The following is a 131,508-nucleotide window of genomic DNA, read 5'->3' as shown; positions in this document are numbered from 1 at the left end:
CAGAGGAGACAACTAGCCCCTCAAAATTCCAATCAGCTCAGAATTTTTCCATTGCCTTCCCTGCTCCCTTCTAAGGTTTGCATTTGATACTAGTACTTAAAAACAATACTCTCAGTGGATAACAAGACATAGGATAACATTATTTATTAACATTATAGAAGAAAATAAGGCTTAATCAAAATATTATTAAAATAACATGAACAACCATAATCCATTCAAACCCTCCCAAACCAGATAAGAACAGTACTGAATTTATTTACAGTAAAACATTTCAAGTTGTCTCTTGATCAATGTCTATTAAGAGTTTTCCACTTTTTCCTAATATTTTTCCAGTGTATGTTTTTCTCCCTCAGTTCTAGTTACACACAGACTGGTAGGTGAACATATCTTCTCTGTCATGTATTTTATTTTTCTCTTCTTTACATGGATACTTACTCTATTACATTCCCTCCTTCCCCTTTATTCTTCTTTGTATTCACTAATCCACCAAAGCTCAACACATACTGTAAGCTGTCCAGAGGAGACACCTAGCCCCTCAAAATTCCAATCAGCTCAGAATTTTTGTCATGTCATTGCCTTCTTGACTGAAAGGAATACCCTGATGGCCTCTCAATTAGTCAGATTTGTCCCTATTTGCATAACTCCAAAGGCCTAATTTTCTAAGGACCAAGAGTTGAGGAACAATTGTAAAATTTCAGCTGCCACAGATTGTTCCATTCCCACCATTCCATCCTTTCTCCTTTTGAAAGGGTACAAAATAACAAATTACACACATTCAAAGTAATAATAAGTAGATTCAGAAGAAATAAATACCTTCCATTTTCAAGTTCTTAGACACAAATCATCAAAACAAAACACTGAGGGGAAGAAAGGTTGGGATTATGTCCTGTTCATGTCTCTCCTTAATATGGCTACAGATTATACACATTTGCAATCATGGTTTCCACCACCGACACCTTGTTATATGTGGCTGCATCTGAGATAGATGTAGTATTTGTTGAGGTGTGAATATGATTTTTTTTTTCGTTCCCACCATCATCATGCTAAGAGTGAGTGAATGGATTGTGCCCGGGTGGGAGATGTAGCAAAGCAAGCATAGATGAATTATGTGATTCTTGTAGGGTTCACTAATCTTGTAGTAATAGCAAAATTGGTACAGAGGTGCAGTGTGGGTGTATTATTGGAATTATGTAAGAACCTTTACTTGTTAATGTTCTCTCTTTTGTTCAAATACAAAATTCAAATCTCTGGGGCCTTGCTGACCTGCTGTTATTTGTTATCTTCTGAAATATAAAGTTATGCCTGGGATACATATGATTTACAGTGTACTATTGCTGTAATTTACTTGGTTGCTTATGAGCTCACAGTGCAGTTTTAGGCTGCTTTGCTGTATTGTAAATCAAAGATAAATCTTAAGTCCACACTATTACCATAGATTTATAACATTATTTAAAAAAAATTTATTTACCAGTCTACAAAAATGGTTTGTTAAATATCCTGTAGGTTTTTTCAACCACTATGTATTTATTTTTATAATAGTGGCACTATATAAACATACAATATAATTCTAAAATTCAACTGGCAAAAACAAAAACAAAAAAATACACACCTGGGAAATAATTAGTAAGATAACAGTTAAAGGGGTTCTGTCAAATAGCATGGATCTAAAGTTCAATGTAACTTAGTATTTCTAATATTTGGGACCTCCTCCTGCTCTCATTAAAGACAAAAGTAGTTCTTTCACTGACTTCAGTTGGGCCTCCTTTTTAATCCATTAGTTTGATGCTAATTTTTGCTTAAAGTATGAAAGAGGTTTTCATGAAGGAATCAGGCAATAACATTTTTGTTGCTTCCATCTACTGGTTCTAAAGCAACAGTTAATGAATCAACCCTATTCCACTAACCCGACATCAATTTCCACTGTGCTGAAATCCATTAGAAAGTCAAAGAGAAAAGGAGTACTAGGGGCACCTTAGAGACTAACCAATTTATTTGAGCATATGCTTTCGTGAGCTACAGCTCACTTCATCGGATGCATTCAGTGGAAAATACAGTGAGGAGATTTATATACACACAGAACATGAAACAATGGGTGTTATCATACACACTGTAAGGAGAGTGATCACTTAAGATGAGCTATTACCAGCAGGAGAGCCGGGGGGAGAAAACCTTTTGTAGTGTGTGTATATAAATCTCCTCACTGTATTTTCCACTGAATGCATCCGATGAAGTGAGCTGTAGCTCATGAAAGCTTATGCTCAAATAAATTGGTTAGTCTCTGAGGTGCCACTAGTACTCCTTTTCTTTTTGCGAATACAGACTAACACAGCTGCTACTCTGAAACCTGTCATTAGAAAGTCAGGGATACATCCATGTTTGACAAATGAAAAAAGGAGAAAGTTGTTGAGGTAATACATTGTTAGCCAAATGTTCAGAAACTGATGCTTTTCTTGCACATGCTTTACGGATGGAAATAGACAATTGACTATTGAGTATGTAATTTACTAGCTGTGCACCACTTCCCTATACCGGATGGATTATCACAGGGATCGGTAACCTTTGGCATGCGGCCCACTAGGGTACACCCCCTGGCAGGCCGGGCCAGTTTGTTTACCTGCAGCGTCCGCGGATTCGGCCAATCGCAGCTCCCACTGGCTGCAGTTTGCCGCTCCAGGCCAATGGGGGCTGAGGAATGTGCTGGCTGCCGCTTCTCGCAGCCACCATCAGCCTGGAGCAGCGAACCATGACCAGTGGGAGCTGCAATCGGCCGAACCTGCAGAGCGGCAGGTAAACAAACCGTCCTGGCCCACCAGGGGGCTTACCCTGGCGGGCCGTGGGCCAAAGGTTGCCAATCCCTGGATTATCAGATCACATTAAATATTTATCCGTAATCACAAAGAGGATCTAAGTCTTTCAATACCACTTTTAATTACTGGAGATTCTCATTTAGTTCCGATGGCAGAAACCATAGGTTTTACCGTAGGAATTTTTGCATTCTCTTCTTTCTAAAGAGGATATAGGTTATGAGCCCAATGCAGCCTTCCTGCATATGGGTGCAACTCCCATTGACATAAGTCTTCAAAACTGCCAGCTACCATTGGCACAATTAAGCCCTTCATTTTTAGTTTGGATTTAAATGGTGAAAAAAATGTCAGTTGTATCTCATAAACCTGTGGGGCAGGATAGTCATTGGTGCCAATTTTTGCATGGCGCCATTAGGAACACTTCATGCAAAATTATTTAATAAGATAATTTGCATATGGCCATAAATTTGAGTTTATGCTCTACACATCCTTCCTCCCGGTAGTTGCTCCATAAGACATGAAGCCGCACAAACACTGGTAAGTGGGTGTGTGCTGAAGGGAGTTTGAGGGTAGCTGGCATCTGGGTGGGGGATAGATGGGTGAGTGGGTGCTGTAGTAGCTAGAGGTACAAGGCTACCTGTGAGTGGAAGAGTGCCTGGGATAGCTGTGTGGTGAGTATTTGCTGGTTACTAGGGGTTGTTGTAGGATGGATGCTGGATCATCTGTGGCTGCTGGAGTGCTCAGAGATATTTAGCTGTAGCTGAAGGGCTATTAGAGCTGCTGGGGTAGGTGGGAGTGGTGAGTTCTGGGGCTGCTGGTATAACTAGTGTAAGGGATGAAGGTGTAGGCAGTATGGCCTAATGGTCACATCTAAGCTGAGGTCTGCCTTCCAGGGATGACAGTCACTCAGCAGGAGTTGGAAGAATCACAAGGGTCAGCTTTCATAAACAAGGGTCAGGGTCAAACTCAGGCCGGGATCAGAGACTGGAGGTCAGGAGGCAGGAATCAGAGTCAGGCTGGAGTTGGAGACTGGACATCAGAGGCAGAAATCAGGCTCAGAGACAGGCTGGAGCCAGAGATCAGGAGACAAGGCAAGCCAAAGTCTGTGTGGTTTCTCAGACAACTTTCTGGACCAACCCGTGGGGTTAATTCAGGTGCTTGGCCGTACTGTCACCCTGGGTCTCTTGGGCAATACATCCTGCTGCGCCTACTCTCCATAGTGTTCCCTGGCTATGCCTTTGCATGAACTCCCAGTGGCACTTGTGGGAACAGAGGCAGCAGGTTTGTATAATTTTTGGTGCTGTCCAGAATGGGTCCAAGCTGCCCCCTCCGCGATACACACACACACACCCCTGCCTTGTAGGCCAATATATATTTTTTAAAATAATGTAAAAATGGACTGGAAACAGTAAGCATTTAATAGTTTCCCTATATTGCACAATGTGGGGTGGGGTGGATGAGGACTCTGGCTGGGGGGTGAGGGCTCTGCAGTGGGGTTGAGGATGAGGGGTTTGGGGTGTGGGGGGGGGTGCTCAGGGCTAGGACAGAGGGTTGGGGTGTGGGGGGATGAGGGCTGTGGCTGGGGCTAGGGCAGAGGGTTGGGGTGTGGGCTGCTGGGTGGGGCCAGGGATGAGGATTTCACGGTGCAGGAGGGGGCTGAGGGCTCTGGCTGGGGGTGAGGGCTCTGGCGTAGGGCAGGGCTGGGGATGAGGAGTTTGGGGTGCAGGCAGGCTGCCCCACGGCTGGGACCAGAGTGGAGGACTCCACAGTCCCCCCATCCCTCTCCCTCGCTGGCAGCAGCGAGCTCCGGGGGAGGTGCCCCCTTTCCCCCCCCCCGGCAGCACACTCACCCGGCACCATCACTGCACGTGCTCCTAGGGGCTGGGTCCCCCTCAGGTCAAGGAAGCCCCCTCGCCCCCCCTTTGGTGGGTGCCAGGAGAGGGGAGGGATGCCAGTCATGTGCTCGCCTCCTTCCCTCCTCCCGCCGCAGGTGCAGCAGCCACCTCAGCCTGCCGCCGGCGCCGCTCTTGTGCAGTAGGCAGCAGGGGCCGCTGGCAGTGGCGAGGGAGTGCAGTGCAGAGCGGCAGGGCAGCCGCCCACTTGAGGCAGGGATGCTCTGGGGCCCAGGGGAGGCATGCAGGGGCTGCAGGCAGGGGCCAGGGGACGCTCCGGGGGAGGCGTGCGGGGGTGGCAGACAGGGCCAGCGGAGAGACCTGGCTCCGAACATTGGTGAAGCCAGGCCCCTGAGCCCTGAATATTCCTGGGGCCCGGGCACCACGGCCCACACAACTCGCCGCCCCTGTGTGGGAATAGCAACAGTCCTATGCTCTGCAGACACAGGTTTTGGTCCCTGGGCTCTTACAACTAGGGAGTGAGGGCTTAGGTGTGGGAATGTGCAATACGGCTGCCAACTGCATGAGTATTACACAAGATTTATGATACTTGGCACTCTGCACGGTGTTCTAAGGAGAACATGCTAAATAGGTGAAGAAATAGCCATGCACTGTAGCCAATTAAAGTAATAATGAGACAAGCAGACCAGTATCAAAATAACTCCGTTGGCAACTGAGAGTCGAAGGCCTTGTCTTTACCAGCTTTTTTCTTAAAATTTCTCACTTTGTTACTACTGGTTTAGTTCCACTACGACTGTAGCAATGGTGGCTAACAGTATTTTAACCACCCTGTCAAACTCTGAGTAGTGTTGGATACAAGGGTTAAAATTACTGGTAGTTGCTTTGTCAGCACATTTTAAGGAAATAAGTCTAGGGTGGACACAGCCTAAAGGGTGACCAGATCGAAGCTCTCAGCTCGAACAGGTAGTGTGGATCAACCTTCTGAAGACCTTTATAAATTAAGAGGAGCAACTTGAGGTTAATGCTGAATCTGATAGGCAGCTAGCATAACAGAGCTAAAACTGGAGTTTGGTTCTCACTCTTTTAATCTGCGCAGAGACAAGCAGTTTGCTAGACTAGACTCTGGCCAAACCCTTACATTTCTAACAATGAATAAAAGCAGGATTATAGAGCAACCAAAAGACAAAGTAAAATAAGTAGGTGAGTGAAGCTGGTATCCAGATCAGACAAAGTCATGGACAAGGACTCTACAGTACCAGGTGCTGTTCAAACATATAATTTTCTTAACAAATTTGATATATTAACAAATAAAACTCTGTTTTTTCTAAGTGGCAACCTTGAAAACTCACACTGGTGTCTGGAAGTCAAGCTGCAGATTTCCTTCTCCGACATCTAATAATCTGTAATGCTCATTCTGCCCTTGGTTTCACCTGTGTATTGGGTCACGTTCTGCTTTCACAAGTAGTTAGTGCAGCTGAGTTTGATTGTCTTCAAATTATGTCCACAGTCCTCCTTAGTGCTCAAAGGGGTTGCAAAGGTGCAACTAAGTATCTGCCGTGGGCCTGCACATTCCCAAGGGTCTGAGCCACATCGTATTAAAATCAACGAGTCTTTCCATTGAATTCAATGAGCACTGGATCAGGCCTTATTTGAATGCGTAATATGGAGCTGCGGTTGGAGTTCAGTTACCAATTCTGTTGATTGTATTTGAGAATGAGTGGAATCACAACCTCCCTCCCAAAAGTGTGTAGGCTCTGCAGTACTTACAGGAGAAGACAAACAAAAAAGTAAAGAGCCCTTATTTTTGTCACTAAATTAAGCAGAGCTGTGACCTAATATATATGGGGAGCAGATCCATTGAGTAAAACATACCATTAGTAAAGCAACTTCTCACTACACTTTATGCTGTAGGAAAACTGTGGAAAGCCAGGCCCTGACATCACTTAGGCAAACAAACGGCACAGAGGTAGCAGAATGCATACAGAGATAATTTTAAAATAAATATATATTATCAGCATATGAATGAAATATTAGCCTGTGCTGACAGATCAACTGTTGGCTAAATAACTGCTGACCAAGGAAGACCAGTTTCATCCAAGTTTTATACCAACTAATTTAATGATTTTATGAAAAACTGACTGGTCAATTGTATCAACAACAGTTATGATATCTATGGGCCCCAATTCTGCCAACACTTATGTGCATGTTTAATTGTACATCAGAGTAGTCCCAATGAAGCCATTAGGAATAGTCACATGCATTAATTTAAACATGCCTATCTGCAGGATCAGAGCCTAAAAAGGTATCTCCGCTATTACTCTACACTCAATAATATTGTAAGCAGTCACTGGCTATTCTGTCGCTGTTGTTGTAACACTCTATACCTCGGGGGAGCATCCTGTAGCCCCCATATTCCTCATCTATATCTAATTGTGATATTGAACATAAAGCAGGCCAGGGGACTGGACTAGATGACCTCTAAAGGTCCCTTCCAGTTCTGTGATTCTGTGTGAGGTATCAGGGGAAAGGTTATGATCTGCTGAAACCCACTGTTCCATATAAATATTTATTCATTAATGTATATGACATTATGATAATGTGTTTTATGGTTGTCACTAAAATATGCTGTGAGTTAGGGAATTGCCCAGATATTAGATCCCCCGAGACAAGGACAAGGGAGCTAACCAGTGCCCGGGCAGGGTGTCAAACAACCATCAACAGCAATTGTCCTGCAAGGGAGTTACAATTCAATGACTCACTTGCACAAGTCCACACCAGGGAAATTGCTCAGCCTTGCCTGGTGACTCAGCAATGCCCACCAGACATGCCTGGGCTTATGTTCTCCAAACACATGGACTAACGGTATAAAACAGAACACAGTGAGGGCTCTCGTGGGGATTTAAAGGTCTGGGGCGGTAGCAGCTGCTGGAGCCCCAAGCCTTTTAAATCCCCGCCTAAGCCCTGCTGCCCGAGCCCTGGGGTAGCAGCGGCCGGGGTCTGGTGGGGATTTAAAGGGCCCCGGAGCTCCAGCCGACGCTACTGCCCCGGCCCTGCTGCCGAAGCCCTGGGGTAGCAGCAGCAGGGCTCCGGAGGGGATTTAAAGAGCCGGGGCGATAGCAGCAGCTGGATCCCTGGGGTCCTTTAAATCCCCAATGGAGCCCGGCCACCGCTACCCCAGGGCTCGGGCAGCAGGGCTCAGGCGGGGATTTAAAGGGCTTGGGGCTCTGGCAGCCGCTACCACAGCGGAGCCCCAGGCCCTTTAAAGCTCTGCCAGAGCCCCGGGGTAGCGGTGGCAGCTGGGAGCCCCCAGGGCCCTCAGTGATTTAAAGGGCCTGGGGCTCCACTGCTGTAGCGGCAGCTGGAGCTCTGGACCCTTTAAATCGCCCCCGAGCCCCGGGGTTCTCAGCCGCCTCTGCAGCTGGTAGCTCGGGGGTGATTTAAAGGGCCTGGGGCTCCCAGCCGCCACTACTGCAACTGGAGCCCCGGACCCTTTAAATCAAGATTTAAAGGGCCCAGGGATTTAAGGCCCTGCCTCTTCCGGTTGAGGCCACGCCCCCTGCTCAGCACTCCGACGTACCGGTAAGTCCTTAAACTTACTTTCACCCCTGGGCTCCACACGCGGTTGTGCTGAGCAATAGCACCTGGAGGGGTTTGCTGCTTGTCACTAGCAAAGCATTGTGAGAGACAGCCCAGGCTAAAGAGTTAAGGGGGCACAGCAGTCCCACAGTCCCAGGTTGCACCCGGGGATCCTGTCACAGTTATGCTGTGGTAAAAAACAGACAAGTATTCAGAAAGGCTGGTTCTAGACAAGTGCAGGATGAGTTGTTGGCCAATATTACTAATTTACTAGAAATGGAATGTTACAGGTAATATCTTTGCTTTTAATTTAAAATTCAGTCAATACATTGTGGGCCAAAGACAAGGTTTCTGTAATTTTCCAAATTCGGTTTGTTGCAAATGTGTTCCATGTTTGCATTTAACTAGTCATTGACTAGGCTTATAGGTCTGCATTTTTACCTGACAGATTATTTATGAAATGTTCATTCCTTACGCAGCCAGGGAAAAAGCCTGTATAGTTTTATTGATGGGATCTTTGACAACCTTGGGTTTAATTATTTATGGAGCTACTGTGCAAGTGATACCATTGAGAACCTGTTAGGCTGAAACATGCAATTGATATATTGTGCATAAGCGAGGACTAGCGTATTCTTCCTTGAGACTTTGTTTTGATGCGTTGCGGAGTCACAGAAAAAAAAATTCCATAAGAGTTCTTTCTTTGTGGCCAGGCATTCGGAATGTGCACAAAGCTTTGGAACACTTATTCAGGATAGCAGCCATAAACTCTGCCTCCCAGTCCACAACCCATTAGTTCCCTTCATGCTCCCTCTTAAACCCTTTCAATCTTCACTCCTATACATTGACTTCGTTTACTCAACATACAGTGACATACACTACATTGTTTCTAAGCCTACATGCCTATTATACTTTAAAAAAAAAGTTGAAAGATCGTTATTAAGGTTGCAAAGTCAAGCACTCATAAACTAGGTAATGCCAGAATGAAGACTGCCTAAAACAGAGTCCCATTATTCCATTTTTTCAGACTCACTATTTAGAATAGAGCCCATACTTCAGGAGACTTGTCTCCAAAATTCCTAGATCATGATTTCAGAGGGTGTGAGTAATCGTTAGTAATTCAGTGACACAGGATATGACATATCTTCAGGTATTTTCCTTTAAGTTTGTCTCCAATGAGAAATTATATTTTAAATCTTTTACGTTCATATTCCGGAGGGAAAATTTAGCTGGATGGAGGTTTCTGCATGTCTCATATGGGCCACTGATTCAAATAGTTTTAATAGGGTTCAGTAACCTCTATTTCCCTGCTATTGGTGTGAGGTGTAGGCCTTGCCAGTTTATAATTCATGAGGCTTTTGTTCTGTTGAAATCTGACTGGGGAGAATATTAAATGAAATGCCTCTTAAATTCAAGAATTAGCTCACTTGAGTGGATCACCATAATGTAACCTTCAGGGTACCCAACTCTTTATTTGGACAGTGGTAAATCAAGTGGAATGAACCCAAGATAAAGAGCCAGGAGCTTAAAACATTAAGACAACATGGGCTTTTACGCTTTTAAAGTGTAATTGTCTTGGTCCCACATGTCCCCTTAATGGGATTTGAGTAGCTAGTGAAATCCAATCAATCACTCTATTTTGCTATCAGCAGATACTAGATAACCATATAAAGAAACTAAATTTTTCTACAGTTGCTTTACTGGGAGGCTTGGACCATCATAAGGTACCCGTGAAACCCACCCTACTTGCAGGGCCTGCCAGTACAGCCCCAAAAGTGGCCAGTGCTGTCTGAAGGGATTGGGAATGGGATGTGCCAGTTCAGCACAGCCCGCTGCAACCTCCACCAGCAAGACCCCAGCGGATCCTGACCAACAGCTAAAACTGCCTTTCTCCAACAGAAGCATTGGAGTATGGGATTTCAAGTACTCTCACTCTCCCAAGTGGACACACATGGGGATACAGCTACCCTGGTTTGAGTCATAGAGTTTAAGACCAAAAGGGATCACCAGATTGTCATGGGTTTGGTCACAGAAACCCCCTTGGGACTGTCACTTGATGTGCGGAGACTACCTCTGAGTCCATTTTCTCTGCCAGTTTGGGCCTCCAGAACTCTGTCTTGTTGAGCCAGATACACTAATCAGCTGCAACACAGACCCAGGGTCTGACCCACGCCCCCAAAGCTGCAGACTTAACTGAAAACTGCAAGTGCTCCTGTCCCTAGCACCCAGACACCCAGCTCCCAATGGGGTCCAAACCCCAAATAAATCCATTTTACTCTGTATAAAGCTTATACAGGGTAAACTCATAAACTCATAACACTGATAGAGAGATATGCACTGCTGTTTGCTCCCCCAGGTATTAATTACTTACTCTGGATTAATTAATAAGCAGAAGTGATTTTATTAAGTAGAAAAAGTAGGATTTAAGTGGTTCCAAATAATAACAGACAGAACAAAGTAAGTTACCAAGCAAAATAAAACAAAACACGCAAGTCTAAGCCTAATACATTAAGAAACTGATTACAGATAAAATCTCATCCTCGGAGATGTTCCAATAAGCTTCTTTCACAGACTGGACTCCTTCCTAGTCTGGGCCCAATCCTTTCCCCGGTACAGTTCTTGTTACCACCAGCTCAGGTGGTAACTAGGGGATTTCTCATGACTGGAACTTCCTTTGTTCTGTTCCAACCCCTTATATAGCTATGGCACAAGGTGGGAATCTTTTGCCTCTCTGGTCCCCACCCCTCCTTCTAAATGGAAAAGCACCAGGTTTAAGATGGATTCCAGTACCAGATGACATGGTCACATGTCCTGTGAGATGCCAAGCCTTCATTCTTCCTGGCCTGACTCACAGGAAGGCATTCAAGTAAACAGAGCCATTTACAACCAATTGTCCTAGTTGATGGGAGCCATCAGGCATCCAAGCCACCATTAATGGCCCACACTTTGCAGAGTTACAATAGGAGTTCAGAGTAACACTTCATATTTCTAGCTTCAGATACAAGAATGATACATTCATACAAATAGGATGAACACACTCAGTAGATAAGCTTTGTAATGATACCTTACAAGAGACCTTTTGCATTAAGCATATTCCAGTTACATTATATTTATACTCATAAGCATATTTCCATAAACATATGGAGTGCAACATCACACAGATCATCTAGTCTTACCTTCTGCATATCACAGGTCACCAGTTTTGCCCAGCATCCGCACACTAAACCCAAGGAGCAGTGGTTGCAATTTACACCCACTGTTGAATTAAACATTCCCTTTCTTCATCAGGCCATGGGAACAGAGCTATAGGGGGTAGAAGATATACAGAATACAGATATACAAGAATACAGTCACATTCTTGATTCCAATTTCTTAACTGAAATCAGGAGGCACAGAGATCAAGAAGGAAATTATATAAAAATAAACAGGTGGTCTTGTAGATCAGAATCTTGCCTTCAAAAGTCTACATTAGAGGGAGGCTTAATTAACCAGCATAAAAGGAAGGAGGAAAGGAAAACCTAATAGGCCAAATTGTCCTGTCTACTAAGGCTACTTTGTGGCTCAGATAGCAGATGGAGTATTCCCTTGCAGAGGCATAAAAAGAAGGAGCGGGTATGTCAGAGTAACTCCACTGCACCTGATCCTTTACTGGGATCGTAAGCCAGTCTCTTCTGCTGCTCTAATATCTGCTGCTGGGCTGGTAAGGATCAAGGAGCCAGAATTCGCTTGCTGCTGCTGGTACTCTCCGCAGTTTGGACCAGGACCGGATTTAGGGGCAGGGGACCACCTGGGGGGACAGGCTTTGGGGGTGCAGGGCTTGGGGTGCTGATTTTGTTGTTAGCGACAAAAGGGAGACTAGAGTGTTTGAAGTAAAATGTTTCAGGTATTCCGTATCTGGATTCATTTTTCACTGACCTCCTAGAATGTTCTGGACTGTTGTAGAATCTCGTGGAACCTTCCAGCTTTCTGAGAACTACATTTTCCTCGAACTTCCTAGAATGCAGTGTCAGCCACACCCTCGCAGGTATATAAGGGGCGGGACATCGCCAGTCAGTCAGTGAGATATCAGAACAAACTGAATTGAAGTGACAGCCCAGCTGTGATATCATGAACCTTGTTTTAGTGTACAATTGTGAAAGTGTACTTTTGTTTTACGACTTGAAGAGTGTAAGTAGCGACTAACAAAGGACATATTTAATGATACGCCAGAGATATCTATCAAACCCCTATTTACACAACAATATAAAAGATATACTGTTACTTCTTTTGCCATGCTTACCACGTAATGTTTGATGTCTTTCTAAGACTGCGGAACATAGTCTTTTGAGCTCCCTAATACTGTCTGTTTTCCCCCATAGAAAATAAAAGATGCCCCCAAAGAAGCCTTCAGGAGCCCAGTATAGAAAGCACTATTCAATACTGGTCCACCTAATGTTGGTGCACAGTTCAATTTCTTGATGTTAGTACATTTCAGTTATTCTTAAAATTAAAAAGTTTCTATACGTATAGAGGAAATGACTTTTTTTATTTGCTTATATATGGCATGAATAAATACAGATTTACAGATCCTAGTGTGCAAATTTATAGTCTTATTTGACAGGGATAAATCATGCATGCAAATTGTGCATCAAAGTCGTGAAATGGGCTACAAATGCAATAAAAAATAAGGTATTCAAACATTTAACAAATGGAGGGGGGGCATCAAAGATGCTCCTCACCTGGGGCGCCAGTTGGTCTAGGGCTGGCCCTGGCTTGGACACAGTGGAGAATCAGGGCCAAGGGAGTTATGCCGTACCTTCAGGTATCTTAGCACTGCTCTGAACACCTCTGGATCTGGCCCCTTAGACTTAGTAACTAGATCAGTTTCTGGGAAAATAGGCATGGTAATAAACATTTTGATAAAAATGTGCCTGTTTTAAATGTTCTAAAACTTCCATACATGGCAACATTTGGGAGACTAAAAAAAAGTGACACATTTTCACACCGCACATTTTCTATTATGTGAATGTTTGTGAAATCAAAAAAGCCACTTTTGCCTAAATAATGCTTTTCACTTACTTAGCACTTTTACAGTCAGGATTTAATTATGCCTCGCAGTACCATGTAGAACAGTGGTTCTCAAACTTTTGTAGTGGTGACCCCTTTCACATAGCAAGCCCCTGAGTGCAACCCCCCCTCATAAATTAAAACACTTTTTTGTATATTTAACATCATTACAAATACTGGAGGCAAAGCGGGATTTGGGGAGGAGACTGACAGCTCGCAACCCCCCATGTAATAACCTCGCGACCCCCTGAGAGGTCCCGACCCTCAGTTTGAGAACCCCTGATGTAGGAGGTGAGAAAATCTCCAATGTAATGCAGGTTGAATGTGGAAATCTTTGCTCCCTGAAATGGCCTAAATAAGCGTTTCTTTTTGTGCGCTCTGGCAAGGCTTTACAAAAAAGTAAGTCATCTCCAACAGAGCTATCAGAAACAGACTGCACAAACTCTAGATCCTGTGAAGCACCAGTGACATTAGCTGACTCATCAAGCTGATTTGCTAAGTACAGTAGTCACTTTTGCTGAGTTTTGAAAGCCATTGCCCTCAGACATCCTCATCCCTGTCTCTGACATGATGTGAAATAATGTCAGTTGACAAAGGTTCTGTTTCCAATCTGGTAGTTGCTTCAGGCCCTATAATTTTTTTAAACCATGCCTATCACACAGGGAAGGATGCAATTTTCTGCAGTGGCATGCACTTTTCACTGTTCTGTGCTTCGAATAGATACCAGATAAATGCCTACATGCTGGCACTGATAGCCTGAGGACTCAAGTCTTGTTGATTTTGCAAGGCATCAGATATCCCCTAAAAAAAAATCTTTCAGTTTATTTTTCAGTGATGGCCATTTCATTACTTTTAAGCCTTTATATCCTCAGTAGCCAGCACTTCAGAATACACTACATGCTGTGATTTCAAATCAGTCAGTGCAAATCCATTTGGCACATATTTGTCAGGTTTGTATCCATTTCTTTTTTTATCATTTAAAATTTGAATTCCCTTGTTTTATTCACCCCCAAATTTTACGTTTTGCACAACACCCCTGCATTCCCTCCACATCCCCCGCTCCAATGGACTGCCACACACAGCACAGGAAATCTACAGCATCACCGTTTCTTTCTTCTTCTGCAGGTCGACACTTTGCAAGTGCAAGGGTTTTCTTTTAGCAAAAGTGACTCTTCCAATTTTGTCCTGCTTCCATGCAAAGCATTCCCTCTCCAGGAATTCCACCCCCAAAAAATCAAAACTTTGGCATTTTGAAACAAAATAACAAAACATTTCTCAAGCATTATTAACAAAAAACACTTCAGCAGGTTAGGTCCTGCTGATGTTAGGAAACTAATGTGTCTGCTGAGAGGCCTTGTTCTGGACTCAGATAAAACTGGATCATTTTGAGTTCACCTATCCACCTCACTGGGAAGCCTTAAAATTCCTTTGCGTATTCAAAACGGTCATAAAACCATGCTATCTTCCTTTAAGAAATGTCTCGTACTGAGGAATTTTTGCCCCAGATAGACTGCTCATGTTTTTAGTTTCAAAGACTCCAACACAGGGAAGATGTGTTGGTGTAGATGACCACATAACATCCACATTGCCGCCTTCAGAGGGGAAGTGCCCTCTCAGAACAATGAATAATGGCTGCAGCAGCAAAACCTAGGAGGCTAATGGAGTCTCTAAAAGGAACGTTGCCAGGAACATCTTGCACATTGCAAAGAATATCTAGCACAACAGAAATTAAACCTTAACTGTGAATGTATGTTTTTCTTTGGGTTTACAGCAGATCCTTCGCATTCATTGAATGTTTTTTGTGGTAAATATTTACACTGTAAATTAATGATGAATATTGGTAGGGATTACATTTGTGATATTCAGAAATAATTCTAGGCTTGCTGATAACTTCATTTCTACAGAGCTAGCAGACTGGGAAAGGATTTCGAAATGCACCATGTCACCCATGTTGCAATCATTGCTCTTTCACTCAGATACACATTGCGTCTTTCATTGGGTGTTTGTCAGCAAAATATTTACACGTTGAAGATCACAAAGTGTAGACTTTTAATGGTACAAGTTGTTTCAACCGAAATTTCACCATATTTCAAACACCAAAGCAGGAATTTTGACATAAACTCATTCATTCATTAATTTTCAGAGACAAAAATTACCAAAAGCAAAACGTTATGCAACTCCAACCCTACCCCCCAACAATCAGGTTGCTTGGACAAGCAGAATATGCCCACTTTTCCCAACCCTGAACATTTAGGCATCAAAGTGGTAACTTACCTGTGCCAATCAAGTCTGCCACAAACTCCCACAAAATGGGAGGGAATCAAGAAACTCCCACAAAAATGTCCCCCTCTTAGTATGTAATAAATCCTATGTCCCAGGAGTGCTGTACTGGAAGAGAAGACAACGACTGTGGAAGTGGGGAGGCAACTAATTTATTTTCCAATTTAAACAAAACATTTAACAGAATCAAGGGGGCAACACCACTAGGCAAATAATCTTACAGCTAAGTGCACTTCACTGGAAACATTTATATTTTCCCCCTACAATATACAACAGAGTATACTAATAGTACAGCACAGAGTTTGGCATGTATTGTTGGAAATGAGCGTGGGGCACAGGCCTTTTAGGGCAACCGGTGTATCCTCGCTCAGAAAACTAGTCTGGTACTTTTCAAAAGAAAAACATCCTTCTCTAAATCACCTTTATGAGCCTCAGGGATAAAAGTAATCCCTGTTCAGAGGCATGTTAGCAATATTCAGAGAAGGAAAATCCGTCAAAGGCTGCCAAATCACTTCAACCCTCTTTTTAATTTGGCAGCAGAAATTTACCAAGGAGCTTCCACAAATCCCTCCAGCATATTACCCTACTTGTCTACACTTGGACACTGTGTTAGACCATGTGTTAACAAACATGATGTTAAACACAATTTAGCATTAAAGGTAGACTAGGACTGCTGTGTTTCAAATCTTGTCAGCTGGTTATGGTTAATAATAATTAATAATTATTCTTTATTACCAAAAAACAAAAATACACCCAGGCTCTGTCGTTGTTATAATGTAGTAGTGCTCATACTGGCTGAAGCCCACAGTGCTGACTAGACAGAGTTTGGAAAGGTACAGAGCCAACGTAAAAAGAACAGGAGTACTTGTGGCACCTTAGAGACCAACAAATTTATTTGAGCATAAGTTTTCGTGAGCTACGGCTCACTTCATGGGATGCATGCAGTGGAAAATACAGTGGGGAGATTTATATACACAGAGAACATGAAACAATGGGTGTTACCATAGACACTGTAACGAGAGTGATCAGGTAAGGTGAGCTATTACCAGCAGGAGAGCGGGGCCGGGGGGGGGACGGGACGGGACGGGACGATCTTTTGTAGTGATAACCAAGGTGGGCCATTTCCAGCAGTTGACAAGAACGTCTGAGGAACAGTGCGGGGGGTCAACACAGTGAGCCAAACTGCGTGGTAGATTTGCAGAATCAAGAGAGTAGAAATATGAACATTTTTGCAATATGAAAAATACTTAATATGGAGAGAACATTTGAATTCAGCTTTTCAGCATAAAAAAACTAGTATATTGACTAATGTATATCCTTTTTGACTCTCACACCCTTTGTTGCCTGGCCACTAATAACATGGTTTCCAGTAAAGAATTTAATTTTTGTAGTGAAAGACAATGTCCAAATAAGCAATCAAGTCATCACTGGTCCAGAAGTTTAATAATTTACCTAAACAAAAGCTGATCTTAGTAATGATCAAGAACACTGCTATGCACAAATATATCTATTATTAAAACTGAGTCCTTAAGAACTCACCGGCATTAATTATTAGAGGCATTTATACAACTACTTTTAGCCATTTTACCCTTCCACTCATGTTTTAATGCTTTTAAGAAGATTACATAGTCAAGGAGAAAATAAACATAGCCAAGGAGAAAACAATGCCTGATGCTGAGCTTAAGGTTTGCCTTTCAGGGGTATGCACATTTCACAACCTGGTGGTAGCCTCAACACTTTAACAGATAAGAATGAGGGGGTGGAGGTCGGAAGTAAACACAAAGTATTTCATCAGACTTATTGTCCTGATCTCTTACAAGGTCACAGCTATGAGCAGAATGACACTCCTTGCAAAAGGAGATTGAAGTTGGAGTACTTTTGAAGTATGAAACGTCAACAATTTGCTTCAAACACAGGGGATAAAATCTGTCGTGTTCATATGGAAATATGGGTTTTTTTTAAGTTAGTAAACTTCACAAACAAATGTAGGATCCCAGATCATAAGAAGTCCTAGAATACAGGACTGTAATAATGTAAAGTACTACTGGTATATGCATCCAAACCGCCTAACCAGAATTAGCTAAAACATCCTGTCCAGAATGCAATGAGCCTTATGTAAAATCTATGATATATTTACGTATTGATTGATGGATGGATGGATTGACTGTAGGGGTGTGCAGTGTCACTTCTGTTGCTCCAAAGTCCTGGTAAAGAACAGGGAGGGAGAGCTGAGCAGCGCCTGGACTCTGTGATAGCCCTCTTCACAAATGCCACAAAAAGACATGAGAGCTTTATCATGTTGTTCTGGAGATCTGTGACTTTTTTGTTTGTTCTATTGAACCCAGAGATGTTTCAAAATCAGAAGTATTTAAAATATTTATTAGTATTAATCACTGTAGGTTAAATAAAAACAAAACTACTTTTTAGGCAAAAATCTTATTAGATATTATACAATTAATGTGTAAACATAAGATAAAGTATTAACAGATTGCAGCATCCCATACATGCAGCGAGTGGGTCCAGCCCAGTCAAAGCCCTTACATAAACAAACAGAGTGATAGTACTTAGCACACAACTTTACACTGACATTTGGTCACTGGATCTGGTTTAAATAATTAAGGGTAGGATAGTAACATATATAATCAATGTAATCAAGGTCTGATAACGAATCAGAGTGCTTTCATGTACAAGCTATCTAGTCATGATAAATACCACGTACACTGAAGAGCAACATAAAATTGGGAAATAATGATAGGTAGTTTTTGTTATTAAATAATGTAGACCTATGTTACGATGCAGCACTTCAGACTGACCTGTTGTACCACGAATAAAAATAATCAGCTAATTAATCTCATTTTTGAGGGTATGACTTTTGCACCTACTGGTGCCAGCTAATGGATCATAATTGTTTCTCCAGATTTCCTTGTCCTGCATGGCAAACTTATATTCAGTAATATGCCATTTAATGCTTTAAAATGGCAAGTCAACAATGTACCTACATATATCTCCCTCTTATTGCTACCTTCTATCTTCAACCTTAAATTCATAAAGGTGAAATGATCACTAATGATATACATAATTACAGAATACAATATGCCGTATATGTGAACCAGATATAGCAGTGAAAAAAGTACTGTGTGTCACTATAACAAAATATAAAACTATATTTATATATCTACACATACACACAGCATATATGGAAACTATTCCTTAATACAATTTTTCTAAAGTAACTAATTCATGACATACCAGAAAACATGCCACTTTGCAACTGGATGGTCACAGTCTTGAGCTATGGTGCATACAAAGACTCCATATAACATACTCAAATTGCAGCTTATGCTTTAGCCCCGCTATTGGCTGTCCTGCTGAAGCCAGTCTCTTGACAAGTCCAGTCTAGCTGGCTCACACAGAAGTGCTGCATTATTATTATTAGAGGAGATTCGTTATAGATTCAGATCTTCTGTATAGTAGCTTTTTTTGTTTTTAAACTAGCCAGTTTTTTAAACTACGATTGGTTAGAATTATAGTTGCTGTTGAGACTTACGGCTCTGAGTTAATTTTTGGTATTCTGTAATTTTTCCAAGTATTTAAAAAGAATGGCAACATTTCACAAACAAAAAGAGCAACCACAAAAAGCTAACTTCATGATTTATCAAACATATACGCTCCTAAACCAAGCCATAACCTCATTCCAAAATACAGAATAAAACAACATTTCAAGACTGAAAAAACAGTGGCTGTTAGGAATAACAGTTGGGGGCTGCTCCTGCATCCAAAGAAAACCATAGGTACACTATATATTACAGTGACCTGTTATTCTCTCATCTCTGCCTTCATACTGAAACTGACCACAACCCAAATTCTGAAACAGTGTTCAGCCAAAACTTGTATTGACTTAAGAGATTTGATTGAATAAAAACAGAATAAGGACTTCAGGATTTGGCCTCCTGAAATGTAAAAATATCTAATGTAAACCTGCTTTGGAAATGCTAGAATTTTGCAAGTCTGTATCAGCCAGAAAGTTCTCTCCACAATTTCTAACTTCAAACTATTTAACATAAGAAGACTCAGATCTGTTTCTGATCCACATATAACTCAATGCTAGCTGTGAAAGCTGGTTATGCACTTTAATACAAAATCTATATCACACAGATTGCCATCATTTCCCAGTTCTTATTTAAATCTGAGATTACAAGGCAACTGTAGAATTGCCTGAAGAAGCTTACAGCCATCTCAAGCAGATTTTAATGGGTTTGAGATGTCATGTGAAAATGAAGTTGACCACATTTAGGTTTATGAAAACAAGTTAAAAATCAGTTTTATACATGGCTAATATAGCACAAAACCAATAAACATTTTATTAAAAAATGAACACTTGTAAATAGCCTTGCCATCTTTCCCTAATACGTAACTAGCTGTAGACTCTGCCTTTTTATGCTTAGTAAGCGGAGCTGCCTGTAGCAAGATGAACATTAGTCCCTTAAGTAACATTAATTTGTGTTGTTGATCAGTTCAGTATTTCTTTAGCCCAGTAAATAAGTTAGCACTACAGTGACTACGGGCCTGATCCAAGTCCCACTGAAGTCAATGGAAAGATTCCCATTGACTTCAATCAGGTTTGGACCAAGCCCTAAATAATCAATACTATCCTACCACCACCTTCACTCAGTAGCAGAGCCAAGCTTTAAGGAGTGGTGGAGCTAGGGAGTCACTGGTGGTGCCACTTTCAATTATTCCCGTTGGCTTTAAAAGGTGGCACCCATACACCTATCAGCTACTACGGTGTAGCAGTCACCCTCCCTCCCCCAGACTACCTCTGCCACTGCATTGACTCACAACAAAACAGTAAGAATCTGTTTTTCTTTATAAGTATGTAGTTCCAGCTACATCCTGCCGGTAAATGATATATATTCTCTCTCCTTAGTTGGACATAATTTTTCTCTTGTGTTTACTTTTCAATTAACTCCTCCACTGTTATATAACAAATGTGCTAAAAGGTCAAATGTTTCTAACAAGCAAAAATGTATCATGTTGTACGATGAAATTGGCTTTTGATTCCATAATTTAAATTTCTTACTCTGCTTTAGCTCATCATTAAATTTAGTGGAGAAGAGAAAAAAATAATTTACTTACTCTATCAATCACAGAACCAAAACATTACAGATAGAACAGACCAACAGTTTTAGGTCACCTAGTCCATAACTCCAAATACTGGATTTTTCTCTGCACTGTGTTTTCTCATGCTTTGTTCAATCTAGTTTTAAATGTCTCAAGCAAAGAGTGTTCCATACCACTTCCAAACCACCTGGGCAGACAATTCCACAATTGAACACACCGCACCTTTAGAAAAATCTACATAATTTCATCCCCATGACATCAGACTATACCGTACTCCCTTATAACACTAACAGCAGGCGGCAGGATTAATCCATTGATGGAACCCTGGAGGGAGACAAGAATGGATTTCTGCTGACTCATTGTGGCAGGTGTGACTCCATCTTGGAAATGAAGGAGGTGGGATGCCTCTTTGGGCAGACGGCATGGTGGCCTAGGGGAGTGAAGTATCTGCAGGAAAACCTAGCGACAGGCAGGCTTAGGTTGCTGTTTGCATTTTGTTGCAATTGTTATTAATAAGACCTAAGCCCTGGAAAGTGAGTACATTTTGACTAAATGTAGTGGGTGGGGTGTAGATTATTTCTGGACCAGAACGGCAGCTCCATCTGCTTACAGCCATCCTAAACAATTCCTCTTCCTCCGTGGAAATTCCATCCTTCAGGTACATGCAGATTGCGGAAAGTGTGTCTCTCAGTTGACATTTTCCCAGGCTATCCATCACCTGTTGGGCCAAATTCTGTCCTGATTCACAACCTGTAAAAACTGGGCTCTCTCTCATGTTGGATCCATTTTTCTAGTTCCCAACTTCAATCCATTTCTTGATGATGGTTGATCAAATTATCTGACAAAACTACAGCTCGAGAAAAGTCACAGAAAAGGAGCCTGGCTAAAAGCAAAGGCAGAGAAGTATGCAGCCCAAAGTTCAGGTTTTAAATCGTATGCACTATATTCCTCTAAAGATTAATTTAAAACACATTGAGTCCACTCTCATGTAAGAGGAGAGATTTTACAGCAAATCTAACGTTTCTATGTAAAAAGCCATTTTATTTAAAAAAAATTAACAGTCATTGGTTTAAACAGAGAATTGGAATAATCTGACTCAGGAATTTTGGCAGGATTCTAGGGAGGATTTTCCATTTTTGCAAAATCCTTTCTGCTTATGATCCTTGCATTTTTATTGGCACACAGTATTGAAATGATTGCTTTCAAGGCAAGGTGCCATGCCTCTGAGGTTGTGAAGCCCTTTGCTCAATGAATAAGCAAATGGCATTTTATTTTATTTTTTTCAAGTAAATCAAAACAAGCCATGTTGGGTCAGCAGCACCGTCTAGTCGTCTGTGTAGTCTGCTTTCCAAGTTTGATTGCTCCATTGTTGCCATTTTCATGAGAGTCCAAGGGTGGAATTTGTCGACCTAAAATATATGAAGAAAATACTGAATTAAATATTCTGCCTTTGAAAACACACAGAGATATTAGTAAATAAATGCTTAGTTTGCAATTTAACTATTTAAGTCAGATTTGAATGTGAAACAATTGTTTTCCATGTAGTTTCTACCTTGTTTCTTTAGTTTATATCTTGGTATGTAAAAGGAGGCTTTGTCCCATTTTTAAAAATATATACTGATTGTCAATTGGGGACATTTAGAACATAAGAACAGCCATACTGGGTCAGACCAAAGGTCCATCTAGCCCAGTATCTTGTCTTCTGACAGTGGCCAACGCCAGGTGCCCCTGAGGGAATGAACAGAACAGGTAATCATCAAGTGAGCCATGCTGTCGCCCATTCCCAGCTTCTGGCAAACAGAGGCTAGGGACACCATCCCTACCCATCCTGGCTCATAGCCACTGATGGACCTATCCTCCATGAATTTATCTAGTTCTTATTTGAACCCTGTTATAGTCTTGGCCTTCACAACATCCTCTGGCAAGGAGTTCCACAGGTTGACTGTGGGTTGTGTGAAAAAATACTTCCTTTTGTTTTAAACCTGCTGCCTATTAATTTCATTTGGTGGCCCCTAGTTCTTGTGTTATGAGGAGTAGTAAACAACACTTCCTTATTTACTTTCTCTACACCAGTCATGATTTCATAGACCTCTATCATATCCCCCCTTAGTCATCTCTTTTCCAAGCTGAAAAGTCCCAGTCTTTTAAATCTCTCCTCATACGGCAGCCATTCCATACCCCTAATCATTTTTGTTGCCCTTTTCTGAACCTTTTCCAAGTCCAATATATCTTTTTTGAGATGGGGTGACTACATCTGCATGCAGTATTCAAGATGTGGGCGTACCATGGATTTATATAGAGGCAAGCACTTGTAACACTATAATTGTTATACATTTACTTCAATGAGGAAAGATATTTTATTAAGAACTTGTAAGACTATTAAAAGGCACAGGTTCTGTTATCTCTCCCACTTGAACAAAAATAGTTCTAGTTTAGCAAGAGTTTAAATCATCTATGTTTTCAATGCATTTGTTTATTGTACCCCAGAGCTCTCCAAAGCACAAAGGCATTGTAAACAAGCAAACATGAACAATAAATGGAAAGGTGAAACAAAACCATTCTTTTAATAGAATCCCTCCCTCTGTTTCTTGGTCCCCTCAGCTCCCCAGCAGATGATTTTGCTTGTCTAATAAGCCCAGGTTCTTGATTCTTATTTAAACGTATTTGAATTTAACAACAACAACAACAAAAGTTTCAGTCCTAACTGGGGTTCTAATGCATGGCAAAGGGCCTGCTGCTTTAAGTCTCTTCCTGTATGCCTCTTCAATTCTGCTGTGACTTCTGTTTCATCGGCGAGCTGCATACAGGTGACACAGAATATGCCCATTAACTATGTTGCAACTAACAAGCCTGGTCATTCAATGCAGGCATATCAGGAGTGACTCGTGTGAAAACTAGGTTCTAGAATTAGGGAAAGTAAGAACCTGCTGGCTCTCATGGCAGCAGGTAAGAATGTTACATGAATGAGTTTGGCTAGTGTATGGTGGCACTGGGGATGGTATTCTAGGTGTTATAAAAAGAAAAGCTTAATATTTGAGAAAGGCTTCCCAAGAGGGCGATAATTACATTTTGGAAACATGGAGAAAAACAACTGCACTGAGCTCATGATGTTTCTAAAGTATTTGAACTTGGTTCCAGTTGACCCTGGAGCCCTGCCAGTTTTTCTGGGAGCCTAATACAGTTAAGAATGTTGGAATGTGTAAACTTAATTTCCATAATATACCATTAAGCAAACGTTTTCTCAAGGTTTGGATCTTTGAACAACAAGTTTGAAGAGGAGAGTGTAGAGGTGGAAGTTCATTTAGAGACTGTTTCAGAAACCCACTGTAAACACTTTACTATGTTGGTTCTATCTATTTTTCAGCCTGAGCTTCACAGTACTAGTGAGTTTAAACCTGTGAGTATTCGGAACTACCACACCCAATAAGAAGCCATTGGAGGAGAATGTTGCAGGCTGACCAAAGTTAGCAATTATTTTGTCCAGTTCAGAATAGGACACAATACTCCAAGCTGTGAATTGCCTTTATTTTATTATTGGTTTTTCATACCAATATAAAATACAATAACAATTGGAAATAATACGAAAAATAAATACCTACACATGCTGCGATTGGTGCTGTCATAAATTAAAGTGCAACAAGTAGAGTAACTTTATGGAGATTCTATGTTGTTGTTGTTGTTCTGTTAATTCAATAAAAGGCAACAAAGTTTCAAACTTTGCAGTCTTGTGGTTTTGATATTTTTTTGGTATGCAAGTTTTCCCATCATCATTATTGCCAAGATTTTGTTAAATCCAGATGATACTGTGGAATTAAATATTTTTAATCTTATCAAGAAACTTGTCTCTGCTCAAGGGACTGCTAGGATCTGAGTGAGTTATCACGAGTAACAACGGTGAAGTCAATTGAGTTACACTAGTGTAAAATTCAATGTATTGAGATAGAATCAATCTCACAATGTGAGAAATAAACTGAGGTCAGTCTCTTCTAGTATTCAGGGTACGGAGCAAGGGTTAATCTGAGAAAACATCTCTCCATTACAAAGTAGACGAGCTGGAGAATATGATTAGAGCCTGAAATCTGTTTGGCAGACTTTAGAAAGAAAATAAGATACTTGGGCTCATAGCATTGTCTATTTCAGGACTCTTTAATTGGTAATCTCATAGCAGACGCAGTAACACATAAAGAATGTTTTAGAGAGCTGACAAAAAGATCCAGATGATTAATAGGGGAAAGATGAGCCCTAGCTGCAAATCCAAGTCAGTGGTGACCACAAGTTTTAACTATATGGAAGATATTTGGTGGTCTCCGTTCATTTCTTAATAGACATAGTGTCCATATCACAAAACCCCAGTTGGATCTAGTTTGCATACTAAGCAGGATCAGCAGAGAAATCAAGAACTGAATTGGTTTACAGAATAAATTACTCTCATCTGTTTAGGTTGCCCCTCCAGAACAGGGGTGAAGCACATTACATGTGTTGGGAAGCCTAAATTGATGCCATCTATGCTATAGATGTTCTGTAGATAATGTTAAGAGAGCTATATTCTGGACTAGCAATCTAGTAACACTAGTATCATGGACAAATACATTCACTGAAACAGTTTTTAAAAATGACTAATTACCATCAAACCAGAACTGCCCTGCTTGGTCATTTCTGTTCACAATATACCATCAGAAGAGATGGAACTGTTCTGTTTCTTAAACAGATATATCAATCCAGACCACAGACCTCGTCTCCTCTCCAAGTATTGTAGAGAAGAATATATATTACCATGATGTAACCAGTTGGCTGGAGCAAATAGATATAATGCTTTAGAAGTCCAGATGAAACAAACAGGTTCACAGAGAAGAAGAAATATAAATGCATTTGTCCAAGAACTCTTGATTTGGAACTGGAGAAATCTGGAACTTTTGTTTGCTTCTACTGGAGTGATCCAATCAACCTTAAGTTTTCTGTAGTTTGCATCACTGCTGTTTCTAAGTGTTCTGCTTTAAAAGTAGGTTTTGTCATTTTAATTACTGGAATATTTGATTTATCTTTGCTAGTGTTTAGAGGATTTTTTATATGTGGAGAAGTAGTACAGATAAAAAAGCCTTCAGGCAAACAGCTTTATTTCATTTTTTATTTTATACACTCAGGCTGTTTTATAAACATGCACTTCTAGACACAGATGCCTGAGTCTTGAGATCCTCAAGTGGGCACGGCTTGGTGCATGAAAAACTGAGGCAACCAAAGATGGTTCGGGAGCAGGAATGTTAACATAGTCAAGCCTCTGTCATGTAACTCCTCAGTTTGGCAAAGGGGGAGCATCAAATCAACTCTATTCCGTTCTCAAGTGTGCTGGAATTGGGCTGGAGCTGCCCAGAACGACAGTCCAGGGTATACTCCAAAATCTGACAACATTCTGACTTCTACTCCTGAACTACAGACTAACAGGGTAAAGAGCCAGAATTCTGGGAGCTTAAGTTCAGAGGCTGTCAATGTGAGGGGGCAAGAGATGGGGGAATTAGGGGCTGGGAGGGGGCAAAGTGAAATGGTGTAGAAAGGAAAGAAATACAGTAGAACCTCAGAGAGTTATGAACACCTCGGGAATGGAGGTTGTTCGTAACTCCGAAATGTTTGTAACGCTGAACAAAATGTTATAGTAGTTCTTTCAAAAGTTTACATCAGAACATTGACTTAACACAGCTTTGAAACTTTACTATGCAGAAGAAAAATGCTGCTTTCCGTTTATTTTTGTAGTAGTTTACGTTTAACACAGTACCGTACTGTGTGTGCTTTTTTTTTTTTCGGCCTTTTTTTGTCTCTGCTGCTGCCTGATTGCGTACTTCCACTTTCAAATGAGCTGTGAGGTTGACTGGCCTGTTCCTAACTCTGAGGTTCTAGTGTGTAGGGCAGGGAGCAAGAGGGAGAGAACAAGGACTGGGGGACAACAAAAGGGCCTGGAACATAGAGAAAGGGTCCCCTTTGGAGGGAGCAGCTGCATGAGTAAATCAGTTCCCAAAGATGCTCTGTAGACCTAATAAAGCTCCCTTTTGAATCTGATACTCAGCTGTAAACAGTATTGCGCCAGTGTTACCAAAATAATAATACATGTACGTTTTTTAAAATACTAAAACACAGAAATTTGAGAATGAGGCTGTCCAGAGAATTATCCAAGGTTCTGCTCTTGCAAAATAAGCCCAATAATTAGCTTCAAGTATAAACCCCTGGGTATTTGTAATAAGATTATAGATTGTAACATGGGACTGTGCAAGACTCTGTCTGTGGAAGGCTGAAAGTTCCTTACAGTTCAATTTAAGGAAAAAAGGTTTACATCCTTGCAAAGACACAAGTACAGTAGCTATTACTTCACACAACCCATGTGTTAAACATAGGCCCTAAAATTATGGATTTTCATCACAGCCTTGGATATAAGTTGTTACAGTTCTTTTACATGGAACAAAATACTAAATATTTTTTTGTTCATACCTATTTTAGTTCTTCTGTTGCGGTCTATTGAGTTTCCTGTTCCTACTGTATTTTTGGAAATTCATAGGGTTTGGATTTTTATTAAGTTACTGAGCATTCCTCACTCCTGATTTGTGCGGCCTCTACTCTAGCTTTGTGTCTTTGTACATAGCTGGTTTAGTTAACATAAATGTGTGCATGTTTTTTTGTGGGAGTTTTTACAGCTCACCTCCCTTGTACCTTCTTTACAGAAACACTATGGTTTGAACGGTTTGTTCTGTTTAATAATGCTTTTCGTTGAGTGATTTCCCCAGCACATGGTGCAGGAAAACAGGTTGTGCACTGAAAATGTACAGAGACAGACAGAATTCTCCCAGCTAGGCTGCAGAATAGATATGAAACTGATGTTGCAGGTTACGGCTACATGACTGCTGTGCAGGGCTCAAGTGGGGCCAGAATGCTTTGGAAGGCTGTTCCAGCACTTCTTAATGGCATTGCAATACTTCTGATTGCACTTCCAATACTTCTTCTTTTAGGACTGGAGCACGCTGCTGTGGCCCACCTCAATGGGGAAGTTTAGAAATTGAACCTCTGCGATAGCAGGTACAATAACTAAAGTCATCACCTTAAATAGCAAGTCTGCACTGGAGCCAGGTACCAAGCACAGCTCCATGGGAGGGAGTAAGGACCCCATGCATAGGTTCATTGTATTCCCCCATCTAGCTGAAACACACAAGTTCAATAAGGACAACCGTGGGAGGAAGAAATGGGCAAAAAGAGGGGTCATAAAACATGTGGGCAATGGCAAGGTTCTGGGGAGCCAGAACTAGTAGTCAGAGCCAGAGCCCACAGTCATGAGACAGGAGTAGACAAGGTAAGGATACCTAGAGGTCAGAGGCAGGAGACAAACTGGAGATCAGAACCACAAGTCTGGAATAAAAGTCAGGGTAGGTCGGGATGCCAGACAGTCAGAGGCAGGAGCCACACTGGACACGAGGAACCACAAATCAGATGCCAGGAAATCAAGGCACAGGAGCAGGGTGGAGCCCAATTGTTCAAACAGCTTCCTGCTCCTGCTGCTGGCTTAAGTAGGGCCAGTGGACCAATCAGCCACTCTGGGCCACCACCAATTGGACCTCAGGGGCAGAACCTCACACGGGGGCTAGACTTCATGGGTCCCAGATAAGCTCTTATCAGCAGGCTGCCAGGTGGAGGGTTGGAGTGTAGTTGTTCCTATGAACCCTATAGGCTGGGTTTGAGACCTGTAGGCCATGACAATATGTGTTTTATCCAGCTGTTTTAGCACGTTATTTATGGCAATTTACCATCTTTTGCTGTGTTCACATATATATGCGCTATCGATTCCACATCCATATACTAAACACCTACAAACTTTCTCTTTTCTCTCTTCTGAGTTCTGGTAAGGCCACAAGTATGTCCACTGAGACAATCTTTCCATGTATCCCAAAGATTATCTAGGATATTTAATGCATATGCTTGGAAACTAGTAGATGTTAATTTCAGTTTAACTGATTTTCCACATCAAATATAGCCGTTATTAGGGGGTTGTCATTGCTACCCGTTGTAGCATTACCTATCAAAGGGATAAACTAATTATTAATGATTAAATTATGCAACAGGTGTGAGTTTCTGTATTAGTACATTCATACCTACTGATAACAGGTTATATTGGACATAGACAATCAAGCAAACTAAACTGGATAAGGGACTGGTTCTCCAAACCAGATGAATTACAAGATCTGTAACCTTCTGAAAGGTATAACAGGCAAAAATCATTGTACTGGGAATTTCAGTTCTCATCAATTAACATTTTCAGACACATCCTGTTCAAGTGAAATGATTGGTCAATAGCTTCTCCGGCAATGTGTAGTGGATGGTGTGATTTGCGAGGAGCAAAGAAACATAGCACACATCTATTTATCCTATACTAAGTTTGTGAGAAAAAAGGAAGCGGTCATAAGGCAGCAGAAAGAGATGAGGTGGGGTGGAATATACTTTATATCCTGTTTTTATTCAGGGGCTGATGACACTGGAATTCTTGGAATGAAAAATGAGTATGGGGTGTTCTCCTTTCCTTTCTAGCAATATTGATTTCCTCCCCTTTAACAATCCTGGGGAGAAAACTTGTGCTGGATCCCAATGAAAAGTGACTATTTCTACTTATCCTAGTCACCCAGAAATATGCCTCCACATAAAAACCCCAACAAAATGACAATTAGGTCTGGTCTACACTGGGGGGGGGGGAGGGAATCTAAGTTACACAACTTCAGCTATGTGAATAATGTAGCTGAAGTCGATGTACTGAGATGTACTCACCACGGTGTCTTCACTGCAGTGAGTCGACGGCTGACGCTCCCCCGTCGAGTCCGCCTGTGCCTCTCACTCTGGTGGAGTACCAGAGTTGACAGGAGAGTGCTCGGCGGTCAATTTATCGCATCTAGCCCAGACGTGATAAATTGACACCCCCCACTCCACCTGCTGGATCCATCGCTGCCCATTGATCCAGCGGGTAACGTAGACAAGCCCTTAGATCAACAGTTACCTGCCCTACAGCAGTTTATGCATGGATACAGGTTAGGATTTAGATACACTGGGAGCTATGTGGGAGATGCTTATATAGCACCTACCCAAGCTATGTCCTGTTCTAGTCTAGTCAAAGTTATTGTTAGTTGTGACACATGGCTAGAAAGGGCTAAACATCCTGCAGAATAAATTACTCCAATTCAACCCTTAAAGACATGTGGGGAGATAACGTTTGTGTTTTTGTGTATTTACATATATATGGGCAGTGGTCAACAATGTAATCAACAGTTCCTGTCTATGCTGTATTCTGATCATTCAAAGATCAACAGAACATCCTAGCATTTAAATTAAGTGTAAGCATGGGATATTTCTGTATTCATCTCTCTTTGAAAAGGAAGCAAATCATCAGTGAATGGTGGAGGAACAGGCAATTGTCTTATGTTATTTCGTATAGCTACGTACTGGTGATAGACTGCCTGATGGATAAATTGCCTTATGTTAATCTTTGTGAATAACTAACAACGATGCTTAGGAAATAAGGGCCTATTTTTCCCCAAGGGACTCCAACTTGTCAAAGAAGACCAGAAATTGTATAGAAGATCCTTGGGTCCTGATCCTTTTAATCTCAGATCTGCTTAAGCTTCATCAGGGGAAATTTGAGTCACAAGATGAGATTCCACTTAAGCTGGTACACCCTGGATATCATACTGGACATTGGACTATAACCTATGAACTAAATTCTAAAGGAACTCTTTGCAACTGCAAAGCTCACCATCTCTGCTATGTATCTAAACCTCAAGAATTGAACTCATATCTGTATGTATATTGATCTTTTAACCATATTCTCTCCCTTTTCTTTTTTAATAAATCTTAGTTTAGTTAATAAGAATTGGCTGTAGTCTTTATTTGGGTGAGATCTGGAATATTCATTAACCTGGGAGGTAATGTGTCTGATCCTTTGGGATTGGTAGAACCTTTTCTTTTATATGATGAAATACATTTTTCAGAAATCATCATATTTGACTTGGGTACCTGAATGGAAGCCTGAGACTGGGTTACTTTAAGGGAACTGTGTTGTTGGTTTCTGGACAAACAGTGAGGTAATAAAGAAGCTGTTTTATTCTGTCTTGATAAATTTAAGTATTGAAAATATCCACCATCTTTGGGGATTATCTGTGCCATTCTTTACAGTTCACCCTAACTAAGTGACTTCAGCTGGCCCCCACTGGGACCCCAGTCACATTAGTTCTATATTTGCATAAGCAGTGGACACACTACTGCCTCAGGTGTTTTCCTCTTCATGGAGAAAGACATTTTTGCATGAATATATGGACGATCATTTTCAAAAGGACTCCAAACAACATCAACAAGAAACTTGTAAATGTACTTACTGATGCCTTGAAAGAGTTCCTCAATGTTAATAGCATTCTTTGCACTGGTTTCAACAACAATTGCACCTATAGATTCTGCATATTCTTTGGCATCCTTCATAGGTACCTCCCTAAAAAAAGTTTTTGAAAGCAAACAAATTAGTGTCTATTTATTAAAAAAACAAACATCATTCTGAAAGACATCTCAATTCACATTGTTCCTAGTTTCAACTGCACAAGTTTGGATCTTCTCCTGGTGCTGACATTCCTTGCTTCTCAAATGATAAATATTTAAGAGTCTCAGTCCTGCTTCCACTGAAGTCCATGTGAATTTTGCCATGTAATTTAGTATAAGCAGACCCAAGATGTAAAAGCACATTAAATCTTTTGCAAAATATTTCACAACATAGGGCTTGATTCCCTGAGATGTGGTGATTTAGTCTCAAAATCGTAATCCTTTGTTTCCTTCCACATTTTTGTATGAATTTTTGAATGCGACAGCATAACATTATTGATAGTCGTAACATTTATCACCTCCCTAGGCATGGCTACTGTCGGGGTTCCTCCCTCAGGACTGCGCAGCCCACACCCTAATTCTTCTGTCTCTCAAAAAGCTACTTTTCTTATATTCAGGTGGGATTATGAGCCAGCTGCCTATGTCACAGAATAATCAATTTAACCTTTCCTCACCAAAACACTGCTAACAGGATGGGGTGTTTCAGGCAAATAGTGCGAGCCTATTACAATAATATATATTGCAGAAATTTAAAACTTCTTTTCTCACAAAGCATAAAAAAATCACAAACACAGCCTAGATAGAAATGATTTAACATGTTTTGATTCTATAAAATACATACTTTTGGTGGTGGTGGTGGTTTCTATCTAGTTGTTCACATTCAAATATCAAGATATCAATCTAAATCATTGATAAGGATTTTGAGGCCTGGTGCCAAGACCAAGTTTTGAAGACTGATAGACTTTAAGGTCAGAAGGGACCATCATGATCATCTAGTCTGACCTCCTGCACATGACACGCCACCGAACCTCACCCACCCACAGAAAAGAAATGATCTTTAAAGGCTATCCATCTTTTTTTCCCTCCCAATTGACAAAAATGCATGAGAAGAGTTGCATAAAACATTAGAGAAAGCGCATCCAGCTCTGAAGATTCAGCCCACAAACAGGACTGTCCAAAGTGAACACACAAACAGAATGGTTTTCGGCTATTGTAAATGAAGTTGGATTGAAAGGATCACATGTTTAGCTGTTTATAAGTGGCAGCAGATTGTGGTTGATTTTAACAGAAACATGCATACTGGAAACAAGAATCTTAGGGCCAGATTCTCCAGTCCACAAAGGTTAGTTTGTGCCACATAAATGGTGCAAAGAGGCTTTAAAATAGCTGGTGACAGCCAGTAGAGAATTCCCCTTGTGGAAGGAACTCTCCACTTGTGGAAAGCAGGTGGATACAGCTCTGTCTTCTCCTATGCCAGCTCCCCCAGCCATGGTGGAAGGGGAGAGGGCATGGAGGTGAGGATGCTCCACTATGGTTGATCCTACACTGACATAAGGTCTGTCAGTTGCTTCTTTCTACAATGATAATCTGAGTGTCAGTATTGCAATGACTTTACTTTGTCCAAAATATGAGAGTTTGTTCCTCAAGCAATTTATTCTAAGCGAAGAGGTGAGTAAACATAAACTAAGTGGGAGCAAGAGCCAAGAGATGAGCAGAGACTTAGAAGGGAGTTGAGAAGGTTTGGACTTAGGAGCCCTGGAGAGAGAATACCTGTTTTGAAAGATGTTGACTAAACTGTTTGCAGTTAAAAAAAACCTCAGCATATACAGTTTAAAGCTTCTAAAAATATTTATTTAAATAGAAAATGTTTTGTATAGACAGTGTAAAGGGCCTGAATGTAAAGCTTGGGATTTCCTGACCTGGCATTTGGAGTACTCCAGAGAACCAAAATTTCAGAAGGTATCTCAATTTTTAGAGAGGAAAACCCAGTATCAGTGGAAGGTTATGGCCTTTGGTATCTATATTACCCCAAAAATTTAACAGTGGTTTTGTCACTGGTGGGCAAAGTAGCTCATTTATTTAAATAACATTCTGATCTGAGCTCTTTCAACAGAGATTCTGTGATTGTATCCAGGTTATTATCCATCAATCAGAGGGCAGAAATTCCAATATAAAATATTTTTAAAAAACAAATCCACTCTAAATTCTAAAGCCAATAACAAAATTGTAAAGATTTTAATAAAAATCTCCATTCTCAAAGACAATATTCCCTGGAAGCCAGAGGGAGGGAATTTATTTCAGCGAAGTGCCAAGAACTGTTGATGGCCACATAATAATAATACAAAGAATAACCACATGTCTTTTGGATGTCTTGATTCTAGGTTGGCAGCTAGCACCTATATATTAGAGATCTGTAAAAAAGAAATAAAACAAAACAAACCACCACCACAGAAGGGTAACGTGGTCATTGTTAGAAGTACCAGAGGAAACTATATTAGCCCTTTGCTAGTGGAAGTCAAATCTGTTCCTCTATTTTTCCCCAGTCATTTCTTCCCTTATTAGCTCCTGTGGTAATGGAGACAGATGAATCAAGATGAGTGGAACTTTGTTCAGCCTGTCCTCTTTTGCCTCCATTCACATTTGCCATAACAATGGCTGATAGACTCTAGTGTCTGGCAGACCATTTCTGGCAAAGTAACGGGTAAAAATTCCATAAAGATAAATAGAGCTGCCAAAAGTCATGTAGAAATAGCAGGTTGCTCATGTGTGCCCTCATTAGTTACATTATATTTTTTAAATCCCCTTGCACACAAGTATGTGATAGATTGATACATATATTTTGCCTTAAGCCATTTCTAATGAAGTAAACCTTAAGACTAAAACACGAAAGACTAAAACCCCACCCCGCACAGCGTTTACCTAGAGCGGCTCCGGCCCGGCGCGCACCGGGGGCAGGGCAGGCTCCCTTCCTGCCCTGCCCCCACGCTGCACCAGGAAGCAGCCGGGACCTGGGGGATGGGGGGGAAGGCACAGGGATCTGTGTGTTGCCCTGGCTGCTCCTCTAGGTACCTCCCTCGAAGCTCCCATTGGCCGCAGTTCCTCATTCCCGGCCAATGGGAGCTTCGGGGGAGGTACCTGGAGGCGCGGGCAGGGCAACACACAGACCCCCGTGCCACCCCCACACCCCCAGGTCCCAGCTGCTTCCCGGAGCGGCGTGGGGGCAGGGCAGGCCCCCAAACTCCTCCTGCAGCTGAACCCCCTGCCCTGAGCCCCCTGCCGCACCCCACAACCCTCCTGCACCCCGACCCCCTTCCCTGAGCCCCCTGCCGCACCCCACACCCCTCCTGCAGCCTGACCTCTGCCCTGAGCCCCCTGCTGCACCCAGCACCCTGACCCCCTGCCCTGTGCCCCCGGCTACACCCCACACCCCTCCTGCACCCCAACCCTCTGCCCTGAGCCCCCTGATGCACCCTGCACCCCTCCTGCACCCCCTGGGGGAAGGGAGGGGGCGGAGTTGGGGTGGGGATTTCGGGGAAGGGGTTGGAATGGGGGCAGGGAAGGGGTGGGAAGAGGCGGAGCAGGGGCGGGGCCTCATGGAAGGGGTGGAGTGGGGGCGAGGCAGCTGGTGGGGGGGTGGTCAGTGGTGCGGCCCTCGGGCCAATGTACTAGTCCTCACATGGCCCTCGTGGTCATTTGAGTTTGAGACCCCTGCTCTAAGGAGAGTCCTTCTCCTCACACCTAGGACATAAGTCCGATATTTGAGGATAGTAAGAGCCCTTATGTTCTTGCAAATGTATTTTCTGCAATAAGGCTATCATCCTGCATCTGGCATTAACCCTTCATTTGATTAAAACACAGAATTTCCAGCACTCCAGTGTTAATCAAGCACTTTTGAGCTATGCATGCGGTATACATTGGAACTAGTTATAGTACAACAGAATGAAAAGTCCCATATCGTATCCATCAGTGTAATGTGCCAGAGCCTGCAGCAGCATGCACAGAAACAACATCTGACATCCTGCAATTCTGGTCAAAGCAGTGGAAGTGCAGCAAAAAAGGGAGTTCAGAGTAAAATATTGGAGGATGTGATGCTGCTGTTAGTCGGACCTGATCCTGAATAATTGAAATCAAAGATATTGATTTCAATGGGGGCCTCCACCATGAGTAGCAGTAGGGTTTTGGTTGGATGTATTCCTGGAGGTTTCATCACATGACATAATCTTTAATTAAAGATTAATCTCTTAATTCCTGGAGACTCCAGGATAATCCTGGAGGCTTGGCAACCCTAACTACAGATGACGATACAAACATGGTTGTATGAGGGAGGAAAGCAGTGCATACCAAACAGCATTCTAATACCAAATAGATACATTACCTGAGATCAGAAAGATCACATTTGTTTCCAGCGATGGCCATGACAATATTTTCAGGACCATGTTCTTTTAATTCTTTTACCCATTTCTTCAAAGTATGAAATGAATCCTAAACCGAATACATAAAGAAACGTCTAGCAGGATTTCTTTGACAGACACAGTCATTTTTTTGAAGTTACAGGAAGGGCACACAGAAAGCCGTCATGTGACAATGATTTCCAGGGCTCTCATTAAAAGGCATGATTGATGTTACTGAACCTCAGACTTAGTTCTCAACTGCATTAATCCATCAAGCCAAATTTTCTCCTCAGAAATGCATGTGTAGCTTCTGCTGAGATCAATGGGAGTCGTGCATGAACCTCTGAGGGAAGAGTATGGCCTAGCATTTGGGATATAAGGTACATCCCACAATACTATGCAATACTTGAATATTAACCTTACAGAGAATGAAAGTTGCTGCACAGACATTCTGAATAAGGATGACTCAGGACTAAGTTCCACCTTCACAAGGTCTACAGACTTTCTGACCAACTATGAGTCATTTCAGTTAAAAATTACAACCTATGGTACTGCTATGCAGCCATGACCAGTGTCAGCTAGGGTTGCCAAATTTGGTTGGACATATTCCTGGAGGTCTTATCATATGACATAATCATTAATTAAAGATTAATCTTTAATTCCTGGAGACTCAAGGACAATCTTGGAGGGTTGGCAACCCTAATGCAGCAACACTAATGCACTGGTGAACAGAGCCAGGCCTTCAGTGCTAAAAGTAAATCATTCAATAGGCAGGAGAGAAGAAAGAGATAAGTAAAATATTGCAACCATTCATCCACTAATGCTTATTCTATAACTCAGCTTCCATCATCTGGGATTTCTTTTAAAATCAAAATTTTATTCTTTGAATTTTAAGAGTAGCAATTTCTTATTAGGGCAGGGCAAGGATCTGCAGCTGGATGACATGTGAACAGGGCTACTTTATCAGCTGAAAATAGACTTCCATTTCAATTAATAATGTTGAGCCAAAGATTATTTCATTGCTTTGTTTCAAAGTAAAGCAACCCTAGAAGAATTCAGCTCTCAGACTGCAAATGCAAGCTTGTAGCCACATTTTTAAAAGATTAATTTTCAGTTTATAAAATAGTTGATGTTTTTTAGTAGTAGAAATTAGATATGGGAAAAATCCAGTAGGTCATCTTGTCCATCTCAAAGAGGCAAATTCAGAATTTTCCTCTGCAGTATAATTTCCGGAGTTTTGTTTAGTCCATTTTTAAATGACTCAGGGAATGGCGCTTCCACCACAGCTTTGCCAATACATTAAGTCATTAACCAAACTATATATTATATAGGAATTGCAAACAGAAAGCTTTACCTGTTTTGTGATATCATATACTATAACAGCTGCTGCTGATCCTCGGTAGTACATTGGTGCCAAGGAATGAAACTGTTAAAAGACCAACAAAACATCATAAATCAATTAAAGTTTTGCACGGTGCCAGGTCACAAAGACATGCCATGATTGCATCATATTCTTTCATCAGAGAGAGAGAGTGAGCTTCTTGAACGTTTGCCCAGTTTTAGTTTCAATCAGACCTCTAAAAAAGGCTGTTCTTTATTCTGTTGGACTCATACAATTAGCACATTGAGTTCTACATATTTTTCTTGCCGTGTTTTGGGTTCTTTTGGTTTTTTTGTTTTTTGAAGCATAGTACATGATTGGTGTGAAAAAGGCTTTGGGGAGAAATTCAAGAACATAAGAACAGCCATACTGGGTCAGACCAATGGCCTGTCTAGTCCAGTATTCTCTCGTCCAACAGTGGCCAATGCCAGGTGCTCCAGAGAAAATGAACAGAACAGGCAATCATTGAGTGATCCATCCCTGTTGTCCACTTCCAGCCTCTGGCAATCAGAAGCTAGGGACACACAGAGCATGGGGTTGCATCCCTGACCATCTTCGCTAACAGCCACTGATGGACCTATTCTCCAAGAACTTATCTAGTCCTTTTTTAGACCCAGTTATACTTTTGGCCTTCGCAACATCCTCAGTAATGAGTTCTACAAGTTAATTGTTCATTGTGTGAAGTACTTCTTTTTGTTTGTTTTAAACCTGCTGCCTATTAATTTTATTTGGTGACCCTGGTTCTTGTGTTATGAGAAAGAGTAAACAACACTCCCTTATTCACTTTCTCCACCCCATTCACAATTTTATAGACCTCTATCATATTACCTCGTAGTCATCTCTTTTCTAAAATGACAAATCCCAGTCTTTTTAATCTCTCCTCATATGGAAGCTATTCCATACCCCTAATCATTTTTGATGTCCTTCTCTGTACCTTTTCCAATTCTAATATATCTTTTTTGAGATGAGGTGACCAGAACTGCAAGCAGTATTCCAGGTGTGAGTGTACCATGGTATTATGATATTTTCTGTCTTATTATCTATCCCTTTCCTAATGGTTCCTAACATTCTGTTAGATTTTTTGACTCTTGCTACACATACAGCAGATGTTTTCAGAGAACTATTCACGACGACTCCAAGATCTTTCTTGTGTGGTGACTGCTAATTTAGATCCCATTATTTGGTATGTACAGTTGGGATTATGTTTTCCACTGTGCATTACTTTGCATTTATCAACATTTAATTTCATCTGCCATTTTGTTGGCCACTTACCCAGTTTTGGGAGACCCCTTTGTAACTCTTCGCAGTCTGCTTTGGACTTAACTATCTTGAGTAATTTTGTATTGTCTGCAAACTTTGCCACCTCACTCTTTACCCCCTTTTCCAAATCATTTATGAGTATGTTGAACAGCACTGGTCCCAGTACAGATATTGGAGGGACACCACTATTTGCCTCTCTCCATTGTGAAAACTGACCATTTCTTCCTACCCTTTGTTTTCTTTCTTTTAACCAGTTACTGATCCATGAGCGGATCTTCTCTCTTATCCCATGACTGTTTACTTTGTTTAAGAGCCTTTGGTGAGGGACTTTGTCAAAGACTTTCTGAAAGTCCAAGTATTCTATATCCACTGGATCACCCTTTTCCACAAGTTTGTTGACCACCTCAAAGGGATGATTTCCCTTTACAAAAGCCATATTGACTCTTCCCCCAACAAATTGTGTTAATTTATGTGTCATGATTACTCTGTTCTTTACCAAATTCAACCAATTTGCCTGGTGTTGAAGTTAGGCTTACAAGCCTGTAATTGCCAGGATCACCTTTGGAGCCTTTTTTTTTTTTAAAGGGTGTCACATTAGCTATTATTCTCTAGTCATCTGGTACAAAAGCTGATTTAAATGATTGGTTACATACCACACTTAGTAGTTCTGCAAATTCATATTTGAGTTCCTTCAGAACTCTTGGGTGAATACCATCTGGTCTTGATGACTTATTACTGTTTAATTTACCAATTTATTCCAAAACTTCCTCTTGATACCTTAATCTGGGAAAGTTCCTGAGATTTGTCACCTAAAAAGAATGGTGCAGGTGTGGAAATCTCCCTCAATCCTCTATAGCGAAGACTGAGGCAAATAATTCATTTAGCTTCTCTGCAATGGCCTTATCTTCGAGTGCTCCATTAGCACCTCGATCAACCAGTGGACCCACTGATTGTTTGGCAGGCTTCCTGCTTCTGATGTACTTAAAACATTTGTGGCTTTGAACCTTTGTCTAATTACTTTTCAAATTCTTTTTTGGACTTCCTAATTATACTTTTACACTTGACTAGTTTATGCTCCTTTCTATTTTCCTCAGTAGGATTTAACTTCCAATTTGTAAAGGACCTTTTTGCCTCTAACCCATCTTTTTTTGGTCCTCTTACTCTGTTTGTTAATTTGGGGTATACATTTAATTTGAGCCTCTATTATGCTGTTTTTTAAAAGTTTCCATGCAGACTTTAGTGACTATACCTTTTAATTTCCATTTATCTAGCTTCCTCATTTTTGTGTAGATCCCCTCCCTAAAGTTCAGTGCTATTGTGGTGGGCTTCTTTGGTGTCTCTTCCCCCCACCCCCCAAGAATGTTAAATTTAATTAAATTACGGTTTAATTTAGACTTAAATGGAGTATAGGATTTATACTGGCAGTTCACAAACGTGTGAATTCAAGTTATGGCCAACAGCATTCAACCCTGGAACTAAGCATGAATAAAAAACATTTACAAGTCATTCCTATACAAATAATAAATCAAAATGTATAGTTTATCATCAAATTGTAAATAGCTGACATAGTCATCTTGCACTGCATCTATATTTAGAAGATACAAGTTCTTTTAAATTTAATTTCTTTTCACTACAGCTTTAATTTCAAGGAACAGCTTTTTTAAAAGAAAGGATAAAAATGATTACTATAAAATGGCTGTACAAAAACAGCTACACTTTTATTTGTTTACAAGAGTAAACACAACATAGCGGGTTTAGAATTTAAACTTATGCTACTACAGAGAAAGGAAGCCTTTTTGCTTATTCACCTAAGACTGATTCTTATATATAACTAAAATAATCTTCCTTGAAAAATTTGTTCACTCTTTTTAATCTCATTGTAGCCACAAAATAATGTATTATTTATTTATCCAGCATCATCTTGCAAATTACTGCTTGTTCACTCTCCCAGGTGAGTAATTTTTTTGACATACAAGTAAGACACATCTTTATGATCAACATGCATCATGGTCAAGGGCAGACAAGCCAATTTTGTGCCTTGACTGGAAAATTTGCAAGGTTAATATAATACAAAGGTTTTGTTACGGGGCAAGGCCAGATGGCTATAGAAAAGTAGTGGGAGATTGATATATTAGCTCCAACCTAAACAAATCCCTGGTACCAGGATAAGTGAAATGGAAGCTGCTCCAGGTCAATTAAGACACCTGGGGCCAATTAAGCACTTTCCAGAAGGCAGGGAGAATGCTAGGGGACACCTGAAGCCAATCAGGTACTGTCTGAAACTAGTTAAAAGCCTCCCAGTCAGTCAGGTGGGGGTGGATGTTAGGAGCTGTGGGAGGAAGCTGTGCTGTTGGAGAGACTGAGCAGTACACACCATATCAGGCACAAGGAATGAGGCCCTGAGGTAAGGGTGAAGTGGAGCTTGAGGAAGTAGGGGCTGCTGTGGGGAAGTAGCCCAGGGAATAGTACGTGTCATATTTCTAAAAGGTCAGCTACCATAGCTGATACTATTAGGGTCCCTGGGCTGGAGCCTGGAGTAGAGGGTGGGCCCAAGCTTCCCCTTTTGCCCCCCAACCCAATTAATCACTGAGACTGGGAGACAACAGAGACTGTGCAAGGGAGGATAGCTTCTCCTCCACCTCCCTTGTGGGCTTATGATGAAAATGGCTCAGTAGACTGTGACCCTTGTCTCTAGAGAGAGAAGGGTTATGTGGAGGGTCACAGTGAGCCTCTGAGGCTAGCAGAATCTGCCAGGAAATGTGGGACCCACGGAGACAAGGACAGAGTTTTGTTGCAGTGTATATAACACTTTAAAAACACATGAGAGGACAAGAAGGTCTAATCTTTCCAGTTTCCTGTGTCTTGTATCATTTACACTTCTAAAAAACTGAGTAGAGAGGAAGTATTGTCCAATGGTTCGGGCACAGGCCCAGACTGTGAAAGAGCTAGGTTCAATTCCCATGACTTCCAGTGTGGCTTTGGGTAAGTCACTTTGTCTGTGCCTCAGCTTCCCATCTGTAAAATGGGGATAAGAACAGGGATAAGAGCACTTTCCTACCTCACAGGGGTGTTGTGAGGATAAATAAGTTAAAGATTGCAAAGCGCTTTGAGATCTATTGATGAAAAGCACTATATAAGAAAAAGGTGCTATTAGTAGGATAGATCTGGTTGGGAATTTTTTGATGAAATGTTTTTTTCAAACACCAATTTGTCAAAACCAAAACTTTTTGCAGGAACATATTGGTTTTCGTACAAAGGTTTCTCAGGTTCAGCATAACCTTTCTTGGGGGGTGGAAAGAGAGATGGAGAGAGAAATCCTAAAATAGTCAATAGTCCAGTGGTTAGGCACTCTCCTGGTTCTCACACATTCCAGGGGAGTATCCTAACCACTGTGCTATTGGCTATTTTGGGGTTGGTGGGGCTTCGATTTTTTTTTTTTTAAATTGGTGAAAAAAAAGCCTCAAAAGGTCTCTATTTCATTTAGATGCAGAACAAAAACAAATTGTGAATTTTTTCACAAATGGAACTTGTTTTCCAGCCAGCCCTAGCTCAGAGTTGAAGTAAAATTTTCATTTGGTCAGATTTTATATTCTCTTTGCAAAGTTGTAACCAACTAAACCATGTTCAAGGCAGTGGAGGATCAGGCCCAAATTCTGTGCCCAAAGATTTTCCAATCTGATGCAACACACTCTCATCTTCCCTCCAGACACCTGTAACAGATTGGATTTGTTTTCATGTTTAATTCAGTATCTCCCCTCCACAATTTTCATTTTCTTGACACTGCTGCAGAATTTCCAGTCTGTTTGTTTTTTCCCATGAAAAAACACTAGAGCATCTCAGAAACTAGGGGGGCATTGTTGCAGAATGTAGGTCCAACCTGACAGAGAATACACAAGGCCTTGTTGGTCTGAACCCTTGTAGAAACTCTACATGTCTATATACATGCTGATTCATTTTTATCTAGATAACAAAATATGCATAAGCTTGGAAACAGTTCTTGGCTAGTAATCAATACACTAATTCCAGAAGCCAGGTAGTTAATCTCAAATGCTTAGCATTCCAGAAAATTAGCCCAGGAGACAAAGCGGGAACCCGGATCATCATTGTCTTTCGTAAGTGTCACAAGTCGGTATCTAGGTTGTTCCGCCATCTAACTGCTACATCATCAGAGGTAGCAAGGTGTTGCCGTCCACGCTCCTATCTTCTAATTGTGCACTCCTCCACCACATGTTTGACCGTCTGCATTGTTGCCTCCTGGTCACATTGTGGGAAAAAAAGGATGAGCTAAATTTCTGCATTGTAGCAGCTACTGTGGCCATGCCAGTCAGCAGCCCATTAAGCCTAATCCAGGAGGATATGTTTACTGTCTTTTCATGGCGATCCCTGGGTGAGTGGCATGAAGTGAAATAAAAGTAGATAAAATGCAGAACACAGGCTCAAGTTCTAAATGACAATCAGCCCAAAGAGCTGTCCTCCAGTGAGACCCCTTTCAATGCAGACGCTAGCACTGGGGCCAGTTCTCAAGATCCTGCATTTTAATATTGAGGGATATTGGTGATGAAAAGGGATATCCTCATCCATCTAGCTATAAACTTTGAAGCAAATGAAATCTTGCTTCAGGAGATACACTCCACCACCAACATGCATCTTTCAGTTCCTGGCTCATGGCTCATCCCCATCACAACCAGTATGGGATGGCATTTTATGTTAGAGAAGGGCTGGCCGCTCTCACCGTATTGACATCTGGTCCGAATGGCATTGTAGAATAGAATGCTATAAAAGGTGAATGAGCTTACACTGATTAATGGCCATAAGCCTCCATCAGTTAACTGGTCAACCCCCATGCTGCCCACCTTTCCAGGTCCTTTGACCTATTATGACAACTTCAATTCCTGCCATGTCAACTGGGGATACTCTGACAACAACTCAGATGGACAGAGTCTGATGGAGTGGGCATTAGTCACTGACCTACAACTCCTCTGTGACCCAAAGCAAAGGCCAAGCTTTCACAGTAGCAGATGGCCAACAGGCTTTTCATCCAGCATCTCCTTTTCATCTCATGGGCAACCACCACCAGTGATCATAGAGGAGAAGATGCTTAAAGCTTTTTCAAACACTCACCATTGGCTGTCTTTGATCACCATAGGCCTGTGAATATCAATAACAAATAGTATACAGAAAGCCCTGTGGAATTTTCAGAAAGCTCGGTGGGAGGTCTTTCAAGCAGAACTAGAAATGTCTGTCAACAAACTGGTTGAGCTGGACTTGACATGACCAGCCAATATAAATTATTCCTATCAAGTTTTCTGCAAATTAATTCAGGTAGCTGCTAAGAAATCAATCTGTAGAAGCTATCACTGACCGCATACACGTGGGTGGTCATCAGAAGCAGTTAAGCTCTACCAGGAATTTAAATCTGCTGGTAATGAACAGGAGGCTGTTAGTAAGAATAACATTCATTCAACTGCTGGATCAAACCCAGTGCACTCGATGGAGAGAGAAAGAGTCACAAACGTGGTCTTTACTCATTCTAGCTGGAAAGCTTAGCAGACCATCAAAAGACTTTCCAGCTTCAGCAAAAAGGAGCAAAAAGTCAGCAAAAAGTCACTGCAAATGTTATCACATCCCAACCAGTGGCTAATGGCCACACACAGAACTTGGATAAGTCTTTCAGTCATCCAATCAAAACTGAGGTTACAGAAAAGTGGTATGCTCTAGTGTGGATTCACACTTGATGCTCCTTTTTCAGACAAAAAGCTGGACACCGCCATAATGCTTGTGAAAATAGAAAGGCTCCACATCTGAATTATATCCATATAGAGGTCCTACTTCACTGAGGCCCAAAAGCTGGCTGCTTTGGTTCTTCAACCAATGTTCCCAGGACAACTGCATCCTACAATTCTGGCACAGAGCATAGGTTGTAGCCATTCTGAAACCAGGAAAACCTATGGCCTGGGAGAGTCTCCAGGATTGACCAGTTGATCGCGATCAACTGGTGACCACTGATTTACAGCATCAAAAGCACTCTTCGGCCTTCACCCTGACCCAAAAACTCCTCCCCAGGTTTCTTTCAGGTGAGCCACCATGCTTTCAGGGTATGTCGACACTGCAATTAGACAAGGGTGGCCGTGCCAGCTGACTCAGGCTTGCGGGGCTCTGACTAGGGTGACCAGATGTCCTGATTTTAAAGGGACAGTCCCAATTTTGGGGGCTTTTTCTTATATAGGCACCTATTACCCCCCACACCCTCTGTCCCGATTTTTTTACACTTGCCATCTGGTCACCCTAGCTCTGAAAAAGGGGCTGTTTAATTGCAGTATAGATGTTCAGGCTTGGGCTGCAGCCCAAGCTCTGGGACCCTTCACCATGCAAGATCCTAGAGCTTGGGCTCCAGCCTAAGTCCAAACAGCTATATTACAATTAAACAACCCAGAAGCCCAAATCAGCTGGCATGGGCCAGCCCTAGGTTTTTAATTGCAGTGTAGACATAGCCTAAAGGAGCAGCTTAGGGTTTCTTGTCTCTCCTCAGTTTCTTTGTGTTCTGCCATCACAATCTCTCTCTCACACACACACACATCCTACCCAAAACAATATTTGGCAACCGCTCCTGGGTGGGTTCACATACTCTTTGTCTTAGGTAGGGCTTAGGCTAACAGTTATGTTAATTGAAGGGTGAGTCTACACCTATCAATTCACAATCCCATAACAAGGTGTCACCTAGCTCATAACAATATAAAGGAAGCCTCAAAGTTTGTTTGCTCTTTAAGAGGGGCCCCTGTGTTCTCATCTTTTACTTCAAAAATACCAAGAAAGTCAAGGCTGGTCTCCCCTAGTTTCAATGGAGGACTTCTTGCAGAGGTCTTGTGTTTGTTGTGAACTGCCATACCTTCATCAAAAGAGTTGGATGTTTAACAAAGACATCTTTTGTTTCAAAAGCTCATTAGGCTTTTGGTTAATGAAAAATCCCTTCCGCATTCAATCCCTCAGTCTCTTGTGATGTCATCAATTCACTAGTTCTACAGTCACCACAGAGTCTTCAAGTGTAGACAACACCTGAATTCCTAAATGTAAAAACCAAGAACTCTTCTCCACCCCTTTTTTTTGTTAATTTGTTTTTGCAATAAACTGTTCCGGCCTTCTTTGTACGTCCAAACACAGTAAAAAAAGCACAAGTCCAAACTTTTTTCTCTGCAGGTCACACTGAAAAGAGTATTAATATCTCTCTCATCTGTTAGGTGCCACTTTTTATTAAAAAGTGGGTTTCAAATTAGAAGGTGAGTGCTCTAGTGTACATTTTAGCCATCAGCACTTAGGCTATCAATGGTGGATGTAAAACAATTCACCTATATCTGAATAAGAAATCCATTGAGACACTCAAACCTATTTATTCACTAGGCCGGTGTTAGGAAACTGACCATTCTATACCTTCACATTTATTTTAGTATACATCTCTGCTAGACAGATCTTCTTAATGTGAATCTGCAGTGATTTTTGCTACTGCCTTAACTACAGAAAAATTCACTTAATTAGACTCTGAGGAAGTTTCAAAAATTGCCATTTTGAAAAGATTCCTCAAAAATGTTTTGAAAATACCATTCATATGAATTAGTCAACTGTATAATCATGACATCTTAATGATAAAGGTGGCTTGATAAAATATACTTTGCAACTGGAGAGACAGTTTATAGCAGGAAGTTTCCACTACTCTTTAAGGTAAATTCATTCATTTAATACTCCCATTTCTTGCAAGGCTGAGCGCTCCAAAAGTGCCAGAGAAGTGCACACTGCCTCTGAAATTCCCACCCTTATATTCCAGCTGTGACCTTCTATTCTTAAGAACTTCCAGGCTTGCCAGCTTTCCCAGATCACAATATGGTTATTTCCTTCATTATTTTATACTAATATTTTTTAGACATAAAACAGTTTTAAAAAAAAAAAGAAACAGTGGCCCAGATTTAAAAAAACCACAAGCTTAAAGTTTAGGATCCTAAAGGCCTATTTATGCACCTAAATAAGTGATCTAATGTTCCAGCATTTCTGAAAATAAGGTTATTTATTGGATTTAGAGGCCTAATTTTAAACTCCTATTTGAAAATCTTGCCTGGTGATTTTATCATGTTTCACATTAGCTCAAGTTATTAAAATAGCATACTTTATTATAGTTTCCCAAGATCGGTGAGAGAAAGCTACCTTTAAACCATTTCATTAAGAAACTGAAATGGGCTAGTAATCATACCATCATAATCACAGCACAGAATACTCTAACAGATGAAAAGAAAATTAATCTAAACTTATTTTGCCACTGCTTTCAAATCACCTTATAAAAGTGTTATAAAAACACTATGGCATAGTACCACTAATGAGACTCAGCTATTAGGAAACAAAGATTCCCTCTCTCCACAAATTAACAGAATGTGCTTTTCTCCACTAGAAAACATGGAAAGACACCGTGTAACAATAAATAAATCAATAAGAGTTAAAAAATGGTTCTTTGGAAAAAATCTTCATTACTTTATGCAATAATGGACCTTTTAAAAAGTGTAAATATTTTATCAGAAGCACTGATTTTAAAAGCTTACATATATATATTATTCAGTATTATGCAAATAATTATTTTTGTGTTTTCTAATACTAACCTTTCCAGAAATTACTTTAAAAAAGTCTTATTGGATCTTCTCCTAGCTTAATTACCCAAATGAAATACTCATGCCAAACTAAGTATGAGAATACAAAATACTAATGTGCAACCTGCCAAGGACCAAATGTGGGACAGAGGCCCAAAATGAGTGACAAGAAAAATAGTAGTGTATGAAACTTTAAATCATGTGGGATTAACTATTGGAAATTAGCATTTTTATAACCAGGATTTCATGATTCTGCATTTCTGATTCTAATAATTTACCATAAAGTTGAAAACTACAAGGGGCCACATCCTGCAATGCATTAGGGTAATTTTATCTCTGCTCCTTTTGGTGGAAAGCTGCCCCAAAGACAACATGACCAGTAGAGGCCACTCTAGCTACAGGCAAGCCAGGGATCTGCCTAGGATGGGAGATTTGGCCATGATGGAGGGGCGACTGGGCCAAACCTGAGTGGTGCTGTGACTCTGTGCACCAGGTCACAACACCACTCACTTAAATTTGGCCCCGCTGCCCTTCTGTTATGCTAGGGCTGCAGATTGCCTTAAGCAGTCTCTGTTAACCAGTCATCAGAGGCTCTCCTCCAGTGGCATAGAGCTGCTATAATGGTTCCTACACCACCACCCCTTCTCACATGGAGTGGTCAGGGAAAAGGGGAGTGGCCAGTGGTTTCCTACACTCTAGCTGCGGTTCTGGCCCCTGGGTGTTGCTGGCAATTTGTGTAATTTAGGGCAGCACTAAGGCGGCTCTAACTTGTGCAGTGCAGATCAGCCCAGAATAAGAGGGGAGCAAAGGTGGCTTTCCTAAATCCCATACAAGCTTTGCTGCATATCCTGAGCAGTGATTAAAAAAGCTCAGTAAGAGACTACAACAGTAGCTTTGTAGAGCTCCTTCAGTCTCTGTTATCCCGCAGCTTCTTCCATGCTGAATGTCAGTGAGGTACTGAGTCCACTAACAACCATTCCAAGCATCCCTATGGACCATTTTTATATTTATTTATAGGCATTTCTATTGCAATCTTCACTGTAGTATCTGCACAGCAATGTGGTAGTTGGGGGACAGAAGCATAGGGCCAGATTCTCCAGTGTGACTAATTTATAGATTCATAGATTATAAAACCAGAAGAGGCCATTGTGATCACCTAGTCTAACCTCTTGTATAACACAGCCCATAGGACTTCCCTGAATTAATTCCTGTTTGAACTGCAACATATTACATATGAACTGCCGTACCTAGTGGGGTCTCACAAGGGTCAGTCCCGGGTCTGGCACTGTTCAATTTTTTCATTAATAACTTAGATAACGGAATGGAGAGTATACATATAAAATCTTCAGATGACAGCAAGTTGGTAGAGGTGGCAAGCACTTTGGAGGACAGGATTAGAATTCAAAACAACCTTGACAAATTGGAGAATTGGTCTGAATTCAACAAGATGAAACTCAATAAAGACAAAAAGAAAAGGAGTATTTGTGGCACCTTAGAGACTAACAAATTTATTTGAGCATAAGCTTTCGTGAGCTGTGCTCAGATAAATTTGTTAGTCTCTAAGGTGCCACAAGTACTCCTTTTCTTTTTGTGGATACAGACTAATATGGCTGCTACTCTGAAACCTGTCAATAAAGAAAAGAGCAAAGTACTTCATTTAGGAAGGAAAGACCAAATGCACAACTACAAAATGGGGAATAACTGGCTAGGCCGTAGTATTGCTGAAAAGGATCTGAAGGTTATAGTGGATCACAAATTAAATGGGCCAACAATGTGATGCAGTTGCAAAAAAGACTAATATCATCACGGGGTGTATTGTATAACCGTCCCACTCTACCAAGGGGCCAGAACTCTCAGCACTGGTAAGACCTCAGTTAGAATAATGTGTCCAGTTCTGGGAGCAACACTCTAGGAAAGAGGTGAATAAATTGGAGAGACTTCAAAAGAGAGCAACAAAAATGATAAAAGGTTTAGAAACCCTGACCGAGGAGGAAAGGTTGAAAAACTGGGCATGTGTAGCCTTGAGAAAAGACAAGTGAGGTATGGGACCCGGTAACAGTCTTCAAATATGTTAATGGTGGTTATTAAGGGTATGGTGATCAATTGTTCTTCGCTGAAGGTAAGAGGAAAAATAATGGGCTTAACCTAAATCTCCACTGCTGCAGATTAGCTATTAGGAAAAAAACTTTCCAACTATAAAGGCAATTAAGCTCTGGAATAGGCTTCCAAGGGCGGTTGTGGAATCCCTGTCATTGGAGGGCTTTAAGAACCAGTTGGACCTGTTCAGGATGGGCTAGTAGGTTTACTTCATCTTGATTCAGTGCAGGGGATGGGCTGGATGACTTCTCAAGGTTCCTTCCAGCTCTACACTTCTATATCTTTTAGAAAAACATTCAATTTGATTTTACGATTTCCACTGATGGAGAATCTACCACAACCATTGGTAAACTGTTCCAATGGTTAATTGACCAAAATGTTGCACTTTATTTCTAGTCTGAAATTGTCTAGAGTAGGCTGAAGAGCCTTTTATCATCATCACCAGCACATTACTATGCCCCATGTAGGTACTTACAGACTGTGATCAAGTCACCCCTTAATCTTCTCTTTGTTAAACTAAACAGATTGAGCTCCTTCAGTCTATCACTCAGATATGTTTTCCAGTCCTTTAATCATTCTCATTGCTCTTCTGGGAGCTCTCTTTAATTTATCAACGTCCTTGAATTGTGACACCAGACCTGGATACAGTATTCCAGTAGCAGTTGGATGAATGCCAAATACAGAGGTAATTCTGTCTATAGAGTTGGTGTATCCAGCCTGTGCCAGGGGAATCCTTCTGTACCACACAGCCAAAGTAGAGACTCCTATACCACCCCCTGCTGATGGGGACATGGCCAGAGCAAAAGAGATATTGCTGGAATGCCCCCTACTCTACACTAATCCTGGACTGCCATTTCGGACTTTTACAGCCATTAACAACCTGTGTAGCATAGAACAGCACTCAGTTTTCTCTTACTGATGACAGTGTAAGTGGCAGGTGCAACTTGTGACTCACACCGTGGATAATATGGGAGATACGAGTGGCACTTTGGGCGGAGAAGCCCTGGAGGAAAACCCTAGCAACAGCCACATAGTCAGCAGGAGTCAGTCAGCATTTCCACACAACTTCCAACTAGCAGGGGGCAGCATAAGACCTTGCCACCCCATTATAAACTGCATCAGGCAGTAGGTGATCGCTTCTTTGGTCTTTGTTGCATCTAAGACCAAACAGAGGAGCTTGAAGCAAACTAAACGAGGCTAAATTCAGCAGGTACCCTTTCAAGCATTTGCAAATGTTTCTAGAATCAGAGGTGGAGTATCTCAGGCCTAGATTTTCCTTTTCATTCTTGTCAACTTATTCTCTGAATACTTATGTCTTGCCCAAGGGGGCTAGGCCAGACCCCTTAGCTATACTTCAGACATTGTCCAGATCAGTTTTAGTGCAGTGTCTTATCTTCTCTGATGCTATAGCCTACCACAGAAATACTGTTTAAAATCTTAGGTGTTGGAGAGGAGTTATGGAAGAGAAATAGAAACAATAAGTAGATTATCCTGAAATGTAAGCTTCTCACACAGACACAGTGGAGGGGTTGGTGAGATGGGAAATTCCTAACATTCCCAGCTGGCAAAGAGTGAATGGAAAATGTTATGCATGCATGCCATTCACAGATATGATTTAGCATTTTATAACCTTGAGTAGTTTTCCCTCCATACAACACAGGGCTGTAATTCTAGTACTAAGGAAACTTTTAAAAATATAGTTGTATAGATCAGTATTTTACAAAGATTTGAAAATCAGTAGATGTCACTCCCACAAGTATGTACAGATTACTCATCTTCTTCTGGACCCAAAGTTCAATAGGTCAGAAAAATTTATTTAAGAAATCTTTATAGGTGATTGCTAGTCTATCAACCCAGTCCAGCATTTTCTTTTTTCTTATTCATTTGTCAGAGTTGACTGAAAAAGCCTCTTATTCACTCATATACATTGCCTCCAAAAGATAAGAGTTCTTGCAGTAAAAGAAAAAAAAATATACCAGCATTTTAGGAGAGAATATTTAAAATAAGCAGAAAACAAAGCTTTGAAATATTGTAGAAATGACAGTGTTCAGCCCTTATCAAGATCAGTCATTAAGTGAAACATCTAGTGACATTAAATCTTTATTCTGAATTGTTCTTTCGTAGTCTGCATGTGAGGGTTTTGGGTTTTTTTTTTTTTGTTTAATGAATATATATACACATATACACATATATATATATATATACACATATACACATATATACACATATATATATATACACATATACACACACACACACACACTTACTTCAAGGTAGTTACCTAGTTTTATGATCAGTCCTACAAGTGTAAACGCCATGTTGCCTTTATTTGCTTATTTATTTTGATGACATTCCCTCCCCACCCCAACAAAATAAAACAAAAACAAACAAACATGAAATTGTGACAGAACTCATCTGTTGTCCTACCTTAGCACCAGCTATTAGCCTGCATAAATCATATATATGTTATGGCAGATATGGCTTGTTAACAATTAACAACATGCAAGGTATACAGAAGGTGAGAGCTGCTTTCTAGAGAAAGGGTAGAAGAGGTCCTAGTCTGAAGCCCTTGGGGCAGGGCTCAGGTTGTCTTCACTGAAGAGTTAACTTGAGTTATCTACATTTGAGTTAGGCCATCTTGAGTGAGAGTGGTCATGAAATAGCACTGAAGCTAAACAAATTGGCTTAACAGCACAGATTGTGTTAGCAGCTGACAAGTGCTCTCTTGTGCTTTAGCCTACACACCCAGACAACTTGTGTTTAAAGGACGACAGTACTCAAGCTAAGGGGTTTGCTTGAGAATGGAATTCAAGGTGGCGCAACACTTCATTTATAACTTGAGTTAATTCTGCACTGAAGACAAGCCCTTAGATTATGCTACATTGTATTATTATGTTTGAGTTCCAATAAAGCTGAAGTCCAGGCACAGGACAAGTCTGAACTCTAACTCAAGGTCTGTAGATAAGTTATTAACTAGGGCCCACATCTTAAAAGGTATTTAAACACTGATTTCAATGAGAGTTAGATTTATACTTTCCAGGCTCTGACAGAGCAAGAACCCTGTGGCAAAAACCCTGTTGCTGTAAAGGAGGGCAAGAGACAATATCTGATTCTCTGTTCAGAAGAAAGCCAGAAGTGTCTCAGCAAGTGGGAAAGAAGTCAAATGAGCTAGGAAAAGTCTGTAGTTGTTTAGTGCATAGTGCTGCATTATTAGGAAGGAAACTGAGTGAAAGCAGGGTTCTAGCTTCTGATTCTCAAGCAGGGAAAAGGGAGGACTAGAAAGGTACAGTTTCTCTCCAGCACGCCCTGCTGGACGTCCATGAGCTGGCAGTGAAATCAGGGAATAGAATTTTGCTAAGTGATGGGAGCATCCAATGGCTGGAAGTTGAAGCTTGACAAATTCAAACTGGAAATAAGGTGTGCATTTTTAATGAGGTTAATTAACCCCTGGCACAATTTACCAAGGGTCTTGGTGGATTCTCCATCACTGGCAACTTTTAAATCAAGACTGGATGTTTTTCTAAAAAGATCTGCTCTAGGAATTATTTGGGGGAAGTTTTTGTCTTAAGTTATATAGCAGGTCAGACTAGATAATCACAATGGTCCCTTCTGGCCTTGGATCTATGCACAAAGCGTGAATAGCGACTTGTGGGTGTGGGAAAGACTGGAGAAGAGGTCCCTGTGAGTAAAAGCATGAGTAAAAGCTACATCCATTTGGATTGTTCTTTTTAGCCACTTATGAAGTTATTGCATATGGAATTATGAAAAAACCCCTGCGCATGAGTTCTAGTTTGGCTCAAACACCTAGATGCCCTTTTGCTAAAAAACAGTAGCAAAAAAGCGTATACATACATTTCCTTGTCTTGGAAACATAGCCTTCTGGCTGCCACAATATTCGTCAGGCTGGCAAAATGGAAAATTAGCAGCAGCCCAAGGCATACAGACAAAAGCATTGTAATTAGAAACTACTTATGGCATCACAAACTGAAATACACACTAATAAAAACATCCTTAGCTAACTTGAGATGAGATTGGTTGTAGGGGGGTAATATTTGCTCACGATAACAAAACTGTCACGAATTTTAGCCATGCAGTTCAGGGCAGCACTGCAAGTTTGAGGAAAAGCACTAAAGGAAAAAAAGGCAAGCTGGAGGAAAAGTGACCCTCTGGAAAGTGGAATAAGTGGGATCATTTGACAGCATGTGATCACAGAAACTGGGACATCAGAGATTGATACTTAAACAGGGAGAAGCAAAGGGATGTTTTTAAATATGCTGCTGAGGTTTCAAATCCTCCTCACTAGAAAGGGAAGGATGGTGCATCAGCTCTCTTTTTTTCTGACAAAACACCCTACACTCTCCTCAATAAGTGGTACTGGAAAGTCATGCAGCGCTGCCAGAAGTCTCTCTGGAAGCTCAGCGCATCCACTGTACAACAAACTGAGCATTCACTCCTATCCCTGTCAAGGCAGGAAGTCTGCTTCCGAACCCCATTTTCTAACTCTCTCATCATACTGCAAAAAATTGCTGTAGGCTTTTATTAAAACATTTTATATTAAAAATGCAGATTTAGGAACTGGAATTTTCCATCTAGCGTTACTTATGCAGGCTCTTTATTTTTTTTAAATCCACTTCATGAATTAGGGGCAGAGCTGTGTTGCCAGTACTCAGTCCAAGCTCGGTGGCAGATTGTTATAGGTTAGGCATGGAAATTTCTCATTGTTTGTTTTTTCCATCTTTTTTCTAAGCTGCTTTGTTCTGACTACACCATTCTCTCCTCCCTCCACCCCTGAAGAAATGCAGAGATAAAACTTCTTTCCTCTTAGGCAGCTGCTTTGATTGGTCAGGGGTTCTGAAAAGGGAAATTACAGCAGCTTTTCACACTTTGTGCTTAAATGCTGCAGAAGTGGAATGTGAAGCAGTCACTTGGCACTCCTGTCAAATGAGGAGTTAATAGTAACTCAGGCTCCCACAGGCGCTCCAGGGCAGGGCTACGAAAGTAATTGCTTCAGGAACAGGAAGAAAGATGTCTGGGGAAAGGCTGCAAGTACAGCTTGTTACAATTTTCCGACAGAAAATGCCCTTTTTGTCCAATTCAAAACTTACCACAGGAATGTGTTTATTCTGATGAAATTTTTGTTTTGAAAAAAATTGAGATTAAGCATTTTGATAAGGTTGGACCTTATTGGAATGGAGACTTTTTGTTTTGAAAATGTTTTATATTATAATTTATATTCTAAAATATACATTTTTAAAAATTGAAATTGTAATAAAACATTTCAACTTTGAAAGGAAATGCTTCAATTGACCCAAAATGAAATTTTTCAAAAAATTTGCTTTGTGGGAAAGTTTGAAATTTGGCAATTTGTTCTGATTTGGAACTAAAACAAATTTTGAAATTGCAGGATTTCCTGCTAAAAGGAAATTCTGGTTCCCATATAGCTGTAGCTGTGAGTCTGAGTTAAAACACCCTGTGGTTGAGGGAAATAGCTTTTGTTAAGTGTTGACTTTTGCGGTAATCTGGTTTTCTGTGACCAAGCTCTGGCTGGCCGGCCTGTGGGGTGACTGTGCTGAACTGCTTCTCCTGCTCCAGTTTTTCATACACACTGTGGCCAAAGTTTCCAAAAGTTTGAGCTGATACAAACAGCCATTTGGATGCCCATCTGAGTTTCCAGTGCTCAGTGGGATTTCCTAAAGCATCCATACAAGCATCCTGGCTTCTCAGAGGTGATTGGAAATTACAACCAGATGCTAAATGTTATTACACATGACAAAACTGCATCTGCTAATGAGGTCTGGACACCTACTGGTGAGCTGTCTAAATGCAGGCTAGTTTTAGACATGATGGGAAGAAGATGGGCGAGGATGAGGAGGCAAGAGGACAGGGTGACCACATAGCAAGTGAGAAAAATCAGGATTGGGCAACTGGCGCCTATATACGACAAAGCCCCGAATAACAGGACTGTCCCTATAAAATTGGGACATCTGGTCACCCTACAAGAGGAAGCCCAAATATTGATTCAAATGCCACTGGAGGATCAAAGGCAGAGAAGGAAAGAAGTTGGGGGTGCAGAAGGACAGAAACAGAGAACTGCTCCTGAAGATGTTATGGAGGAACAGGCCTGCTGTTTGCTCCTTTAAGATGTGCTACATTTTCTGTAAACTCCTAAGGAAGAAAATTAATCTATGCTATATTCATACTTTTAGTTTAAGCTTTTCAGTGGCCTCATGTAGCCAGAACTAGTGCTCAGACAACTTGGGCACAGCCAAATGCCAGCTCTAATTAGCCCAACAGACTTGAGCCCTGGCGGAGTGCTTGCATGACTATCTGAGTCTGCCCAAGTTTTGAATTTTTTTTTACTTGAAGCTCTCTATCAGTTTCTCCACCTGTTAAATAGAGATATTATTTATGCCTCATTGTAAAGAACAGTGAGATGGATGGATGAGGAACTATTAAGTATGGTTGTTATTATTAGCTCCTGTCAGAACTATTGTCTGTAGGTCTTAACTGTCACTTTAGCTGAACCCCCCGGAAGGGCTTTGTTCTGCAGTCATATGCATTTCTGACTGCAGAGCCTGGAGGGGAAGGGAGAAGGAACTCAATCCTTCTGTCTGATAGAGAGACTGGGGGCGTCCTCCCCTCTCCTGCCACTACTTGCTCTGCTAGGGGGAGGAGAGTTAAGTGCAGCTGCTTCTATTCCTGCTTTGCCATGAAATCTTCAGGGGATGCATCCGTGCTGGAACTAGGGGTGCTGCCGCACCCCCTGGCTTGAAGTAGTTTCCATCATATGCAGGGTTTACAGTTTGGTTCAATGGCTCTCAGCACCCCCACTGTACAAATTGTTCCAGCACCCCTGGGGGATGTAGGGACAGTCCATCTTCTTGTATTCTTTCTCCTATTTACACGTCCGCATGTGAAAAGGCGTGGTGGCTTTGGGGGTTGAGTGGAGTGAAGGGCAGGGTGAACAGACCTCTGATTAGAGTCAGAGTGAACCAAGTGGTGGTCAGCACATGACCATTCTGCTTTTTTTGAAACCAGGGTGAGTGGGAAAGCAGTAGAAGAGCTTTCTGTATCAGGGCGCAGATGTGGCACCAGTTTGGGCAGCTGTGGAAATGCAGAAGGCACCAGGCCCTGATTATAATGTACGCACACACGTGTTCCCACATTTGGACTTAAATTTAAGAATTAAGCCAAACCAAAACACTGAGAAAAATAAGTAATTTTGTTGCTAAGAACAGGAAGTGAGCCTGAACACAGTTAGAAAAAGTGCATGCTAGGTGCCTTATGATGCAATTTTTTTTAAAAAAAAAAAGCAGCAAGATACCTGCGTGGAGGAGTTTACCATCTAGTTTCAGACATGCTACTACACAGGGGACAGTAAAGAAGATGGAGGAGAAAGATCAGGAGTGACACCAGTAAAAGTATGCAGTTTCCCAGTTAGAGCAGGCATACATCATGATGGAACAATGGATTGTGGTGTTTGGGGGTTTATCAGCTGTGACAAAGTCAGACTTGACAGTTCTAAGAGTAGCTAAAGCAGGCATATTAATGTTAGAATGGTCAAAGCCCTTTTTCCTATGAACTGAAAGAGGTTACCTCAAGTTAATCATGGACACCTGAATCCAATTAAGGGCAGCCTCTGATCTTTGAAAACCTCTTCCAGTGAGAGAGAGAAGAGAAGCAAGCTGCAGAAGGGTTGTGTGCAGTAAGGGGAAAAAGGCTTCTCCTAGGTAAACAGCTGTTTTCTCTATAAAGGAAATCTTGCATTTATTTCTGTTTGGGAAGGGGGCCTTGGTTCCCACCATAACTGGGCCCAGAGTGGGCAACTGGTTACCAGTAAGGCTGCAAGTTTGTCACAGAGGTCACTGATTCTGTTATCTCTGTGACTTTTGCAGAGGCTGGTGCACCTTGCTCAGGGGCAGCTCAGGCAGCCCCTGTTCCAGGCACTGCTGCTGGGACAGTCTGCAGCAGAGTTTGGGTATGGGAGGGGGCAGGGGGTTGGGGCACGAGACAGAGTGAGGCAGGCTCTAATTGGCACTTATCTGGGGGGCTCCCCAGAAGTGGCAACATCCCCCTCGTTCAGGTGCTAGGCAGAGGCGTGGCCAGGCAGCTCTGCATGCTGCCTCTGCCCAGGGCACCGCCCCCACAGCTCCCATTGGTTGGGAGGCGGCCAATGGGAGCTGCAGGTGCAGTGCCTGCAGGCAGAGGCAGCATGCAGAGCTCCCTGGCCACGCCTCCACCTAGCAGCGGAGCGAGGAGGATGTTGCTGCTTCCAGGGAGCCCCCCAGGTAAGCGCTGACCAGAGCCCACCTCATCCCATCCCGTGCCCCAACCCTCTGCCCCCTCCCACACCCAAACTCTGCTGCTGGGCTCCCAGGCCACATGCCACTGCCCTTGCCCGCCCGCCCCCCCAAGTTTTATTCACTGGTACTATTGATAAGTCATGGACAGGTCACAGGCCGTGAATTTTTGTTTATTGCCCATGACCTGTCCGTGACTTTTACTAAAAATACCATTGACTGAAACGTAGCCTTAGAACTATTGGAGGCACTACTCCAGGGGAGTTAGGAAACGTTTTTTGTTTAAAGAAACTTCTAGGGCCTACCCTGTCAATAAACCAACATTAAGAATCAAACCTCTGAAGCAGGTGTGATTTACTCCAGGCCCCTCCTCTGCCCTCAACGCCAGAGGGAGAAACACTGAGTTTTGACACTATGAAAGGTGTGTTGCCACATATGGCACCAGAGGTGGGATTTGGCACAGCAGACTATCCCAGAAACCATTCTGGAGAATGGATGACACGGTGAAGGTGCTGGTGCAGGGCACTGCAGCACAACAGGATGTTATCAGAGTCCAGGTGGCTGCACAGCAGAAGTCTGTACAAATATAACAGGAGACAAACTAACTGCTGATAAACCAGGCAACACAGGACCAAGCCACCCTACAGGAAGTAGAGAGACCGCTAACGCCCTGACTACTACAAGAGGTGGTCATGATGGAACTCAATCCTTAAAGGCTAGCAGCTACCTACAGAAGATGACAGATGACATCAAGGCATATCGCCTCATGTTTGGAAAAACAGCCTTGTGTGACTCCTGGCCTCACTCCTGTGTGGAGAGGACCAGAAGCCCTACTATGAGATGGTAATGGAAATATCCAAGGAGATTCTGATAGATTAAGAGATTCCCTTCGTATCAAAGTTGACGAAGGAGCTGTGTGTGATACACTGAATACAGGCCCTATGCACTTCAGTTTACTATCCGGACTGATGGCCTGGTCAAACGCTTCAGCAGAACACTGAAGAGCATGATACAGAAAGTAGAAAGTCAAGATGGAAAAAACTAGGATATCTTGCTACTCTACCCAATGTTTGCTATAAGGGAAGTACCCAGTAGGGTGACCAGATACAAAGTGCGAAATACCAGGACCGGAGGAGGGGGGTAATAGGTTGCCTAAATAAGACAATGCACCCCTAATATCAGCACATCTGGTCACTCTACTTATATCGTCATCGTGCCTGTGGCATATTGGACATTGCCAAGGAAGACTGGAAGGAACAGCCTAATCAAGGAACCAATGTCATTGAACAGGTCATGCAGATGCAGGACAGAATATCCCAAGTCATCCCAGTAGGGCAGGAACATATGGAAAAAGCCACGGAAGACCAACAAGTCTATTATAATTGACAAGCAAGGGTTTAGAAATTCCAGACTTCTGATCAGGCAAAGGTGTTGGTGCCCACAAAGGAAAGCAAGCAATTGGCCAGATGGCAGGGGCCATACAAAGTAATAGAGGCCAAAGCAGGAGCAAACATCACATTAACCTATTCAAGCCCTGGCAACGCATAGAAACGTATATGGTCACCCTAGAGATACTACTGCGGGAAGATAAGCCTCAGGAATGAGTCAAAATATCTCCAGAGTTATCCCTGTACAGCTTCTAGAAGTTGTCAAGATGATTGAATGAAACCAAGATATGTTTTCAGAGAAGCCAGCCAGCACCACAGAAGCACATCACGAATCAGGAGTGAATGTAAAGCTTAAACCATACCGGATCCCTGAGGATAAAAGGGAGGAAATAAGTACAGAAATTAAGATGTTGGAGCAGCGTTTCCAAGTTTTCCATAGTTAGTGGTCCAGCCCAATCATTCTGATAACTAAACCAGATGGTACCACAAGGTCCTACAATGACTTCTGAAAATTAAATGAGTTGTGCCAGTTTGTTTCCTACCCCGTACCTCAGATAGATGAGCTCATAGACCAGTTGGGAAAAGCAAGATTCTTGTCTACCCTCAACCTGTTCAAAGGCTATTGGCAAATCCCTCTAGCAGAAGCTGCCAAGGAGGAGACTGCTTTTTCTACACCAGAAGGCCTAGACCAGGAGGACTTTGCCTGGGACTGGTAAGTATCCGAGTGTGTGTGTGTGTGTGTGTGTGTGTGTGTGTTTGCTTGCTGAGGAAGTATCCGAGCGTGTGTTTGCTGGGAGGGCAAGGAGAGAGCCTGAGTGAGTGTCTGATTGGCTGCTAGCCTGCAGGGGGGCGGGCATTAGGGTGTCTGTTTATTTGCGTCAGGGAAGCCTGGCTGTTTAAAAATAGCCAGAGCCTCGCGAACCAGCTGAGCGGCAGCGAACCAGCTGAGCAGCGGGGACAGCAGAGCAGCTCACAGCAGGAGTTTGCCTGGGAGTTCGCCTGCAGTGAGCCCAGTGAGGCTTACATCTTGCAAACATCTCTGAGGAAGCTCATAGTAGGTAGGTGATATTGAAGGGGGGGGTTCAGCTGTTGTGACCTGCACTGGATGTGCCATGTTTGTCTTTCTTCCACAGGACAGAAGCGACTTTGTCTGTACAAAGTGCAAGCTGGTCTCCATATTGGAAGAAAAGATTGAAGGTCTGGAGCAACAGATAACGACCCTGCGTTGTATACGAGAAACTGAGGATTTTCTGGACAAAACTCAGGATAGGCTTCTAGGGGCACAAAGCTCTAAAGATATAGAGCAGGTTGCACAGAGGAGCCAAGAGGCCAGTGAAGAAGCTTGGCAACATGTGACCTCCAGAAGAGGTAAGCGGAATGTCCGGGTTCCAGTAACACAGACACAGGTAACTAACCGCTTTCATGTTCTCTCCACAGGTACCACTGCGGAGAGTGGACCAGATGATATGTCTGGGGGGAGAAAGCAGAAGGAGACTCCGCTGGTTGGAAGGCATGAGATGCGATGTCCTGAGGTTGGGGGTTCCACGACCACCACTCCCAAGAGGAGAAGGCGGGTGGTGGTGGTCGGGGACTCTCTCCTCCGGGGGACTGAGTCATCTATCTGCCGCCCTGACCGGGAAAACCGAGAAGTCTGCTGCTTGCCAGGGGCTAAGATTCGCGATGTGACGGAGAGACTGCCGAGACTCATCAAGCCCTCGGATCGCTACCCCTTCCTGCTTCTCCACGTGGGCACCAATGATACTGCCAAGAATGACCTTGAGCGGATCACTGCGGACTACGTGGCTCTGGGAAGAAGGATAAAGGAGTTGGAGGCGCAAGTGGTGTTCTCGTCCATCCTCCCCGTGGAAGGAAAAGGCCTGGGTAGGGACCGTCGAATCGTGGAAGTCAACGAATGGCTACGCAGGTGGTGTCAGAGAGAAGGCTTTGGATTCTTTGACCATGGGATGGTGTTCCATGAAGGAGGAGTGCTGGGCAGAGACGGGCTCCATCTTACGAAGAGAGGGAAGAGCATCTTTGCCAGCAAGCTGGCTAACCTAGTGAGGAAGGCTTTAAACTAGGTTCACCGGGGGAAGGAGACCAAAGCCCTGAGGTAAGTGGGAAAGCGGGATACCGGGAGGAAGCACAGGCAGGAATGTCTGTGAGGGGAGGGCTCCTGCCTCATACTGGGAATGAGGGGCGATCAACAGGTTATCTCAAGTGCTTATATACAAATGCACAAAGCCTTGGAAACAAGCAGGGAGAACTGGAGGTCCTGGTGATGTCAAGGAACTATGACGTGATTGGAATAACAGAGACTTGGTGGGATAACTCACATGACTGGAGTACAGTCATGGATGGTTATAAACTGTTCAGGAAGGACAGGCAGGGCAGAAAAGGTGGGGGAGTAGCACTGTATGTAAGGGAGCAGTATGACTGCTCAGAGCTCCGGTACGAAACTGTGGAAAAACCTGAGTGTCTCTGGATTAAGTTTAGAAGTGTGTGCAACAAGAGTGATGTAGTGGTGGGAGTCTGCTATAGACCACCGGACCAGGGGGATGAGGTGGATGAGGCTTTCTTCCGGCAACTCACGGAAGCTACTAGATCGCATGCCCTGATTCTCATGGGTGACTTTAATTTTCCTGATATCTGCTGGGAGAGCAATACAGCGGTGCATAGACAATCCAGGAAGTTTTTGGAAAGCGTAGGGGACAATTTCCTGGCGCAAGTGCTAGGGGAGCCAACTAGGGGAGGCGCTTTTCTTGACCTGCTGCTCACAAACCGGGTAGAATTAGTGGGGGAAGCAAAAGTGGATGGGAATCTGGGAGGCAGTGACCATGAGTTGGTTGAGTTCAGGATCCTGACGCAGGGAAGAAAGGTAAGCAGCAGGATACGGACCCTGGACTTCAGGAAAGCAGACTTCGACTCCCTCAGGGAACAGATGGCCAGGATCCCCTGGGGGACTAACATGAAGGGGAAGGGAGTCCAGGAGAGCCGGCTGTATTTCAAGGAATCCCTGTTGAGGTTACAGGGACAAACCATCCCGATGAGTCGAAAGAATAGTAAATATGGCAGGCGACCAGCTTGGCTTAATGGTGAAATCCTAGCGGATCTTAAACATAAAAAAGAAGCTTACAAGAAGTGGAAGGTTGGACATATGACCAGGGAAGAGTATAAAAATATTGCTCGGGCATGTAGGAAAGATATCAGGAGGGCCAAATCGCACCTGGAGCTGCAGCTAGCAAGAGATGTCAAGAGTAACAAGAAGGGTTTCTTCAGGTATGTTGGCAACAAGAAGAAAGCCAAGGAAAGTGTGGGCCCCTTACTGAATGAGGGAGGCAACCTAGTGACAGAGGATGTGGAAAAAGCTAATGTACTCAATGCTTTTTTTGCCTCTGTTTTCACTAACAAGGTCAGCTCCCAGACTGCTGCGCTGGGCATCACAAAATGGGGAAGAGATGGCCAGCCCTCTGTGGAGATAGAGGTGGTTAGGGACTATTTAGAAAAGCTGGACGTGCACGAGTCCATGGGGCCGGATGAGTTGCATCCGAGAGTGCTGAAGGAATTGGCGGCTGTGATTGCAGAGCCCTTGGCCATTATCTTTGAAAACTCGTGGCGAACGGGGGAATTCCCGGATGACTGGAAAAAGGCTAATGTAGTGCCAATCTTTAAAAAAGGGAAGAAGGAGGATCCTGGGAACTACAGGCCAGTCAGCCTCACCTCAGTCCCTGGAAAAATCATTGAGCAGGTCCTCAAAGAATCAATCCTGAAGCACTTAGAGGAGAGGAAAGTGATCAGGAACAGTCAGCATGGATTCACCAAGGGAAGGTCATGCCTGACTAATCTAATCGCCTTTTATGATGAGATTACTGGTTCTGTGGATGAAGGGAAAGCAGTGGATGTATTGTTTCTTGACTTTAGCAAAGCTTTTGACACGGTCTCCCACAGTATTCTTGTCAGCAAGTTAAGGAAGTATGGGCTGGATGAATGCACTATAAAATGGGTAGGAAGCTGGCTAGATTGTCGGGCTCAACGGGTAGTGATCAATGGCTCCATGTCTAGTTGGCAGCCGGTGTCAAGTGGAGTGCCCCAGGGGTCGGTCCTGGGGCTGGTTTTGTTCAATATCTTCATAAATGATCTGGAGGATGGTGTGGATTGCACTCTCAGCAAATTTGCGGATGATACTAAACTGGGAGGAGTGGTAGATACGCTGGAGGGGAGGGATAGGATACAGAAGGACCTAGACAAATTGGAGGATTGGGCCAAAAGAAATCTGATGAGGTTCAATAAGGATAAGTGCAGGGTCCTGCACTTAGGACGGAAGAATCCAATGCACCGCTACAGACTAGGGACCGAATGGCTAGGCAGCAGTTCTGCGGAAAAGGACCTAGGGGTGACAGTGGACGAGAAGCTGGATATGAGTCAGCAGTGTGCCCTTGTTGCCAAGAAGGCTAATGGCATTTTGGGATGTATAAGTAGGGGCAATGCCAGCAGATCGAGGGACGTGATCGTTCCCCTCTATTCGACACTGGTGAGGCCTCATCTGGAGTACTGTGTCCAGTTTTGGGCCCCACACTACAAGAAGGACGTGGATAAATTGGAGAGAGTCCAGCGAAGGGCAACAAAAATGATTAAGGGTCTAGAGCACATGACTTATGAGGAGAGGCTGAGGGAGCTGGGATTGTTTAGTCTGCAGAAGAGAAGAATGAAGGGGGATTTGATAGCTGCTTTCAACTACCTGAAAGGGGGTTCCAAAGAGGATGGCTCTAGACTGTTCTCAATGGTAGTAGATGACAGAACGAGGAGTAATGGTCTCAAGTTGCAATGGGGGAGGTTTAGATTGGATATTAGGAAAAACTTTTTCACTAAGAGGGTGGTGAAACACTGGAATGCGTTACCTAGGGAGGTGGTAGAATCTCCTTCCTTAGAGGTTTTTAAGGTCAGGCTTGACAAAGCCCTGGCTGGGATGATTTAACTGGGAATTGGTCCTGCTTCGAGCAGGGGGTTGGACTAGATGACCTTCTGGGGTCCCTTCCAACCCTGATATTCTATGATTCTATGACCAGTACAGGTTCCTCCCTTTTGGATTGCATGGGGCACCTGAAACCTTCCAATGCCTCATTGATAAGCTATTACGCCCACGTGCCAGGTATATACTTACTTGCACAATGTGATCATACACAGCCAAGACTGGGGGACACATCTGGAAAAGGTTGAAGCAGTACTGGATACCCTGAGGAAAATGGGTTTCACAGATAACCCTTCCAAATGTGGAGCAGGGCTAGCTGAAGCCATATACCCTGAGTACATCACAGGGAGAAGCGTAGCGAAATCCCAGCTGAACAAGTCAGAGGTGATACAAAGTTGGCCTCAGACAGTAAGGAAGAAGTAGATCAGAGTGTTTGTAGGGATAGTGGGATTCTACAGATAATTTATTCCCCACTTCATTACCAGCGTGCAAGAAATTTTATGCATAAAGGCAGCATGCAAAAGGGCAAAGAGACAATTTTAAGGAGACAAACAGGACATCAAGGCTTAAACTGGCATTATTAGCAGAGCAGAGAAGGCAATGGGATAGTGTGATAAGAAGCTAGGAGCTTGATTGGTTCTTACCAGTATAAATCCACTGGGCCAAATCCTGCTGCACAAAACCCTCCTTCAGCTTGCTTCCCATCCCTCTTATGTGTCATTCTGACAGTGCACAGAGGGCATTCAGTGAAGCCAGCTTAACTGATTACCTGGATTTTGGCCCAGTATAGGGGAATTCCCAGGAGTCATAGACCTGGCATACACAATATCCCCTTTTCACAACCCCCTAGGTAGTGGTCATATCAAGTATGACCACATGCTCAATGGCATTTTTCTGTTTGTGTTTGTACATAATGTGAAAACTTTGGAATGCTGCATCCCATCAAATTCCAAAACTTCAAGGGAAGTTATAAACATGAGAAGGCAGAATTCTACTGATTTTGGTGAAAACTAGAAAACAGGAAGGAGAAAATGGGGGACAGGTGGAGCCCTGGCATCTAGTTAGCAGAACAAGCACAGCTTCAGCCACCATTGTCGTGGCTTATAAATCAAATAACTGGTTGATGACAGCCATTAATGCCATCCAGCATAACAATGCTCTTCATCTCAGCTCTGATCAAGGTCCCAGTACAGTTTTAAAATGCTGACACCCTGATGATTTATCTCTCAGACAGAAAACAAATAATAGTGACGGGAAATGGGGGTGCACAGAATGGGAGGGGAAAATGTGGGTTGCTGGCATGCATGTGTGCTGGAACTATGGATGCTGCCACATCCCTTGGCTTGAAGTGGTTTCCATCATATGCAGGGGTTACAGTTTGATTCAATGTCTCTCAGCATCCCCACTATACAAATTGTTCCAGCATCCCTGCTGGCATGTGGGGAAGAGGAAATGGGGAGCACACACAACCCCTGCCATTTGGCAGAGGGGGAAAATGAGGGAAAACACACAAAGCCCCTGCCTTGGGGGAAATGGATAATGCAGGGGCATTCAAGAAAGGGGGAAATGGAGGACCACACAGAGCTCCGGACATGTGGTAGATGGGAGAATGGCGGGGATGAAGGGAGGTGTTGCAGGGAGTCGTGGCTGTGGTGTGTGCAATTGCGGTCAAAGTATGTGACCCTCCAGAGTAAGAGATCAGAATCAGCCTGTAAATCAATATACAGGCAGAAGCAGAGTTCCACAGGGCTTTGTAGAAGAGGGCAGGAGTTTAAACTTGATCCAGTGGTCTCTGCTTTTAGGCAAGCCACTTAACCTGCTTGCTTCTGTTTTCCCATCTGTGAAATGGGAATAGTAATACTTAGTTTCTGAGACATACTTAACAAGGTAGTATGAGAATTCATTAAACATGTTTGTTAAAGACCTGTGAAGATGAGAAGTGGCATACAAGTATTAAATATTTTAACAGAACATATCACACAGTGATACTCACCCGCTCCTGACCAGCTGTATCCCAGATCAGAAATTTATGAAGCTCATTCCCACAAGGCACAGTTTTAGTCATGAAGGATGCACTGAAATGAGAAAGTACCAACTGTTTGTTGTTCAGATCCAAACTCACTGTGAGGTTAACAAATGAAATTCACTGGATCAATATTCCAAATTTATATCAACTCTAGACTTCGGGCAGGTTTGTTTGGTTAGGCCAGGCCACTAAGGGTTGAAAAAAGTCGTTTTCTGGTAGAGCGTCCATTCAGTAGTATCCCCTGGATTTAGTTATGCTTATGCAAATTAGGATTTTTCTGTTCCTCTGGTGAGGTTTAGAGGGATCCTTCTGGTTAGGCTCAAGAGCACCAGCCCCAAACGTGCCTGGGGCCCATACCTCCTTTCTTCTCGTGCACATGCCTGTCCATTGGGCAGCTGGCACTTCAGGTTCTTTTTGTTGTTGTTGCTGATCCTGGTGAACATCCTCTTGCAAGGAGTGGGATGAGTGTACATGTTATCACCCCACCAAGCAGTGAATGAGTGATTTCATCATGCTAGTGTAGGAGACAGGAAAAGTAAGTGACTAGCAACAAAACAGCTGAACAGACTATACACAAAGTGTTGCCAAAAGTACAAAGTAAACACACCAAAAAGTCCTAGCCCCAATCCCCTCCAATCTTGGGCACCGTAATGTTACTTGTTACTTCTAACAATAATAGGTAGAATTTTTTCAGAGAGAAATGTGATGTTTTCAAAATTGTATCCCTTTAAGAAAGAAGGCTAGACATTTATAGGTTTGCTCTGTACAACAGTGTTTGAGCTGAAGGAGGCCTGAAAGAGATTGCCCAGGCTCTGGTAGAATTGTGTTTCTTTCTAGACACTGCTGAACCATTCCTGCAAAGATACCTTTGTTATCCCTGATGTATAAAGATGCATCTGATAGGATGTGTTTTGCATTAGAAATACACCAGATTACATCACATGGCATGTGTTTTCGAAACATTTTCTAGGAAAGATACACAAGAGGTTCCCTGGATAGCCATCTGTAAATTGCTCAATTCAAACAGTGTTCCACTGGATACAAAAAGATGAAGTAACACAGGAAGAACAGTATTTTCTTTGGTTATTTTGAGGTTGTATGTTTCCAACTATCACTCTTTTGCTCTCCATATTATGCAACACTTCACAGCTTTGAAAACAGGAAGTTCAGAACATCAGCAGCTACAGGAGGTTACTAGAATTGTGGATTTAGAACATTAGTTCATTTGGCAAAAAAAAAAAAAAAAACCCTTACCTACGTAGTTGTCCTACTTAGAAAACATAAGGTAACAAAACATATTAGTAATATTTAACTCAGTACACTAATGGGCCAAAGTGGGTTGTTTTTTTTTCAAATATAAAATCTTTTCCCCCTAAACATGACAATTATGAAAAATTTGTATTTTCTTCTCAAAGGGGTAGAATATCTTTACTTTGATAAAGGATTGATAGTGGTTTAGAACTAAAGGACCACTCAGGTTCCCATTAATTTAATCACTATGAGCAAATGTCTTCCTAATCAATACTGCTAGTGATGATGTTCTTCCTTGCTCCCTCCTCTCCGCCTAGCTTCCTCCATTTGCTAAATTCAGTCATCCAAAACTGTATTGGAATCTGGTCATAAAATCCCCAGCTGGGACTCCAATTGTGCATCCCAAGGCAAAGGTCAGTGTGTTACAGCTGAAAGCTTTTAGCCACCTCAACATCACACACAAAAAAAGCTTACTTTTCATAATGATATTAAAGTAGATATGAAATAAATAAAATTGCAAAACAAGAGCAACTGTTCACACCCAAATAATTCCTTTACGGACAAGGTGTATTAGCTTCCTCAGCCGTAGGGAAGTCAAGTGTCTTCAAAGTTTTCCAATTGATGCAGGGCTGAGGATTTGGAGATAAGTGTTGGAAAGGGGAGAACTCTGAATTAAACCCAGTTAAATGACTGACAGGAGCTAGCTTGTGATGCTTTGGGTTTAGAAGTTCTGCAGTTTCTGTGAAAAATAGATGCAGATGAATTATATTTGGTCTGATTATGATGCATTGTCCGGTCTTATTAAAACCTGAGAATGTGATGCAATATAAACCTAGAAAAAATTCTACTCATGGGGGAATTTTGCACTACTGCGTGCATGCAGAATTCATGTGCCCAGCAGATTTCTTTTCTTCTTCACAGAAAAAAAAGCTTTCTGATGGGGACACAAAGGGAAGCCACAAGATTGGTCACGTGCCCCTCCCCAGCAGCACGGGCACATAATTTCGGGTGCCTGGAGCAGCTGGCGGAGTGGTACATTACTGCTGGGGGTAGGGCTGGGAACGCCCTTGCCAGTGGCTTCTATCCTGCACCAGACTCAGCTGCAAGTCTTAGCTGGCTGGGGGTGAGGGAGGTCAGAACTTGCTCTTCCCTGCAAGAAGTGGCCAGGGCCAGGTCAGACCCACCCCTAGAAACCTTCCCTGGCTTCAGGAAGCTCTGCACTGACCTCCATTCCCCCACTGCTCCTCAACCACAGGGGGAGGGGGTCACTGTATGGGGAGCTGTTCCCATATCCACTAAATGTGTATCCAGACCCCACCACCAAGCCTTATCCCCCGCACCTTCCACCCAACCGAGCTTCACCTCCTGTATCCAGACCACCCCCTGCACTTGAACCCTCACTCTGATGAGCCCCACTCCCTTTCCACCTGGATCACCCCATGACCCCCATCCCACTGAGCCCCAACCAGCTGCACTTGGACCCACCCTACTGATTCCCCCACACCCAGACCCCCCACTGCTGAGCCCTATCCTCCTACACCCATACCCCCCTGCTGAGCCCCAACCACCTGCACCTGGATCCCCCTGCAGCATCCCATTGCCCCTGCAGCTGGAACCACTCAATGTGCCCCTCTGCATCAAGATTCCTCCACACCTGGCCCCCGCACTGAGTTGCCTGCACCCAGATTGCCCCACACAGAACCCTCTGACCCCTCACCTGGATCCTCCCACACTGAGCCCCTCCACACTTGGATCCTGCCAGGCTGAGCCTGCCTGCTCATGCCTGGTGCAAAGGGGCAGGGCCCTGGGGTGATTTTGAGACAGGACCAGCCCTTGTGCTGTGTAAGGATTGTTTCCCGGGGGGGGGGGGGGCAGTTGCAGGGTGATCTCCCACCTTCGTGCAGCCAGCGGCCTATGCTCCCCACTGCCATGCTGGAGCCTCCACGTTTATTTATTGACCAATAAAATTTGCAGAAAGTTTTAATTTTTTGGTGCAGAATTCTCAGGAATAGAAGAAAGCTTTGCTGCATGTGGAAGCAGGTACTTTTAATACTTATACCTTGTCTGACAGTACCTACACTTTAGAACTCTAAGGAATCCTTCAATAGTAAAATTCTTAATACCATTACTTTGTTGTAGGTGTGTTGGTGAACATCATTTAGAATAGGTCATGGTTTCTTAAATTCAAAAGTTCAGATTCAGCCCTGGAGTTAAGTGCAAATTCTATTGACTTCAATGGAAACTGAACACACTTATGTCAAGGCTGAATTTAGTCCTATATTTTGAGACCTACATCAGTGTTGTACAGTCCAAGACATCATTTGAAACTAGAAGCTCTTGACAAGTAAAAAGGAAACTTACACAGTGCAACAGCCGGAGCTAAGAGGCTGTTGGTGCGGGATTGGTGCTACCATGAAGAGGAGGATAACTTAAAAGGAGAGTGGTAACAAATAAATTAATTTATCTGAATTTACTGGGTCCATGGCCCCTAGAATAGGAAACAACAACTCAGGTTCTGTTCATTTACATTGGTGCAAATCTAGAACAACTCCATATTTAGTTATAAGAGCAGAATTTGGCCTCACGTCCTATTCTGCTTTCCATGAGAACTGAACAATCTGGTCCTGAATTACTCAGGTTTCCTAGTCACTCTAGCACATTGAAAGGGGACATTTAGTGGCATGTGTGTCATCACCCACAGAGCAGACCCAAACCTAGCATTATTTACATTACCCCATAGTTGTACTCAGAGCTTAGAGGGTAAAAAGCTTCCAGTCATGAGTCTGTACAATACAAAACACAGTACTGATGTGTGTTCATGACAGCTTCACAAATCAGGTGAGTGTTCAGGAGTTGTTGAGAAGGAAGAAAAACTTGGTCAATATTAATGGAGAGGCTATTCTAAATGTAACGAATAACATGAGCAGAGAGTGAGGCAAGACACATACACACACACACACAAAGGGAAGTTAGTGGAGTGCAGAACAGGGCATCAGAGAAGTGAGGGGGAAACGTAGGGAAGTTAACATGGGGAGGAGAAGACACTTGAGATAGAAGTATGACAACGATTTTGGCAGCAGTGAAACATTCCAAGGAAAAGATTATACAGGGTACTTACCCAATAGTAGGGCTAATATTGTGATCAAAATGATCCTGGACAAATCGACAAACTATACTTGATTTCCCAACCCCAGTATCCTGCAAATGAAAGGAAGAACAATAAATTCACAAGGTACAGATATCTGAACTTCAGTAGAAAAATTCACTGTTCAGGTGGTAATAGGAATTATTAATCAGCGCTTTTTTTTTCTTCAACCAAAAAACAAACTTACTCTACAGGCAAGTGGAGCAGGTTAAGCGTTTAAAAAGAAAATAGTTCATTAACTGTTTTTGTAAGTGCCATTATCATAACTGGAGTTATTCATTTAACTCTTCTGCATTTCTAAAATTCCATCCTTTTACAACCTCAACTCTTTTTTTGGTGGGGGGAGGTAGAGTTTACATTCAGAAATTGTCACTGATTATAAAAGTTTACATTTAGCTATTTACTCATTCAAAATAAAATAAATACTGCATGTTAAAATCCATAGTTACTTTGCTGAGCAAAACCAACTTGCAGCAAATTAGTTGTGGGGCTGGGGGAAGAATGGCCCAAGTAAGTATACTTCCAAAATAAATAGCTAACAAAGTCTTTTCATTATGAGATAAATAAGTGCCTTTCTCAGCATTTATAGAATGTCTCAGGTGCTTTTAATAAGGTACGAAGCCAAGGACTGAGTGACTTTAACCACCCAAGATATGCAATAATCCCCTAGAAATGCACTTGTAGGATGCATTATGGAGTCTATGAAACTGAATGTATTAATAAAAACAGAAGGACAAGTGTCTCAGTGGTTGCTGTCTGCATTGCTATGTGGGAGAGCCTGTTTTCATTACTGGGTACCAGTCTCATCATTCTTCCCAGTCAGTAGGGATAAATATGAGGAGTACTGCATATGAAGCATATTCAGAACCTCTGGATAAAAAAGGGAAGGAAAGAAGTTCCTTGCATTATACCGCAGCAAAACTTCCAGCCAAAAATGCATTTTCCAGTACTTCTTGACCACTCCACAGAACCTTAAGTAGTACAGGGAGATGTAAGTAAATAGGGGGATTCCTTAGGCTACAGTAGAAATATACAGGGCTTCTTCTAGAGGTTGAAAAGGTATTAATCCAGACCCTTCCATTTACTGAATGGACATTAACAATGAGAGCCAAGGCCCAAGCCAACTCATTAAAATGTCAGTGGGAAAGACTCCCACTGATTGCATTGAAATTGAATCAGTCCCATGATCAATAAGTTCAATTTGTGTCAGACTTACAAAATATATTAAATGGTTTTAGAATTGACAGGTTTCCAAATTGAGGCAGGGCAATGCTATTGGCACCATAGAAATAATACAGAAAACTTGGCTGTGTCTTTTCTGTAATCATTTTTGCAGACCTAGATCTTCTTTTTCAAAGATGGAAAAAAGAAATCCAAATATTTAGACTCCCTCTCCCTTGTTTAAATAAGGGTATAAGAATCAAGGGTGGGAAAACCTTGCTTACTAGAAAAGCATCATTTAAACTCTCATCTCTAATCCAAGGCTGTCCTTACTTAGTCTGCTTCCAAGTCATAATAAATATTCACTCCGCACAGATGGTTGTTTATCTGCAATGTGCAATCGATATACAAAGTTCAAAAGAGAGCAACAGTATTTAAAACTAGCCTAGCAGATTCCAGTCAATAGCCACAAACATTGTGGCTATCCCCAGAATTCACCTTCGTTATCATTTCCATCTGATGTTGCTGCAGAGTCACCAAACCCAGGACAGCACAGCACACTGTAAGAAGTCCTCTGTGGCAACACTGAATAATATTTTCCACTGAATGCATCCGCTGAAGTGAGCTGTAGCTCACGAAAGCTTATGCTCAAATAAATTGGTTAGTCTCTGAGGTGCCACTAGTACTCCTTTTCTTTTTACTGAATAATATAATTATTATTCCAGATTTTAACCGTGCTTTAGAAAACCAAACGGAGCACAGCGGAATTGCATTTCCCTTTTGTGGCTAAGTTGTTTCCTCTCCAGAGTTAAAATTAGACACTAGACCTGATGCCACCTCACTGCCATACATATTTATTTCCAGCTGCCTTAATAGGCCAGTGGCAAGTCCAATTACAGCTCACAAAAGAGAGGGATTTGGTCTTTGGCACGGCTGTGGCATCTACAAGCTGAATTTGGAGCTTGCCTCATTTTGTAAGAGGATGCTAATTAGTTCTTTGACCAATTTTAAAGTCTTAGATTTTCCCCACTTCCCATTTACATTAACCAAGCTTTAGTGGTTTCTATTTCTCTTACATCCTTCACAGCAATTGCAGCTAAACTTAGATATGTGTCCAGCCACCCAGCCTGCATTCAAGTAGCCTCCAGTCTAAAGGCACTTGCTTTCAGTCTGTACTCTTGTGACTGCTTTGACTAGCCCTCAGAATATATTTAGAGCAGCATTTGTGGGGGAGGGGAATAAAATGTTGACCATCATTCCATAGCTAGTTTTAAAATTATCTGGACAATTTTTAATATATTCTCATGCACCTGTCCAATGGGGCACCCTCCTGCTCCACCACACCTGGAAAGTGGATTGGGATGTGTGAACATTCCATACACCACTCTGGAAAACTAGTAGAAATAGTTTATCGCAAATCAGAGTCAATCAAGTTTACTAAACATAGAGTAACCATCGCCTTTCAGACAAACCTTGCAGAGGCTAAAGAAGGCAGGATTGTTGCAACGAAGCAGGTGGGAGAAGTCCCAGCTTGTGACGGCATCTGCTGCTTACTGGCAAGTAATACATGCATTCCATTAAAATAGTGTCAATACTAGAGCAATAGAAAATACTTCTGCTACCATCTGCTTTAGGACTTTGCCCTGCTGTATTGCTCTTCTGTCCATAAACCTTGTTCCCTCAGATCTGAGGATGTTCCTTGTCTTGCCACCAGGGACAGACCCTAAACAGGATTTGTTCAAGCAGGTAACACCAACAACCTTATTCTTCAGTTCACTGAGCTCTGCACTTTGCCAATTTTCATAACTCATGTAATCTGGTTGTTTTAGACAGACTGTGTGGCTATACGTATTAAAACATACTATGCACACCAGATGGCAAATCATCAGCTCGTGTAAGCTGCCACAGCTCTATTGACTTGGATGGAGTTAGGACAATTTACAGCAGCTGAGATTTGCCCCCAGGAATCAAGCTGCACCCTAAGGAATGGAGTCTGTACTTACTCAGAAGTCATCATCCTTGTAAAATAGGGGAGCTCTGATGAGGGGGGAAAAAGGCAACTTGTTCTTTAAAATAATCACAAAAAAATACAACTCCATGTGACAAGGGATCCAGGACATAAAGTCTGTTCTAGTGAAAGGGATATTTGACACATGCCTGGGGTGCATGCAGAATTTATTTACTCTCATTTTAACAAGTTATGCTTAAGGAAAGATATTAGGTGCATGGCTCATGGGACTAATGTCATGTTTTGCTTTTTACCTTGCTTCTTTTTCACAATACTTAGTCATCACTAGTCACCCCAGCATAAACACATCCATAATATAAATATAAACTAAGATGTATGGACATAAGCAAACAGGAGAAAGGAGAGGTTCAATAGCATCAAGTGAACCTCTGAATGTTCAGTGGGAGAAGTACACAGAGTTCAGAATTTTATCCAAGTCTCCCTCTGCTCTGCAAAACTGATCTGGAAATCTCATGAGACAGGCCAACTTTTATTCAAAATGTGGATAGCTCCTGGCTGCTACCCTCCCATACTGAACACACTTCAACTTGACTCACAGAATCCTGCTCTCTCAAAGTTGAAGACGTGCTCCCAGCTGCTGAACAGACATACCCGGAAGCTTCTGTACCCTGATACTTAAACATACACAGAACACCACACAATCTGGCTCCTCTATGCTCACATCACTGTAAAGGAAAATGCTGGAAATATACAGCCTCAAGTAGGATTACTGGATTTCAGCAGCCAATTTACAAACTAACAGGAATTTACGCATAAATTGCTTATAATATATCACAAGTATAAGTGAAGATTAGAGAAAGTAAGAGTCCAATATATTTCTGAAGTCACATTCCAAGGACGGACAGCTGATTGGTGTGACCATCCACTGTACTAAGTCTCCATACATAGGCAAGGAAAGTTAAGGAAATAGAGAAAGTCAAGGTTTTTTTTAGTTTAAATTTGGAGGAGTGTGAGATTTTTTTTTTAAACATAAATCTAGGCCTCAATTCTGCACACGTTTAAGAATGTGAGTAGTCCAAGGAGTTCAACTGGACTAGGGAGTTACTCACTTGCATAACTGGGGCCTTATTATTTAACCTTTATAATGCAGTAGCATCCAGAGACTCTCAGCCAGGTGAGGGGCCTAGTGTGCTGGGCAATTTACAAACATATACTGAAGAGCCTAAAGAGTTTACCTTAATTATTCTTCCGTCTGAAATGGTACAAGCACCAAACTCACAAAGAAACTACACATATGACTGCTCACTAAACAGCAGTCTCATAATTATGCAAGATGCAGTAGCAATTGTTTTATTCTTGACTACCGTCTCTTTCCAAGCAATGGGTGGGTTTTTTATATAAGATGAATTAGGTAAGAATCCATCTATGACTAGGGGGTTTTGCAAACACAAATACACAAGAATACTGCACAATATTTTACATAAAAGAACCTGCATAAGAACACACACATTGAAAAAACAGCTTGCTTTGGAAACACAGGAGATCCTGTGACTAACTTCCCATTTTGGTTAAAAAACATGGATTGTTAAAAAAAGCTTTATATATGGGGTGTGACTGGGATGCAACCTGGACTGTAGTACCGCGGAGCCCTCCAAAACCGACCAGCCTGGGATATCCCTCACACTGTGATGCTGATGGCAAGCTACAAACCTCTGGCAAGTACTGCACTTACACAGACATCCACAGGCAGGGACACATCCAACTGAGTTACATAAATGATCTCCTTGCCATTCATGAACCATCAACAGGGAGGCTCCAGCCAATTCCCCCCAGCTGCCCAGCCTTGCACTGGTCAGAAGAAGGGGCAGTGGATTTGTCCTAACAGGTGGGGGGGGGGCGGGGGGGGAGGCCCTGCCCTGCCCTTCTGTGGCCCTGCCCTTCTGTGGCCCTGGCCCTGCCCCTGCCCCTCCTCTTCCCCCAAGGCCCTGCCCCCCCCAGCCAACCTGGAAGCCCGAGTTGGGCTGGGGAGCCATGAACCCTCAACCTGCCCTGGGTGGTGGGGGGGGGCCCTGAGAGTGGCCCCCAGCCCATGTCTCTGCCCCTTGGGTGCCTCGCCCAGGGCAGGTGGAGGGTCCGCAGGTCTCCACAGCTGCCTGTGCATCTCTTATCCCGACCCAACTCCTGCTTCTGGCCTGGCCTGTGGACAGGGCCTCAGGAGCCAAAGAGCCACACCCAGGCCATAGTAAGAGCCACCCAGGCAGCTATGGGGAGCCACAGACTCTCCATCTGCCCTGGGAGTAAAGGACACAGGCTGGGGGCTGCTTTCAGGACCCCACCTCCATCCCCAGCAGGTGGAGGGCCCGCAGCTCCCAACAGCTGCCTGGGTTCCCTTGGCCACACTTACCCAGGCCAGGCTCCAGCTTCCAGCCAGGCTGGTGGTCAGGGCCGCAGAGGGAAGAGAAGGAGCAGGAGGCTGGGCCCATGGCAAAAAGTGGATGGACCAGGACAGTCCACTTTCAAAAGTGGGAAGGCCATGGCCCCTTGTCTCCCCCTGTTCCGGCACCCCTTGGTCAGAAGCCTGACCAGCGTAAGTTCACTACCTAGTTTGCCACTCCAACAAAAGGGTAGTGGATGTGCAACAGCCCTTGTTAACCTGAGCTGAGATTTCCTAAGCCCTTCAACCAAAACTCACTGGTTTAGATAAAATATAAAACAGATTTATTAACTACAGAAAGACAGATTTTAAGTGATTATAAGTGGTCAGAGATAGTCAGGGGTGAAAGTAACTTAAGGGGTCCGGGGGGGGGGGGGGGGAAGGCTTACAATTCCTTGATACACAGGCTGGGATTACATTCCAGCCTGGGACCACCCTTCCCCATTTCAAAGTCTTTGTCCTCCAGATGTTCTTCCAGGTGTTGAGTTGCGGTTGGGGAGTAGATGTGACATCATTGCTGGGCCTTTCTCCTCTTATTTTCTTCCAGCTTGCTAGAAAGATCTTTGTTGTGATGTGGGGAATCAGGCACTCCACATTGGTCAAGCTAGGGTTGCCAACTGTCTAATTGCACAAACCCAAACACCCTTGCCCCCTGCCCCACACCAACCTCTCCCCAAGGCCATGCCCCTGCCCATCCCTTTTTCTGAGGCCCCGCCCCCACTCCCTCCATTCCCCCTCCCTCCACTGCTTGCTTTCCCCCACCCTCACTCACTTTCACCAGGCTGGGGCATGGGGTTGGAGTGCGGGAAGGGATTTGGGGTGCCGGTTCTGGGAGGGTGTTTGGGTGTGGGATGGAGTTTGGGTGCAAGAGAGGGCTCAGGGCTGGGGCAGAAGGTTGGGGTGTGGGAGGGGGTGTGGGCTCTGCGAGGGAATTTGGGTGCAGGAGGGGGCTGAGGGATGGGGCAGGGAGTTGGATGCAGGAGGGGATGAGGGGTGCAGGCTCCGGCCAGGCAGCACTTACCTCGAGTGGCTCCAAGAAGCGGCCAGCAGATCCAGCTCCTAGGCTCAGGGGCAGCCAGGCAGCTCTGCGCACTTCCCCTGCCTGCAGGTGCCGCCCCCACAGGTCCCATTGGCCGCGAAGCTGCAGAGTTGGGGTGGGGACAGCACACAGAGACCCCCTGACCGCCCCTGAGCCAGACATGCTGGCCACTTCCGGGAGCTATGCGGAGCCAGGGCAGGTAGGGAGCCTGCCTTAGCCCTACTGCACCACTGACTGGACTTTTGGCCTATTAAAATCTCTTAGATTGCTTTCAATAGCAACTGGGAGATTGAGGCAGATTCTGGCAAACTCCTGGCAATCCGGGAGGGTTGGCAACCCTAGGTCAAACAGTCTCCATTGCACATGTGTTCTCTCTGAGAAGTCTCTGGGATGGCTGTTGGGAGAGTGGATTCCCTTTAATGGGCCATCAGCACATGTCTGGCTGGTCCTTTGTTGCAACTGAAAGCTTGGCTGTCCAACATATTTTGGCAACACATATAATGCTCTATAACTTCACATATAAAGATAGCACATACAATCCAACAGAATAATGTTCAACAGATCAAAACAAGTACTCAAAGGCATACTTTGTACAAAACATATCATAATTACATGACAGTGGTGAATACGGGGTTCCAGGGTGCTACTTTGAGGTACAGGGTTCCACAAGATTTGTAGGGACAAATGACCCGTGCCTCCTGACAGTGGGAGGGCACAACCCCAGTACAGCTCAAGTCATGCCCCTCCTTGTAGCAACCCTCCCCTTCCAGAAAGCAGCCCCACCCCACCCCTCTGGGAAAGCAGCAGCCCCTCTGTGCAGCTCCAAGCTGTTCCTCTGCTCCTGCCTCTGCCTTTCCCTGCCCAGCACAGCTCGCTGACTCAGCTGCTCTGAAGGGAAGGGGCCCTGCAGCACGATGTGATGAGCAATCTGGGGTGGGGGGGAGGGCATGAGACCCTGCATCCCTCCCCCTCCCCCCCCCCCCACCTCCGTTTTAACTTGGGGCAGAATTTGGTCCTACAAATTAAATCTAGCAAATTTCAGTTTGAAAAAGCTGAAGTACCAAACCCTGAAAAATCAGAGGATGTTAATGCCTAGTAACAGTTACTAATAGCAGCTAGAGTACATATACAGCATCTATTTTTCAACATTAGTAATACTTTGAAATGAGAGAGCACTTCAAAGCTCTTTACAAACACTGAGCCAAATTCAGTGCCGGACCCAACTTGCATTGAAGTTAATAGGATTCTCTCTTTGGATTTCTACAGTTGGATTATACTCTCAAGGAGAGCCTATGCTGGTGTTCCCTGGACGAGGCACCTCAGTGGATTAAAGTCCAGCCAATGACACAGTTGCAAGGGCACAAGGAGCTTTTGTACTCCCCTCCATCAGGAGGCTTGCAGCCAACCAGCTCAGCCCTACAAGCAGGAGGCACTGGCTATCAGCAGCTGGGATGGGAGATGATCATTCCTAGTGGTCCAAGCTGGAGCAGTCAGACCTAGTGGTCAGAGCCAGAATCAGGAGTCCAAGGCAAGGGTGGAACAAGGCTGGAGCAGGAGCAGGGCTGGAACAGGACTGGGAGCAGAGCACAGCAAGAGCAGGGCTGAGAGCAGGCTAATGCCTGGGGAGTCTGTTGCCAACATCAGACAGGAGAGAGTTCCAAGCCCTGGAGTAGCCTTGAGCAGACTGAGCTGCTGGTCCTCCTGTGGTGCTCATATACCCATTCTGGGAGTCACTTGACTAGTTCCTGGCTTGTGGATTGGCTGGGTGCCTACTACACGAGTGACACATTACCTTACATTGGCCAAGGAAAGAGTGTGGCTAATGTACACAGGTGATGAGCTGATTCATTGCAACTCTTAGGCAGACTGTATTGGTGTAGTTCCCATCGCACCCAAAGCAGAAATTGGCGTTGCCCACCCCAGTCAAACCCTTGAGGTAGTACAGCCATCTGCCCTCCTACTTTGGGGGTTAATGGACCAGGCTGGCAGAGACAAGTGCAAAATATACCTATCTGCACCAGCAGTGGTTGTGGCAAATGTGTTAATGAATCTTCATGACAAACCCTGGAGTCAAGTAAGTATTGTTACCGTATTCAGACATGAAGAGATTGAGTGACTTGTCCAACATCAGAGTGAGGACATGATTCTGCTCCCACTGACAGCATTCTCATTGATTTCAATGGGAGCCAGACTGGGCCCACACCTCAGTGTGGAAGCTGGCATTAGAATTCAAGAGTTCCTGGTTTTCAGTCTCACGTTCATGCCATCTTGGCAGTTTCAATACAGATTGACAAATAACAGAGCCCACTAGTCTATTCTGTAGACTGTTTAAGCCAAATTCTCTTCTTTGTCACACCACTGGAGCTTCATTCACCAGTGTGATAAAGGGAGTGGTGGCCCTCTTTTTAAGTGGTAAAATTTCATCTATTTAGGTAAGATTTTTCTTACATAAAGCAAATATTAAAAAGTTGAAATTGTCAGAAGAAAAAAAACCCCTTTTTTGCTGTAGTAAGAGGAGGCCCTGAAACAAATTCTTGTATCAGAGGCCCAGTCTGAGGCCTGAAGCCTGAACCAAAGTACCTCCAGGCAGTGATAAGCAAAGCTGGGCTGTGAGCCAGAGGCAGGTCCCACTCACAGAAGTTGGCAAGAAAAGGCTGTTAGAGGCACATGCACACAAACACACACATAAGTGCTAATGAGAGGAACTTGTGCCAAGACGGTGGCAAGACACTCCATAGACATAACAAGGAACAGGCAGGTTCATCTTAAAGACAGGGTCAAAAGGACAACATGATGGATAGATTCGTTTGAACTATGATGAGTAATCGGTCCTACAACAGTATAAAAGTAGGTCCCGGAGCGCATATCTTTGACCAGCCTAGGGGGCAGTGGAGTGTCCCGCCACTGACTGAGCTATGTCTATTACCAGGGAGCAAAAACTCGTAGTATGCCCTGTAGAGTCTATAGGGAACTATTACTGTGCTTCGTTTGACAATAAACCTAGCTCGGGTTCCTTTGTACCTTACTAGAGCCTGTGGTTTTTGGGGGTTCTCTCGGGGTCTGCTGTGTTAGTTATCTGCACAGAGCTAGGGCAGCACACAGAGGGAACACGCACGCAGCCGACTGTTATCATCGAACAAGAGCAGAGCACCATACCGGTAGCTACCGACAACATTTGCCACCCATAATTTCAAGACAATTTACCGGTACATGATTTTTCAATTGAAACAAAGTCTGCCTCTGGACAGGCAACCAGTATGCCAAGTTTACAATATGGAAGGACAGCATTTAACCTTGGGGGGGGGGGGGGGGGGAAACAATGAGTTTCTTCAAAAATGGAAATGTTGAGAGACCTTTCATTCTAGCTGCTCTACCAGATGCTGTTATATAATACAGCTAGACCAGACTTGGCAGTTGAGCTTTTGCACATCAAAATATCTGCTCTTTCCACTGTGGAATTTGGCTGTACTTTAGCCTATGATTTATAGCTTCTATTGCAACCTCTAAGCCATTCCCATTAGCTCATGGCAACATTTTAACGGTCTCTGGCATATAAAAATTCACAGTAGTTGTAACTATGTAGAGTGCAATCACACTGTAATATTGGTGACTGATTACCAGCTTATGAGCTACAAGCAAGCAAATTGCCATGCCACATCAGAAAGCATTAGTGGACTTTTCCAGAAACCCATCTTAAGCTCTGATCAAGGCTGATTTCCATATCGAACACAGCTTCCTATCCAGTGTCTGGCACTCAATATTCTTGAGTCACTCATTCTGCATCCTGTTTGCAAAGATGTCCATCCATCACCAAACAGCAGCTGAGAGGAGTGTCAGAAACACGGCTACCTTTTCTCTCATGGAGCTGCTATACCTTCTAACTCCCACTCCCAAATGATAATAAAATAAAGCTTTTCCATTTGCTGCCTGCCCTAGTACTCTATGCCTGACATTAGCAGTAATGTTTAATGGTTACCCAGATGAGCAGAAACAGGCAGCATTGCAATTTTTTACTCATTTTTTTTTTACTAATACACTTGTGCTCCTGCAGAAACTTTGAAAGGCTCTAGTAGGCAACCTGAAGAGCATTTGAACCTGACTGTGGATGTTTATCAGTTGTGTAAAAATACATGAGTTATGCACTATAGACTCCTGACCACAATTTTTTAATCAAAGAACCATTCTGCCCAGTAAACTTGCGCTAGTCTTAAACACAGCCTCTCTGTTCGTGAACAATTTTGTTTTACTGGTTGGTCTGAAGGCTCTGCTGGAGGCATAACTTACCACCCTCCAGGAGACCAGGGGATTCAACTGGTGTGTTCTGGAACCGTCCCAGAGAGAATGCGGTCGTTAGCAGTAGTGCTTAGTGAGAATTAGAAATAGCTTTTGCTGCATTCAAAGTGCTTCCATTTGCAGATGTGTCAAATCAGCAAATACCACTACAGATTAAATGGACAGGTGAAATTCCAAGAGCAACCTTTAGACTGACCTGCTGTCTTTCACCTCTGACTCATGAAGGTAAAAGGAGTCTATGCCCTTAAACTGAGTCTGCCATCATGAGGAGAACCTATGCTCAGGTGCTCTAACTCTTTGCTTCCACAGTCAAAAGAACATATATTTCAAAGTGAGGGTTATTTTTATTTATTTTTTAAAAGTTCATTTTTCCATCTGGCCCAGTGCGGATGCAAAGGACATTATTTAAGAGTATGTCGTGCTCTTCTCAGAGAAGATTTATTTTATTTATTTATTTTTGAGTGGCTTGTGTGAAACAGACAAGAATCTACTCACTGAGCAGCACCTCCTGCTCCGACTCTGGGAGTGGGGCAATCTCTGCATTCCCCAGTGGAGGATGATCTTTTATCTCTATAGCCATCTCTCACATAGAACTTTAATTACTCAGCATGTCCTTATCTCTTTATAAAAAAGAACCATCTTTATACTTTGACAGAATTTCTTCCAAATAAGAGTCCTATTTTCTGGAATTGGCACTTTATTCATTATCCCTGGCACTCTGCAGAACTTGTACATGCCTGGCATTGTATTCTTGGTATGTAGAGTGCCGCACCAGATTAGGCACGGTCTTACACCATCAATGCTGTGCAAGAGTTGCTGCATAGTTCTCTAATTGCTGCCCCTGGTTAAGGGGGGGGGGAGGAGATGTGGATGCCCACCTCACTGCCTTTGAGCAGGCTGGCGATTTGGTCGGGGTTCCCTGCAGAACTGGCACCCCAGGGTCTATCCCCACTCACCCCTGGGAAGTCCCCTATGCCTCTCCGCTCCACCACCGCCAGTTCATGCTGCTGCTTCTGCAGCTTTTTCTTGGGCTCTCGCTGTCTCTCACAGTCCTCTTGCTCTCTCGGACTCCGCTCCAATCCCGGGACAGTTGGCTGCAAGTGTGGCAGTGGACACAGTGCCTGCTTAATGGCCTGTTAAATGCACAGTTGTTTACTCTCCTATGTAAGAGGGATTTACCAAAAGCCATTTGATGCATCAAAAATGATGAAAAATTTGGCACGTCTTCTCTCCCAGGATTTCATGTCTAGCTGGTATGTGATAATGCTCCCTTCTAATGCTGGCATTCAATCCCTTGGGGGGTCAAAGTACAAGCACAGCGATCCAGATTTGATTCTGTGTCAATGAGGATGTTCTTATTCTGTAGGTTCCTCCACTTATTCAATTACATCTCCTGACAAGAAACACTGTAATTCTTTCAGTAGTCTGTCCATCAGCACCACATGTACATTCCTGGCTGCATGTATGATATGTTGTATATCTTTGTTTACAGTAATTTAGTATATAATATCACTTTTCCTATCCTTTAACTAAGTCTGTATATTTCTTCAGTAAAGTTGTGATGGTTTGAGTCAATTCTTCCATAGTAAAACCACGTATTTATTTTCAATTGCTGGCCTGATTCCAGGCCTGAAATAGGTGTTCTATGCCCTGTAATAGTTACAGAGCCAAGCTTACTTCTCTCTCATGTTGCAGAGTGAAGTGATATTTTTTCCCTGTAGAAATAGGAACTGCAATTCTTGCTTTCAAGCACATTTGTCTGCCTCGTCATCTGTCCAGCTGTACCCTAGGGAGGAAGGATGGTCGTGTGGTTAAGTCAGTGGCTGGAGACTTGAAAAAACTGGGTTCAATTCCTGACTCAGCTACAGAGTTTCTGTACGACCCTGCTCTTAACCTCCTGTGTCTCAGTTCTCTGTGTGTTAAATGAGGATTATAAATCTCTACCTGTCAGGAATGTTGTGAGACTAAAATCCATTAATAATAGTAAAGTACTCCGCTTCTACAGTGATGAGGACCATATATGGGTCTAAATACACAGCTGGGGAGTCAGCATCCAAGGCCATTTTGTAAGCCATTGGTGTTCATTTGATATAGACCAGCCTTTGTCTACTGGTGCAGTTACTACATGGATTCAATGCACATTGGTTTCCTTTGCTGTGTTTTTCTTTTACAGTATTTGCACTGGTTAGCAAAATGGTTACACTTAGAGCAAATCGGGCATTTTTGCCTGAGTGCTGAATAGTGTCTATATGCATGTCCATATCTCTAGATCTCACACAACTCTCTAGGCTGGATATCTGTTGCAAAGTTTTGGCACCCTTCCTTGTGTGTGATTATTCAACATGTTTTCTTTCACATACAATCTGTACATCCCACTATGTGAGTAAACTCATGCATGTATAGTTTCTTGACTATCTTCTTTACTTAGAAAAAGTATGGATAATTTTGTCTGTTCTGCCATGTTGCAGGTTTGTGTGGCTTATTTTGTAATTTTAACAATCTCTCAGGAAATGCTTACATATCTTCCCATCACTATATCCTTCTCATTAGTCAGGGAATCTCTTGGGGGACAATAACTTCACTTATGACATTCCTTAATACTTGTGTGTCTTTTGCTCTCCCATAGAGAAAAATAATCTTTCCTTCTTCCTGGGAATATAGCAATGTTATTTATCATCATCTCATTGTTATATATTAAAGTAATGCCCAGAGACCTCAAGCATGATTGGGGCCCCATTGTATAAGCAAACACTAAGAACTTAAAAACTAGTGACATACAAAAGGTGGGAGGAAAAGGATATAATCTAGTATCTGTGCATTTTATATCCATATATACATTTGCAATCTTTTCTGAAAATTATAAATATAAAAAAATAAATACCAACGGTGCCCATCTGCTTCTCAGGCCACTAAGCCTTAAACTGTTCTGACATCCTATTGCAACCTGTAATGTCCATGGGAGACAGATGGAAGCTATTGAAAATGTCTGCTCAACAGCTAATATTAAAAATAAATTCACTTTCCTAGCAGCGTTCATTGCAGGGTATGCAGAGATGGACATATAAAGCAAAAATTTCTCTTCAAAATGCTTCCAAGGTTACCTCACATTGTCCTAAAATCTTAACTGAGGCATCAGTTTCAAGATGTCCATGCTTACTAGCTGTATTACATGTATGGCAGACATCTGGAGTTGCACTGGGAGACTGAAAATAGTTAGGTGGACTAACTGGCTTCTGGAAGCAGTCACTCTTTTTTACAAGCAGTTCTCCATGCAGTGTTCTCCGATCCATCTGGTCCTGCTAACTTATGGTGTTCTGATTAAATAAACTAGGAGTCCTCAATCAGATTTGTTTTAATTTTAAGATGCACACACGAAAAACAAAGAGAAACCAAAACTAACAGTTGAGATGCAGACTCCTACTCCCTGATGGTCAGGATTTTTTTGATTAAATGGTTTTTCATCAGAAAACATCAATTCGTCAAAACTGAAATTTTTCACAGGAACATGCCAGTTTTGATGAGAAAGGTTTCTTGGGTCCAGGGAGGAATTTCTGGTCAAAAAGAGAGAGACCCACCCCAGAATATCCAATAACTTGGTGGTTCAGATACTCACCTGAGATATGTAGCTTCAAGTCCCTGGTCCAAATGAGGCAGACTAAAGACTTAAACTTGGGTCTCCAGTATGCCACCAGAGGGCCCTGACAACCTGGCTATTCTAGGGAGGGGCACATGGTGTCTCATTTTTCACAAAAAAAACTTCAAAAGGTTTTGGTTTCCTCCTGAGATGGAAAAGGAGAAATTATGAAATCTCAAAAAGTTTAGTGGGACATGAAAAATGTTTCCAGCCCAGCTCTACTCCCTGACCCAAGGAGATTGTCACTGTGCCTTAACTCCAAAGTGAAGGGTTACTTTTTGATTTACATGCTTACATAGAAATGGAAGCTACTCACCAACGGCCAGATCCTCAGCTGGCAACAACTGGCAGAGGTCTATTGCAATGGACCTATGACATTCCTAAATGTCTTAAAAGCCAAGGGATTCACAAAATTTTCATTACCAAAACAAAGTGTGCTTCCCAATCTCCAGCAGCTGCTCACTGAAGTGATTCACTGGAAACTGCTGGGCTGGAGCCATAAACTCTGAGAGCCATAACTTGAGATGGTACTTCTCGGGCTTCCAGCTACAGAGCCAGAAGCCAAACCCAAGTTAGAGCCAGAGGTGTCATGCTCCCTGCTCTGCTGCAAGAGCCTGGAAGTCCTGGAGTTCCCAACCCATGGCAATCTGCATGGTGGGACTGCTCCAGAGCCTCAGATCTTCAAAGCGCTAGGTTCCTAGCCCCAGGACAGACCACACGTTGGGGCTGCCCCAGAGTCCGCCAAGTTAACGGACAGGGAACCAGTCAGGTTTCTGTGGTTCATCAAACACTACTTGCTTTTGTGAGAAATTCTGGGCTTGAAAGACCTGTATTTTCCAATGAACCTCATTTCATTGCAACATTTCTGACCAGTGTTACCTGTAAGGCCATTTTAAAGCCTTCCACATATAAAATAAAGACCAGTCAAAACAGAAGTGTGATAGATGGAGGGGATGTGGCCTACGGACTGATGCCCTGGCTACTTCAACAAACTTCTTCAAAAATCTCTCAAAAACGGCAACAATGTAAAATACAGATATTAACATTTTTTTTCACAACTTAGCACTGCAGATTGTCTGTGGATGTAACACCTTTGGAATGCCCCAAGTAAGCAATTTATAAAACTCATGCATTGCAGCCAAAAACCTATTTTTTTCAATTTTATATTTCTTTGAGCACTGCAACGCACTGTAGAAAATGCCAGTTTACCGAATTGTTTTGCTAAGCTGTGTGTGTGGACTCGAGAGACAACAGTCTGCAATCAATATTCATTAACAAGCTATTGCATATTCATTATTTACAAGCTATTGCATATTTCCAGCTAATTTGCTGGAACTTTCTTACACATTTCCCTTCCCACCCACCCACACATACTGCAAATTCAGTGCAATAACCATCCCTACTAGACAGTTTTAAGTTGAAAATAAAGAGCAGAATCTTGCTACCCATTCAATATCAGATGTCCAGTGCCTTGCAGGTCAGCTTTCCATCAGAAGTAGTGACATGAAATCTGGGTATATTCTTAGCTCAACTTGTTTATTTTGCACTATATACACCAGTCCTTGAACAGAGGTGGTCACAAACAGCACACAAGCAATCCTCTGTTTCAGACAAAACACCAACATCTGATTCCCAGTGAGCAACTCTGCCTCAAGAATTGATTCTAGTTAGAGATGAAGGCACAGAGCTAACTCCTGCTGCTTGCCACAGCTGCCTACAAAAGAAACTTCATCACAAAGCTAACAATGCAGCACTTCTGCAAAGACTGGACAGTGCTTCCCCACTATTAAAAAACTGTTAACTGTGTATTAGCACTCCCTCATGACGCCTGCCATAACAGCACAAAGAACGGAGAAAATTAGACAGCTAGACAATACATCCAGGACAGCAAGGTGAGTAAAGGGACCAGCAACATACAGTGTATTCAGGAGAAAAAGAAACCAAGTGTCAGGGAAGCATGTACATAGAGATAGCAGGAAAAGGGGACAAAGAGTAAGGAAGCATGAACAGGGGGTAAAAGAAGAGAGAGGATCGGGCCACATGTAAGGTAGAGATGAAAATAAAAGTACAAGGAGAGTGTGCAATTAACTTTTTCCCAGAAAGGACAAATCACTTATTGTCTACAAGACAGCTAAAAACTCTGACTTTCCTAACTATTTTTCCATGTGAGCAATTGTTGTAATTGCCATGGGGACTTTGTGATTGTGAATAGCACCTGGTGGTTGTGGAGGGATGTCACACATCCTCAAACATAAGTTTGCTGACTGGAGGGTTACTCTGCATGTCAACACAATCACAGAGGGAAACAAAACCAAAATGTTGTACACTTGCTGCACTTTGTGGAATCACGTGCACAAAAGAATCAGATCCTTTTGGTTCATCATCTGAGCTTCTCTCTACAAAGCAGGTCCCTGTTGACATACAGAGATGTACTAGTCAAGAGAGTGAACATGAAAAATTTCTTAGTTATCTAGGGTCTGATAAACAAGTGGGAACTTTATACAAACCAAGTTACCATCTGAACCCTAGCCTCCTGTCTTCTCAAACTCACCTCCTCATTTAACCTGCAACCCTGGATCAGCTCTCCCACTCGCTCTGCACTGCTGAATTCCCCATCTGACCACCACCTTGTGTCTTCCAACATTTCTCACCTGCCTCCTCCTTTTCCCTAATCCGTTACTTCTAATCCATCAACATTCACTGCTCTAAGTCCCCTCTTCTCTCTCTCTCCACTCCACGTACTCCATCACCCTGGAGTCCTTTAACCCTTTTGCTCATTGCCAGGTCTGCCCAGCGAAACCTCAGCCAAAGCTCGCCCATTCTCCTGTGCTCTTGCTCTCTTGCAACTGTGTGTCTTTGATGGACGTCTCAATGAAAATAACTATATTGGTCTTAATTAAAAGGTGGTGAGTCTTCCCTTGCAATGATGTAATATGATGGCAGACCCCAGGCTCCTAGTGTTTCTCAAATGTGGCTACCATGGCAGCAGGTGGTCACCAGGGCTTATATCATCCAGAGGATGTTGTGAAGGCCAGGACCATAACAGGGTTCAAAAAAGAACTAGAAAAATTCATGGAGGATAGGTCCATCAGTGGCTATTAGCCAGGATGGGCAGGAATGGTGTCCCTAGCCTCTGTTTGCCAGAAGCTGGGAATGAGCGACCGGGGATGGATCACTTGATGATTACCTGTTCTGTTCATTCCCTCTGGGGCACCTGGCACTGGCCACTGTTGGCCGACAGGATACTGGGCTAGATGGACCCTTGGTCTGACCCAGTAAGGCCATTCTTATGTCTTCTGCCTGGTTTTGCCAAATGTGACTTCCAGACCATTAAGGAGATCAAAGTTCTGCTCTTTGTTTTTAGTTTAAAACCTCCAAGTCTCTTATAGTTGTCCTTAGTACACTGAGGGCCAAATCCTGATATCCTTAATAAGTAGCTATTCAGTCTCTTACTAGTGCTCAGAAACAGTCAGTACATGCCCATACACCACACCCAGACCTCTCTGAAGCTATCTTCTTCTCCAGACACTCAGTTTTCATGAAAAAAAGGAAGTCGCTAGTTGTTATCGTTGCAAAGAAAACACGAAAACTATTAACATGTAGCCATTGCACATTCTGTCTATGTGAATTGGCGGAAAGCCTAAAATACTAGCCCTAAGGTGTGAAAATCTGAGGGGTTAACTCAGATGTCCAATGATGATTTAAATGTCCACATTAACTATTTAATTTCTCATATAAGAAAGGAGAGGGAGGGTTACAGATCTGCACAATTCACTGTGGGTAGCTTCTCATTTTGGTGCCACAAATGGGTGGTGTTTGGATGAGCTCCATCATTTATTTTTCCTCCCCAAAAAAGTAGGAGCTAAGCCCCAGGAGCTAAGCAGAGCTTGAAGAGGATTGCAAGGGAGAATAGGAATCGAGAGAACAGGGGTGCTAAGATACAGATGTGGACCTGAGGCTGAAGAGGATCCTAACGGGAGCAGGAAAGAATCCACTGATTGTCCTTCATGTGGGAACAAATGATACGGCTAGATTCTTGCTGGAACGTATCAAGGGAGACTATGTCAGGCTGGGGAAGATGCTTAAGGAAATCGAGGCTCAGGTGACCTTCAGTGGGATTCTGCCTCTTCCTAGAGAAGGGCAACAAAGGTGGGACAAGATTATGATGATCAACAGATGGCTCAGGCAGTGGTGCTATAAGGAGGGCTTTGGGATGTATGGCCACTGGGAGGCATTCATGGACAGAGGACTGTTCTCTCGGGATGGACTTCACCTGAGTAGGGAGGGAAATAGACTTCTAGGATGGACGCTGGCACAACTGATTAAGAGAGCTTTAAACAAGGAATTTGGGGGAGATGGTTGGGAGATGTCCAGGTAATCTCCACACCAGATTTTAACATTGAGAGGGAAGAAAACGAAGTAAGAAAGGCTACAGCTGGGGGTAGGAGAATGGACATAAAGAGGAAGGGTAGTGTACATACCAGTCTAATAGGTGATACTGGCAGTAGAATGTCTGTGCCTAATCGGGTAAAGAATGTGAGCGAGGCCAAACAGCAAAAATTAAGATGTTTTTACACCAACGCAAGGAGCCTAGGTAACAAAATGGAGGAACTAGAGCTACTGGTGCAGGAAGTGAAACCAGGTATTATAGGGATAACAGAAACATGGTGGAATAGTAGTCATGACTGGAGTACAGGTATTGAAGGGTATGTGCTGTTTAGGAAAGATAGAAATAAAGGCAAAGGTGGTGGAGTAGCATTGTATATCAATGATGAGGTAGACTGTAAAGAAATAAGACAGAGGGAATGGATAAGACAGAGTCTGTCTGGGCAAAAGTCACATCGGGGAAAAAAGCTACTAGATCCTCCCCTGGGATAGTGCTTGGGGTGGGCTGTAGACCACCGGGATCTGATTTGGATATGGATAGAGACCTCTTTAATGTTTTTAATTGAGTAAATACTAATGGGAATTGTGTGATCATAGGAGACTAACTTCTCAGACATAGACTGGAGGACAAGTGCTAGTAATAATAACAGGGCTCAGATTTTCCTAGATGTGATAGCTGATGGATTCCTTCATCAAGTAGTTGCTGAACTGACTAGAGGGGATGCCATTTTAGATTTGGTTTTGGTGAGTGGTGAGGACCGCAGAAGAAATGGTTGTAGGGGACAACCTTGGTTTGAACAATCTTGAGCTAATTCAGTTCAAACTAAATGGAAGGATAAACAAAAATAGATCTGTGACTCGGGTTTTATTTCAAAAAGGCTAACTTTAAAAAATTAAGGAAATTAGTTAGGGAAGTGGATTGGACTGAAGAACTTGTGGATCTAAAGGCAGAGGAGGCCTGGAATTACTTCAAGTCAAAGTTGAAGAAACTATGAGAAGCCTGCATCCCAAGAAAGGGAGAAAAAATCATAGGCAGGAGTTGTAGACTAAGCATCTCAGAGATGCTAATGAGGAGCTTAGGGATAATGGCAGGATGACAAATGGGAATGAGGATATGGAGGTAGATATTATCACATCCAAGGTAGCAGCCAAACTCAAACAGTTTAATGGGACTAAATCAGGGGGCCCAGATAATCTTCATCCAAGAATATTAAAGGAACTGGCACATGAAATTGCAAGCCCATTAGCAAGAATTTTTAATGAATCTGTAAACTCAGGGGTTGTACCATATGACTGGAGAATTGCTAACATATTTCCTATTTTTAAGAAAGGAAAAAAGTGATCTGGTAACTACAGGCCTGTTAGTTTCACATGTGTAGTATGCAAGGTCTTGGAAAAAATTTTGAAGAAGAAAGTGATTAAGGACATTGAGGTCAATGGTAATTGGGACAAAATGCAAGATGGTTTTACAAAAGGTAGATCGTGCCAAACCAACCTGATCTTCTTTGAGAAGGTAACAGATTTTTTAGACAAAGGAAATGCAGTGGATCTAATTTACCTCGATTTCAGTAAGGCATTTGATACGGTTCCACATAGGGAATTAGTTAAATTGGAAAAGATGGGGATCTATATGAAAATAGAAAGGTGGATAAGGAACTGGTAGAAGGGGAGACTACAATGGGTCATAATGAAAAGTGAACTGTCAGGCTGGAGGGAGGTTACTAGTGGAGTTCCTCAGGGATCGGTTTTGGGACCTACCTTATTTAATCTTTTTATTACTGACCTTGGCACAAAAAGCAGGAATGCGCTAATAAAGTTTGCAGATGACACAAAGCTGGGAGGTCTTGCCAATATAGAGAAGGACTGGGATATCATACAGAAAGATCTGGATGACATTGTAAACTGGAGTAATAGTAATAGGATGAAATTTAATAGTGAAAAGTGCAAGGTCATGCATTTAGGGATTAATAACAAGAATTTTTGTTATAAGATGGGGATGCATCACTTGGAAGTAACAGAGGAGGAGAAGGACCTCGGAGTATCGGTTGATCACAGGATGACTATGAGCCACCAATGCGATACGGCCGTGAAAAAAGCTAATGTGGTCTTGGGATGTATCAGGGTATTTCCAGTAGAGATAAGGAGGTGTTAGTACCATTATACAAGGCACTGGTGAGAACTCATCTGGAATACTGTGTGCAGTTCTGGTCTCCCATGTTTAAGAAGGATGACTTCAAACTGGAACAGGTACAGAGAAGGGCTACTAGGAATAGAAAACCTGTCTTATGAAAGGAGACAAAGACCTTGGCTTGTTTAGCCTAACCAAAAGAAGGCTATGGGGAGATACAACTGCTCTCTATAAATATATCAGAGGGATAAATACCAGGGAGGGAGAGGAATTTTCTAAGCTCAGTACCAATGTGGACACAAGAACAAATCGATATAAATTGGCCATCAGGAAGTTTAGACTTGAAATTAGACCAAGGTTTTTAACCATCAGAGGAGTGAAGTTCTGGAACAGCCTTCCAAGGGGAACAGTGGGGGCCAAAATACATATCTGGCTTCAAGACTAAGCTTGATAAGTTTATGGAGGGGATGGTATGATGGGATAGCCTAATTTTGGCAGTTACCGGTAATGGATCTTTGACTATTAGCGGTAAATATGCCCAGTGGCCTGTGATGGGATGTTAGATGGGGTGGGATCTGAGTTACTACAGATAATTCTTTGCTGGGTGTCTGGTTGGTGAGTCTTGCCCACATGTTCAGGGTTTAGCTCAGTGGTTCTCAAACTTCAGTATTGGTGACCCCTTTCACATAGCAAGCCTCTATGTGAGACCCCCCCTTATAAATTAAAAATACTTTTTTGCATATTTAACACCATTATACATGCTGGAGGCAAAGCGGGGATTGGGGTGGAGGCTGACCGCTTGCGACACCCCATGTAATAACCTCATGAGCCCCTGAGGGGTCCTGACCCCCAGTTTGAGAAACCCTGGTTTAGCTGATCGCCATATTTAGGGTTGGGAAGGAATTTTCCTTCAGGGCAGATTGGCAGAGGCTCTGGGGTTTTTTTGCTTCCTCTGTAGCGTGGGGCACGGGTCACTTGCTGGAGAATTCTCTGCACCTTGAAGGTGGACTTCAATTTGAGGACTTCAATAGCTCAGACATAGGTTAGGGGTTTATTACAGGAGTGGGTGGGTGAGATTCTGTGGCCTGTGTTGTGCAGGAGGTCAGACTAGACGATCATAATGGTCCCTTCTGACCTTACAGTCTATGAGTCTGTAGGTATATTCAAACCCCCACAAGGGGAAGCCACCCTTAAGGAGCTCAGTGGAGCTTGGAGAGCACATATAATCATATTCTGAACATCTCTACAATCTACTGCAACTCACCTGGGGAGAGTTATTTGCATGGACAGAGCTTGGAAAAGTACCACCATCTTTATTCCCCAAAAACTCACCCTCTGGATCTTATTCAGGCCAACTCCCATTAAATTCAATGAGAATTCATGTGAGTAACCACTGAGTAAAACTGCTGAAGAACGTCTGTATTTGGTCCTGAATTTGAAAACTAAGGAAGGAAAATGTGCTGTGAAGCAACTTGCAAGCTACCTCATATTTCCAATGTTAATTAATATTGATTGTAGTTTATTATCTCTCCAGTGTGTGCACACACACAAACATAACTATTTAGTTAATTGGCATTTGTTACAGTGATCACAGAAACTAAATTAAGTTTTTGGCCTAAGTACATACACAACCTGAGTCTTTCAGGTTAGCAAAGCCAATAACACACATTAAGGAACACCACCATCCTGACAAATGTTTAACTTTTGTTCTGACTTGCAGCCTGACAGTTTTCTCTAAAGTGCACCACTTTACCTCCTTCATTGTCAAATCTCATAATCATGGGCCAAATTTTTAAGACATAGGCTCCTAAGTTTCACCTGCTGAATAAAAATTGAGTAAACACCTGCTCTGTGCACAAAACAGCTTTAGTGCATGAAAACTGATATGAAAAATTGAGGGCTTTTGCATGCAATTACTTAATCAATATGTATACATTATTATATTATTATTATTTAACATTTATATCAGGTAGTCCCCAGAGGCCTCTGTTAGGATCAAAGCCCCATTGGGTAGGCTCTGCACAGACACATATGAAGACATTGTCCCTGCTTCGAAGAGCAAAGTGGGTTTTTCACAGTAAACTCCATGCACATTTTGTAAGTGCAACATTTGAAAACTGGACACTATGTCCAATGAACTTTAAATAATTCAATATAAAAACTGCAGTCGAGCACTTGCCATCAATTTGATTAACTGATATTTCAATATTGAACAAAAGGGAAAAATTCATATCATTAGAAGTTATTCAAGTGCTATTCGAAAATGAAAGACCAGATTCTCTTCTGCACCAAGGTACGCAGGTGGGGCGAGGGGCATCACCCCGTGAGGTTATTTAAAGGCATTCCCCTTAAAAACAGAACTGGGTATAGCACCCTGATTCTCAAGCTACTCAAGCCCCAGCCCTGACATGAGTTAGTGGAGCCCTTAGGATATGTCTACCCTTGGAGCTAGGGATGTGTTTCTCAAGTGACTTCTCGTTTTGGTGCCACAAATGGGTGGTGGTTGACATACTCCCAAAGACATACTTGTACTAGTCCTCACTGAACCAGCACACAAAAAAATAGAGTCGCTGCGGTAGCACGGGCAGTGGCAATCAGAAGCACAGGCTCACTGCCCCAAGTACAATCCCAGCCAGAACCCCCAAGTATGTACTCGGGTGGCTAGCCTAAGCCACGGCCTGGGCTTGGGCTAGCCACCCAAGTACATACACATACACTTGGCTCCACTGTTATTAGTACACTAGCTCAATGAGAGCTAGCACATGTACGTCCACTTAAGCTGGGAATCACACCTCTATCTCCAAGTGCAGACCTACCCTTATCCCTAATGGACCATGTACCAGCTCAGAACTGCCCGAGGGAAATGGTCTTTTCCCACTCCCATCAGACTCCCTCCCTTCCTGACGTTCTCTTTGCTAAGCAGGTGGTGAGGTTGGCTCCTCCAGCTTTACACTAGAGGAATATTTCCCTGTACTGGAGGAATTCTCTTCTGGCCAAATGCAGCCAGACTCCAGCCCCCTTGTGCTGCTCCCGAAGCACCTAGAGGACGGAACAGGGGCTGAGAATTTGGTCCATGGTTTTATGCCAAAGCTCCTATCCTAATTTACATATGTGAATCATAAAAAGCAAACTGTATGCAGTGGCAATATGGCTAATTTTGTTCATATTTTCTGAAGACAAATTAGCTCTTGGGCTGAGACTTGGATGGTTAATGTAAAACCCAAAGTGATTTCTTTTTAGCTGATCTATCAAGCCCTGAAATCCGGAGTCCATAATGGAAAAAAACCAACAAATACAATCAATGGAGGTGCCTGAGCTGGAATCTTCTTGCTACTGCTGTAAATGGGACGGAACTGCTGGTAGGACATACTCTGTGAAGGTTCCATGACCTTGGTAATCGCTCCCCCTCACTTGCCAGAACCTGGATTTATTATCCTTCCAGACACACTGCTAAGCCTGCCTTTTTCTTAGGCTCTAGGGAAGGGAGTTGGCTCAGTCTTAGAGGGCGTTGGATTTATTTCATTATCCACCTATTAGTTGGTGGATATTTATCTGTGTCAAGGTGAGAGGAGCAGTCCTAGATATTGTGTATTTTAATTTACAGAATGGATACCCAGAGCAGGCAATGGGCACTTAGAGGTTACACTGAATCTAAATAAATGTTAGGGATTAAGGTTAATCAAGTGTAATGGTTTTGTGCAGTAATTATAACAAAGTTCATTTATAACTTTGTGCTCTCAACTTCTTACTGACTTCAACAGGAATGGAGAGAGTTCAAGACCTTGCAGAATGGGTCCCATCATAAAACAGAATTACGTTTTTTAGGGGAATACCTTTAAATAAAGAGAGAGAGACACAGAGAGAGAGGTACCTTCCAAACTGCTACAGCTAGCACAAAAATAATCAGATGTTAGACAATTGAATATTTGACTCACAGAACATAGATTGAATATTCCCAGCCAGTATTTCTCTTTTGAGCTCTAAAACAAGAGACAAGACCAACCAAAGATCAAAAGTAAAAAGACTTTACAGATCTCATCTTAAATACACTGGGCTGTAATTTCAAATGGCAATGCTAAGACATTTAATTTAGTACAATTAGGAATCTCGGCTCAAAAGACACATTTGCCCAAGCCATAACAAAAAGTGGATTGGCTCTCACTCCAAAGCAGAATAGGCTCAATCCTGCAAATTGCTGAGCAGTCTGGCCTGATCCAGCACAGCAGTAAAGCCAATGGGGACTACTCATACACCTGAAGTGCTTTCTTGGAGTGGGGCAAGAGTGCTGAGCACCTTGCAGGATCAAGTCCAAAGTTATTGCTGTCCACAAGCAAGAGGAGGGAGGTGACTGACAGGCACAAGTATCCTGGACAGTATCTCGAGGGGCCCCATGACTTTCTACAGTAACTCCTCACTTAAAGTCTTCCCAGTTAACATTGTTTTGTTACAGTTGCTGATCAATTAGGGAACATGCTCGTTTAAAGTTGTGCAATGCTCCCTTATAACGTTGTTTGGCAGCCGCCTGCTTTGTCCACTGCTTGCAGGAAGAGCAGCCCATTGGAGCTAGCTGGTGGGGGCTTGAACCCAGGGTGGACCGGCAGCCCCCCAATCAGCTCTCCGCTCCCCTAAATTCCCTGTGCAGCAGCTGCCCAGCAGGCTATCAATTGCCGCAGTTCAGCTGTTCCTCCCCCCACTGCCATGTGCTACTCCTGCCTGTGCCTAGGAGCTGCTCCCTGCTTGCTGTGCAGGGGAGGGGCGAAGAAGGGGACTAATGTCAGTGTGTTCCCCTACCCCTGCCCCCTGTTTACCCCTTCTCCATATAGAGCAGGGTAGAGACACAACAGGGCTCAGGATGGAGAGAGCTGAGGAGAAAGCTGGCCGCAGCTGCTGTCTCAACTTCCTGATCTTTTTAAAGGCAATGTAGTTAGAGTGTGGTGTCAGCATACTTAAAGGGGCAATGCACATCTCTCTGTCACACACACACAGTGTGTGTGTCTGTCTGCCATGCTGTCTCCCCTCCCTCCATTTGCGCCGCCTTCTAGAGTGTGAGGCTACATTAACAACGTGTTAACCCTTGAGGGCTCAGCCGAGCGCTAGTTCATCATTTAGCAGTAAGGCATTCCCTGGGAAATATCCCACCCTCTAACTTCACCACCTCAACCAAGCTTCACAATCATCATTGCTGTGTACAGTATTAAGTTGTTTAAAACTTATACTGTGTGTATATATATTAGTTTTTTATCTGGTGAAGAAGATTTCCCTGGAACCTAACCCCCGCATTTACATTAATTCTTATGGGGAAATTGGATTTGCTTAACACAGTTTCGCTTAAAGTCGCATTTTTCAGCAACATAACTACAACGTTAAGCGAGGAGTTACTGTACCAGAATTCCTCTTTCTGCAGAGTCCTACGACAAAATGTTCTCAGCTACTCAAAAGATACAGCTTGATTTTAATGCAATATAAACATCACGTCTGAATGTTTAATTACTGCAAATCTCCCTTGATGTCATTCTTCCTTTCCCTTTGTCCTGTTACACTTGTTTTCTTCTTTCCTTCTAATGTATATCTTGATGTGTCTTTGTTTATTCAGTGTCTCAGTTTTATTTTTCCTTAATATTCCTCCCTCCGTTCTACTGTTCTGATATTTGGCCCTGTGATGTTTTTCCTCTCCTTTCCCTCTATTCTCTCACACTTTCTCTCTTCTTTATGTACATCTCTATTCCCCATTCCTCTCAATCTCTTGCTCCTTCTCTTCCTCACTCAATCCCACAGTTCCCCCACACCTCCCCTCCACATTCTGTCTCCAATAATGTTTCTCCCTCTCCCATCATTCTTTCTCACTTTGCCTCTATAAATATCCTCATTTTCTGCTTATGTTGCCATCACACCCCATTTCCTGCCACCCCATTTCTCAACTCAAACCATGTGGCAAGGCAGGGTCAGTCACTCAGACCAGTTCTACACTACAGAGCAAGGCAGCTTACGTCAACTTAATTCTGTAAGAGTCTACACAACAGTGTTGCTCCCGCAGATGTAAGTCCCCCACTAATAACTCCAGCTCCACAAGAGGCATAGAGCTTAGGTTGATGTAGTTAGGGTGATCCGCAATGTCTGCACAGACAGTGTTACTTACATCACCAGTCAGCATCACATGGAACTCCCAGCTGGGAGCCCGGCTGCCAGCTCCATGCCAAGCTCCCAGATAGGAGCACAGCTGCCTGGCACTCAGAGCCTGGGCTGCGAGCTCCACGCTGAGCTCCCAGCTGGGAGCCCGGCTGCCCAGCGCTGAGAGGCTCTCAGTCCCCCACACTGCCCCACTTAAGTCTGTGCAAGTGCCCCTGGTGAGGATGTGCACCACCAGCAGAAGGATAGTAGTGTGGACATGAAAAAACACAGTAATTACTGCGGTGGCTGTACGTCGATCAAATATAGGTCAACTTAATTGTGCACTGTAGATCAGGCCTCAGCTTCCTTCCCCTTCCCCCTGGCCTACAGAAGGAGGAAAACTTGGTCACGCAATTCTCACAGGGGCTAGGGGAAGAAGCTTTTCTGTATAGGTGGCTCTGAAGACAAAGCAATGGAGAGAGAACCCAGATTTCACCTCACTTTACCAGGTCCAGATTTCACCTCTCTTTACCAGACCAGGTAAAGCAAGCATCTCAGATGGCCCTGCAGCCCAAACAGAGGACTGGCCCGCTGAGCAAACAGACCACAGAGTCAATTCTGCAACTTTTAGGATACTCTCAACTTCATTTTGAGGGTGTTAAGGGCACTCAGCACCTTATCAAGAACCAAAGTCCAAGATAATATTTCTTTTCACTTATACAAACTTTCATCTGAGGATGTCAAACATATAATAAATAAATAATATTGATAATAATAATAATGTCAAGCAACAAATGCGGGCAAATATTATAGCCAGTTAACAGATGGAGAAAATGAAGCAGGTTAAGACCAAAATATTCTAAAGTATCCTCTAACTTTGAGTGCCTCGGTTCTGGGGGCCCAACATGAGACACTTAGGGCCTGATTTTAAGAGGTGAGGTGCACCACTCATTTGACGCAATTTTGGCTTAAGTGACTTGCCTGAAATAACAGCAAATCAATGGCACATCAGAAACAAAACCCAGGAGTCTTATCTCCCAGTCCTGTTCTTTAATGTTTAGAATGTTCCCTCTCTGTACAGGAGAACTTCACAACAAGAAGCATCAAAGAATTTAAGACTACATTGTTCCACTCCCTTCCAAGATACAAATGTTACTTTAAAAATTAAAGGGACACAGACAAGATTGTAAAGGTCTGACTTCCAGTACCTGACAAATAATATGGTATGATAATTTGAAGACCTAACAGACACCTATAATTTGTACTTCTCAAAGATCTTTGTTGTTGCCTTAAAAATACCTTGATGTTATGTGTATCTATTCCAAGCGAACCGGAGTTCTTGTTATCTAAAGCCCACGTACAATGGGATACACAATATATTGGGTAATTGGAGGTTGTTGTGGATATTTTAATTTAGCTCTGCAACAAAGATCAGTTTAACAAGATGTCTCAGAAGATTCAACCAATATAAGGCCCACAATACGTAGCATCTATCAAAATTAGTTTTAAAGCCCAACAACCTGGACACTGTCTTAAAAAGAAAAGTATACACTACCAACCAGAAATGTTAATCTTGAGCTCTGAATATATGTTTTAAATCTACTACCTATATGTTGTTATAAACACTGTCCCATTCAGTTACTGTGCTGCTCTTACTATGAAATGCAAAGGCTGTGTTCTCAAATGCTTAATTTATATGTTGTGCTCAAGTGTTTTGCTGAGCAGGGATTACTCATGTGTTTAAAGTTAAGCACATGCTTAAGTACTTTGCTCAGTCAGGGCTTTAATGTTCATAGGATCATAAAATATCAGGGCTGGAAGGGACCTCAGGAGGTCATCTAGTCCAACCCGCTGCTCAAAGCGGGACCAATCCCCAACTAAATCATCCCAGCCAGGGCTTTGTCAAGCCCAACCTTAAAAACCTCTAAGGGAGGAGATTCCACCACCTCCCTAGGTAATGCATTCCAGTGCTTCACCATCCTCTTAGTGAAAAAGTTTTTCCTAATATCCAACCTAAACCTCCCCCATTGCAACTTGAGACCATTACTCCTTGTTCTGTCATCTGGTACCACTGAGAACAGTCTAGAACCATCCTCTTTGGAACCACCTTTCAGATAGTTGAAAGCAGTTATCAAATCTCCCCTCATTCTTCTCTTCCGCAGACTAAACAATCCCAGTTCCCTCAGCCTCTCCTCATAAATCATGTGCTCCAGCCCCCTAATCATTTTCATTGCCACCCACTGGACTCTTTCCAATTTTTCCACATCTTTCTTGTAGTGTGGGGCCCAAAACTGGACACAGTACTCCAGATGAGGCCTCACCAATGCCGAATAGAGGGGAATGGTCACAACCCTCAATCTGCTGGCAATGCTCCTACTTATACAGCCCAAAATGCCATTAGCCTTCTTGGCAACAAGGGCACACTGTTGACTCATATCCAGCTTCTCGTCCACTGTAACCCCTAGGTCCTTTTCTGCAGAACTGCTGCCTAGACACTCGGTCCCTAATCTGTAGCAGTGCATGGGATTCTTCCGTCCTAAGTGCAGGACTCTGCCCTTGTTGAACCTCATCAGATTTCTTTTGGCCCAATCCTCTAATTTGTCTAGGTCCCTCTGTATCTTATCCCTACCCTCCAGCGTATCTACCACTCCTCCCAGTTTAGTGTCATCTGCAAACTTGCTGAGGGTGCAATCCACACCATCTTCCAGATCACTAATGAAGATACTGAACAAAACCAGCCCCAGGACCGACCCTTGGGGCACTCCGCTTGGTACTGGCTGCCAACTAGACACGGATCCATTGATGGTTCCACTCCTATACTAGCATTTAGCAAAAACCTTTCTTCATCAACACTAGTGAAAATAAAGGGCTAGTTTCTAACACAGGGTTTTATAGAATAGCTATTTTTGTGCCTAAAAGCGAGCCACTCGCTCTCTTTCTAGTGCCCATGCATGCTGTTATGCAATGGGACACAGCACACTCCTGCAGAAAAAACAATGGTTAGAGAAAATCCTTAAACATCACACATTACTCTGTGTTGCTTGAGTCATGAAGGTTAAAGAGGTTAAGTGTGGAACACAAACCTGAAGTCCCTCCTGTTGATGGACTAATAACAGAAACAGGGTAGGATTTTCCTTGTAGTGGCCAAAATAACTATGTCGGGGGGGGCCACAGAGAACAGAGAAAATGACCTATGTGTACCGTATGGGAGAAATATTGTTTGTGGTATGTTGAAGAACTGTTTAAATGAAGATTATCAGCATCATGTTGCTGAGAGGATTATATGCCCCCTAAGGGCTGATTGCCTGCCCTAAATTAAAGCTGTGCAGTGGGAAGCTTCATGTGCACGTCATACTTACTGAAATATATTCCAAATGTTGTTTTTATGACTCTTACAAAAGATCACCTTGGACTCCATGTACTTTTAAAAAATAGACTTGTTTAATAAGGGAAATTAGTTCTTTCTGAGCAGATTCTCCCTTTCTTTCCTCATTCCTAGATTCCCTGCAGTTGTAAGCAACATCCCATCTCTACCAAGCCACAGTCTGGAACTGTGCCCTGGTGTATTGTAAGTGGTTCACATCAACAGACAAGATTATTTCATGCAAAGATTTCCAGAACATTTACTTCTCTGGATGGCAGAGGGCCCTCACCTGGTATGCATAAACACATCCCATATTCTACTTTAAAACAGTGCTAGACCAGTGTAAAAGTGCAGGACTCACCCCTGCGGCACCTCCTGCTGGTCAGTGGGAATTAGCTCTTTTCCCACATGGAACACCCTCTACCTGGCCGGTGATCCGCACAGCTCTGGCCCCCATATCCCTCACAGACCCCGATGCCCCTTTCTCTGGGGTTTTGCCCCCTGGCAGTACCCCCACACTCTGCCTCTGGGTCTCCCCATCCTGGGGAACCCCCAACCCACTATCCCCACCTTGCCTCAGTCTGGGCTACTGCCAGTCATACCAAGCCCCCGCTCCCTGGGGCAGACTGCCTTGTAAAGGCCACTCATCATAGACAAGGGGGTTCAGACATGCTGCCTTCCTCTGCCTCCCAGTACCTCAATGGGCGTTGGACCAGGCCCTACAGCCTGAGGAGTTGCCAGCCTGGAGTGCCCCCCGCTCAGCCTGCTCCTCTCCCAGCATTGCACCACCCTCAGTACCCTGTCAGACAGGCAGGCCCTGCTCTCTCCCAGCCTGGAGAGGAACTCCTTGGGCCTCTGGCTCACAGCCTTTTTATACAGGCCAGTGGGGGCCTGATTGGGGCGTGGCCCAGCTGCGGCTGCTTCCCCAATCAGCCATCCCCAGCCACAGACCTCTCCAGGGCTGCTTTTAACCCCTTCTATTTTAGGAGTGGGGTAGCTACCCGGCTACAACCATAAACCACTTTCCTTCAACAATGGGGATAGAAAGGACAGCTTCTTCACTGACGAACAGTAGACCTCAAGGCCAGCATGAGAGTCAACAAATCTATACTGAAAACAGCGCAGAGAACATTTTTCTAAATCAAATACTTACGATATATTGAAATGCCAAAAGCGAATCTCATCCTTGGTATAACTCCACTTACTTCAAAGGAGATACATCAAGGATGAATTTGGCCCCACTCTTGGGTATGATCCTGCACCAGGGCAATGGCTGATTTTTATTGCTCTGATGGCACATAGCAGCTATAAAGCCCGCATATCCAGTTATCTGAGGATTCCGGCTGTATAAGGGAATGCTCAGGTAACACAGCCACAGGAGCAGGGAGTAGGCATGACCAGGGAATCTATGCCAGGCAATCCTTAGTGGCTGCAATGGTCCCTTCCAGGCCAGTATAACACAGAGAAGTCTTAAAGCTGCTCTGCTCTACGCCAGGGACTGACCGGGTACAGAACAGGTCTCAGTATTGGAGAGGTGCAGTAGGAGGACATATTGGTGATTTAAGGCTACATTCAAACCCCCGCCTCCCACCAAGCTGGGCTGACTATAGCTGGAACACAGCCTGGTATCTAAGCCACTGTGTCTGAATTATACCTGTTTAACTCTGTAGCAAACATAAATTCATGGGGCAAAAAAGTGCAATATACGACACCTACTTTAAGGCTCTTTTACATCAATCTGACAGTATACTGGGGCCTTAGCGTGAATGAGAATCCAGCCCAGAGTGTTTTTAGTTATATGTGCAATCATACTAGATGTTTTATCATAAGAGCCATTTTCTGCAAAAGAATTTGACAGTCGGCTTAGTTCTGGATGGCAAAGAATGTCAAGGCCTACTGAGACACTCAATGACATCAGCAACATTTTATCATTCTGCTGACAAAGAAAAAAAACATTAACTTTGGAACATAACTTGTTTGACAGCCGGAATTCACGTACATTTAATATTTACTTTTATGTGCTGCACTGCTAAGTAGTTTTGCAGCCCAAAGAGAAGCAATAAAATCCTACACAGTATACTACACCATCTAAGAAATAAAAAACCACAGTCTAGCACTTACATTTAAAAATAGCTACAACAAAATCAGAGTAATTTGTTCAGCTGATCAATGTGCAGCTTTTGTGTGACTCCTACCGGTGGCTCCAGCCTTCCCTTGAGCCTTGCGATTGTAGATTTAGACAATTTTCTTTGCTTACATCAGGCTGTGTGATGAATCAGCCTCTTGTCCAATTTTACCAACTGCATCCTTAAACTCAATCGATATTTTTTTCTTCTGATGTTCAAAATTGTTTAAAGCACAATGGGGAGAGCTTATAAAATGTTTCAGCAGTATAGGGCTTAGAAATCTCTCTCTACTGTTATAAGTTAAGAAGTTGAGGGGAAAGGAGGAAAAACAGCACTGATTGGTTCTGCTTCTTTATTACCCTGTACCTTGTGCAGTTATTTATACCATGCAAAGTGGATGTAAAATGTTACTATATCAGAATGGTAGGGTCTTAGTCTCATTTACATGGCTAAAGCAGTGTAAAAGAACTTTAAAGGGAGAGAAAGTATATTTACACCCACTATACGCTGCCTTTACACTGTGTGTAAAGTGGCCATAGTGAACATGAGAAATCCAGCCCTGACAATGTGCTGGGCACTGGAGAATCAGGCCCACAGTGTCCAAAAACCAGGCAGAGATGAGGAAAAGATGTCCAATCTGTGTGATTAGCAGCGGACAGGGGAAGTTCTTTCTTTCTCTCTCACCACCCTTCTTTGGCTATTCAATGATGTTATAAAATTTGAGCAAATGTTTTAAATTAGGACGTGCAATCTGCATGTTAAGAGCTAGACGGAGCACTGTTTTACAGTGGCTTCCGCAAATGTAAATCCTGGTGTAGGCCTTCAGTGGTGGAAAGTCCATTAGAAGGAGAATGCCATGAAGGAAAAGTGGCTGCAATTTCTCTTCGCTCAGAGGGCAGGGTCACAGAGTCCAAATGCCAAGGGATGAGCTGTTTCAACTTTCAGTGCATAGCCTTGGCAGCCTCTGTCAGCAGCCCTTAAGGAAAATTTAAGATGGCTTCTGCTACCCTGTGCCAGCTTCAGTGGACATGCTCACTGGACTATTCGTTAAAACATGACACTGTTTTAGGAGGCCTGTTCATAGGACAATCATTTTATTCGGGTCATGTAAAGTAATTTACCTCTCGTGGTGATTGCTACAACATTCTATTCTCTGGGTAGTGTACCTTTAAATGTAAGAACGGCCTCATATTTTGCTAGCACAATAGTCCCCAAACTGTGGGGCAAAGGTTCAGGGGGCATGCGGCATGGGCCCAGGCCAGGTGGGAGCACCACCCAGCCCCTCCCGCCCTCAGCCTAGCTCTAGCCCACAGCTCCACTCCGCCCCTTGCTCCACCCCCAACCCAGCTCCAGCCCCAGTCACAGTTCCACTCTGCCCTCAGTCCAGCTGTGCCTTCATTCCCTCTCCACCCCCAGGCCAGCTCTGCCTCTAGCCCAGCTCTGCAGTCAGCCCAAGCTCCTCTGCTGAGCCAACTGTGCTGTAATGGAGCGGGGCGGTGGGGGCACAGGCAGATTCCTTTACTGTAAGTAGGGTTGCCAACTTTGTAATATTTAAAAAACGGACACTCCGGCAGGAGTACTGGAACCTCCCCTTCCCCCCGGGTTGCCAACCCTTCCAGTTTCGCCAGGAGTCCACTGGAATCACGCTCTACCTCCCGGAGGCTACTTCAGCCAAACCGGGAGATTTTGGGCACTAACAGTCCAGTGCGGCAGCGGGACTAAGGCAGACTCCCTTACCTGCCTTGGCTTCATGCCCCTTCCGGAAGCGGCCGGCACCGTCTCTGCGGCCCCTGGGGGGGGGGGGGGTGGGAAGGTCTCTGCACGCTGCCCCCGCCTGCCCAAGTGCCAACTCCACAGCTCCCATTGGCTGGGAACTGCAGCCAATGGGAGCTGCGGGGGCAGTACCCATGGGCAGCAGCACATGGAGACCCCCCTGACCCCCCCGCCTAGAAGCCACTGCCAGAGGGATGTGCCGGTCACTTTCAGGAGCTGCCCAAGGTAAGCGCTGACCCCCTCCTGAACCCCAACTCCCTGCCCCAGCCTAGAGCCCACACCCAAACTCCCTCCCAGAGCCCGACCCCTCACCCCGTCCTGCACCCAAACTCCCTCCCAGAGCTCACACCCTGCACCCCCTCCCACACCCTAAGCTCCTGCCCCAGCCCAGAGCTCACACCCCGCACCCAAACTCCCTCCCAGAGCCTGCACCCCGCACCTCCTCCCGCATCCCAACCCCATGCCCCACCCTCGTGAAAGTGAATGAGGGTGGGGGAGAGCGAACGATGGAGGGAGAGGGGATGGACTGAGTGGGGGGACGTGACCTCAGAGAAGGGGCAGGACAGGGGCGTGGCCTCAGGGAGAGAGCAGGGCAGGGGGCAGGGCAAGGGTCTTTGGGTTTGTGTCATTGTCTTTGGGTAGGCAATCCTACCGAGGACCTGCCCCCTCCCTGCCCTGCCCCTTCCCGTCCCAGGACCTGCCCCGCTTTTCACTCCTCTTTCGCCCTCCCTCCGTCGCTCACTGCTTTTCCGTCTCCCCCACTCCCTGCCCTGATCAGGTGGGACTCGCCTGCAGAGCCGGGGCTGGGAGCTGCAGCCACCCAATGCAGGTAGGAGGTGGCCACGGCTAAGTAGGGGCTGGCACAGGTGATGACCGGCACCTCCCCCAACCACAGTAACCATACTTTTGGTGTCCAGTCAGTAGATCTGACCAGACACCATCAGGCTCTCTTTTCAACTGGACTTTCCGGTTGAAAACCAGACACCTGGCCACCCTACTAGTAAGGGGGGGCATAACAGGAAATGTTTTGGCACCACTGTGCTTGTGGGTAGAGCTGTGACAAGATTTGAGATGGAGGAGCTTGTTGAGTGAAACATACGTACTATTCTCCTTTCTCTGTCATGGATATTTTATATTGGTTATTTGTCTGTTGTTTTACTAAATCTAAAATAAGTCATCTAGGCCGACAGTGAAAACCTGGCCCCACTGAATGTCCTGAAAGTGCATGTTTTGCATATTGAGTATAGCACACATAATTGCATTAAATCTTTCTCATCTTAAAAATTAGACTTTTTTCTGTCAAAGCATGAAATCAATCCTCTCCTTTCAACCACAACGCTGAATTTCAAATACAAAACTAAATCAGGTTCTTCTTCAGTAAACAGAAACATAAACCTAGTTATTACACATCTCAGCCACATCCATGCAGAGTGGACTTCACCTGCATTATAATGGGCTTGAGGTGCTACCAAGTTTAACAAAAATTGTTAAATTCAGTTTTCATAGCCTAGAAGGTGCCTTAGGGCTTGTCTACATGAAAATTTAATTTGTAGCAAGTTCGGGTGTAAATCTGCTCTGCATTACCCTGCCACACACTCAGGGTATGTCTACACTACCCGCTGGATCGGCGAACAGCGATTGATCCAGTGAGGTTCGATTTATCGCGTCTAGCCTAGACGCGATAAATCGATCCCCGAGCGATCTCCCGTCAACTCCTGTACTCCACCGCCGCGAGAGGCATAGGCGGAGTCGATGGGGGAGCGGCAGCAGTCAACTCACCGCGGTGAAGACACCACAGTAAGTCAATCTAAGTACGTCGACTTCAGCTACGTTATTCATGTAGCTGAAGTTGCGTAACTTAGATCGCTCCCCCCCTACAGTGTAGACCAGGGCTTAGTGTCCATGTGATATACTACTGACATGAACTAATAGTCCCTTAGTGCACTTTGATTTATCCCTCTCTGAAAAGTGACTACACCAAAGCACACTAAAGTACTGTAAGTGTGGGTCAGCAGGGTCCATACAGACATGGCAGACTACATCCCCTTTTGCCATGAACATAATGTTTGTGTAGACAAGCTCTTAGAGAAGAAAGCAAAATCAAGCTTTCTGGAACACTTAATCATATTTGTTTAGCAAAATTATGTCAGTTGACAAGACGCCTTGGACATATTTTAAAGGAAGTTTAGAAGGAATTCCCATTGCATTTATAATTCAGATCCTACAGTGTGTATGCATTTTGTATAAAAAATATTTTGCACTCTCATAGCACTTTTCACCCACAGATAAAAAGCTGTTGAATACTTCGGGGGTGAGAAGACGACAAAAAATGGAAAAGGGAGACCAGTCGATGCTAAATTATTCAAATACAAAGAAGTAATTCCAAAGAGTGGGATTTTACTAACATATCTTAGAATATTAATTGCAAATCTCCTTGGATTTATATTGATGGAATTAAATCATTGCCTTTAAAGGTCAGCCAGACAGGGAAGGACATTATTCCTATGAGCCCAACGGTAAGGTTAAGTGTGTTTTATATCCTCTCTATCATAGAGTTATTTGGGAAAAGTAAAAGACACAGATCCTATGGCATGATTGGACAAACCCCCACATCAGACTAGAGCAAACAGGGGTATCCTAAGAGCACCCAATGCCAGATGGTAAGGGGCTCCCTGGTATGTAACAGTAAGTTTTAGCTGGCCTGACTAGCTCAATATACCTCACACACTGTTGTGATTTTATTTATTTAAAAAGTGTTTTGTAATATATCATTTGAAAACTAATAACACACTAGTCATTAATATCACTATGAAATTTATATAAAGACACTGTATGCAAAATTATGGACACTCTTTGACACAGGCGCTGACTTTCTGAAGTGCCAGGGGGTGCTGCTCGACCCTTCTGAACACAAGGGGAACTGTGGGAAGGCACTGGAAGACTATCAGCATTCAGGTGACTTAGCCTGTGTTGTCACTGCAAAATGGTTGGGTTACCACCCTGAGTGAAAGTGGAACCTAGGCTCTAACCCCAGACAGGCCAGCTAATCCAGGCTGAAAGCACCGCTTAACTCAGGGGAGAGGTTTTTCTGTGCAGATAAAAGCGTGGCTAGCGGCAACACCCAAGTAAGAGTCCAGGCTACTGCAACCATGATGAGCCTATATAATTTATTTGTGGGTGTGTTTTGAGAGGTTGACAGAGAATACTTGATTAGGAACGGTGGGAAGTGGGGGAGCAAGATTTTCTATGCTTTAGACTGTAACAGAACTCAGAACTCAATAACTCATGACCCCCAGGGCTGTTGCAATCCCATCCACTAAGAAACACTGGATTAAACAATAAAAAAATCAAGTATTTATAGTATACTCTTAGGAACTTGATTTGTTTTTTGCTTTGGTGGATTGGGTCAAACAGGGGAAAAAAGGATGCAGCATCTGTGGCTCCAGCAACATGTAACACTGAGAATCACAGGGCATCATGTAACAAGGAGTTAAATATTAAACTTTATTAAGGAGACAGTTAAGCCATTATTTACAAAAGTTCAGCAGCAAAAAATGGATTTCTAAGGTATTTTTCATGCCTGGCTCTATTTTTGTATTATTTCATCTGCTAATTAGCACATAACATGTTATAAAACAACAAATTGTTATTTAAAGGCCTACAAGTGTTACCAATCAATTTGTTTCTACCTCTGTTTTCATCCTAGCTTAGCCCTGGTCTACACTAGGACTTTAGGTCAAATTTAGCAGCATTAAATCGATGTAAACCTGCACCCGTCCACATGATGAAGCCCTTTATTTCGACTTAAAGGGCTCTTAAAATCGATTTCCTTACTCCACCCCTGACAAGTGGATTAGCGCTTAAATCGGCCTTGCCGGGTCGCATTTGGGGTACTGTGGACACAATTCGACGGTATTGGCCTCCGGGAGCTATCCCAGAGTGCTCCATTTTGACCGCTCTGGACAGCACTCTCAACTCAGATGCACTGGCCAGGTAGACAGGAAAAGAACCGCGAACTTTTGAATCTCATTTCCTGTTTGACCAGCGTGGCAAGCTGCAGGTGACCATGCAGAGCTCATCAGCAGAGGTGACCATGATGGAGTCCCAGAATCACAAAAGAGCTCCAGCATGGACCGAATGGGAGGTACGGGATCTGATCGCTGTATGGGGAGAGGAATCCGTGCTATCAGAACTCCGTTCCAGTTTTCGAAATGCCAAAACCTTTATCAAAATCTCCCAGGGCATGAAGGACAGAGGCCATAACAGGGACCCGAAGCAGTGCCGCGTAAACTGAAGGAGCTGAGGCAAGCCTACCAGAAAACCAGAGAGGCGAACGGCCGCTCCGGGTCAGAGCCCCAAACATGCCGCTTCTATGATGAGCTGCATGCCATTTTAGGGGGTTCAGCCACCACTACCCCAGCCGTGTTGTTTGACTCCTTCAATGGAGATGGAGGCATACGGAAGCAGGTTTTGGGGACGAAGAAGATGATGATGATGATGAGGTTGTAGACAGCTCACAGCAAGCAAGCGGAGAAACCGGTTTTCCCGACAGCCAGGAACTGTTTCTCACCCTGGACCTGGAGCCAGTACCCCCCGAACCTACCCAAGGCTGCCTCCTGGACCCAGCAGGCGGAGAAGGGACCTCCGGTGAGTGTACCTTTTAAAATACTATACATGGTTTAAAAGCAAGCATGTGAAAGGATTACTTTGCCCTGGCATTCGCGGCTCTCCTGGATATACTCCCAAAGCCTTTGCAAAAGGTTTCTGGGGAGGGCAGACTTATTGCGTCCTTCATGGTAGGACACTTTACCACTCCAGGCCAGTAACACGTACTCGGGAATCATTGTACAACAAAGCATTGCAGTGTATGTTTGCTGGCGTTCAAACAACATCCGTTCTTTATCTCTCTGTGTTATCCTCAGGAGAGTGAGATATAATCCATGGTCACCTGGTTGAAATAGGGTGCTTTTCTTCAGGGGACACTCAGAGGAGCCCATTCCTGCTGGGCTGTTTGCCTGCGGCTGAACAGAAATGTTCCCCGCTGTTAGCCACAGGGAGGGGGGAGGGTTGAGGGGGTAGCCACGCGGTGGGGGGAGGCAAAATGCGACCTTGTAACGAAAGCACATGTGCTATGTATGTAATGTTAACAGCAAGGTTTACCCTGAAAGAGTGTAGCCAGTGTTTTATAAAATGTGTCTTTTTAAATACCGCTGTCCCTTTTTTTTTCTCCACCAGCTGCATGTGTTTCAATGGTCACAGGATCTTCTCCTTCCCAGAGGCTAGTGAAGATTAGAAAGAAAAAAAAACACACTCGAGATGAAATGTTCTCCGAGCTCATGCTGTCCTCCCACACTGACAGAGCACAGACGAATGCGTGGAGGCAAATAATGTCAGACTGCAGGAAAGCACAAAATGACCGGGAGGAGAGGTGGCGGGCTGAAGAGAGTAAGTGGCGGGCTGAAGAGAGGGCTGAAGCTCGAATGTGGCGGCAGCATGATGAGAGGAGGCAGGATTCAATGCTGAGGCTGCTGGAGGACCAAACCAGTATGCTCCAGTGTATGGCTGAGCTGCAGCAAAGGCAACTGGAGCACAGACTGCCACTACAGCCCCTGTGTAACCAACCGCCCTCCTCCCCAAGTTCCATAGCCTCCACACCCAGACGCCCAAGAACGCGGTGGGGGGGCCACCGGCCAACCAGCCACTCCGCCACAGAGGATTGCCCAAAAAAAAGAAGGCTGTCATTCAATAAATTTTAAAGTTGTAAACTTTTAAAGTGCTGTGTGGCATTTTCCTTCCCTCCTCCACCACCCCTCCTGGGCTACCTTGGTAGTCATCCCCCTATTTGTGTGATGAATGAATAAAGAATGCATGAATGTGAAGCAACAATGACTTTATTGCCTCTGCAAGCGGTGATCGAAGGGAGGAGGAGAGGGTGGTTAGCTTACAGGGAAGTAGAGTGAACCAAGGGGCGGGGGGTTTCATCAAGGAGAAACAAAGAGAACTTTCACACCGTAGCCTGGCCAGTCATGAAACTGGTTTTCAAAGCTTCTCTGATGCGTACCGCGCCCTCCTGTGCTCTTCTAACAGCCCTGGTGTCTGGCTGCGCGTAACCAGCAGCCAGGCGATTTGCCTCAACCTCCCACCCCGCCATAAACGTCTCCCCCTTACCCTCACAGATATTGTGGAGCACACAGCAAGCAGTAATAACAGTGGGAATATTGGTTTCGCTGAGGTCTAAGCAAGTCAGTAAACTGCGCCAGCGCGCCTTTAAACGTCCAAATGCACATTCTACTACCATTCTGCACTTGCTCAGCCTGTAGTTGAACAGCTCCTGACTACTGTCCAGGCTGCCTGTGTACGGCTTCATGAGCCATGGCATTAAGGAATAGGCTGGGTCCCCAAGGATACATATAGGCATTTCAACATCCCCAACAGTTATTTTCTGGTCCGGGAATAAAGTCCCTTCTTGCAGCTTTTGAAACAGACCAGAGTTCCTGAAGATGCGAGCGTCATGTACCTTTCCCGGCCATCCCACGTTGATGTTGGTGAAACGTCCCTTGTGATCCACCAGAGCTTGCAGCACTATTGAAAAGTACCCCTTGCGGTTTATGTACTCGCCGGCTTGGTGCTCCGGTGCCAAGATAGGGATATGGGTTCCGTCTATGGCCCCACCACAGTTAGGGAATCCCCTTGCAGCAAAGCCATCCACTATGACCTGCACATTTCCCAGGGTCACTACCCTTGATATCAGCAGATCTTTGATTGCGTGGGCTACTTGCATCACAGCAGCCCCAACAGTAGATTTGCCCACTCCAAATTGATTCCCAACTGACCAGTAGCTGTCTGGCGTTGCAAGCTTCCACAGGGCTACCGCCACTCGCTTCTCAACTGTGAGGGCTGCTCTCATCTTGGTATTCATGCGCTTCAGGGCAGGGGAAAGCAAGTCACAAAGTTCCATGAAAGTGCCCTTACGCATGCGAAAGTTTCGCAGCCACTGGGAATCGTCCCAGACCTGCAACACTATGCAGTCCCACCAGTCTGTGCTTGTTTCCCGAGCCCAGAATCGGCGTTCCACAGCATGAACCTGCCCCATTAGCACCATGATGCATGCATTGGCAGGGCCCATGCTTTCAGAGAAATCTGTGTCCATGTCCTGATCACTCACGTGACCGCGCTGACGTCGCCTCCTCGCCCGGTATCGCTTTGCCAGGTTCTGGTGCTGCATATACTGCTGGATAATGCGTGTGGCATTTAATGTGCTCCTAACTGCCAAAGTGAGCTGAGCGGCCTCCATGCTTGCCTTGGTATGGCGTCCGCACAGAAAAAAGGCGCGGAACGATTGTCTGCCGTTGCTCTGACGGAGGGAGGGGCGACTGATGACACGGCTTACAGGGTTGGCTTCAGGGAGCTAAAATCAACAAAGGGGGTGGCTTTACATCAAGGAGTATTTCAGGCAGGACTTCACGGAGGGTTCCAATAAGAAATGGTGCACCTAAGTTATTGTTCCTATTGGAACAAGGAGGTTAGCCTGGCCTCTGATTGATACATGGCTAGATTTACCTCGCTGCACCTTCTCTGTGAGTGACTGCAGTGTGACCTAGAGAAATGAGTCCCGTAGATGGGGGAGGAGGCAAATGAGTACAAAACAAATCTGGTCTATTTCTTGTTTTCATCCACTCCATCTATCTTTTACATCTTTGGCTGGCAGCAGACGGTGCAGAAGGACTGCATGCCATCCACATCTCATGGCTGCTCGGCAGAAGATGGTACAGTACGACTGCTAGCCATCGTCACCTCTTGCCTGCCCGGCAGAAGATGGTACAATACGATTGCTAGCCATCGTCATCTCTTGCCTGCCCGGCAGAAGATGGTACAGTACGACTGCTAGCAATCCATATTGCCTGCCTGCTCACCATAAGACGGTTCAATAGGACTGACTGCAGGACTAAAGAGAATGACCTGGTCAAGTCACTCCAAATTTAGTCCCTGCGCCCATGTCTGCCCAGGCGCTCCCAGCCGACGTGGCCAGGAGCACCTCGGACATGACGAGGACGGCTACCAGTCGTACTGTACCGTCTGCTGCCAGAAGGCAATGGGTTGCTGCTACTGTGTAGCAATGCCGTACCGCATCTGCCAGCACCCAGGAGACATACGGTGATGGTTACCTGAGCGGGCTCCATGCTTGCGGTGGTATGGCATCTGCACAGGTAACTCAGGAAAAAAGGCGCGAAACGATTGTCTGCCCTTGCTTTCACGGAGGGAGGGAGGGAACAGGGGCCTGATGATATGTACCCAGAACCACCCGCGACAATGTTTTAGCCCCATCAGGCATTGGGATCTCAACCCAGAATTCCAATGGGCAGCGGAGACTGTGGGAACTGTGGGATAGCTACCCACAGTGCAACGCTCCGGAAGTCGACTCTAGCCTCGGTACTGTGGAAGCACTCCGCCGAGTTAATGCACTTAATGCACTTAGAGCATTTTCTGTGGGGACACACACACTCGAATATATAAAACCGATTTCTAAAAAACTGACTTCTATAAATTCGACCTTATTCCGTAGTGTAGACATACCCTTAGTAGCAATTTGGGATTTATTTACTATAATACCTGACACCTTCCTACTACAGGAATTATAAAACAAGTTTGCAGAAGCCACTAAGGTTATACATATAAAAAGGACACACAGGGTTTTCTAGATTTCCATTCTAACAGCACAGAGTTGCTAATTTTAGACCTATTCAGTCCGCAGCCTTTCTTCTGAAATTGTCTTATAATACCCTGTACCTTTGAGTCATTTGTTCCTCCTCCTGTACATCACTCACTGAGACCTTTGGGCCCACCTGAGGCACTGTTCCAGACAGAAGTCTGCACTGCCTTCTCCAGACCCTTAAACCATGCAGATGCTGTCACACACATTGTCTCAAGAGGGCACTTCATTTTCTTTTGAATACCAAGCTTCCTCAGACAAAACCCAAATCATCTTAAATAATGTATTTACTGGTATGTCACAGAATAGAGAGAACAATGAAAATTTAAATTAGTGAAATATTAAACTCATGGGAACGGACACAACGAAGTTACCAAAAGAAGCCCTAGTTGTTGTTTTTTTTCATTCCCATGTGATTAAAGCACTCAAGGTTATCCTAGTCTAGTGCCTCCTTTATGACCTCTTTCTGTCCATTTACCTAGGTACTTATATGGCCATTGTCACTGTAGAACCCAAGCTGTCAGAACAACACTGAAGTGTAACATCCTCCCAGAATAAATATTTAGTATTCTTTGTAACAGTTACAGCATCTCTTTCGATTAGGGTGACCAGATGTCCCGATTTTACAGTCCCAATATTCGGGGCTTTTTCTTATATAGGCACCTACTTACACACACACACACACACACACACACACACACACACTCTCTCTCTCTCTCTCTCTCTCTCTCTGTCCCGATTTTTCATACTTGCTGTCTCGTCACCCTCTTTAGATAATTCTCTTAATAAAGAGCCAGTTTAGTTTTAGAAACTTATGAGTCCTCTTGTGTTAGTACCCAGCATGTGGTACCTGAAGCCCATCTAGTAACCAAATCATTTGTAATTCCCCTCATCTTCGATGTAAAGGAGTCAGAAATCATAAGATAGTTAGCCATCTTGTCTGTCAAAATCATATAGTAGGCAGTCAATGAGTAGATGTTAGTTCATTAATACTGTCAAAGTATGTATTGAGAACCAGACTGTGGGCTCAAATGTATGAGATAGAGAAGAGAAGCACATAAGAAGCCTTGCCCATCCTTTGCATCCCAGCTTACTAGCCAGTCACAATGTGGCTGAAGCGTGGGGCCACTACTCCCTGCAAGGGCTGCCAGGAGCCTATAAGAAAAGGGTCCGTGTCTACTCACCCCCATAACACTGACCAGGGAGACAGGAGCGCACAATGCATCTGTTTTAATTATGGCAGAGCTGCCAGTGCCACTGTAGCATTAACTGTCAGGATGTCCTAAGGGGAATTCTGGGTGGTCAGATAAATTCCTCCTGGGAATCCTATAGCAGCATGCTCCCTTCACACTGTTCAGCGAGTAAAGGTCTTTGCCCTAAAGCCCTAATCCAGTTATGATTAAACAGACCCTTCTCTACAGTTAAAAATGAACAAAATTTTAACTTCTTTCTTCCCACTATTGGTTTAGCATTAACATGTCTAATTCCAGTGGGTTGTGCCCTTGTCGCAGGCTAACTGGGCAAACACATTAATTGCATACATTGCAATTAGCTGGCCACTTGATCACTAATAAGAATAGGCAACAACTTCTTGGAAGAAATTTTCATTAACATATAAATGATTTTTCACTCCTTTGTGTAGTGAATGCAGAAGTTTGAATAGGAAAATACACCCTTAAATGTACACCTTTTAATTGATAAAATTTTAAAGGAGGAAAAAAATGTATCTAAACATTATGGCCATAAAGGTCCTGATTTCAACCAATCACGTGCACCTCAGGGCTTGCAAGCATGCAAACTTAAATGTAGTATAAAGAATCCTAATTTGTGCTTGAATGTGTATGTGTAAAGAAAGGGTTGCACACCATATGCATGTATGTGTGCATGTCCAAGTTGCACATTGGCAAGGTCCAAAGCACACATGCAACCCTTGCTTTGCACATGCACATACTGATACATTTGCAAAATTGGGTTTTACCTGCACATATCTGAGTTTGCACATATTCAAGCCCTGATGCGTGCATGAACGTTTGAAAAGCTTGAGAGCACTGCTTAGATTCCATTTTAAGGAGAAAAACAACACAAAAAACCCTATCAATGAGGGTAGTTCTGCTTAATGTTAATGTTATGTCTTTTAATGTTATGTCTTTTTAGAGATCTGGTCTCTCTCTGTAAGCTGCCTTTTGGAGGTTTTTCTTTTTTTCTCCCTCCTCCCCAGCCCCAAACATGTAATTATGTTTTAAAGAAAAGAATTAAACCAGAACTGAATGATTGACAGGTCTTTCTACAATTATAAAGATATGTCCTTAGAAAAAAAAATATTTTCCTTTCTGGTTGCCCTTAAAGGAAAAAGTATTATTGAATGATAAGGATAAATCACACAAATCAAAAGCTCTTGATCTGTAAATGTGAAGAATGGCTTTGGTTTTTCAGTCAGTCATCTGGTGACCATCTTGACATAATGGTCAAGAGAATTTACAAGATAATTTCTAACAGGGAATGCTTCAGTTTGCTCCATTAAATTTTCCTGAGCATGAGTTTCCTTAGCAAAGCCATAGGTGACATGCAAGTGGTGTCTAGAAACTGGAGTTTACTATTTATTCCAATTCTTCCTTTTGGTGGAAAGATGGAATTTAATTGTTTCTAAATTACTAAGAAAGAAAAGCAACAAACCCTGAGAAGATGGAAAGGTACAACAGCAAAAACACACAAGCACTTTGCAATAATCTGGAAACCAAAATGTAGTAATATGATTTAACATGCAGAATAACCACAACTTGCATACAATTTATTCATTATAACCCCATCACATGGCAGGCCCTCAGCTAGTAAACTAGTAAAATCAAGAGCTCAGAAATGCATGTTATGCACTGAGCATCACACAGTTCTGTGAACAACAAATTGCTGTACAAAGGAATCCCTTTTCTAGTCTGGTTACTGGTAAGTAGTGAAAAATCTTGTGGGCCCACTTCTGCCTTCTGTTATGATGGTGCAAACCTACAGCTTGTCCACACTTACAGAACTACAGGTGCAGCCGTGCCACTGTAAAGCTTAGTGAGGATGTTATCTACACCAAACGGAGAGCTTCTCCCATCGGCGTAGGTACTCCACCTCCCCGAGAGGCTCTGTCTACACCAGGAGTTCGGTCAGTATAAATAACTGCACGCTCAGGGGGGTGGATTTTCCACATCCCTGTGTGACGTAGTTATAATCGACATAAGTCTGTAGTTTTAGACCAGGGCCTAGTGTGTTCAGTCAGGTTGCACAGGTGTAACTGAGAGCAGAATGTGGCCTCTGTTTATTTTTTCCTTGAAGGATGTTTCAGGTCATAATGTAATTGAGTCATTTTACTAAATAATTCCTCCCAAAACTTTGGGAAGAAATGAATAATAATAAGAAGTGTTGGAACCTGTTCAGAAAAGCATTTAAGACAGAAAATTCTGGATTCTGAAGCATTCTGGGTTTATCATATTCATTGTTCAATGTCCAACACTACACTGACATGAAAATTTGAATCTGACCCTTTATAAAAATGTTTCATCAGGCTTACTAAAAAGGAGCCGGGGCCACGGCACAGGGGAACCGGGAAAAGTGGCCAGAGCAGGAAGTAGGAGGGAGCCTGGGGCGGAGCATGGACGGGGCTACACCTGGCTGGTGGTAAGGCACAGCCTTCCCCAGCCTATGATACCCGCCACCCATGGATGAGTGAACAAAAGGTAGTGATGAATCACTCACTGGAAAATAGCCTGTCGGTGATTCAGTCTCTCTTGTTTACTCATCTTGCTATTCAGTAAATAAATAAAAAACCTAATGAAATCTACATTTAGCTAATAGACATAATCTTGGAATCCTTTTACTTCCACTCTTGTCTTCTGCACCCATCCGTTACATTTTGTTCCTCTTTATGCCACAAACCTACAATTGATTATGTGTGGATGGACCCCTGCACCCATCTGGAGCCCCACTGACTTCGTTGGGATCCCATGTCAGCATAAAGATCCGCCTCCATAGAACCAACTGCAGGACTGGGTCCTCAGATTGTAAACTCTTTCCGGCAAGGACTCTTTTATTTAATGTTTGTACAGTGCCTAGCACAATGGGGTCCCAATCCTGACAAAGACCTCTGGGCTACCGTTGTACAACCTAGGGTTGCCAGGTGTCCGGTTTTCAAGTGGAACATCCAGTCGAAAAGGGAAACTGGCAGCGTCCGGTCAGCTATGTCTGATTACCTGAGGTAACTGCCTCCGCCACCGAGGGGTGGGAAAAGTAGCAGCTGCTGCTGGAGCCTGGAGGAGCCTGGAGGAGCCCCAGCCTGACAGAGAGAACTGGCTGACTCCCAGACCGGGCTCCAAAGTAGGTACTGGCGCTGTCTGGGGGGGGGAACCAGGTAACCTGTCTGCCCCCCACTGCCTTGCTGTGCCCCGATTTCCCAACCCTGGCCCCTTGCTTCAGGGATGGACTCCCCCGCCCCACTGTGCCCCGATTTCCCCAGCCCCTCACTCCAGGAACCAACCTCCCTGCCCCGCTGTGTCTCGATTTCCCCAGCCCCTCACTCCAGGAACCAACCTCCCTGTCATGCTGTGCCCCAATTTCCCCAGCCCCTCACTCCAGGAACCAACCTCCCTGCCCCGCTGTGTCTCGATTTCCCAAGCCCCTCACTCCAGGAACCAACCTCCCTGCCCCGCTGTGTCTTGATTTCCCCAGCCCCTCACTCCAGGAACCAACCTCTCTGTCCCGCTGTGTCTCGATTTCCCCAGCCCCTCACTCCAGGAACCAACCTCCCTGTCCCGCTGTGCCCTGATTTCCCCTCCCCAACCTCCCCACCCTGTTGTGCCCTGATTTCCCCACCCTGGCCTCTTGCTCCAGGGATGGACCCCCCCGCCCCACTGTGCCCCATTTCCCCACCCCGGCCCCTCACTCCACAGACGGCAACCCTATAACATAACAGTTTTTGGAGGCAGATCAGAGTTAATATGTTCGGTTGTTTTTTAAACACTAGTATAATTTAAAGATATTCAGAGAGACGCTTTCAATGTAATGGCTAAGTTAAAAGGTATATTAATTGTTTCAAGTTTTTACAGAAAGATTTTGCTACAGAAAAACAGCTCCACATTCTATTGCAGCCCAGACCCTATTTTTTCCCTTAGTTTATCATGTCATCGCGTCTGGAATGCCAGAGAGATTTTATCCTTACTAAAATTAACAACGTGTTCCAGATTAGCTACATTATCAAAGAATTCTGACCACTTTTTTACAGTCTGCATGTGTGTACACTGGAAGTTGATACACCTGTACAGTACTGTACATGCAACACATGCCCAAACATAACAACGTAAAAACTTGGTAAATAAAGAAAGCAGAGGAGCAGGTAGGTTACAGCAGATGAAAACTAATAAGCGACCTCCTGAAGCCCCACCAGGGCAAGCTAACAGTTTCCCTAAAATGCAACAAAAGTCAAGGAGCACAGCCTCAGTCCAAAGGCTGGAAATCTTGTTAGTAGTTGCCACACAGCAGTTACGTGAGAACTTGGCAAGAAGCTATACCTCAGTCCTACAGGCTGCAGAAAGAAGAGTAGAGATCCAAAGTACAAGCATTCACGATTTACTCAGCACCTGTGCAGAATGGCCTCTATATTGTTTAGATTTCTCTGCACAGAACTAGGTAACTCAAGCAAATCTCTGAGGACTGGTGAATAGGAGGAAGTGAACATGAAGTGCTTATAGGGGCAAAGATAGGGCATGACCATGGCATACATGCTTAAGTGCAACCTAGTATTTGCAAAATATGTGTGCCAAGGCTATTTTATATTATTCATACTGCTATCCAGGAGTAATAGTGTATTCAGCTGTAACAGCTCTACTTAGAAGAAAGCAAGAGAAGAGGCGGGCATGGGGCCACTCACACTGAAATGTCCCCAAGAGTTCTAAGAAAACAGGATAATTCACAGCTAGCTGCTCAATACCTTGCAACATTAGTGAGGTGCAATGTCCTTGACAGCCCACCAGCAAGCACAACCTGCTTCCCCTCAAATTATTTCTCCTCACTGAATCATGAGGAACAAAGCACCACCCCATGGCTGGAAGTTGAGGCTAGAAAAATTCAGATTGGAAATCAGGCATACATTTTTAACAGTGAGGGTAATTAACCACTGGAACAATTACCAAGCATCATGGTGGATTCTCCATCACTGGCAATTTTTAAATCGAGATTGGATGTTTCTCTAAAAGATCTGCTCCAGGAACTATTTTGGGAAGTTCTATGGCCTGTGCTGCACAGCAGGTCAGACTAGATAATCATAATGGCCCCTTCTGGACAGGAATCCATGAATCTATGCTCAGCAAGGAAGGATACCAGCAGCTCAGAGCCTAATCCTAAAATTAACCTATGTATAAAATTAACCTATGCATAAATTTGGGTTCGATTAGGACAGGTTTGCCCTGTGGTTCCCTTTCATCACTCTTCTGTTCATTTCTCATGTTTCTCACTCCATTAGACACCACATGGGGGCCCATCCTCCAGTAGCATGTAGTCTTAAAACGTTGTCTAAAGCAGTGGTTTTCAATCTTTTTGGGCTCAGGACCAATTTGTAAATGTTTACGGCCTGTTGCAACCCAGTAAATTGTGTGGGGTGGATGCCCTGCCTGGGGCAGTTTCATTTGGGTCCTGCCCCCGGGCAGGGTGGGGGAGGTGGGATGAGTCCTCTCTGGCACTCACCCCACAGTGGCAGCTCCTGCAAGCTACTACGCAGGAGGGCTGGCTGGGCTTGGCTCTCGGCTCTGGGTGTTGCAACCTTTGGGATTGCAGCGCTGCTCATGTTTGGCCCTTCCCCCTTGACTGGACCAAAGTTATGAGAGTGGAGTTGTGACCTGGTTCATGGAGTTGCAGTGCCACTCACTCAAATTTGGCCCACCTGGACTCCTGTTACCATGTTGGCTGGGCCAAACATGAGTGGCACTGGGATCCCAGAGGTTGCTGTGCCTGGAGCAGGGAGGTGAGCCCAGCCAGCTCTGTGGGACAGAAGCTGCTACGCGACCCTTTGAAACATTCTGGCATTTGGGTACCACCCACAGGTTGAGAAACCCTGGTCTAAAGGTTTCTCATAAAAGGAGGGAGATTTCTCCTGTCACCTTACAGTACTGCACTGCACACGTTCCTGAGCTTCATGGGGTGGAGACTGCAAGAAATCAAGCCTTTTCCTTCTACCCAGGTGTTTTAAAAACAATGAACTACTCACTTTTGATGAGTAAATGGTGAAATATAGCCTGGATCCCCAAATTTGAGTTTCAGTACATTCACATCAAGAACGTTGGGCCAGATTCTCTCCTGTGCCAAGATGCGCTCAGTGCAGGAGGACTAGGACATCAAGGAACCAGTTACGGTCTCCATTTCTCGTACAGTGGCTCCAGTCCCAACTATGGAATGCTGCTGTAGTTCACAATAGCTAGCTGTTGTCCCTAAAAGATCTATCTGGCTTTAAGATTAAACTTGATAAATTTATTGAGGAGATGGTATGATGGGATAACATGGTTTTGGTAATTAAATATTCATGGTAAATAGGCCAATGGCCTGTGATGGGATATTAGATGGGGTGGGATCTGAGTTACCCAGGAAAGAATTTTCTGTAGTATGTGGCTGATGAATCTTGCCCATATGCTCAAGGTTTAGCTGATCGCCATATTTGGGGTTGGGAAGGAATTTTCCTCCAGGGCAGATCGGAAGAGGCCCTGGAGGTTTTTCGCCTTCCTCTGTAGCATGGGGCACGGGTCACTTGCTGGAAGATTCTTTGCTCCTTGAAATCTTTAAACCACGATTTGAGGACTTCAATAGCACAGACATAGGTGAGAGGTTTTTTGCAGGAGTGGTGGGTGAAATTCTGTGGCCTGCGTTGTGCAGGAGATCAGACTAGATGATCATAACGGTCCCTTCTGACCTAAATATCTATGAATCTATTAATCTAATGGTCAGCTGAGGCTGGTGGATGGCTCTGGTCTCTCCCACAACACACACCTTCTACACTGGGGTGGAAAGTTTGCAAATTATGCAGGACCTGGTTTTGCTCTATGCCAGCTGAAAGTTCCCAAAAGGGAACTGTCAGCTGGACAGCTACAGACAGATTTCAGATGCTTTGCGCTGTATAGGTTTGTACTCTGTAATGGTTTGGGATAGGACAAGAGAGGTCTTCCTCTGTAGTCTGATTGAGAAATGTAATCTAGAGCTATTTTCACAAATGGAGGAGGAAGACGGGTTCAAAATCTGACTTGAAGCTCCCAGGATCTCAGTTTCTTGCAATTCCTTGCTTAAGGATTTGCCTGTTTTATAGGATTTAGGCGCCTCAGATTTTATTGATTACCAGATTTTATTGTGGCCTACTGGATACATTGCTGCTGGACCCTCCCATTTCATAACGCGTATGAAACCAGATCCTAGGAACTATTAAAAAGATAACTCTAAGGTTCCTTTTGTCAGGCTCTGTTTTGGAATGGCATCCTTCAGAGAGCTCTTTTAAGTAGACCAAAAGATTAATGGATGAACTTGTTCTCACTGGCAGGCACTCAACTGGCCAATTCTGGAAATCTGTCTCTGCAGTTAGCCAGTGGATCTGTCAGATGAAGCCTTTTGAAGTCTTGGAAAAATTGACTGCCAGCCTCCATAAGTGAGATGACTATGATCAGCAGTGAATGGTTTTGTAGAACTAAAGTGTACTAAGACTCCGGAGGGAACCTCTTCTCAGTAACTACAAGGCTGATGTAACTGTAGTTCTTCATGTTTTCTTAAATGTTTCCTCTGCTACCCTAAGTTTTTTGTGAATGTATTGAATAGTTTTGAATTCACAGCACATGTAGTTGTTCTGTATGTTCTTCTGCTTGCTTTAGAACAAACAAAACAACAACAAAAATCCCACAGAACTCTTACATTTAATGTTACAAAATAGCAATAAATTTACTGCAAGAGGAATGTCATTTCGTAAGACTGCTTCTGCCTCTATAAACACCAAGATTACAGGATTTGCTGTTTGTGGGGGGGAAAGAAGCATCTGCTTGTTCTAACACAGACTTCTCAAGTTTGAGTAAACTGCGTTTACTTTTGCATCTATACAATTTTAAAGATGAATGCGGAGATTTTCATTGGGGAGGGAAGAATGTTTATTGCCAACTACTTTGGGCAAAACTCTTCAGTACCTACTTTGTACTGGTGTGAATGCCAACACCAAGGCACTAAAGAATTTGGCCAGCGAGTGTTTTTTAAAGTGGCATCTGATTTATATTGCATTAAAATAGTTCACTGTACATATCTAAGTTTATAAAGCTATTCTCGGTTTCATGGGGATATGATATAAAATCTTTGTATCCATACATATGACATGTTCTGTTTTTAAAACTTACATGAAACGCTATGACAGAGACTCTCAAAAGCTCTGAATTTTTGCATGCTGTGCTTATCTAACATTCATAGAGTAATTTCATCAGCACATTTTAATGCAAAGTTATTTTTGTGAATGGCAGAGAGTAGATCAAAATCACAAACCTAAGCACATTATTGTTTCAAATAGAAGCAAAAAGAAATTACTATTATACAGAATGAAACTTCTGTTATGAGTTCATTAGACCAAGTTTTAGTAACTCCACTGAAGTCATGCACACATCAAACACCACGAAAAATCTTGTTTAGGGGTATCTGAAACGAGCGATGACATGGGGTAACAATAATGCCTTCTCTACACTACAAAGATTTTGAAAAATCTTGTTAACCCTTGTTAACATTGGTTCAGTTAGACAAACGGTAATAATTACAGGCCATTTGTCAAAAGTTTCTCTAGTGTAAGCAAGACTTAAGTTAGAAGAGACATTCTTCTGTCAGAATTCTTTATCAATCCTAGTTTGTTGCAACAGAAGCTCTAAGAGCAACCCAGGAGCGTGTTGTGAAAATAAATGAGATGTTGTTAGGTGCCCCACGTCCCACAAGAATCGTTTAGATTAGGTAGATAGTATATGGCAAGTATTAAGGACTGGGTAATCAAGAGGTTCAAAGGAACACTGTCAAAAGTAACAGATTCCAGGAAAATTTTAAGTTTTGCTTTTATATATGAGATTCACTTTTAAAATTTCAATGGAAATAATAGTTTGGATTTAAAAATTCTCCTTCACTGTTTCCTGCCCAAACATTGCAGCCTTGGCTAGTAGTTAAGAATCAGAAAGTGAAAATCACTAGAAACAAAAATTAACATGGACTAATGATCATTTTCCTTGTTCAAGGTAAGTGAAAGACAAAAGGTAAACAAAAAGCAGTTAATTTCTTTCACTTCAAATGATCTATGAAAATTTATGATGAGAGAGAGAGAGAGAGAGGTTAACCTTCATGGCTCTATAAACAGCATCTCATTTCAACAGCCAAGTTTATCTCCTTTTGGAAAGAAAAATCCCACCCAGGAACCTGGTATGTTGTATACCAAGTTTCAGTCTGAAGGAATTTACCACAGCCAGGTAATAAAACCCTCAAAAAGGGAGAGACAAGCACTTTTTCAGCTGAGTGGGATCTATTATTTAGCTGGTATGATGTCTGTGTACCACAAAGCTTCCTTCCACTTAATGCACTAGCACGCTGGAGCTGTGCATTGAACTCTGGAGCATTAAAAGTTCGATAATTAACACACACACACCCCAACCCATGTTTGGAGAGACACTTAGCGCGGGGCAGTGGCTGGCAAAGGTCCATACAGCGGTCCATGGGTTTGGGATGTGCGGCAGGCCCTTGTCCCAGCTGGAAATGGTGTCTTCCAGGAAACAGAACATTCAGTGCCCCACCTGGCGCAGAAGGGAACTGAAGGGGGTGAGGGAGCAGTGGAGCGAGACCACAGACAATCTGGAGGAAAAAATGCCCAGCTGCCCACATCCTTAGCACAACAACCTCCCCGCAAATGCCTTTCCCCGGAGCACAGCCCAAGAGGGGAAGCGGGCGGGCCCAAGCAGCTCCCTTTATCGCGGGCTCAGCCAAGCCAGGGACAAAGAAGAGCCAGGGACAAAGAAAGTCCGTTTGCAAGGAACTCGGCGCAAACTTCCCGGGGAGCCTCCCAGGGCGGCTGGCAGCCTGGTCTCTCTCTCTCGTGAGCCTGTACTGCGGGGGGTGGGGGGGAGCCCTCCGGCGGCGTCTGCCCTTTGGCAAGCGGGGTCTGCCCCAGCCGAGCCCCTCCGCCGGCCGGCGCACGCCGCGGCGCTGCTACTCACTCCGAGCAGACACACTTTCAGTTCTCGTATCGCCATCATCTGCTTGGGGAGAAGCCGCTTCGCATTGTCCGGCGGAGTCACTCCCCGGCCGGCTCTCCCGAGCAGGGAACGGAAAAGCAGCTGCAGCACTTTCTGGGCAGCCCCCACAGCCTGAGCCGCCACCGGTCACATGAGCAGAGTCCCAGCTCCTCCTCGTCCTTTTTGGTGCTTCCCCCCAGCCCAAGCCAACACACGCACACAAATCTCTCCACTTCGGCAGCTTGGAGGAGCGGCGGTTTCTCTCTTTGGGACTCTGCTGCTGTGCTCCCTGCGGGCACCAGGACCCTCCCCCCCCCCGCTGCCCGGCAATGGCAGCTCGGATTTGCCGGGCCAGGCATGCCCTCGCCTGGTCCCCAACCATTGTGCACCGCGCGGGTTCGACCAGCCGGGGGGGGGGGGGTGCTGTCACAAAATGCGAGGGTGAAGTTAGGGGGAGAGGTGCAAAAATGATAGGGGAGAGACTACAAATGCATGCAGCAAAATCGTCCTGGAGTTAGAAGCTATAAAAAGTGCTTGAGTAATAAGAAAAGGAGTACTTGTGGCACCTTAGAGACTAACCAGTTTATTTGAGCATAAGCTTTCGTGAGCTACAGCTCACTTCACGATGAAGTGAGCTGTAGCTCAGGAAAGCTTATGCTCAAATAAATTGGTTAGTCTCTAAGATGCCACAAGTTCTCCTTTTCTTTTTGCGAATACAGACTAACAGGGCTGCTACTCTGAAACCTGCTTGAGTAGTGAATCCCAAATACAGGAGTCTCCCTCGACAGTCACTGAGACTTGGCTGGCAGATCTGCAAATGACAAGGCATTCAGATTAGGGACAACAGCAGTGGGCGAGATGTAAGAATAGAATAAAATATGTTTTATATCACTGGAGGGGAAAGCTTTTTGTGTGTTTGTTTTTTGCACAACAAAACTTTTGTAGAGGAGAGATTTTTGTTCTGTTACCTTCTCCTCTCCTGTCTCTTGTTTCACCCAGGGTTCTCAACCAGTAATGCCCCATAGGTTCCAGCACAGCAAACAGTTAGATGGATGGTTCATTTTAAGATAACTTTTGCATTTTGCAAAAGAAATGACAATGTAATTAATATAATCTACGTTTTGGCCCCATTACTTCTTGGGATTCCCTTAAGAACATAAGAATGGCCATAGTGGGTCAGACCAAAGGTCCATCTAGCCCAGTATCTTGTCTTCTGACAGTGGCCAATTCCAGATGCTTCAGAGAGAAGGAACAGAACAGGCAGTCATCAAGTGATCCATCCCTTGTCGCCCATTTCCAGCTTCTGGCAAAGAGGGGCTAGGGACACTGTCCCTGCCCATCCTGGCTAATAACCATTGATGGACCTATCCTCCATGAACTTATCTAGTTCTTTCTTGAATCCTGTTATAGTCTTGGCCTTCACAATGTCCTCTGGCAAAGAGTTCCACAGGTTATTCACTGTATGAAGAAATACTTCCTTTTGTTTGTTTTAAACCTGCTGCCTATTAATTTCATTTGGTGATTCCTAGTTCTTGTGTTATGAGAAGGAATAAATAACACTTCCTTCTTTACTTTCTCCACACAAGTCATGATTTTATAGACCTCTGTCATATCCTCTCCTTTTCTAAAAGTGGCTCTTTTAGCATAAACTGTTCCTCAGAAACAGTAATCTACTGTTACTAGAACAATCAGTAGGAATAAACTTAGGGGTATTGTATAAATATTTACTGCCATGAGAATAATAATCAGTAAGGCTCCCACCCTGCAAAGAATTACAAATGTGCTTAACTGTACACATTCTGGGCTGGTCTACCTGCAGAAGCTGCACCATTTAACTTAAATTGCTTTTTTAAATTGGTTTAGTTAAATCTGTGCAAACCCCTGAGTGGACACACAAATCTGTTTAAACCTCTGAATTTCACTTGGTATAAAATGGTGAACATTTTCACATTTAAAAACAATGCCACCACTTTCACACAACCCTGGTAATATCTAACTGATTATTTTTGCTAAGTGATCATCAGCAGTTCTATCCTTGACTATCTGTTTTGACAATAATAATGCAACACTAAAGATTACATTAAAATATATCAAAATCAGGCCAATCTACATAGGGACAAAAAGAGAGAGAGAGAAAAAAACTACACATACAGACCCATGCTTAAGGATTAAGAACAGCTAATGACATTCCCTCTTCCAGGAACTGGCATAACCTCTGTGTTTGTCTGCATGCAAGGAGCTGTGGTCAGGAAAAATTTTTGAGGAATTTGTCATGTTCCAGTGTTTTTAAATTCTGGTGAAGCTGAAGGAAAACAAGTCTTACAACCCTAAAGGTTTACTTTTTCCTTTTGTGGCAGCTTACTTTGATTAATAATTACAAGATTTCCAGTGATTTAAAATAATGTCTTGCCTTGCTTCTTTATACACTGCTGTATTTTGCTTTTTGCATATTACATGAATAAGCAACTCAGTTTTTCAGAGGTATTTCTTAAGCATTTCAAATAATCCGCTTTCTCCTTCTGAAATCCTTTCCTCAGTTTCCATTGACTAGTAAGGTCCAATTCTCTTTTCATTTACCTGGTTTTAGACCAGTATAATTCCACTGATTACATCCGAAGAATTCCTGATTTACACAGGAGTGAGAGAACTAGGGCCTTGGAGTTGGACTCAAGCCACAAGGTTTTGATCTGGCTCCAAATGTGAGGTCATGGGGGGATATTTGGGTTTGGAAGGTTGACTCAGGCCAATCTCTTGTGTCTATATTCAATATAGTGCTAGCTATTGGGGGAGGGTAGCACTGATTAACAGCAGCAAGCCCCTCAGAAGGGAGAAGGGATAGTCTTGTGATTAGGGACAAGACTGAGAGTCAAGAAATCTGGATTCTTTTCCTGAATCTACCACAGACTTGCTGTGTGACCTTGGACAAAACACTTAACTGCTCTGTGCCTCAGTTTCCCCATCTGTAAAATAGGAATAATAATATTTCTCTAACTCACAGGGATGGTGTGAGAATGACTTGACACTTGTGAGGCACTCACTAGGGCCCCTGATTTCTCTCTTTTGTGGGTAACAGATGCAGACATAAATCTAGCCTTATGTCCATTCAGCTCCCTAAACTGCTGTGGTCCATCCCAGTTCCTCGATGGGTCACCTCCTCTCTCCCATTGCTGCTTTCCTTCTTGGTCCTTGGCAATTGTCTTCCTGACACAAAAAAGTTCTCCCTCCTCATCACTGGTGAGTTAAACTCCCAGGCCATCCTGCTATATGCTGCCTTCCCAGCTCTTGTTCCCAATGCATAGAACAGGAGGCAAGTTAACTGATTACGTGTAGTAATAAGTGATTTTAAATGTGTATTTCCAAGGACAAGCAAAATACACAAATGCACAATATAATGACTTTGCTAGAAATATTAAAGATGTGATCCCTAGAAAGTACCAAATCTATTAAATGGAGAGCAGCAGCAACAGAGCAAGCAGCTCAGGTCAGCAGAAACAGGGGAATAAGAGCAGCTTGTGGTTCAGACTGTACAGCCCATTCAAAATCCAGTGGTTAAGCTATAGTTTATAACCTTGAGACGTTTTCTTTTACATTTTTAAATTTTCCTGCAGATTAGAAACAGATTGTCCTCATCCTGAGTCCCAAGCCTCTTGTACTACAGAAACACAGCACAGACATGGAAGAAATCTAAAGTCCTGATTCTCCTTTCACTTACAAAGGTTTGAAACTTATGCAATTCTCTTAACTTCTGTTACTCCTGATTTTCACAAGAATGAAAGGGAAATTAGGCCCAGTAACCCAGTGACTCTTCCATTAAACACTGATGGAATGAGAAGCTCCAACCTACCAAAATTTACTTTTCTTTTGGAATCACATCATATTCCAACATCACTGTCGTTCATTGCACAGAAATAACATATATGGCCCAATCACTCCGTCCACCAGGAAAACCCAGGGGAAAGGACTAGAGAGGAGGAAGCGTCTGCAACCATTTTTCAGGGGAGAGGGAAGCTATCCTTTATCCACTGCCTCAGGAGCACATATGCATTTGAGGGTGAAGGGGGGCATATCAGGGGCCACAGAAATTTCTCCACTCCTACTGTTCTTATGTGCTGTCCTAAGACCCCTGAACCTGCTGGGCAGCTCCCCATCAAGTAAGGAAAGACTTTCTTAGGCAAAGTAGTTGATATTGCTGAAAATCCAGCTTGGGGTTTTTTTTAAAATAAAATCCAATGAAGACGCTTCATGCTACTGCCTAAAGGGTTTGTGCAGTTCTCAAAGCAGCTATGGATTTTTTGCTTTTGTAAATGCTGTGCTTGTGAAAAGTGCCAAATTCACAAACTAAAGACTGTTGCCCTCTGTTAAGCCACAGAACAGGTAATACACAATATAGGTAGAGACCAGCAGTGAAACCTTCTCACTCTCCTGCATGATGTGCCTCAGCCCCAAGCTAGAGGAACTACTTTTAATGCTGCAGGGGTAGTTCAGTCTCCATTCAGTCCCTGGCCTCTAGTGTGCCAATTTAGATTAATTATTGTGTTGATTTCTGTGACTTGGGCATCATAGGCCAAATTCATAGCTGATGTACCCCAATCAAATCAGTGAATGAATATGATTTCACTTAGTCCACCAAACAGCCATTATGTTGTTTCAACCTCTACTGATGTGGGCTGAATTCAGAACAATAGCCTCGTGATGAAAGGCTCAGCATCCAATTATCAATACTCTTTGCTGTACAATCTAAATAAAAATACTTATGTTGGCCACTTTTCTCAAGTTACAATCAATACAAAGTGCATGTGCACATGCATGCTTGTAATGTAAAGAGCAAAACAAGCAGAGAAGTTGCTGAGATTTAATGTAGCCAACGCATATTTTAAATCAGGAGTCTCATTAAAAGTGAGCCTTCAAGGTTGCAGCCCCAGATTTCTCTGTTGCTATTTTTCCTTCCTAAAGCAGTCTTCAGCCGACTCTTATTGAGCATTGTTTGAAATGTCGCATCAATGATTATCTCAAGAGAGTCCATCAGGCATATGTGGGTGGTAATCTCTGGCATGGCTGGCATGCTTTCTGCCCCTCCCTTTGCCCGGCTCACTGCTTTTGTAGCATAACATTCTGTGAGGCAGTGGTTAGGAGGGGGAAGGGCAATGTACAACTTCTGCAGACTCCATGCCCTGGGATTGGGGTGATGAGGGAGACAGAGTTATATGCAGGTATTATGTCAAGCCTTGCAGCAGTGACAAAACAATAACATCTGCCCATCTTTCAATCTACCCAAAGAGCTGCCCAATGAAAATCCCATAGTAAACTACAGATGATTCCACTGAACAGCATCTCAGTAACTTTCTAGAAGTAAATTTCTCAGGATAGTATATTAAAGTAGTATTAACTGAGAAGCCAGCCCACACCAAGAGCTTTATTTTTGATGTAGAAACCTGTGTTTATTGCCAAGTGAAAGGAAAGCATCCACAATTCCTCCTTTTAATTAAACTAAACATTGTAAAATATGAAAACGGCATAAAAATAAGGCTAAAAGTTTTATTCTCAAAGAATCTTCTAATGTGTGTACTTCCAAGTAGAGATAACAGATTTCTTCTATAGACAGTCAGTTTGGGTACTACCAATTAGGGCTTTAGCTTCAAAGTAGATTGGAGGTGGTAAATCGGTAAATGCATGTTTATGTGTGGTTTTCTACAGAAGCATATGGATGAGAAATTTCTCCACAATCATTTCCTAAAAGGGATCTTCCAAATACATTTCATCTAGGGCTGTCAATTATTCACAGTTAACTCATGCGATTAACTCAAAAAAATTAATTGTGATTTAAAAAATTAATCACAATTAATCACAGTTTTAATTGCACTGTTAAACAATAGAAAACCAATTGAAATTTATTAAATATTTTGGGATGTTTTTCTACATTTTCAAATATATTGATTTCAATTACAACACAGAATACAAAGTGTACAGTGCTCACTTTATATTACTTTTATTACAAATATTTGCACTGTAAAAATGATAAACAAAAGAAATAGTATTTTTCAATTCACCTCATACAAGTACCATAATGCAATCTCTTTATCATGAAAGTGCAACCTACAAATGTAGATTTTTTTTGTTACATAGCTCCACTCAAAAACAAAACAATGTAAAACTTCAGAGCCTACAAGTCCACTCAGTCCTACTTCTTCTTCAGCCAATTGCTAAGACAAACAAGTTTGTTTACATTTACGGGAGATACTGTTGCCTGCTTCTTATTTACAGTGTCACCTGAAAGTGAGAACAGGCATTTGCATGGCACTTCTGTAGCCGGCATTGCAAGGTATTTACGTGAACAGATATGCTAAACATTTGTATGCCCCTTCATGCTTCGGCCACCATTCTAGAGGACATGCTGATGACGCTCATTAAAAAAATGTGTTAATTAAATTTTGACTGAACTTCTTGGGAGAGAATAGTAAGTTTCCTGCTCTGTTTTACCCGCATTCAGCCATGTATTTCATATTATATCAGTCTTGGATGATGACCCAGCACATGTTTGTTTTAAGAACACTTTCACTGCAGAAAAAATGCAAAGAAGGTAGCAATGTGAGATTTCTAAAGATAGCTACAGCACTCAACCCAAGGTTTAAGAATCTGAAGTGCCTTCCAAAATCTGAGAGAGATGAGGTGTGGAGCATGCTTTCAGAAGTCTGAAAAGAGCAACACTCCGATGCGGAAACTACAGAACCCGAACCACCAAAAAAGAAAATCAACCTTCTACTGGTGGCATCTGACTGAGATGATGAAAGTGAATATGCGTTGCTCTGCACCGCTTTGGATCGTTATTGAGCAGAACCCATCATCAGCATTGAAGCATGTCCTGTGGAATGGTGGTTGAAGATGAAGGGACATATGAATCTTTAGCGCATCGGGCTCGTAAATATCTTGCGACACCGGCTACAGCAGTGCTATGCAAACACCTGTTCTTACTTTCAGGTGACATTGTAAACAAGAAGCGGGCAGCATTATCTCCTGAAAATGTAAACAAACTTGTTAGTCTGAGTAACAGGAAGATCGGGAAGTAGGACTGAGCAGACTTGTAGACGCTAAAGTTTTACACTGTTTTATTTTTGAATGTATATGGTGTTATCCAGACCAGTGATCTGCCAGGTCACTCCAATCCTTGACTCTGGGAGCCAGCCTTACCCTGCTCTGAGAACCCCCACTCCTGGGCTGTTCACACACAGCCTCTGGCATGTAAGCTGCTCCCAGCTA

General features: G+C 43.5%; 1 protein-coding gene across 3 annotated transcripts; it reads right to left on the bottom strand.

Moving 5' to 3' along the window:
• Window positions 1-17,914: 17,914 nt before the first annotated feature.
• Window positions 17,915-124,585, bottom strand: RAB31 (RAB31, member RAS oncogene family). Of its 3 annotated transcripts, none has more exons than XM_037892872.2 (7): window positions 124,237-124,585; window positions 69,863-69,942; window positions 65,461-65,542; window positions 36,806-36,877; window positions 35,436-35,542; window positions 31,066-31,175; window positions 17,915-22,086 (listed from the first exon to the last, which is right to left on the bottom strand). In XM_037892872.2, exons 1-7 carry the CDS (start codon window positions 124,273-124,275, stop codon window positions 21,989-21,991), a joined length of 588 nt encoding a protein of 195 aa, XP_037748800.1. In that variant the 5' UTR covers window positions 124,276-124,585; the 3' UTR covers window positions 17,915-21,988. The 3 variants fall into 3 exon arrangements, with proteins under 3 accessions (XP_037748800.1, XP_043395820.1, XP_027680572.1); XM_043539885.1 differs by having other exon boundaries at window positions 124,252-124,422; XM_027824771.3 differs by lacking the exons at window positions 69,863-69,942; window positions 124,237-124,585 and adding an exon at window positions 65,851-66,125.
• Between the last annotated feature and the right edge of the window lie 6,923 nt (window positions 124,586-131,508).

This window comes from Chelonia mydas, chromosome 2, assembly GCF_015237465.2.
Source record: "Chelonia mydas isolate rCheMyd1 chromosome 2, rCheMyd1.pri.v2, whole genome shotgun sequence".
NCBI classification, from domain to species: domain Eukaryota; kingdom Metazoa; phylum Chordata; order Testudines; family Cheloniidae; genus Chelonia; species Chelonia mydas.
The sequence above is the reverse complement of the archived record's forward strand: the minus strand, read 5'-3'. Positions and strand labels throughout refer to the sequence as shown.

Excerpts from the sequence above, each read along its gene's own strand:
- RAB31 (XM_037892872.2), bottom strand. The coding sequence starts at position 124,275 with ATGATGGCGATACGAGAACTGAAAGTGTGTCTGCTCGGA. Across the intron at positions 69,943-124,236 it reads TGAAAGTGTGTCTGCTCGGA|GATACTGGGGTTGGGAAATC; the intron begins GTGAGTAGCAGC and ends TTTCATTTGCAG. Across the intron at positions 35,543-36,805 it reads TATATGATATCACAAAACAG|GATTCATTTCATACTTTGAA; the intron begins GTAAAGCTTTCT and ends TATTCGGTTTAG.